The following is a 144,179-nucleotide window of genomic DNA, read 5'->3' as shown; positions in this document are numbered from 1 at the left end:
TAAATGGAATATTAGAAAAGAAGAATGGTCTCAAGTCAACTTGGAAAATGAGAAAACTAGAAAAAGAATAGAAAATGAAAGCTAGGATAAGCAGAAGAAAGGAAATAATAAAGATCAAAGGAGAAAGCAATGAAACAGACAAAAGAAAAACAAAATAATAGAGAAAAGTAGTGAAACCAACAGATGACTCTTTGAGAAGTTTGATGAAGTTAATCAACTTCTAGCTAGACTGAAAAGGAAAAAAAGAGGTGACAAAATTGCAGCTAATATTAGGAAAGAAAGAAGTAACCTCATTACAGTGTCTACAGATACAAATAAGATAAAAAGAAAACAGTATAAACAACTTTTATGCCAATAAATTCAACAACTTAGATAAAATGGATAAATTCCTTGGATAAAATGGATAAATTCCTTGAAAGATGCAAACTCGAAAGTTTGCTCAAGAAGAAAGCAACCTGAATAGTCTCATATTTATTAAAGAATTGTATCTATAGTTAAAAACTATCCCACAAGGAAAGCTCTCTGCCCAGGTGCCTTCGCTGGTGAATTGAATGGACCATTTACATAAGAATAAATATGTTAATTCTACACAAACTTTTTCAGAATATTGAACAAGAGGAAATGCTCTATTTTTTTGTTGTTGTTTTCTTTTTTATTCTCATCCCAAAACTAGTCTAAGACATTACAAGAAAAGAAAACTACAGGCTAATAATACTATGGACATAGATGCAAAAATTCTTAATGCACTTTTAGTAAATCAATTCCAACAATATGGAATTGGCCAAGTAGGGTTAAATTTTACAAATCAATTTATGTAACTCACTAATTAGAAGACTGAAAAATAAAAATAAAACATATATCATCTTAGTAAATGCGGGGAAATCATTGACAACAATTAGTAGTCAATCTTGATTAAAAACTTTCAGTAAACTGGGGATAGAAGGGAATTTTCTCAAACTAAGAGCCATGTTCAAATAACCTATAGCTAACAGTGATTAATGGCAAAACACTGAATGCTCTCCACCTAAAATCAGGGACATGGTGTGGATATCTGCCCTCACCAGTTCTAGTAATCATCATGGTAGAGTTGCTAGCAAGTGCAATAGCTTAAAAAAAACCAGGCATTTATATTGGAAAGAAAGAAATAAAACTATATTAATCTGCAGATAACCTATGACATGATTGTCTACATAAAAATGAAATCCACAAAAAACTGCTACAACTAATAAGTGAGTTTAGCAAAGTTGTAGGGTACAATAACAACATAATTGAATTGTACTTCTACATAATATCAATGAAAAAACATAAGTTATCATTTAAAACAAATATTCTCTCTATTCCATAGCACTGCACTCCTGAGAAGCGAACAGGTAGCCTCAGCCAGGGATTTCCATAGCGAGCTTCCCAGCTAGGCTTTTGGTATCAGCCCACCTCCAGGGAATAAGTTGCTACTGATAACATAGGGAGGGGAGCACAAACATCCAACACATGACTTGGACATCTCTCAGAACAGATACAATTTCATGTCTTAAAAAATATGTTTTCGACCTACCATTTCATGAGGTAGTTTTTAAAACTCTACTATTTCCATTCAGCATATGCTTTACATTCTGTGTGAAACCTTGTGTCTTGAACTCCAGGCTATAAGCTGTAAGGTTACATGACGCCTTCCACATTTATTTACCCTTTGGTTTTTGGTAAAACTCCATGGAGCAAGACTCATGCCTCCGTGTTCCCTTCCCCAAATGTACAACAGGGTGGCTTTAGGGCGAAGACATGGGGTCCTGCTTGGTGGTCAATCCCTGGTTATCATGTGACCTGAGGTGTAGTTGGATCTGCAGCTCAGTCTAGAAAGCCATGACAACCCTCAAAGGGTAACCTAGGGTCCTACTGGACCCTCCTCTCTGAGGTGGTCTTACAAAGATAAAGTTTCAGAAAATGGTGTGCATGTGCTGGGTCTCTTACCTAGCCCCTCCAGAGGGATTCCCAGCCCTGAAGAATTGCCTTAGGTTTGATCTCATGTCAAACACAGACCCAAGGCTCTGACCCTTCATTATTTTTTAGCACTAAAAACTAAAGTACTTGGAGATCTCTGTGCATGAAGTTTGGAGGACCTGGCGGTGGGCTCCCATCCTGCCCTGCACAGCCTATTTTCAAGCCCCAGTCCATGTTCTCTCTTTCTGTCTTCTTTAGCATTGGCACCACGAGGCTCCATCTCTGTTTCAGTGCTTCTCATTTCATAATCCTCAACTCAGTGCCCTAGAGGGTATGTTCAAGTCCCAGCACTTCTCCTGAATTGAGCCACCCAGCCAGAATGGTCTACCTTGCTCAGTCTCCTCATTATTTATTGCTAAATCTTCCTAGAAACACAAGGCAGGGGAGTGGACTGGGACCACCAGATCACTGTGGGCTCAGAAATAGGTATTTTCCACAGCAGAACGTCGTGGCTTATCCCCACTCTTCATTTCACTGTAAGGCCTCAGCCCCCAAATGATGATCAACCTACCTCATTCCCTCACATTCTTGATGGACCCCTCCTGAGACCCACTGCACATCTTCTGGTGCAAAACCTAAATATACAGAGAAATGGGCATTATGAGTGATTTGGGGATACTTTTTGGTCAATAAACAAAGACAAAAGACAGAGAGGGGATTGGACTCTCATTTGCTGAGAGCATGCTGTGCATGGAGCATGTTACCTCCAGCCATTCCTTATGCCGTAAGCAGGCTTTCCTCTCGCACCTGAGAACCTGGCCCCTGGACCTAATCCTTGTGGAGATCTGCTCCTGATCCACCCTGATTCCTGCCCTCTGTACTCTTGCCTGTGGACTTTTATTATCCTTCCAACTTCATTCTTGTAGGGTCTCAAATCCTTTCCTTGGCTTCCCTTCAGACTGCCTCTGTGCTGTCATGGTCTTTCTTGGGAAGACCTGCTTTCTCTCTAGAAACAACTTGGCCAGGTATAGTTACCTTTCCCAAGATTACAATTTGGCCCAGGATTAGGTCACATGGTATCTCAGCCAGGATAGAGCCCACGGGCAAGATTAAATTATCTCATCCTCACAGTTAGATCTTTGCAGAGCTTAGCAATGCCATCTGAGAAAGGAGGCATCTGAAGTTATCAAGCTGACAGGTAATTCCGACCAATTCAGCACTCTGCCCCAACTCCAGATTCTGTGGTAGGCATCTGATATGGGGCTTCCAGCTTCCAAACAGCAGCTACATGTTCATAAGCGTCACTGGAGGTCTTTGGTACATTTTGTGTGGTTTTATAAAAAATGATATTTTAAGTGTTCTCATTCATTTTCTCTTTTTGTCAAAAAAAAAAAAATGCCACAGCATTCAGCGTTTAAGTGGTTCAGGAGGACGAGTGTAAGCAGGTAGAATATGGATCATATCCCCATGCTCTCTCTGAGTCCTCCGTCTGAGCCCCACCATAAGCATAGACATACCGGCTACCACATTACCTCATCTTCTCGGGCTTGACTCAGTGTCCATATTAAATTCTCAGTTTTTGCTGAATTCATTGACTCCCTGACACTTTTCCATACAATGAAAACGTTCTGGATTAAGATACAATTTATAAGTGAGTTCAGTATGAATTACTATTGCATAAATTTTCTTTTCTTTTTTTTTTTTTTTTTTTTGAGATGGAGCCTTGCTTTGTTGCCCAGGCTGGAGTACAGTGGCACGATCTCGGGTCATTGCAACCTCTGTCTCCTGGATTCAAGTGATTCTCCTGCTTCAGCCTCCTGAGTACCTGGTATTACAGGTGTGTGCCACCATACCTGGCTAAGTTTTCTATTTTTAGTAGAGACGGGATTTGGCCATGTTGGCCAGGCTGGTCTTGAACTCCTGACCTCAGGTGATCCGCCCGCCTCGGCCTCCCAAAGTGCTGGGATTACAGGTGTGAGCCACTGCACCTGGCCATATTGCATGCATTTTCTTCTGGGGAAAAAATCTTGCAAGAAATAGTCCCATTCAATAAAATGACATACAAATGTTTTGTTTTTTTAAATTAACTGTATTTGTAATAATTTATATATTGTAGAATGTACTCATTTAAGTGTAATTAAGTGAATATTCACAAATCTATTCATCCATGAAAACTCTAAAACAATAAAAAATGGACAACTTTTCCATCACCCACAAAGTTCTCTCATGCCCCTTTGATCACTACCTCACACTCCAGGAAACCACTGATAGGATCCTTCACCACAGCTTAGCTTCATCTGGTCTAGAACTTCACGTGAATATTACCTTACAGTATTCTCTCTCTCTCTTTCTGACTGGTTTTTTTTTTTTCATTTACTACTCTTGGGTTAATATCTAGAGGGAAAATTACTGGATTCAATGTTAAATGTATATTCATCTTTATAAGGAATTGGTAAACTGCTTTCCAATGACCTTGCACAATTTTTCATTGCTACCAGCAATATATGACAGTTCCAGTTCCTTTGCCTGTCACTCACATTTGGTATTAAAACCTCCATTTTAATTTTATTTGTTGCTACAGATGTGTTATTACATTGTATACTGGCGTTACAAGATCTTTGGGGTGTTGTTTTCCTGGCCAGAAATCTCTGTGGCCAGTGGCGCCTTTGCCTGAGTTTTGTTCACGCCCACTGGGCTCATTTTGCTCACTCAATCTGGCAGGCTGCACTCAGCTCACTCTACTGGCCTGGGTCCCAGGCCTGCCAAGGGTGAGTCCAGTGTGGAGCAATGAGGGATGTGTGAGCAAGTGTGGGGTCGGGCCACCGCACACAGTCAGGCATGCCAGCTGCTGCAGCTGGGCAGGCAGCTCCAAGTGCCAACATGGCCACCCGCTCTCTGTGAGGCTGCAGCCAGACCAGGTGCACCACAAGCAGCTTCCACAGCTAGCACCAGGGAACACGGTGGTGCCCAGAAGCTTGGAGACACCAGGAACCACAGGGCCCCATGGTCTGGGCTCCCTGAAGGGCCACAGCTCTTCTTTCCTTCTCTTTGCCTGCAACATGGTGAGGAAGGGGCATGTCTTAGCCCTGTTTGTGTTACAGCTCTTTTAGGCTTACCATTTGGTGGCTCCCAAGTTCTTGTCCTGCAACCAGGAAGAATGAAGTATGCACACAAGTGGAGGGTGTGCAAGATGAAGAGGAGCTTTATTGAGCAATATAACAGCTCAGAGGAAACCTGCAGGGGGCATCTCCCTTCCACAGCGAGGGTATCCCAAGGAGTGTTCAGCTCCTAGCAGAGAGGGTATCTCCTCTCTGCTAGGCAAGTCATCCCGACAAGAGTTCAGTGGGGCAGAGACGGTGGCTCCCCTCTGAAGCTGGTCATCCTGACTGCTCAACTCTGACTGAGCTCGGGGCTTTTATGGGCCTCAGAGGGGAGGAAGTTCTTGTTGATTGGTCCATGGGTGGCCCTGGGTAGGCCTGGAAAAGCCACCATATATTCCCATTTTGATCTGTGGGACTGGCAGCCCTGACAGCAGCCTTCAGGCCTTCCCTTGCCTGAAGGTGGGGCCTCACTGGGGACCTTCCCCCTTCTGCCCAGGAACGTGTTTGCCTCCTGCTGTCATTTATGGTGTCCAGGCTGTAGGTGCCAACGGGTGCCTGCAGGCCAGCACTGAGCTGCCCTCAGCACCCCCTTGGCTTCCTTCCTATGTTCATCAGTGCCCAAGTCTGGAAGGGGCCAAGGTGGCAGGGGCTGGCATGTCAGCAGTGCCCTGAGCCTGTGCACACCTGGCTGGGCTGCAACAGCTCCCAGGCTCGGCCCTGACTTTGCTCTGAGATCGGAGCAGGTGCCAATAGCAGGGAGAAGCCAGGCTGTGGGAGCAGGCAGTCTTCCTGGGCCCCCAAGAGTGCAAAGATACCTGGATCCACAGCTGCAGTTTGGGTGGCTGCAGTCTGCACCTGGGAGGGCAGGGCTCCCACCTGCTCCTGGGCCTCAAGAACACAGGGATGCCGGGGTCTGCAGCCGTGGCTTGAGCAGCTGCAGTGGGAACCGGGAACCCCAACTCAGAAGGGACGGGGCTTCCACTTGTCACCAGGTCCAGCAGGCTTCATGGAGTGTGCAGCCCTGCTGTGCCCCCATGCTGCAACTGGCATGATGGCAATGGCCAATCCAGATGGGCTGCCACTGCCATCACTGGTTGCATTTTTCATTTCCTGGTGACTAATGATGCTGAGTGTATCTTTATGTGCTTTTTTTGCTATCTATGCCTCTTCTTTGCTAATTTATTTCTTCAAATTTTTTCCCCATTATTTTTGTTTTCTTATTATTGTGTTCTAAGAATTCTCAATATATTCTAGATACAAGTTTGTAAGATATGTGTATTGAGAATATTTTCTCTCATTCTATGGCTTGCCCCTTCAAAGATACCTTTCCAAGACCAAGTCTTTTAATTTTGATGAAGTCCAGTTTACCAACACTAAAAAAAAACAACTAACATTGATGCAATACTATTAACTATAGAGTTTTTCACATTTGTCATTTGTCCCAGTCGGGTCCTTTTTTCCATTCAAAGATCTAATCCAGGACGACATTGCATTTCATCACCATGCCTCCTTAGTCTCCTCCCATCTGTGATAAGGTCTCAGTCGTTCCTTGTTTCTTGGTGATTGTGACACATTTAAAATAGCAGATATTTTGCAGTATGTGCTGCAATTTGTGTTTGCCTGATATTTCTCATGCATAGATGGGGGTTATAGAATTTGGGGAAGAATACTACAGAGGTGAAGTGCCCATCACATCCTGTCACAGCAGGGGCACATGATATCAGCAAGGCTCATTACTGGTGACGCTAACGTTGACCAGGTGGTTAAGGTGTTCTCTGCCAGTTTGTTCCACTGTGAAGTCATACTTTTTTTCCTTTCCATACTCTACTTATTAGAAGTAAGTCATTAAGACCAGTCTACACTCAAGGCCAGTGGGATTAAGCTCTACCTCTTGGAGGGAGGCACAGGAAATAATTTGTGGATACATGTTAAAACCATTAGAGTAATTAACAAATATTTGTAACACTTTGAAGCTATAGAACTATCCTGTTTCTTCTTAAAGTTTACCTGTCTGATTTTAGAATTCCTTAGTGGATCTTGCCTGCAGCAATTATTACAGTTGCAGTCGAATGGTGGTTTTCTATTTCCCTGATTCTTTTTACATTTATTATTTGGAATTCTTCTGTAAGGAAGATTTGTTCCTTATCTCAATTCATATATTCAGTCATTTAAATTAGCACAGACGCATGTATTTTTATTTTCTACTCTGAGTTATAACCCCAAAACACTTTACTTACTTTGTTGCTCAAGTTTTTAACTTTGGTCTTCGATTTCAGTTTGGCATCTATGCCCAACCACACCCCTTTTTAAAAGCATTTTCTAAGTTTTTGGCACAAGATGCTTCAGGCTTATTTTGTATTTCTTCAGTCCCACCCCTCAAATCATCTACTTCTCCAAGATATTCTAATTCCTTTTATAAGAACGTGGTATTTAGAAATCAAGATTTGATTTGCTCATTTGATTTGCTCTTAATTTGCTCATTGTTACTGCGTATCACTGCCTTGAGGCTCTCTCAGCAGACAGAGCTTAGCAGACAGACCTAGAAAATATATATGTATATGCATATGTATATACCTATATATTTATGTATGTGTGAGTGCATATATTTATATATCTTGTTATGTGTATATATATTAAAATAAATATGAGTTAAGAGTGATATCCATGACTATAAGAAAATGCCAAAAGATTCATTCTAGCCTTTTCTGCCCTGCTTACTTATAACTTCTTTTCCTGACGTAATCTAGCTCTCACTATACACAATTTATTGACTTCTTTTTCAACCCTTGTATACATGTAGTGTAGTTTCAGAATTGCTAACCTGTACTGGTATGAGAAAAAATTATCAACTGGAGTACAGCATTTATGTAAATTCTTTTTGTCTTGAATCTTAGAGTATCCAGCCAAACACTATTTTCCAAAGTTATTGAGGCCAGCTCCTTTATCCCCCAAACCCTTTGACCCTTAAGTGAGATTATATCACACATTTCTAATACAGTTATATTCATTTGTCCCAGTCTGCATTCCACCTGAGAATCCCCTAACACCTTGGTTCGTGGGCTTTTTCCCAATTTGCGTATAGAAAAATTCACTCCTTGTGGTTTACAATTTTATGCATTTCCTGCCATCAAGTTTTTTTTATCTAAAATGTTATTTTGCAATAACTGTAGATCGATTCACATGCAGTTGTAAGAAATAATACAGACAATTCTTGGGTCTACTTTACCCAGTTGTCCTCAGTGGTAACATCTTGCAAAACCATAGCACAATATCACAACCAGATATTGACACTGATATAGTCAAGATGCAGAACATTCCATCACCACAAGAATCTCATAGTCACAACCACACATCCCTTCTCTTCCCACCCCCTCATAAACACAGGCAACCACGAACTCATTCTCCATTTACATAATTTTGTCATTCAGGAATGTTTTATAAGTGAAGTCAGGAAGTATGCAATATTTTGGTATTACTTTTTTATCTAGAGCAACTCTCTGAGGTTTCATTCAAATTGTTGCATGCATCGATACTTTGTTCCTCTTTAATTTCTGAATAGTATTCCATTGTATGGACATAGCACAGATTATTTTAATCATTCACTCATGAAGAACATCTGGGTTCATCCCAGTTTTTGACTATTAAGAATAAAGCTACTAGAAACATATACATATAGACTTTTGGGTGAATATCAATTTCAATTTATTTGGGAAAAACATTGAAGAGGGCAACTGCTTAATTGGTAGTTGTTACATATTTAGTTATTAAAAAAACTACTTAGCTGTTTTTCAGAGTGGCTGCACTGTTTTACATTCCCATCAGCAATACATGTGTGATTCAGTTTCTCTGCATCTTTTTCAATATTTGATCTGTCATTTTTATGTTAGCCATGTGAGAGATTTGTAATGATATCTCATTGTGGCTTTAATTTGCATTTCTCAAATCAGCTAACTATGTTAAACATCTTTTCATGTAATTATTTGCTTGTTTCCCATCTTCATAAGCTCTTTGATGAAATGTGTGTTCATAGCTTTTGCCAATTTTCAAATTGGATTATTTGTTATTTTACTGTTGACTGTTCAGAGTTCTTTATAGAGTCTAGATACTAGTTCTTTGTCAGGTGTATGGTTTGCAAATATTTTCTTCCAGTCTGTACCTTGTGCTTTCATTCTCTTAACTGAGTCTTTTGCAGGACAAAAGTTTTTAATTCTGATAGTCTTTTCCTTTTCCTTTTATGGGTCATGCTTTTGGTGCCAAGTCTAAGAGCTCTTTGCCTAGCCTTAGATCTGAGATTTTCTACTCTTTTTTTCCTTAACGTTTTATGGTTTTATGTTTTAAGTCTGTAATCTAATTTGAGTTAAGTTTTGTAAAGGTGTGAAATTTAGGCTGAAGTTTTTTCTTTTGGTTTTGGGGTTGGGTGCTTTTGTTTCTTTGCTTGCTTTTTTTGCCTATAGATTATTCAGTTGCTGTACCACCATTTATTTCTTTCATTGAATTCCTTTGCATATTAAAAAACTGTTGGACATATTTGTGCAGGTCTATATCTGGTTCTCTGCTCTGTTTTACTAATCTATTTGTGCATCTCTCCTTTAATAGCACACAGATATGATTGCTAGATCTATGTAGTAAGGCTGCAGTTGGGTAGACTAATTCCTCTCACTTTATTCTTTTTCTTCACAATTGTTATAGCTATTCTAGCTTTTTTTTTTCTGTCCATATACATTTTAAAATAACCTCAACCATACTTTCAAATAGATCTTTCTGTGATTTTTTGATAGGAATTGTATGGAAATATTGAAGAAACCATATCTTTACTATATTGAATTTTCCAATCCATGAACATGGTATTTCTCTTCATTTATTTAGATATTTGATTTCTTTCATCAGTATTTTGTAGTTTTCAGCATATAAATTCTGTACATGTTGTATTAGATACACACCTAAATATTTCCATGTGTGTTAAATTGGCAGATTTACAGTTTTAAGTGCTATTTTAAAATTTTATTATCATATGTGCATTGTTAGTATATAGGCATACAATTGATTTTTGCATGCTAATCTTGTATCCTGCAACTTTGCTTAGGTCCAGGAGGGGTATTTTTTTTTTTTTTCTGGTAGATTGTGATTTTCTATGTAGATAATCATGTCATCTGGCAAATAGGGACAGATTTACTTCTTATTGCAGGGAGGTTGATGAGGGCACAGTTACGTATTCACCTTCATGGTACCACCCAGAACAGTTCCATCACCCTAAAAATTCCCTTTTGTAGCCCCTTTGAAGTCAGTATCTTTTTCCTTTTCCAGTCTTTGCCAACCACAGACCTATTTTCCATTCCTATTGTTTTGCCTTTTACAGAATGCCATATAGATGTAATCATGTAAAAATGCAATATGTAGCCTTTTGGTGTGGTATTTTTTAAACTTAGAAAATGTATTTATTATTCATACCTGTTTTTCATAAGCCAATTGTTTGTCCCTTTTAATTGTTTAATATTATTCTATTTTATAGAGACATCATAGTTCATCTGTTCTCCCTTTGCAGGATAGCTTGGTGGTTTTCAGGTTTTGAAAATTATAAATGAAGCTTCTATAAGATTTGTGTACTGGGTTTTTTGGATATAAACACATGTTTCCAATTCACTAGGGTAAATACCAAGGAAGGGAGCTCTGGGTTGTATGGCGAGTGTATATTTAACTTCACAAGCATCTGTCAAACAATTTTCTACTATCACTGCCCCAATTCACATAACTACTAGCAATTAATGGGTGTTTCCGTTGCTATGCAGTCTCAGCAGCATTTGGTTTGTTAGTTTTTTCCCCATTTGTTATAATAATAAGCATGTAGTATATCTCATCCTGATTATAATTTTCTAGAGGTTTCCAATTTCAATTAATTATATTTTATCTTTCTTTTTCTCTTTTGATATGTAGTTTTTGGGTACTATCTGAAAATCCTTGAGCTGATGAAAAGTCCTAAACATTTTCTCTGCCATTTTCTCCTAGAAGTTTAATAGATTTAGTTTTCATTTCTACATAAAATTCTTTAAAAATAAATATTGTGTACGCTATGAGTTAAGTGTAAAAGTTTAATTTCTTCTTCCATATGGATATCCCATAGTGTGGGCATTTTCTGTAAAAGCTATTCTCTCTCTATTGAAATACCTTAAAGCCTTTGTTAGAAATCATTCAAGATCCACTGAACTATTTCAATTCTTATACAAAAGTCACACTGCTGTTGTTATATAGCTTTATAGTGTCTTGAAATCAAGTAATGTAGTCCTTCAACTTTGTTCTTTTAAAAACAGTTTTTGGATATTCTAAGATTCTTGAATTTCCATATAAATTTTGGGGAAAGCTTGTCAGTTTATATGAAAGTCTGCTGGAATGTTGATTGGGGTTGCAATGTTGAATACATGTGATGATTACAGACATTCTTGCATGTGTTGCCAATTTTAGGAGAAAATTGCTGTCTTTCATTTTTATTAAGTATGATGTTAGCTAAAGGGTTTTTGAAGATGCTCTTCATGAAGTTACAAAAGTCTTTTCTGTTCTCAGTGTTCTGACAGCTTTTATAATGAATTGGTGCTGAATTTTTTAGATTGCTATTTTTTTTGCCTCTGTGGTGTGAAGTTTCTTTTTATTCTGTTGATAGGGTAAATTACAATGACTAGTTTTAAAATGTTAAGCCAACTTTGCATTTCTTCAATAAACTCAAGTTAGTCATGATGTGTCATTAATCTTATTTCCTGATTTTTAAAAAAGTTTGTGTATCTTCATTAGATACATTGGTAATTAGTATTCTTGTCTTCAAATGTTTTATATTAAATATTAGAGTAATAATGTCTTCATAAAATGAATTCGTATTTATTCCATCTTTATTTCCTAAAAATATATAATGTAGAATTGTTAATTATTTCCCCCTTAAATATTTGGTATAACTCATCAGCGAAGTCAACTGATCCTGGGGTTTTCTTTGTGGGAATTCTGTCCGTTTGTTTGTTTATCATCCAGCCCAAATGTCATTTGGGAATTTTTTTAATCACAAATATTTACCTAAAATATGTCTAGTCAGATTTTCTGCTTCATATTTTGTAAGAATATTTTCAACGGATTAGATCATTTCATCTGTATTGTCAAACTTAACAGCATAAAGTTATTAATAACTTTGTTTTTAATTATTATTGTTCCTTTAATACCTGATATATTGACGCCCTTTTCTTCATTCCTAATGTTGAAAATTTTTGTTCTCTTTCATTTTTTCTTGATCATTCTAGCTAGATGTTTATCAATTTTAACGATTTTTATAAAGAAACATCTGTCATTTTATTTTTCTCTATTGCTTATCTGTCTGTTTTCTACTAATAGATTTCTGCCTTTGTTTTTATTGTTTCCTTTTCTGTATTTATTTTGTTTTATATGCTATTTTTCTAACTTATTAAAGTAGAAGTTTTGGTCATTGCTTTTATACTTTTCTTTATTTCTAACATAAGCAATTAAAGCTATACCTTCCCCACTGATGTTTTAAATTCCAAGATATGATCTTCTTGGTGAATGTTTTATTTACTCTTGAAAGAAAAATGTATATTCTGCTACTGTTAGCAGGATACTCTATACATCTCAAGTAGACCAGCTTGATAGATACTTTTACCCAAGGCTTTTGTCGCCTTACTATCTTTTTGTCTGCTTGTTCTACCAATTCCTGAAAGTGTGGTGTTAACATGTGCTATTATAACTGTGAATTTTTCTGTCTCCTTACAGTTATATCAGGTTTTGCTTCCTGTTTTCAAAACTTTGTCATTTGGTGCCTATATATCATGAATTTTTATGTCTTCTTGACAAATTGACCATTTATGTCATAAAATCTTCCTCTTTATTTTTGGTAACATTTCTTATTTAGAAGTCTGCTTTGTCTGATGTTAATATTGCAGGTCCTTCACAATTCTTATGATTAGTCTTTACCTACTATTCTAGGTTCACATTCTTTTATTTAGTCTATACTCTTTCTTTATATTTAAAGTATACTATTTCATATAGCTGATCTTGCCCTATTAGTCAGCGTTTTAATCCTTTTCATTTAATTGGGATATTGTAACAATTTGCATAGAATGTGACTAATACCACCTTGGTATTTTTTCTAATCTGCTTTTGAACTCTTCTTGCTCTTTCCCTTCTTTCTTTTGAATTGAGTATTTTTTAACATTCTATTTTATTTATATTAGTGACTTATTGGCCAGACCACTCTGCTTATTCATTTATTTTAATGTAGTTGCTTAAGATTTTATAATATGCATCTTTAATATATCAAAGTCTTCCTTCAAATAAAATGATACCAGTTCATATATATATTTTTAAAAATTTATATATTTTTCCAAACATTGTAAGTTGTTTCAGATATTTTTCTTCTACATATGATATAAATGCTACAAAAGATTATTAAGTGTTTTTGCTTAAAGCAGTCAATTATATTTTCTTAAATAAATTTATGAAAAAGTTGTATCTTTTATGTTTATGTCTTACAATTTTTTTTTTACTTTATATACATATTTAGCATTTATGACATTCCTCATTTTTTGTTAAGATCCTAATTTCTCTTTGGAATTATTTTCTTTCAGTCTGAAACCTTTTTAAATGTTTCTTGTACTGCAAGTCTACTGACTACAAATTCCTCAGTATTTTGTTTCTTTAAGAAAGTTTTTGTTTCATTGTTATTTATGAGTACATTTTTCTGTAAATATAATTCCAATTCATTTTTTAAACTGGCACTATAAATGTGCAATTATATTGTCCTCTGGCTTGCATTGTTTCTGGAGAGAAGGTTTTGGTTATTCTTATTTTGTCCCCCCATATGTAATGTGTCTTTTTCCTCTGGCTCCTTTAAAAATTTCTATTTACCACTGGTTTTTAGCAATTGTATTATGATGTACATTTGTATGGTTTTCCTTGTGTTTACCCTACTTTGGTTTCATTTATCTTCTTGGATTTATGAGTTTATAGTTTCATCAAATTTGGAAACAATTCTGGTTTTTATTTACTGGAGTATTTTTTTCTTCCCTCCTTTTTTTCTTGACTTCTAGTTACACGTGTCACAGTGCTTCAGATTGTCCCAACGTCACTGAGTCCTTGTTCATTTTCAAAACTGTTTAAAAAAAGTCACTGTGCTTAATTTGGTTAGTTTCTATTGCAATGTTTTAAAATTTTCTAATCTTTTCTTATACGGTGTGTATGTTAAGCCCATTTGTTAAATATTTTACTTAATATATTGTATTGTTTGACATCTCCAGAAATTCCATTTGCTTCTTTTTTATATTTTCTCTCTCTTCCCTTACTATAGCATGTTTTCAATTAAATCTTGAAGGATATTTGAAGCAGATTTTTTAAAAGTATTTTATGCTAATTCCAACACCTATGTTATTTCTAGGTCTGTTTCTTTTCATTGTTTTTTCTCCTGGTTTTGAAAGACATTTCCCTGCTTCTTTGCATGTCTAGTAATTTTATTACTGATGTTAAACATTTTGTTGACCATCTGGATTTTTTGTCTTTTTAAAAAGTTTTTTGACTTTAATATTTTTAGCTAACTGTTAATTTACTTTGGGTCAATTTGTTTCTTTTGAGGCATGTTTTAAAATCTTATCAGATCAGGTTTAGAGCAGTCTGTGCTATAGGTATAGTTATTATTATTACTAAGATGTGGTCCTTCTGGGTTTTGACAGAATGTCCTGAGTGTTTCACAAAGTATCTGCAATTGGACAGTTTGGAACTCAAATTTCTCCAAGCAGGAGGTAAGATCTAGGAACTTTTCAGCCTTTATCAACCCAGTAGTGTTTTTTAATGGCCTTGTGGTATTTTATGCAACTCAGGTGTAGCTTAGTATTCAGCAAAAAACTCAGAGAGACTCCATTTACTTTTACAGAGTTCTTTTTATGCCATCTTATCCATTACTTTGCCCTGTAATTTTCAGCCACCTCCACCTTCCGGTTCCATTTCTTGTATCCTCAATACAGTGAAACTGCAGTTTTGCCTGGCGTGCCCTCGCTGTGGTGCTTATTATCTGGAAAGTATCTTCATGCAGAAAACTAGAGCAATCGTAGAGGTCATCCACTTTTTCTTTTTCTTCTTGATCATATTTTTGTGTTGTGTCTTCAATGACTGAAAACACTTTTTCATATATGTTTCCTGTTTACTAGTTGGCCAGTGCTGCAGAAGAGTGGAAGCAGAAATGCAAATTCATTTTTTTTGTTATGATTCTTGTGCTTTTCAACATTTACCTAAAGACAATTCCAAATTCCAGTCTTCAACTTATCTAGATGGTGTAATTTTGAACTCCCACGTATCTGAGAATGCCCTTTCAAAAGAAAGCACACCAGACTAGGACCTAAGGCTGGGACCTGGGGCTCCTGGCACCAGCGCAGGACCCCATGGCCTGTGCTGTCTTCTCTTCCAGCCTTTGTTGTGCAGAGAGGGATGGGCCAGCCTCAGTCTTGTTCCCCTGGAGGTCGTCTCTTTTTCCATTTCTGCCTGAATTACTGAAGGGATTTTCCCCACTAAAAATCTTTAACACAAGTGGTTGTCATAATGTATTCAGGGCCTAGAATTAAAATACTCTTTCTGATTTGCATGCTCAACCTTTTGTCATTTTAGAAAACTGACGTTGCTTTAGTTATCTGGATTAGTCCTGGGAGGACCTCTGACTGCTGGGTCAGCGCCCTACCCTTTGTCCTGCAGGTTCCTCATCTGTCCCCAGTCATCTCTCTGCATTTGTCTTTTAACTCTTCCTTGTGAAAGAGCCAAACCGGCTTGTTTTCCACATCAAACAGTTTTCTCCAGTGTCACGATTGCTTTACACTCCCTCTAATGTAGGTTCTTTGATAACATGTGTCCATTGCTTGGTGCTCTTAAGGATTTCCCCGCTCTTCCCTCTTATCTCATCCTGTTGTTTTAAAAAGGTCAGCCTGTTCTCTCTTTGGAATATTTTGTTCAGATCCACAGAATCTCCTTTCATTCAGCCTACTGAAAAGCTGAACAGGCAGGGTGAGGTGGCTCATGCCTGTAATCTCAGCACTTTGGGAGGCCAAGGCAGGCGGATCACTTGAGGCTAGGAATTTGAGACCAGCCTGGCCAACATTATGAAACCCTGTCTCTACTAAAAATACAAAACTTAGCCAGGCGTGGTGCATGCACCTGTAGTCCCAGTTGCTAGGGAGGCTGAGTCACGAGAATTGCTTGAACCTGGGAGGCAGAGGTTGCAGTGAGCCGAGATCGCGCCATCACACTCCAGCCTGGGCAACAGAGTGAGACTCTGTCTCAAAGAAACAAACAAACCACCAAAAAAAAAACACACACACACACAAAACAAAAAAGAAAAGTAAAGCTGAACATTTTTCTAAAAGTACCAGTTTCTATTTCCCCCATATCCCTTGTTTTGCCATCTTAGGAACTGCATTGTTTTGTAATTTATCAATCCTTAAACTAGAGGTGATCTAGCCAGTCCAACAGCCAGGTTGTGTGGTCTGCTCATCCCTTCTTTTGTTTCATCTGGATACTCTCAAGATCCCCTCTTCGTCTGTAAGTCAAGGATCCTGGCCCAGTTGTCAGGATGTCATGAAATGGTCCTCTGTGGCTCTGGTCCCTTGTGATTGAGAAAATCTTTTCCAAGCCTCATGGGCAGGTCTTCTGAAACAATGGAGGAAACGAGCAGCTGCTTGCCCAGCATGCAGGGATATCAGGATCTCCTGGTCTGCAATCAGCCAACACATTTCTATTGAATATACTTCCCCCAAGAAGCGAGGAGCCATGACTGGCCCTGCCATCCTTCGTGTCTTCTTGGTGAACAGAGACAGCCACCTCAGAGTACGTAGTGAGAGAGGTATCAATGGTGGCGGGCTGGGGCAGGGTGAATGAGCAATGAGAAGAATCGGACTCATTCTTCGTGTCATGGGAGAGGCAGGGCCTGCTCAGCAGAAGGGCATCTGCCCAGTTTTGCCACATGCACAAGTCCTGGGCATCTAAGCCAAGTGTCGGGAATGCATTTGTCCCACTTCAGGTAGTAGCGTGCCGTGTGTCTGCTGGTGAGATGAGACGCAGCTCAGCTCCCTCAGCCCTGGGGGAGGTCACTCACAGGTGGGCGGCGGTCGGTTTCTAGGATTGTGAGATGCTTTCTGGAGATCTGCGCTGTTCTAAGGTTAGAATATAAAATTAATATTCAACTTGTGATGGTGCCACTGCCTTCCACCCATGTGGAACTGACTTTCTCCCTGGCTGAGCCTGAAACATGACTCTCTCCAGATAAACCAAAGTGGGGCAAAGAACTCTCGGCACCCGGGCCTGCCTCCAACTCTAGGGCAGCCCCAGGCAGTGCCCAGATGTTGCCTCTTGAAATCCCCTCTTCCCCCAGCCCCAGAGTCCCAGTTCTCCCTCAGCTCTTTTCGTTGCCCCCTCCCTGCTCTGTCTCCCTCTGTTCACAGGCACTTTGAAGCCAGCGTTCTGGCTTTACTCATTTTTGTCCTGCTGTAACTTTTCTCTACATGTGGTCGAGATCATTCTTGACTTATACTATCGCATAGAGAATCACAGCCCATCCATGCATCCCTAGCCCAAGCCTCATAAGCCTACTCAGACGGCTGTGCCACTCATGCAGTGAAGAACCCGGGGAAGGAGGATGATGGTGCTCAGCAGAACCCATTTCCTAGGGAGCTGACTCATCAGTCTGGACTCTGATAGCAAGGCCCTGGGCCACATGAGAGATAAAGACTGGAAATATTGACCAAAGAAGTGTCCACATTCCAAGCAGTTCTTTAGTTGGAGCTCTGAGAGTGAACTAAGTCACCCAGGGTGAAGGAGAAGGGAAGAAGGGTGGAAATGAAATCCCCAAGACAGTGAGCATTTAAGAGAGAGGCAGAGGAGATGAAAGACGGGCCAGAGAAAAGGTAAAGCAAAGACTGTGACGCAGTGGAGCCCAGACAACCAAGGCTTCAAGCAGAAGTTCAGCCATACTCGCTGTCAAAAACTAGGAAGGCGACTGGTGTCTGAAAGATCCACTGTACTAGGCAAAAAAGAGGTCAGGGAAGACTGTGGCAGGAAGGGCGAGTGAAGGGCCCCGGGGGCTCAAGGAGCCGCCCAGAGGAGATGAGACAGGGATGCTAAGCACAGACAGCTTTAGGGTGGCCTGAGTGTGGCAGGAGAGAGGAGTTGAGGACAGTGTGAGGCAGGGGGACAGAGGGTGCAGGGGGTGGTGGGCCCATGCATCTAGTTTAAAATGGTGTGACTTGAGCTTATGAATAGAACAAAGAGATAAAGACAGAGAGAGAAAATGCAGAATAGGAGGTTGCAAGGAGGGCGGAGGAGAGGCCCTTTCTCTCCCCTTGTGAGGTTAGCTTCTTAAGAGCACACAGCCTGGTGCCTGGCGCATAACAGCTACTCAGTAAATATTTCCAGAGAGCAGAACAATAAATATTTCTTCCCTTACTCTGCTCCAGTTGCACAAGGCAGGAGTGTTATGGGGAAGGGAGTGTGGCTGCTACAGAAAGGCTGCTTTGCAAAAGACCCAACAGCTCCACTCCTGGATACAGAGCCCAGTAGCAGGCCCTCTGTGCTGCTTCCTGAATGTAGCACCCTTGGAGAGAAGTGGGCACGGTGTGGGAGGTCATAGAGCTGGGCACCCTGCACAGCGTTCCAGCCCGGCCTGCAGCAGGAGCGCCAGCAACACGGACCAGGCCTCCCTCCAGTCAGCTTTGCTTCAAGGAGGAGAACTTGAGGCAGCAAAAAGCCTGTGAGTAATTTCCAAGTCAAAGTTTAATTTCATTTGCACCCATTCACCTTTGGAAATAGTGTAAAGCATAGGGATGATAATGCTCTGATTTCGTCTGGCACACTTAAAATGTAAAAATGAACGCCTTTATTGATTTTTCTTCACCACAAAATAAGCCATAAAACACAAATAAGTCAACCTCTCCAAGCAGAGCTCGTTTGCAGTGGGGGAACATGCAGGCTGACAGAGCTCATCAATTACAGACTCTGAGTGATTTCTGAGCTTAAGTAGAACTTATGGGCCAGGGCTGTGACTCCACAATTGCCTTCTTCTATCATGATTCCTCTCCTGGGCCCCATTGAAGCTGTGGGAAGTCCTTGGTAGTGGCCACACCGGTGGTCCTGACACTCTCTGGTGGAAACTTGTGCTCCACATCTGAGCACGGAGGGAGAGGTAAGAGCCCAGGTTGTCAAGGTCCTCTGCACACAGAGCCGAGGGCAGCTGGGGAAACAGCCATGCCCTCTGGGGCCCAGACCTGATTATTGCCTCTCTGTGCAGCATTAATTTCTTCTTCTACTCCAGGCCCCCCAGTCTCACCCAATTACACAGTTCCCTCATGTTGTATCAATCAGGGGGTCAATCCGAGAAGCAAAGGCACTAGAGGTGGCATTGAATAAGGGATTTGTCATAGGACTAGGCCTTACCCAGGGTGGGTGTAGGCTGGGTAGAGTGCTGCTTCTGCCTCCAGCTCTGAGCCTGAGGTCATCCACCTATGGGTCAGCCAGGCATAGCAGTGGAGGAAAGCAAGAAACGGTGTGGATGAGGTCAAGGGCAACTGGAACCAGGCAGGACACCCAGGGATGCATACTTGCCTCCATCACCTCCTGCCTGTATGCTGTGGGTGACCTGGGGGAGAACCCAGCTCTTTGGCCATGGTGCTACATCTGCACCTGGCCCAGGTCTTGGAGAAGTGAAGGAAGACATCTAAGGGAACCAGAGACATGTAGGTCTGGGTGCTGCCCTGTTCCTGCCAGGAGAGCCCACAGGTTGGTGAAAGCATGTGTGAGCTGCCACAGGGCTGCACGCCTGCCCTTGTCTTCAGAGCATAAAAATATGGCTGTAAAACATCCCTTGAGCCAACCTAAGTAGAAACCCTACAGGGAATGGAATCCGAGGAATGTGGTTCCCACCCAGCCACAAGCCCCAGGCCTTCCTTATGCCTTTTCACTCCCACGCCTTCTTTTATGCCTGGAATGTGCACCTATCCTCGTTAAAGAGGTAGGAATTGAGGAAAAGTCCTCCACCAGTCCATATTCTCTGCAGCATGAGATTCACTCTGACTGGCCACGTGTTCTCTCTGCTGGGGCAACATGGTCCAGGGTTTTGCTTCTGAACCACAGCCCTGCTCTTCCCCAGCTCCCTGTAGCCACCTGGCAGGAAAACAAAGGTACCCTACAAGCCTAGAGATTAACGTTGTCAGGGCCCAAACGGGAGGAGAAACCACCCTGAGTTCTTAAACTCCTGCAACTCGGGAGGCAAGACAATTAGAGACTGGCAGAGAAGTAAACTGCCTTCTCTGCTAGGCTGAAGGAACAGAGGAAGGAGGCCATGTTGTTGGGGCCTAGGGGATCACCCTCGGGTGCTGGGGCCACTGATAGGGCTCAGCCAGGGCTGCAGCGCTGGGCATTGCCTGGCACAAGCAGATGGCCGAAACACCCCAGCGTCTCCCTTTCTCTGGGTCTATGACCTCCAGTGCCCCACAGCCCACAGTGGCCACCTACCCCCAATACAGAGCTGATCAGAGGAAACCTGAAGAATCGATCTGAGGGAAAACAGAAGGGGCTTCCCAGGGCTCCCTGGCAGGCAGAGGGGCTTCCCAGGGCTCCCTTCTGGGAGGAAAATGCAGCACTAACTGGGCCCAGAAGGAGGCACCATGGTCCCTGCTCTCAAGAAGCTCTCATGGTGGGCAGATGGGAGAGGAGAAGGAGTTTTTGCAGAGAGGAGGACATAGGGCTGGGGGTAGTGAGGTGAGTTCCCATCTCAGCCTGGGAAAAGCAGGAGCAGAGCGTCCCTGAGCCCAGGCCTTGAGATGAGTCTGACAGAAACCCTGAACCATCTCCAGTGTCAGGAAAGGTGACCTGTGGATGCACCCCCATCACTCAGTCATTCAACTGCCATTATCTTGGGCACCTACTATGTGCCTAGCATTGTGGTCCTCATAATCATCTCTCCTAGGCACACTTGGCTGTTCCTCATTCTGTTAAGATTTCCCAAGACCACCCTCAGGCCCAGTAATTTACTAAAAGGACCCAAGGACTCAGAAAAAGCTGTTAGCCTCATGTTTACAGTTTATCACAGCAAAAGGATATGGACTGAAATCCATAGAGGGCAAAGGCAAAGATCAGGAGAGCCAGGCACAAGCATCCAGGTCACCGAGTCACGTGGGGACAAGCTTCAATATCCCAGCAACACTGTGTGACAACCCGTGTGAAATGCTCCCAGCCGGGGAAGCTCACTGAGTCTTGGAACCCAGAGTTTTACTGGGGGTCAGTCACATAGGCATGTGGTGTGGCCCCTGTGTACCTGACAGTAGCTATGCAGACTCCACCCCCACAAAGGGCTGACTGAAACCGCATGGCCCAAGGCCTCAGGAAAACAAAAGCAGGCATTTGTCAAGTCACACTGCTGGCACAAACCATATGATAAAACTGCTAGCCCAAGGTGCCAGGCACACAAAAGCTCTCTAATCAGGCAAGACTTAGAGGCCATCTCCTGGGAGCCAATCAAGGGGAACAATCCTGAGCAGGCTCTTCCTTGGAATGAGCAGTGTTCGCCAGCCCATGCCTATGAGTGAAGCCCTCACTGAATACTTGAGATGACCCATTTCGATCCAGTTTTCCCCTGAGCTCTAGTCTTTGCCACATTTTCCTGTGTTGCTCTGCCCCTGCCCTCCTCCTGGACTTGGGGTTTCCATGTAGGGTTTCTCACCATCAGAATCACTGAATTATGAATCTTGAGGTCTGCTGTGCAATGACCCCCTGTTCAGAAACATTGGCTTAGGATTGGGGTCTTTGACTTTATTAAGTCAGTATTGAGTGAGCACTTACAGTGTGCCTAGAATTGTAAGCATGTTTGTTCCAGTAGTGAATACAGTGGACCCCAGGCTTACCCTAGTAGAGAGTATGGTCTGCTGGAGTGGGACGGGGGAGAGCAGCATGTGATGATGGAGGCAGAGACTGGAGTGATATGTCTACAAGCCGGGGAATGCCAAGGATTGTCAGCAACACAGAAGCTGTAAGGGGCAAGGAAGGGTCCTCCCCTGAAGCCTTCAAGAAACGAATGTCCTATCAACACCTTGGAATTCTAGCCGCTAGAACTATGAAAGAATAAATTTCTGTTGTTTTAAACCACCAAGTCTGTGGTACTTTAAGGCAGCCCTAGAAATGAACACAGCATGGAATGAAAAGAAAGACAAAGCACTGGGGCACTGCAGGAGGAATGCCTGTGATCTAGCTCAAGAGGCCAAAAATAGGATCCGGAGGAAGGAAAACCTTCAGAAGGAAGCTTTACATAGTGGAGGTTGTAAGGAAAATTGCATGCACAGGGGAGAGAATTCTAGGGTTAGGAAAGAGCACATGTAGCAACTTGGAGGTAAGAGAGAGCATGGCTCACTGGAGAAATGAGGAAATGAGGGAGAACAGAGTCACGGCCTGTGAAACACGCAGGGAAAAAGATGAGGTTGTGAGACTGGAGCCTCGCGAGGGCATCGCTGAGCTGCGAGCGCAATTCCATGTAAGTGGCCTGGCTGGGTGCACCTGCATGGCTAGCTCACGTATTGGGCCTCAGAAATAATTCTTTTGATAGATTTGCTATCATTATCCCCAGTTCACATTTCACCTTCAGATCATGGGAAGATATGACCATAAATAAAGGGGTTGGGAGGTCAGCATCTTTTACAAGAAAATGCCATGACTTTGGTACATGTTTACAACACTGGTGCCTTGCTGGAAACCTAATGCCACCACAGCTGTGATCAATTTTCTTTCCAGCGGACTGCATTGTAGTTTTCCAGGCTGGCATTGAAACCCTCAAAACATCACTGAGGCTGGTGCCACATCTTCCATCCAGATAGGAAGGGTCAGTAACAGGTGTGAGAGCTTCGCTGTCTCCACTTCAACAACAGAGACATTGTTCCATCGTTCTTCACTGTTGCAATCAAGGAAACTTGTCGGTGCCATCCAGGAACATTGCTTGCTTTTCATTTCCCTCGGCTTGTCGTCAATTTAGATTTGGGTTTGGGCTTATGATTTGCTAATCCTGTCCTGACACTGCTTTTAAATTTTTTCTTAAACAAAGCATGTTATGACTGGTCATGTTATATATGTGTTAATTTCGCAAGCATTTTACCAAACACCTCTCTACTTGGCCCTGTGAAAGGTGGTGGGGACACCAAGAAGAATGTTATGTGACTCCTGTGCCCAGGAAGCTCAGAGTTCATAGAGGAGAATGATAAGAGAAGGAATGTTATTATTAAATGAGTTAAGTTTATAAGGTAGCAATTAAGATGTGTTCAGGGTATTCTGTGAGCAAAGAGAAGGTGTAGATCAATTGTCAAAAGTAAATGAACTCCCTCCCACTTATTTGAAAGCCTAATTTTAATGGGACATACTTAGAAGATCACAGGGCTTGGGTTTCTAATTATGTACTGTCTGTTCTACAGAATGTCTTTCTTTAAGAAAATTAGCTCATACATGATTCATGAATAAGATAATGACGTCAGTTTAAAGTGGAGTTGCTTTGGTTTGTATGTGATTTTTTCAAGCACTTTATTTTTTTGTTTGTTAGCTTTTTTTTTTTTTTTTTTTTTTGAGATGGGGTCTCACTCTGTCTCCCAGGCTGGAGTGCAATGGCACAATCTCGGTTCACTGCAACCTCTGCCTCCCAGGTTCAAACGATTCTCCTACCTCAGCCTCCTGAGTAGCTGGGATTACAGGCACACGCCCATGCCTGGCTACTTTGTTGTATTTTTAGTAGAGACGGGATTTTACCATATTGGCCAGGCTGGTCTTGAACTCCTGACCTCAGGTGATCTGCCCACCTCGGCCTCCCAAAGTGCTGGGATTACAGGCATGAGCCACTGCGCCAAGCCGCAAGCACTTTATTGTTTTGTGCCACCAAGTAATAGTGGCTGGGCACTTAAGAAATGTAGATGCTGCTAGTTGTGGGGGAATGCATGCTTCACAGGTGGATGTTCTGCCCACACCTCCTGGCTAAGTTTGGCCACATGCTTTGTCATTGGCATGCTTATAGTGCTCTAAGAAACTAACAGCAAACAATGTGTGGGGTCCCCCATCTCTGGTCTCTGTGTGTTGTGCAAGCCAGCAACTGCATTGGTACCAGCATCTTCTGATCACGAGGTTTCCCTTCCACCTTTGACTCCATGTCTCCAGCCTTGGCCTATCCTTATTCCTGCTGCCATCATACTACCTTCATGCATTCTTCTAAAGTAAACCCTTATTGATTGCAGTTCCTTTATTCCTAGGAAGTTAACATGTCTTTAAAATGAGCTTAGTGTTTCCATTAGGATTGCCGTCATCTTTTGTAGAGTCTATTACAAAATAGCATAGGTTTTCAGTGGTTTGATCCAATACATTTTCACCTTGCATGTGTGATTTTGCAGAATATGTGGTTTTGAAGAATTACACTGTGTGATGTAGAAAACTATTGCCATCTAACACTCTTATGCATAGTGTGGTGCAACGTGGTGTTTAGAAGCAGTAACAATGGCATCAGGGAGGCCTGAGTTTGAGTTCTGTACTCTTCCTTGAGTCTGCCCTTCCCCATTGGCTCATGAAATGCTTCTACCAGGTGCCGGGCTTCCAGCTGCAGAGGTTTCCCACCCACAGCCCCTTTAGTCTACTCCCGCCTTGCCTGGATTTCCCTAGTCCTTTGTGGCCTCAGAAGGGAAACCATATTTCTCCCTGTTCCCATTCTGTGCTCCCCAGAGATGCTGCTTGTCATTTGCTTCCTCGGCCACTCTGACTTCAACCCAGAAGACGATGGTGGCATGAACACCTTCCAGGCCAGGCCTGTGGGATACAAGACTCTGGCTGAAGTGCTCACTGTCCTCCAGAAGCTGGATGGCTGTGTGGGTTGCATCTCCCTTCCCAGTTATAAAAACTGAAGCTTGCATATGCTTAGCAAACAAAAGTGATTCGGTAAAGAGAATTAGCGTTGGGAGGCTGGAAGAAGTAGCAGGGAGTGCTGCAGCCACACAGAGGTTGATAACTGGAGGAAGCAGCTGTCATGCCCAGGGATGGGGGAATAAAAGGAAAGAGATTGGATTACAGATTCTAGAGAAAGGATGCTTCATGCTGGGCTCGGCATCTAAGGAAGGGCATGGCACTGGAATTGCTGGTGCTGACCAGAGGCTGGTCCTGGAATTAGATATGAAACCAATTAGTCCTAATTGGCACCTCCATGCTGCAGTCATCTGGGGAGACGTGGTCATGACTGGTGACTGGTCCCTCATTCCAGTTCTTGGAATCCAAGAAGGAGCAAGTGAATGGTGCCATGCTGCCGGAGAGCAGGGGCAGGGGCCTTGCAGGGAGGAGCTGTGCCCATCACTAGGGTGCAGAAACATTTAGCACCTCAGTAAATCAGTCAGCCTCTGGGCAACATTGATCAAATCACTTATATGACTTGATCATATATCATATAACCTATCATATCAACCTTCTATGGCAGGTTGAACCCTATTACCTGGGCATGGTAGGAAAAACGTAGTCCTTAGAATAAGACTAACTTCTTTGAAGAAGTGGAATGGGTTTTCAATTATAGAATGGATGCCTCTGTGCCTTGGTTTCTGGGAAGCTCAGAGCTAAATTTAGTGTGTAATTCCTCAACTTGTCATCTCCTTTTTAGCTGCTATAGTTGTACACCCCTTCATCTTTCTTGATTCTGATATGTGTTTGGTTTTAATTTTTAGTTGCTCTGCATTTGTGCCTATGTAACTGCCTTAAATCTGGGAATTAGATTCTGTATAAATTAGAAGCAAATAAGGAAAATAAATTGAGCTCTAATTTGAATTCAAAATATCTTAGAGACATGTTTGAAAATAAAAACTAGAAAACAACAAAAGATCAGTTGTCTTTACTGGCTGTACATAGAAGCAATTGATCCTGCAAACCCTCCACTATAGCCATGCCAAACTATTGGCTATTTCCCAAACATGAATCTTTTCCTTTGGAATGCACACTATTCCCTATTCATCCCATCAAACTAACAATTTCTATTTATATTTTAAGGCTGAGCTCAAATGTCACTTCATGCAAGAAGCTCTTCTTGACCAGAGGCTAGGCTAGGTTTTCTGTGTTCTTTGTGGAAACACTTATCACTTTATATTGCAATCATTTCTTAACTCATAAGTTTTTCTCATTTACTATAAACTTTTGGAGGAATTATTTGGTCCATCTCTGTATCACTGGTATCTGCACCATTGCAGACATTATTATAAATATTATTGGAGGAATTAATTAAATAGCAAACAAATTACCTTGAGTAATGTTTCTCAAACTTTTCAAATGATAAATCAATTAATAATATTGAACATCCATGCAAATCACCAATTTTAGATACGTAGTTTAAACACATCTTAAAAATAAAATTAAGGCTTTCAAAATTTAAGTGTGATAATATTTACATATGTGACAGGTATGATATTGATGGAAATTCAACATTGCACCAAATTGTGCATACATGGCTTGATAATGGAGGCATTAATTTAGTGGTTACATCCAGCATTTAGCAATTTGATATAACAGGCATTTTTGAATTTTGAACTTCCTCCAAATAAATGATATATAATCCCTTTAAATAACTTATGGAACTTTTTAAAAAAAACATGACCACGTACTAATTTATAAGGCAAGTCTCAAAAATATTTGAAAGCTTTTCTGTGGTGATTGATTGAAGTGTAGTCTAGTACTTCCCCCTGCCTGTATCTTCTGCCGCTCTTCCTGTTAAAGAGGGAAACTCGGTTTCACCTCCATTTGGACCTGAGCTAGTGTTGCACCTTGTGTGGATGTCTTTCCACATGGTCTTGTGCTTGCTACTATCACCAGGAGGCCTTGCCCCACCTCATCTGCTGGGGGATAATATCCATGTGGACTTGAGCTGAGTTAGGCGAGTCATCCTGATGAAGGCTATTCTAAATAAAGTGACAACCAGACAACCTCCAGAAATTTGAGAAAGCCCACTAGAGACCAACAAAGCTTCTCAGCTAACCTGTAGATCCATGAGCTAAATAAAAGCATAGTATAGTATTATAAGCCACCAAGTTTTGGAGAGGTTTATTGTAAGGCATTATTCTGACATAAATAACTCTTAGGCATATTAAGTATTCCCTCAGATCAAAGTGAAAGTAAGTCAGAAGTGAGTAATGAAAGTAACTTTAAAAACCTATACATCATGCCTGTAATCCCAGCACTTTTGGGGGCTGAGGCGGGCGGATCACCTGAGGTCAGGAGTTCGAGACGAATTTGACCAACATGGTGAAACCCCATCTCTACTAAAAATACAAAATTAGCTGGGTGTGGTGGCAGGTGCCTGTAATCCCACCTACTCGGGAAGCTGAGGCAGGAGAATCACTTGAACCCAGGAGGTGGAGCTTGCAGTGAGCTGAGATAGCGCTATTGCACTGTAGCCTGAGCAACAAAAGTGAAACTCTGTCTCAAAAAAAAAAAAAACCAAAAAACAAAAAAAACCTATATGTAGGAAATTAAGAAACATCCTTTTAAATAATTTATGAGTCAAATGGAAATTATAATGAAAATTAGAAAACTTTTAGACGTAAGAGATATAAAATATGTATCAAATCATATCATTTGTAGAATATTGTTAAAAAAAGTTATTTTAGCCTTAAATGTGCATAGTATAAAAAGAAGAAAAAGTAACAGTAAAGTCTCTAATTTAAAACTTGGAAAAGTAATAAAGAAGAGATGCAATGAAGATAGAAGGAAGGAAATATAAATACTAAAGCTTAGATTAAATATGTAAAAAGAAAATATACAACAGAGAGAAACTACAAAGTTGAAAGTGTGTTCTTGGAAAACTAACAAAGATTCTTTGCTTGACCAAACTTCACTCAGCTTTCTAAACCTTCTCCTAGGCCCATCTGTGTACCTCCTTGTAAAAGCTAATTTTAGCAAAAGAACCCTGCTAAGTCAGTTTAACAAGAACCCCACTCCCTCAATACCCGATCATCCTCCACCATCCCCCAGGTGATGTCCAATCACCCTTGCCTGTCTTCAGTAAGAATGCTATTGGGTCTGTTTAGCCAGAATCCTCTTTAACCCTCATGTTTCTTCTTAGTAATTTTCCACCCGTCGACTTCCACCCTATTCCTTGGCTATAAATTCCTAATAGCCCATGCCATATTTTGTAGTTGAGCACAATCTGTCTCCCATTGCAAAATTCCACTTTAGCGGTTCCCATACCTATCCCAATAATTCTGAATAAAGCCTTCCTTACCATTCTTTAACAAGTATCATTGAATAATTTTTTTCTTTAACAAAACAGCTAGAAAAATTGCTAAACCTCTAGTAAGTCTGATCAAAGAAAAGAAGAGAAAAGGAACATATAAGTGATGTTAGCAATCAGAAAGAGGATATAAGGTTAAACAACAAATATACAAAAAAGCGATCATGAATAATTTCATGTCAATATAGCTAAGGTTTCACTTAGAAGACGATTGACAAAGTTTTAAAATATGTTACTTTACTAATATTTTAATAATTATTACAGGAATATAATTTAAATATTGACATAAGTGAGCAAAAACTAAAAATATTTATAACTGGTAATGACACCAATTTTACTATTGAAAATATATCCAAAATAGCTAAATAAGACATTATTGAATAAAAACCAATGTGTAAAAAAAATCATGTCCAAGTTAGAATTATTCCAAAATGCAGTTTTAGTTTTCACTAACAAATCAGTTGATATAATCTATTACATTAATTATTAGTTTGAAGGAAATCTCATTATATAATCAACTCAATAGTTTGCAAAAAAAAAAATTGGTTAAAGTAAGCATTCATTCACTGTAAAAATTCTCTGCAAAAAGAAGAAAAATTTCTGATCTGATAAAAGGTATTTATTACATATGTACAGATTAGGAAACAACAATTAAAAAATCGCTCAGTTGAAAAATGAGCAAAAGATATGAACAGATATCTTAATAAAGAATATATTTTGATGACAATTACACCTATAAAAAATTGCTCAATATTGGCCGGGCATGGTGGCTCATGCCTGTAATCCCAGCACTTTTGGAACCTGAGGTGTGTGCATCACCTGAGGTCAGGAGTTTGAGACCAGCCTGACCAATGTGTTGAACTCCCGCCTCTACTAAAAATACAAAAATTAGCCGGGTGTGGTGTCAGGCTCCTGTAATCACAGCTACTCGGGAGGCTGAGGCAGGAGAATTGCTTGAACCCTAAAGGTGGAGGTTGCAGTGGGCCAAGATTGCACCACTGCACTCCAGCCTGAGTGACAAGAGTGAGACTGTCTCAAACAAACAAAAGAAAATTGCTCAATATTATTTGTAATTAGAGAATTGCAAATTAAAACAACAATGAAATACTACTATCCATGTATTAAAATGGCTAAAGCACAAATAAGCTGAAAATACTAATTGTTGGCAAGGATGGCCAGTAACAGGAATCCTCACTCATTGCTGGTGGAAATATAAAATGGCACAGTAACCTTGGAAAATAGCTTTACACTTTCTTACAAAGCTAAACATGGTCTTACTACAGGATACAGAGATTATATTCCTAGACATTTACCAAAATTTTTTTTTTTTTAATGCTTATGTTCACAAAAAGCCTACAGGAAAGGTTTATAGGAGCTTTTTTCATAATCAAAAACTGGAAGCAACCAAGAAGTCCTTCAACAGGTAAACGAAGGTAGATTTACTTATTGAAGGAGCAAACAAAGTGTGGTACATTTGTACAATAGAATATTATTCAAAAATAAAAAAGGAATGGGCTATCAGAGTATATAGAGATGAATTTTAAATGCATGTTGCTAAATTAAAAAAAGAGTCTAAAAGACTACATACTGTATGATTACATTTATGCAACATTCAGGTAAAAGCAAATTATAGGGACAGGAAACAGATCAGTTGTTTCTAGGTTTTTGTATGGGGGTTGGTGAGGTTTGAATAGGTGAAGCGCAGGAGATATTCTTGGAAGGTGGAAGTATTCTGTATGATACTGTAATAAGTACATATGACTCTACATTTGTCAAAACTCATAGAATTTTATAGCACAAGTGAATATGTATGCAAATTTAAGAAATAGTTTAGGAGGCTGGGGGAATCCTGATGGAATGCAGAATGTAATGAAACACTGCAACTGTATTACAAGTGGATGAAACAGTCTCACTGAATGGCTGCCAGGGGTAAGTGCTGACCTAGCTAACTTTAGATATAAGTAGCATCTCTAAGACTAAAGGCAAAACAAATTGTACATCAACTCTCTACTGTAGACGATGAAGTTTTTTCTTATGTGGATATAAATTAACCATTCAGATACCTCTCTAACTGGAATTAAAGAATTAAGTAAATGGTTGCCAGATGATAGAAGTCAGCTTTCTCCCTATTGGAGTGTGAGGTTACATAAGCAAAGAAGAATAGAATTATTAGGAGAGTAGAATAATTCATGTGGTAATGTTTAAATGTTGGAGAAATCAGTATGAAAGCATGCTTAGCTTAATGTGGATACAGATGGTATATATAGCAATATTTACAAAAAATTGTACATACGAACTGATATACACCCGTATATTTCTTTGCTCTGTCCGCTGAGAGGGCCTAGAAAGAATGACACAACTTAAAAGCAGCAATGAGCATACCTAGGGCCAAGAATTTGTTTTGTTTTGTTTCCTTTTTTTTTTGAGACGGAGTTTTGCTCTTGTTACCCAGGCTGGAGTACAGTGACGCGATCTCAGCTCACAGCGACCTCCGCCTCCCGGGTTCAAGCCATTCTCCTGCCTCAGCCTCCGGAGTAGCTGGGATTACAGGCATGCACCATCACACCTGGCTAATTTTGTATTTTTGGTAGAGACGGGGTTTCTCCATGTTGGTCAGCCTGGTCTCGAACTCCGGACCTCAGGTGACCCACCCGCCTCGGCCTCCCAAAGTGCTCGGATTACAGGCATGAGCCACCGCGCCCAGCCCCAGAATTTGTTTCCTAATACCATTCTCCAATTTAAAAAAGTACCTGGAAGAAATGACTGATTTGATAACTGGAGCAGGGAATGTTCAAGATGAGCCTGAAGCTTCTTGTAGTGCCAGAGAGTAAGGAAGTGCTAAACACAAGCACACACACACGTATGTGAGCACATGCATGTACACACACAGTGATGGGCTTGTGCCAAAGGGATACCAGGAGCCAACTAAATTCAATGACTAAGGCTTGAATAATTTGAGCAATAAATAAATAAAGAAGTGAATTGTAGACTAAACTATAAAATAAATATTCATGAGTCCATACTGATATCAGTAAATAAATGATACTGATATAAATACATAGATAAGGAGTAATTTTTAAATCTCCTTTGCAGGAAAACTCTAATCCATTTATGTGAATACTTGTATCTCAAGGAGGTAGAGCATAACTCCCTGGTTCTTCTGTGTGGGTTTTTCACAGAGACTTCTTTGCAGTGAGTACAATACAGAAAGAGGGTGGGGGAAGCGTGACTTTACAGTGGAGAAACCCACAAACACCACCTCAGCCAGCGATCAAGGTTAACATCAAAGTGTTGTTATGTGGATAACAGGTACTCTTGATGTGAGGTGAGAATGGTACTTCACCCCTGTGATTGTCCTTCCAAAAACCCATGGCCACAATTTCATCATGAGGAAAATATCAGAAAAATCCCAGTTGGAAGGAAATTCTACAAAACACCTGACTGGTGTTCCTCAAAACTGTTCAGGTAATGAAAAACAAGGACTGAGAAACTGTGGAAAAGAAACCATACCAATACAAGATGCTAACAATAGGGGAAACTGGGGTTGAGACATAAGGGAACTCTTTGTACTATCTCCTCAACTTCTCTGTAAGTCTGAAGCTATTCTAAAACCAAAAGTATATTTAAGGCATGTACAGCAAATGTCTTACGTACAAAGTGTGAAAGTTGTTCTTTATAATAAGGAAGTAAACTTTCACAATCACTGTGTTTTATTTTTGAAAACTGCACTAAACCTCCTAGTCTGTTGAGTAATGTCAGAATAAATATAAAAGGTTTTAAGATTGTAAAAGTGACAAAATTGCCATTATGTGCCTATGTTATGATTTTCCATATTGAATATCCCCAAAATATTCTAGGAATAATTATCAGAATAAAGTAATTTTAACAAAACTGCCAGATATAAAATCAATATCCAAAAATCAATTGTATTTCCTTTATATAAGCAAAACCAAGTAACATATTCATGTATGTGTATATAATTATTGGAATAATTATATATATTATATAGGAATAATTTATATATAAATTATATATAAATATCTAATTATAATAGCAACCAAAATTATAAGCACAAAAAGCTGATGAAACTATGACTTAATAGATTTTAAAGATGAAAAGCATTTCTTGATATAAAATGCCATTGCATAGTGAAAATAATTTCAATTCACCAGAAATATTTAATCAGGAAAACAACATAACAAAAGAAGTATACCATGTTATGGAGAAAATTATACCCATATGTTGAAGGATATTAATCGAGGCTGGAGTAAGTAGAAATTCAGTGTGCCAAAGGTAAGAAAACTCAACTTCAAAGACCCTGTGCTTGTGATTAGTTGCACAGCAATAGTAACTCACGCAGCTCCCCACAGACTCCTGGGACTCAGCTCCCCCGACAGTTGACTGGTGCTCCCTGTTTCTTGCCATGTGGACCTTCTCAATATGGCAGTTTGCTTTATTAAAGATAGCAAAGGAGAAAGTCTCCAGCAAGATGGAAGTCACTCTCCTATGTAACCTGGTCACAGAAGTGACATCTCTCCAGCTTTCCACACTGTATGGGTTAGAAGCAAGTCACAGGTTTCACACACACTTGTGGGGAGAGGATTGCACAATGCACGGATGTGAGGACCATTGCCAGCCATCTCCAAAGAAACTGTGAACCACATGCCTTACATGCTTTGTCTCACACACACACATAATTTTTATCGGTTCAACATTAAGTAAAAAGTATTCTTAAAATTTACTTTGAGAAATTGCCACACTGTCTTCCACAATGGTTGAACTATACTGGATAAAGAAAATGTGGACATATACACCATGGAATACTATGCAGCCATAAAAAAGAATGAGTTCATGTCTTTTGCAGGAACATGGATGAAGCTGGAAACCATCATCCTCAGCAAACTAACACAGGAACAGAAAACCAAACACCACATGTTCTCACTTGTAAGTGGGAGTTGAACAGTGAGAACACATGGACCCAGGGAACATCACACACTGGGGCCTGTTGTGGGGTCAGGGAAAAGGGGAGGGAGAGCATTAGGACAAAAACCTAATGCATGTGGGTCTCAAAACCTAGATGACGGGTTGATAGGTGCAGCAAACTACCAGGGCACATATATACCTGTATAACAAACCTGCACTTTCAGCACATGTATCCCAGAACTTAAAGTAAAATTAAAAAAAAAAAAAAGTCAAAAAAAATTACTTTGCTTCATCAGACACTATATATAGAAGTCTTGGAGGTCAAAATAGAGTGGCATATTAATTCTTAGTCTCCCTGTAAGATTACATTAAGCTATGGACTGCATTTCCTTGTGATCTACTGCAGGAATTAGATTTGCTTTTTAATATTTCCCATCAGAAGACATACTCGATTTCTTTATCAGAAGAGTAAAGCAAGCATTAAATGCTGAGAATGAGCCAAATGCAGTGATTGAGCAATTTGGACCATATTTTAGTCTTCCTACAAAACCTGATTATCCTGAGCTTTAAAACTTCAGCTCTAAAAGTGATAGTTTGAGGCTTTACAAGTTACTCAGTCTACTGATGTGGTATAACACTTGAATAAGTCTTTCAAAATCATATAAATGATTTGCTGACATTTTCAGTATCAGGAAGAGATACCTTTTTATTTCGGTCCTCATTCTAAAGAGTCGTATAGACAGCTTTCTGTCAGACAGCCAGGGTACTTTTATGGGGGAGAGCAGAATTTTATACTCACTGCCCATTTCTTGGAAGAGGGTACTGAATAAAAACACACACATTTTGTGGCTGCTGTTTGAAGTGTTCTCAAATTTAACTATTTTCTTCTTTACTAAATCAAAAGCAGAATACATAATGTTGACTTCTAGATATTGTTAGATTACAAGCCAGGTTTCTGTCACAGAAGACTCCATGATAGGGTTGCTTAAACGAGGTGGAAGTTCACTTTGTAGGAAGAAACAGTTGGGACCGCTAATCCCGGTGACTGTGATGGATCAATAGTGCTGGCTGGCAGGCCCCTTGCACCTGGATCTCTGCCATGCCTGCACATGCACTCATTCCCAAAGCCCATCACGGCTTAGTTCCTCATCCACATTGCAGCTAGAGGAGAGGGGAGGGGAGGAAGGAGGGGACTCTAATGCACACATTTTGGGCAGAGCTCTGTTACGTGGCCGTGCCTAGCTGCAAGGGAGGATGAGGCATGCAGACTTTAGCTGGGAAACCAAGGCTTCTGTTTTGTACATTGAGTTTAGTAGATCTGTTCAACGCTCAAATATCCATAAGTACCCTTGTTCCAGTCAGATACCATACTCATCCCCTCTCCAAAAAACATAACATAAAGCCCTATTCAGCTATTGCAGGGATCACAGTTTGCAAAAATTATACTCATTGGCCACCTCTGCAGGGGAGCATGTCCCATGGACTGTCCATCTGGCCACTCCATGTTTTGCCTTCAGGTGAATTCTTGTGTTCATTGTCTCTCATGATTCCTGGCTTTGCCCTCGAGAAGCTGTTCTCTGTCTCTGGTTCTCCATGGCTTGGCATGCAATGGGCATCAGAAACAAGGCCCTTTTTTGAGGACTGCTTCCCTTTCCTTTCATAGCCAATTCCTAGAGGTGATTGTCAGAGGCTTGGAGACCCGAGACCAGACTTCATTAAACATCGTTTCTGTGTCCAGTCTGCTTGCATCTTCAGCCAAAGGGAGCTCCTCCAGGTAAACTTTTCACTCCTGAAACTTCTGGTCTTTGTTTCATGGCCCCTGTGCTCTGCCCTCTCTCCCTCTCAGCTCATGGTGTCTGTCTTGAGGCCATCTGAAACACTAGGCGTGGGTGGGAATTAGCTTTCCTTATCTGATTGATGCCACCATGACAACCCCAATGTCCAATTGAAGGTTCTTAACTGGAATTGCTACATAATGGCTTGAAGCCACAATTCAGCCACAGATAATGCTGTTCTTATGAGAGATTTCTTCCAAAGCCCACTTTTGTGTTCCCCACAGGCTTTGCCATGAGCCGCAGGAGCACCAAGCATGTGCTGGAGTTTTGAGTTCTCTCTGCAGGCCCCATGAGCACGCAGTCTCCCTTCCCAGCTTTGCCCAGACAGTTTTACCAGTGATTTCCTAGGACATAAGGAAGGTCACCAGATAAAGGAAATTATGTAGGGCTTGGAGTTAGATAGCCTGGGACTGAATCTTAACTCAGCTTCTTCCTTTCCTGTGCTCCTGTCACAAATTACAACAAACTTGGGGACTTAGGTACAACACACATTTATTATCTTAATGTCATGAAGGCCAGGAGCCCAGAATAAGTCTGGCAGGGTTAAGACCTGCTTTCTGGAGGCTCTAGAACAAAACCACTTTCTTGTATTTTCCAGTTTCTAGAGGTTACCTGCATTCCACTAAGAGATTGCTACATGTATTTGGCTTTATTTTAGCAGCATCCCACTCATGGTAATATATTTTTACTTATCAGGGTACAGACAGCCTGGTAGAAGTCTCAAAAAGCAATGGCTTAAACAAAATACAAATGCAACAGGCTGACCAGGTAGGTAAGGACAAGTACGATGGGTTCATACCATCCATGACCTATTATTCTGCCTCCATCTTGCTAGTCTGTGTCTCTAGTGCATGGCCCCGTCAACATGGTAAGAGGGCTCAGCACCACATTCACACCCCAAAGAAAGGAAGGGAGAGCAAGACCATTCCCTTCAAAGACATAAACCAGAAGTCTCACTCATCCCTTCTGGGCATTTATAGTTTAAAAGGAACCGAGAACGGCATATTTTAGCTGTCCATATAAAATTTGGAAGGCAATACTAAAGAAAGAAGAGAAGCATTAGCCAACTATGGATCACTGAGTAGAGTAGCAGTGGGTTGCTGTTCAGGTGCATCTTCCACATCCCTCCCTGTGCATGCTTACCTGGCAGTGTAGGTAATAACCCTGGGGGAGTCACAGCAATGGTGGACTAAGATAGGAACCAGTCCTTTGACTAAGGACTATCATAAAAGCAAACAAAATGAAAGCTACTTAAAGGCATTAGAGGCCAAGCGTGGTGGCTCATGCCTGTAATCCCAGCACTTTGGGAGGCCGAGGCAGGTGGATTACCTGAAGTCAGGAGTTTGAGACTAGCCTGGCCGAGATGGTGAAACCCCGTCTCTACTAAAAATACAAAAATTAGCTGAGCATGGTGGCAGGCACCTGTAATCCCGGCTACTAGGAAGGCTGAGGCAGGAGAATTGCTTGAACCCAGTAGGCGAAGGTTGCAGTGAGCCGAGATCGCGCCACTGCACTCCAACCTGGGCGACAGAGCGAGACTTTGTCTCAAAATAAAATAAAATAAAATAAGTAAATAAAGGTATTGGAGAGATGAAAATAGTGAAGAACTACCATCCAGTACTCTAGGAAAAGACAGAGGCCCAGAAAAGTAAGTACAGGATTTGGGGCTGTTTTTTTACTAAGATTGTTTGTTGATTTCAAAGTGCTTGGTCATAAACATTTTTTGTAGAGTCAGCCAATGTGTTCCATGATAATCCCCACTCAATTTGGGTTGAAACACCAAGAGAACAGTCCCTGGCAGTGAAGACAAACTAAAACTATGCTTGGAATGCAGCTTACTTCAAAATAATCTCATATCCTGAAATTGGGTGGAAGTGACCCCATATTACCTGGAAAATGAAAGATGCAAATACCTTCCGGAAGACTATAACACCATCCTAAGCCTCCCATTATTCTCACAAATGAACTAACAAAATATATGTCACATAACTAAAAATAAGCAAGCACATAGGGAGACAATGAATGAATCAGATAGAAATGTTAAATTATAGTTTATTTGTTAAAAAAAATGAAAATACCAGTGGTTGAAAATTTAAGCACAGAATCAGAAACTAGTCCAGAATTATAAAAAACGACCAAATAGAAATTTGAGAAATGAAAAATGGAAAAACTGAAATGAAGAACTCAATTAGTGGGTCCATAAATGTTTAGACACAAAAGAAATTTAAAAAATAACTAGAATGAAGCAGAAAGAAAAAAGGTATGAAAAACAGAGGAGAATTGGCAAAAGACAAGGAATATAGTGAGAAAATATAAAATGTGAGCTATCAGTATCCTATAAGGCAAGACAAAGAAGCAGAACTGAAGACAGAATAAATAAGAACATTGTAAAACTGATGAATAATAGAAATATACATATTTAAGAAGTCTATGTTCCAAGCAGGCTAAAGAGAAGGAAATCCACTCTTAGAAAAACTGCTTAAAACCAATGACAAAGAGAAAATTTAAAAAGCAGTCAGAAAATTCCCCATTTTAGTTAAACACACTATAGCTGATCATTCCTGCTCATTACAACTAAAATCTTAGGACAAACTACATAAAGCAACTGCCTGAGAACTAAGAACAGTAAACAAAAGCAGGTAAAATGTAGAAAGAAGTCAAAATGTAGAGAAGAGATATTCATGGAGGTAAGAATGCCATTTCCCACCATGGCTCTGTCCCAGCGTCAGGCCCCAGTTGTGGAGCTGTGAGGCAATGCAGTAGTGTGTACACTTAAACAGAAGCCTCCTGTGATCTGGAGATTATCAGTGAGGTGGTGCCAGAGAGGAGAGCACTGAGTAGGGAATCCATTATTCTCTGTAGAAATCCACATTAGCTGTAGTGCCACCCCTGAGCTACACTAACAGAGACCAAATAAAAATAGCAAAGGTTTTGGGAACTGAACTAATATCTAAACCATGGCACAAGTGTCAGACTCAACCCTCAGTGTTACATGTGAGGGACAGGCTCACAGATGCATAGCAAAAACAAAACACTTTGTGGTATAAACCTGACTTCTAAAAGAGAAAATCCAAAATTATCCAGAGCCTTATAACAGAATCCAGAGCTCACACAATGTAACATTAATAATGTCCAGGATACAATCCAGAATTACACAACAAACAATCAGCAAAATATGACCAATTCTCAAGGAAAAAGATGGTCAACAGAGGCAAACCCTGAAATGCATCAGATGTTGAAATAAACAGAAAAAAATTATAAAGTAGCTACTATAACTTTGTTCTGTAAAAGCAAAAAACTAACAAATGAAACCCCAAAACCTTGAAACGAATGAAAGCTAAGCATTCTTAGAGGACAAATAAAAACCATAAGAAAGAAATAAAGGGAAATGTTAGAAGTCAAAGCTATAGCACTGGAAATAAAAATTTGCTACATGGGCTCAAAAGAAAATGGAGATGAGAAAGGAAAGGATCTTGAACATAGATTAATAAAAATTAACACATCTGAAACACACAGCAATAAAAAACGATGGATAAAATGAACAGAGGCTCAGGGATCTGTGGAGCAATATCAGAAAGTCTAACATGCATGGCACTAGAGACCAGGCAGAAGAGAAGAAATGGACCATAGTATAGCAAATGAAAGCAGGGATGCCATTGAAAACTATCTGGGTTACATCCAGAAATTCAGATGGAAGCACACAGTGCCACACCCAAACATTGACTGTGTGTACAATCAACTCTTTACATCTAACTTCCAGTTTACGGGAAATTCAGTGAACAAAAGAACATGTTCAGGATGGGCGCAGTGGCTCATGCCTGCAATCACTGCACTTTGGGAGGCCGAGGCTGGCAGATCACAAAGTCAGGATTTCGAGACCAGCCCGGCCAACATAGTGAAACACCGTCTCTATTAAAAATACAAAAAATTAGCTGGGCATGGTGGCAGGCACCTGTAATCCCAGCTACTCGGGAGGCTGAGGCAGGAGAATCACTTGAACCTGGGAGGCGGAGGTTGCAGTGAGCCAAGATCATGCCATTGCGCTCCAGCTCAGGTGACAGTGTGAGACTCAGTCTCAAAAAAAAAAATTTTTTTTAATTAAAAGAATATGTTCAATGGCATCACAGGGATGCAATCAGCAAAATTCAGAATGTGAGAATCTCATTGGGACTAATGGCCTACCTTCTTCAAAAAGTAAATTGCAAAGAAAAAATAAATAGAAGTTGAGGGGAGGAACCTATAGACATATTGACTAAATGCAAAATGTGGATCCTGAGTCAAACTATTCTATTGTGAAAGTATTTCCTATAAGAAAGCAGAGAAAATTTGAACACTGAGTAAATATTTGCTGATTATAAAAAATTCATGATTTTTTAAAACTTAATAATGGTAGTATGGCTATGTTTTAAACAAGAGTCCTTATATTTTAGAGATACTGAAATTGTATGGATGAAATAGCATTGGACTTTTCTCTAGAATAGTATGGAGGGGAAGGGAGTGTTTAAATAAAATAAGGTCAGGTCAAATGGTGAGGACGGGAGTCAAGTTCATTCTCTTGCTTGTGGATATTTTGTTGTCTTGACAAAGTTTAATTATTTTGACATCCTTGTTGAAAATTAAATGTATGTGTGAGGGTTTATTTACAGACTCTGGATAATAGTTCATTGATCTCCCTTTCTGTCTTTTGGTACTGCTACATTGTTATTGTTGCTGTTTGTTTAGTGACTTTCCTGAACTAATTCTGTAAAGTTTATATTCTTTATTGTTTATGTTCACCAAAGCCTTAGTGGTGAGCTAAAAATTTTCAGATATCTTCTTAAACATCTTTTTGTTTGTTTTTGTTTTTTGTTTTGTTTGTTTGTTTTTGAGATGGAGTCTCGCTCTGTTGCCCAGTCTGGAGTGCAGTGGCACGATCTTGGCTCACTGCAAGCTCCGCCTCCTGGGTTCATGCCATTCTCCTGCCTCAGCCTCCCGAGTAGCTGCTGGGATTAGAGGCATGCATCACCACGCCTGGCTGATTTTTGTATTTTTAGTAGAGACAAGCTTTCTCCATGTTGGTCAGGCTGGTCTCGAACACCTGATCTCAGGTGATCCGACCGCCTTGGTCTCCCAAAGTGCTGGGATTATAGGCATGAGCCACTGCACCCGGCCTTAAATCTCTTAATAAGTCTCCCAGCCTTCAGTAAGGAGCACTGTGGGCAGGTTAGGGCACACCTTTCTGACCCCATCAGTCAGATGGCTTAGGACTCTGTCTTTGTTTTCACTTCCTGCTTCTACAAAGCCTCAAAGTCGGCCTGAGGGAGAGACTTTCTCAGGTTATCCCTGGGCATGCACACACTATTGCAAATATGTGAGTCCTTCTAGGTCCCCAGGAATCTGCCAGAGCTTTCCAATACCTTCCATGGACGTCGAATTCCCCAGCTTTTCCTTTCAGGGGTTTTACTGGACTTTTTGTTAGCCTCTACTGTTATCACCACTTCAGAAGATGCAATGTTAAACAATCGCCACTGATTATTTTGATAGACGACATGGGAGAAGGTTGTTCACAACAAATGTACTTTGTTCAGGTCAAATAAAGACAAAATATTTGAGTAGGGTTTTCCAGGGAACTGCCAGACCCTTTAATAATAACAATTCTATGCAAATGGGGCTTGTTTGGGAGTTCCAAACCTGCTTCATCCTCTGGCTCCTAGGTCATTAGTTTTCATAGCTACCGTAATGGTAAGTCTGTCTGTTTTCAAGGCTACTGCAGAACTGATGAGAGTGAAATGGAAATGAGGTACGTTGAAATGCCATAAAGCTCTCTGTTAGTACTGACATTCAGCCTTTTTTCCTGGATTGTTGAAAGACTTGGTTAATTTCCAGAATTCTGAAAACCCTGCCTTTGAAAAATGTTGCAGGTATTCTTATTGATTTTATAGAGGAGAAGATATTTTTTGGTCCTTACTGTACTATTCTGGAAGTGACCCCCACTCCAAGAAAAAGGTTTTAACACATCATGTTTATTATCCAGTAATTCACCAAATGTATTGTGATGTATTATGATCCAGAGGGTAAATGACTGGCATGTCGTGATGTAAGGGCAGTGGCAAACAAGGCTATCTGCTTTAGGTTGCACATTCAGCACCTGCTAACGATTTATCAGCTCTCATATGCCAAGATATTCAATAATAATTCCTTCTTTTGTTCTAAGGTTATGAAACCAGCCTCTAACTTCTATAATCTTTTCACCCCCTTTAAGAAGCTTTGAGCAAACACCGGTAAGGTCACGGAGCTCTCTTGTCTCTGAGATTTTCCTGTAGTTATAATGTAGGATAAGCAATCTGTCACAATGTGCATCTGTGCAAGGGTCTGCTTGGTCTTTTTCCTTGCATTTGATGATCAAGACTTACAAAAGATTGAGATTCACTGAGTTCTTATTATCTAAATTGAGCCTCGTACTTCCCCAGGCTGTCCTAAGGGTGAAATAGCATTTCAAAGGAAAAGGGAGGCTGAGATAAGATGTAACACTGTCCCCAAACTATCTAATCCCACACATCTGTATGGGGAATAGCAAACACTGCACAAAACCAGACTACTCAAGAAGACTAGAATGGCTTTCCAAAGTCAGCAACAAATTACAGTTGCCTTCCTGCATCTACAGCTTCCTTCCCTAATACGAGAGGATTTAAATCCAAAAGGGAAGAAGGGAAAAGTGTCACCAAAGAAGTGGCATTTATGAGCTAGAATGGGAAGAAACTTTAAAATCAAAATAGCATTGAGCTCTTTTTCGCATTTACTGTGAAAACAAAAAGTATCTCAGGAACCATCCCAGAACATATCAGTGTCACTCTGAATGCACACACAATTGTTGTGAAGGGCCCAGAGGAACCTGTGGCAAGACCTCAGTCTCATCATTGTAGAGCTCAGTCTCCTTGAAAAAGAAAAAAAGAAACTTTGGGACAACAAACACTGGGGCAATAGAAATGGAATGGTTCTAGTTTGCACCCTTTGCAAGCATCACTGTGGGTAGCAGTGGGATTGTTCACTGCTGCATCTACATCTTTACTGCAACACAAGTCTCTTCTTGAACTACAAAATTTCTTATGAGAAAAGAATATTCACATTATTTGAATGAGGCCAGGTGTGCTAGGTTCAAGACCTCAAGCCCCAGAAAGATGAGTTAAATCTTGAAGGAAATGGCATTTCACATGTGTCAAATCCAGATGCTTTGATTTAGACAAGATATAAAAACAAAAAAGTTGATGGCATTTCTGCCTCTGAAAGATTTAGCTGACTGATAGATGAGATTTGTCCAGCTTCAGAAACAAAAGATGATGAATAATACCTAAGACCTTGTATTTTAAAGTTTGATGTTTAAATTTTAAAAAGACGTCTCATTAAAAAAAGAACATTGAGGTTTTAAATCAGATTTAAATGTTAATTTTAAGCAGTGAAATGGTGAAAAGTTTATAAGATAAATTCCAAAAAAATAGTATTTTTAAAAATTTTATTTTTACCCACTAAACTGAGAGAACTCATTAACTATTGAAAAGATTTGTGTATTTTGTTTCCTTTATCTAAAGTTGTATTCTCCCAAATTACTGAGCATCTGTAGGAGAATCATATTTTCTGTTTCTGTGTCCCCTTGGCTGGTGAATCTCAATGCTGGGTTTCTAAAAGCCGCTAAATAAAACCTTGGTAGAATCATAAACATCTGTGTCCTAGGAGATTGCTGCAGCCTGGTCTCCCTCAGACCAGGTGCTCCCTCTTGGCTTCCTGGGAGTGGGATTTTTCATGCTGGGAGGGGAAGCCTTCTAGAATTTCTCATCCGCTTCAACTCTCTGTTCTAAAAGCTCTATTCCAAGCAAGGCCTTCCAAGAGGGCTGCGAGTCCTTCACTCTACCTATCTCCCGACTGGAGGTGGAAGCTCTACCTCAGATAATGATAACTGAGAAATATTGGCCCCCAATTTTCCTTGCCCCAGTTCCTTCACAGGGACAGTAAAAGAAAACCCTAGTAAAACCACGTCATTCCAGGGTGACCGTACACCTGCCCAAGGCTAAGTCCTCCGAGAGGGACATTCAGAGACAACACTGTGGAGGAAACAGATTTCACTGAAATCATTTGGTGATGACATTAGACAAATAAGAAAAACAAACAAAAATAACAGGATCCCTTGTGGGGAGGAAGAATCAGTATCTAGACAGTATCAATATCAGTATTTAGAAAATACATTTTCTAAAATATCCAGTTTTTAATTAAAAATTTTGAGGTATGATAGAAAATAAGAAAATGTGACCCATACATAGGTAATTAAAAGAAGAAATTGCCTGTGAGAGGACCCAAGGTTGGACTTAGGAGATAAAGTCTCAAATGAGCTATTATTAATATATTCAAAGAACTAAATAAAATAATGCTTAAAGATGACATATAATGACAATGTCCCTTTAAATAGAGAATATTAAGAAATAATATATTTTTAAATGAAAATTCTGGAGTTGAAAAGTACAATAGTATAAATGAGATATTCACTAGAGGAGCTCAAGAGTTGTCATGATCTGACATTAAGAAAAAATCAGCACATGCTTGTAATCTCAGCAGTTTGGGAGGCCGCGGCAAGTGGATCGTGAGGTCAGGAGTTCGAGACCAGCCTGGTCAACACAGTAAAACCCTGTCTCTACTAAAAGTACAAAAATTAGCTGGGCATGGTGGTGGGTGCCTGTAATCCCAGCTACTTGGGAGGCTGAGGCAGGAGAATTGCTTGAACCCGGGAGGCAGAGGTTGCAGTGAGCCGTGATCATGCCACTGCACTCCAGCTTGGGTGACAGGGTGAGACTCCATCTCAAAAGAAAAAAGAAAAGAAAAGAAAAAATCAGCAAACTTAAAAGTATATTAATAAAGATTATGCAATTGGAATAAAGAAAAAATAAAAATGAACACAGCCTGAAAGAAATATGGGACACAATCAAATGCACTAACATATGGATAATGGGAGTTCCAGAAAAAGGGGAAAGAAAAAGAAGGGAGCAGAAAAGTACACAAAGAAATGATGTTTTTAAACTTCCCATGGTGAAAAACATTAATATGCACATCCAAGAAGTTCAAATGATTTAAAGTAGGACTAACTAAAGAAAGCCACATTCAGACATATCACAGTAAAAATATTGAAAGATAAAGACAAAAAGAAAATCTTGAAAGCAGCAAGAGAAAAATTACTTGTCCTGTACAAGGAAAATTCAACAGGATTAACAGCTGAATTCTTGTCAGAGACAATGAAGGCCAGAGGCAGTGGGATAACATATTCAAATTGCTGAAGAAGAAAAAAACTTTCAACCAAGAATCTTGTATCTGTCAAAATTATCTATAAAAATGAGGTGAAAGAAATATGTTTTCAAACAAAGAAAAACAGAGAATTCATTCCTAGCACATGTGCCTTACAGAAATAATACAGGAAGATATTCAGAACATAAGGAAGTGACCCAGAGAGTAATTCTAATCCAAGTAAAAAATCGAAAAGCAACAGCAATAGTAATTACAATAGGCAGTATCATTGGATATGTACTTCCCTTTTTTCTCTGAACTGATTTATCAAGCAATTATTATTGTGTGTGACATATACAAAGGTAATATACTTACTTGACAATAAGATTATTGATATAAATGACCAAAAGTGATTCGGAAGGAAATAGAAAATCTCAATAAATCTAAATAACGAAAGCAATTAAATTAGCAAAATATTTTTTAAGTTTGCATAAGGAAAATGTAAAACACAGATAGTGTCGCTGGTGATTTCTATCAATTATTAAAAGAAAATTTAAATACCTGGCTATCAAAACCAGATAAATATACCACAAAAAAAACTATAGATTGATACTCTTATGAGTATAGACAAAAATATCCTCAACATAATACTAGCAAAACAACTCTAGCAACATATAAAAAGTTTCATCCACTATTGCCAGGTAGAGTTTATCCCAGGAATGTAAAGTTGGTTTAAAAGCCAAAACTCAATTAATGTAATACACCATAGAAGAATAAAGGACAGAAAACACATGACCATCTCAATAGACACAGAAAACATTTTTGGAAAAAATTCAACACACTTTCATGATACGAACATCAATGAACTGGGTTTAGAAATGTTCTCAGCCTGCTAAACGGATCCATGAAAGATATAAGCATCATCTCTAATGGCAAAATACAGAATGTTTCCCCCTGAGATCAGGAATCAGATAAGGACTTTCACTGTTGCTACTTTACTCAATATTTTACTGGACATTCTAGCCAAGTCAAATATATAAGAAAAAAAAAGTATCCATGTTCGAAAAACAGAAGTAAAGCTATCCCTACTTGTATGTGAGAAGTATATAATTTCGTATACAGAAAATATAATATAATTCACAAAAAAATAGAAATAATGAATGAGTTTGGCAAAATTTCTTACGTAGAGAAAGTCTTAAATAATGCACTGAATCAGTATTAGAATTAATAAATGAATCCAGGAAAGAGACAATAAGTGGGCTTAGTAAATTTAGCAATTAATGTATAATTATATTTCTTTGCACTAACAATGAACAATCCCAAAATGGTAGTAAACTATTCTATTTATAATAGCATGAAAAGGAATGGAATACTTGAGGATAAATTTACCAAAAGAAGTACAAGACTAGTACATTGAAAAGTATGAAACATTATTGAAAGAAATTAAAGATGTAAATAAATGGATTAGAATATTTAATAATGTTTAGATAGCAATACTCTCCAAATTGATCTACAGATTTAATACAATCTCTGTCGGAATCCCAGCTGGCTTAGATTTTTTTTCTTTGCAGATATTGACAAGATGATCCTGAAAGTCATATTTCAAATTCAATTCAAGAAGCACATAGTCAAAATAACCTTCAAAAAAGGATATCAAATGGGAGTATTTGGATGTCAGCAAATGGCAGACTATGAAGTTCCTAGCCCTTGTGCTTACACAGAATTATATATTTTTAGGGACATGGATGGAGCTGGAAAACATCATTCTCAGCAAACTAACACAGGAACAGAAAACCAAACACCGCATGTTCTCACTCATAAGTGGGAGTTGAACAATGAGAACATATGGACACAGGAAGGGAACATCACATGCCGGGGCCTGTTGGGGGGTGGGGGGAAAGGGGAGGGATAGCATTAGGAGGAATACCTAATGTAGATGATGGGTTGATGGGTGCAGCAAACCACCAGGCACATGTATACCTGTGTAACAAACCTGCACTTTCTGCACATGTATCCCAGAACTTAAAGTATGATTTTAAAAAAGAAAAAAAAAATGTCTTAAGAGTTGTCAGTACTGACTCTGAAAAATTTAATCAAAGGTATACAGCAACCTAGAAAATACCCCGTGAACAAAACCCATGTTCAAAACTGGAAGAAAGTTATGAGGCATTTTACCACCCCTGCTCCATTTCCCTCCCCAGTGCATGGTGGTGGTTTTGGTCTTGAGCAGTGGCAGCCTGGTTCTAGACTCCTCCCTTGAACTGGAGGAAAAAGAGAGGTCCTAAATTGCAAATTTGCACGTGTCTATTCTAAACTGTCTAACCTGTCTGGGAGCTACCTGAAGGACTACTCACTGGTCTCTATCTCACGTAACTTAGAATACAGGCAGAAAAATTGGTGATGCTTCTTATAAAAGCTACATGGTACTAGAAACCCACAGACTTCTAGGACAAGAAAGTATGAGTGGAGACATATAGTAGATCATCTAAGGTCCAGAGGAGAAGCTTGCGTGAGACTCTTTGGGAATTGAGGACATTCAAAACAGCCATGGAAACAGGAGACTTCAGAATGCAGTGGGCCTGCCCAGATAACACATAGACTACTCAGAAAAAAATTGATATAATCTTAAACTAACACCTTGGGCTAATTCCTAGGCTTAGAGCTAGCTAGCTAATCAGTGAAGGACTACCCCAGTACAGAACAAACATTCCTCATATGGTTCCTCTCATATGAAGTACCTAGAGTGGTCACAATTGTAGAGAAAGAAAGGAGAATAGCAGTTAGCAGGGGTGGAGGGAGAGGAGACTGGAAGTTACTGTTTAATGGGTACTGAGTTTCTGCTGGAGATAGGTATAAAAGTTATGGAAATGTATAATGGTGATGGTTGCACAACATTGTGAATGCACCTAATGCCACTGAATTATACACTTTAAATTGGTTAAAATGGCAAATTGTATTTATGTATATTTTACCACAATAAAAATGTATTGAGAATAATGTTGGAGAATGCATACTTTCCAATTGATGAAACTTACTGCAAAGCTGCCATAATCCAGATATTGTGCTGTCAGCATAAGGGTAGACATATGAAACAATGAACTATTATTGAAAATCCAGAAGTAAGTATTTAAATGTATAGTTAACTGAATTTTTTCTATAAATGTAAGTGCTAAAACTAAAAGACTATAAGTAGAAATCATAATCGCATATATTCATGACCTTGAGTTAGGCAGAGCCATCTTAGCGAAAATAATAAAATCATGCATGAAAAGGGTGATGATATTGTTTGTATGTTTGTCACTCCGAATCTCATGTTGAAATACAATTCCTAATGTTAGGGGTGGGTCCTGGTGGAAGGTGCATGGATCATGGGGGCAGATCCCTCATAAATGGTTTAGCACCATCACCATCTCCTTGGTGGGGAAGGAGTTCTCACTCTGAGAGTTGACACCAGATCTGTTTAGAAGAGTCTGGCACCTCATCCCCACTCTTGTTCCTGCTTTTGCCATGTGACATGCTTGTTTCCCCTTTGCCTTCCATTGTGATTGGAAGCTTCCTGAGGCCTCACCAGGAGCAGATGCCAGTGCCATGATTGTACAACTGCAGAACTGTAAGTCAATTCAACCTATTTTCTTTATAAATTACCCAGCCTCAGGTATTTCTTTATAGAAATGCAAAAACGGGCTAACAGAGGTGAATAAATACATATATAAAGTTAAAAAAAAACTTTCGTGCTATAAATGATACCTTTCAAGAAAATTTTTTAAAACTCAGAGGGTAATATATGAAAATCAAATATGTCATAAAGAACTTTAACCTATAATATATAAAGAATACTCACAATTCAATAACAAAATAAATAACCCAATTAAAAATGAGCAAAGGATACAAATTAACATTTCTCTAAAGAAGACATACAAATGGCGAATAAGCACACAAAAATATGCGGAATATCATTATGCATTAGAGAAATGTAAATCAAAGCTCCAGTGAGGTACCACTTCACCTCCACTAGTATGGCTAAAATTTAAAAAGACATAGAATATTATGTGTTGACAATAATTTGGAGAAATCTGACCCTCAAATACTACTGGTGTGATCGTAAAATAGTGCAACCACTGTTAAACATAGATTTGTAGTATGACCCAGCAATTCCACTCCTAGGTACGTACCCAAGAGAAATAGAGGCATATGTCCACAGTAAAACATGTACAGGACATTTTACATAATAGTCAAAAATTGGAAGAAGGGAAAATGTCCATCAACTTAAGAATTAGTAAATGCCATGGGCTATATCCATACAATTGCATATTACCTAGCAAGTAAAAAAAGAGTAAAGTGCATTCTCTTGAACACATGACACAAAATTGATGAATCTTGAACACATTTTCTAAATAGCAAGAAGCCAGTCACAAAAGCAAACACGTTGTGTGATTCCATTTCTATGAGATGTTCAGAATAATTAAGTCTATAGGGAAAGAAGGTTAGTGGTTGTCTAGGATGCAGAAGTTTGAGGGAAAAATGCAGAATGAATGCTAACTGGTGTAATGTTACTTTTTAAAGTGATGAAAATATTCTAAAATTGATCATGGTCATGTTTGCGTAACTCTGAGTATAATTGAAATTATTAAATAGTACACTTAAATGTATGGGTTGTGTGGTATATGAATTACATCTCAAAAAATCTGTCTTAGAAATTATCTATAAATTCACTGCTCTCTAGAAAGGAAGGAGATAAAGTTTTCTTCTTTTCAGTTTTTCTCAATTTTTAACAACTTTAAATGAATTTGCTCAACTATAACTATAACTTGCAGGGCAGTGATGAGAATTAAATAACAGAATGCATGTATACCTCTTCCAAAGCCTGGAACTCAACGGTTGCTGATAAGCAATAGCTTCTGTAATGACACCACAATTTTCACAGATCTGGAGGGTGCAAAGAGGCACCATGGGAGAGTGAGAACAAATTTCCATAGGTTCCCCAACATAGGAAACTTTCCACCAAGAGCAAAGAGCCTTCTAGGGCTTCCTCGGGAATTTAAAGGGGTGTTTTTCTAAACCCTCACTAGAATAGATATTTGGATTAACCATTTCTCCAACAAAGATGTACACATGGCTAGCAAGCACATGAAAAGAATCTCAACATTTTTAGTCATTAGGGAAATGCCAATCAAAACCACAATGAAACATGACTTCACACCCTCCAAGATAGCTGTAACAAGAAAAGAAAGTAAAGAACAAATGTGGACAAAGGTGAAGAGATTGTAATCCTCATATACTGCTAATGGGAATGTGAAATGGTGTAGCTGCTCTGGAAAAAAAATGTTTAATTAATATCTAGAATTACAGTAAAAACCAGCAATGGCAACTCCTCAATAAGTTATATATGGAATCAGAATGTGACCCAGCAATTTCACTCCTAGGTATACAGCCCCAAAAATTGAAAACAGGTGTCAAAGGAAAACTTCAACACAGATGTTCATAGAGACATGGTTCACAATAGCTAAAGCTGTAAAAAACAACCTAAGTGTCCTTCAACTGATGGCAAACAAAATGTGTTCTATCCATACAATGAAGTAGTACTCATCCGTAAAAAAGATGCAGTACTGTAATAGTCAATGTTCTCCAGCAAAACAGAGTCAATAGCCTGTGTATACAGAAAGAAACCGATTTTGAAGTACTGGCATATGCGATTGTGGAGGCTGGGAAATTAAAAATTTTTTAGGGCAGGCTGTCAGGCTAGAGACCCAGGGACGAGTTGATGTTACAGCTGAAGTCTGAAGGCAGTTTCTGACAGAATTCCTTCTTTGGGAGGTGGGGGAGGCTCACTCTTTTTACTGAGGTTTTCAACTGATTGGATGAGACCCAGCCACTTTGTAGATGGTCATCTGTTTTACTCAAAGTCTATTGACTTAAATACTAATCTTACCTAAAAATACTGTCACAGCAACATGCATGCAGATGTGTTTCGAATTGGCACTTAAAATTAACCATCACGTGTGTTGATACATGCTACAGTATGGATGAACCTTGAAGATATTATGCTAATTAAAATAAACCAGACACAAAAGGTAATGTATTGGATAATTCCATTTATTTGAAATATACAGAATAGGCAAATCCATAGATACAGAAAGCAAATTAGTGATTGCTAAGGAAATGGAGAGTGACTGCTCACAGGTACAGGGCTTCTTTTTGAAGAGATGAAAACTTTCTGGAACTAGATAGTGGTTATATTTGCACAACATATGAACGTATTAAAGACCACTAGATTGTACACTTTAAAATGGTCAAAACCACAATGCAGCACCAGTTCACATCCCTTGGCATAGCTATTATGAAATAAAAAATGACAAAATAACAAATGTTAGTGAGGATATGAAGAAATTGAAGCCCTTGTGCATTGCTGGTAGGAATGTGAAATGGTGCACCTGCTATAGATAACAGTGTATTTTCCACACGCTGAAACAGTGATTTTTCTCAAAAAATTGAAGACAGAATTACCTTATGACCCAGCAATTCCACTTCTTGTTATATATTAAAAAGAAGTGAAAGCAGATGCTGAAATAGATATGCATATACCCATTTCATAGCAGCATCATTCATAAGAGCCAAAAGGTGGAAGCAACTCAAGTGTCTATTGACAAATGAACGGATAAACAAAATGTGGTGTATATATGTATAATATATATATATAATATATATACACAATTGTATATATATATATAATATATATACACAATTGTGTATATATATATATACAATGCCCCTAGTCTCTCTTTACTGAAAACTCTCAGACCTTCTTGCTCTCCTTCCCAACCCTTTAAGCTGGCCAGAATCAAAGTGCAGTTCCCTTCCAACTGAACTCTAGAAATAATTTCCTAGTCAGTTGCTTTGGTTTCCATTCTTTCTATTTCCAATTCTTCCTGATACCACAATAATAACAGCTAACATTTATGAAGCACTTACAGCGACAGGACTGTTCTATGAGCTTCCAATGATCATTCAGTCCTCTCAACAGCCCTTTGAGGTAGACGTTTTTATTCATTTTTTATTGTACATATGACAGTACAGAGGCACACAGAATTTTAGTAAATTGCCCAAGCTCAAGTTCGCAAGGATAGTAAGAGGCAAGGCTGGGATTCAAATCTAAACAGTCCAGTGCACCTGACCATGAAACGTTTAACATCAGCCTTCCTCTAGTTTGACTTTCTTCAGGCCTGTCTTCTTCAGGCAACGAAGAACCCTCCATGGCTCCCTACTGCCTGGGGATGTCTACCATGAAATACTGTTTAGCCTTAAAAAGGAAGGCTAAACACACGCTACAACAACGTGGAAGAACTTCGAAGATGTTATGCTAAGTAAAAAAGACGATATTGTTTGATTCCACTTATATTAGGTACCTGGAATAAGACCAGTCAGAAACAGAAAGAATAGGTGTTTCCAGCGGCTCGCGGAAGGGAGAAGCAGGAAGGTAGGCATTAATGGGTGTACAGTTTCACCTGGGGAAGATAAAAAGTTCTTAAAATGGATGGTGGTAATGGTTGCACAATGAATGAGAATTAACTTAATGCCACAAAACAGTATGCCTAAAAATGGTTACAATGGCAAATTTTATGCTATGTGTATTTTACCACAATAAAAAGATGTTTAAAATGCTGAATATTATGTCAGTATTTTACGTCTCCCACCAAAAAAACCAAAAGTGACATGAGACATCGTTGAGCAATGCTTGTCTTTGAAAAGCAGTGGCTCAGAGAGCAAGAAGCACCTGGGGATGGCCAGACAATTTGGTATTCAAGTCTTGGCTCTCTATTCATCTCCTTCGGCAAGTCAAGTATAGTTTCACAGACTCAGTGCCATCATCTGTAAAATATGGATATGGCCTGTTTGTGCACCTCAGGCCAGCCATGAACCACCCATCATAAAAGGCAACGATGACAGCTACGTCTGCTGCAGATGATCATTGCCATCATCATGGCCACAGCGTCAGTGTCACCATCATCTTTGCCACTGCGGTGCTGTCACCACTATGAATTCCAAGTGATACAGTATGACATCACACAAGTGTCAGGTGATACATTCTACAGTAGCTCACGATTTATTCAGTACACACATTCTGAGTGCCTCCTCTCCACAAGACACATGATGGGGAGAGTCTAGTTTGAGAAAGACAGATGTGAAAAAAAAGGTAAGTGGCTAAATTTCTGGGATGAGTGGATGTGACACTATGAGGGCAAAACAAAAAGGACTATCTGTTTTTTCAGGTACCAGGGAATTTCAGAAAAGGACAATGTTGATGTGAGCTGGGATTGTCAAGGCGATTTCAAGAAGAAGGCAGAAGGAAAGCGTGCCCGATGGGAGAGAGGAGAGGAAACAAACTAGCTAATGAAGGTGCCAGCAAGAGTGAGAGTCTGAGGTTGGGCCCCGAGGCCAGACTGCATCACATGAGGTCAGAGCCCTGGCTGTGGGGAGGGGATTCAGACAGGGCACATGGACACAGGCTAGGAGCGGATGGCTGGCCCAGGTGTAGAGAGCCAACAAGGCCACCGAGACATCTGCAGGCAGTAGGGAGCCATGGAGGGTTCTTCAGTAGAAGACAGGCCTGAAGAAAGTCAAACTAGAGGAAAGCTAATGTTAAATGTTTCATGATCAGGAGCACTGGACTATTTAGATTTGAATCCCAGCTCTGCCTCTTCTTACTATCCTTGTGAGCTTGGGCAATTTACTTAAATTCTGTGTGCCTCCATACAGTCATATGTACAATAAAATGAATAAAAATGTCTACCTCAAAGGGCTGTTGAGAGGACTGAGATGATACATTGGAAGCTCATAGAACAGTCCTGTCAGCTGTAAGTGCTTCATAAATGTTAGCTGTTATTATTGTGGTATTCAAGAAGAATTGGAAATAGAAAGAATGGAAGCCAAAGCAACTGACTAGGAAATTATTTCTAGAGTTCAGTTGGAAGGGACCTGCACTTTGATTCTGGCCAGCTGAAAGGGTTGGGAAGGAGAGCAAGAAGGCCTGACAGTTTTCAGTAAAGAGAGACTAGGGGCATTATTTCTTCTTTCTCATTTATTTGCCCCATCTCTTTTATTTCTTTTCTTTTTTCTTTTTCTTTATTTTTATTTATTTTTTTTTGCGATGGAGTCTTGCTCTTTCATCCAGGCTAGTGTGCAGTGTGGCGTGATCTCAGCTCACTACAACCTCCGCCTCCCGGGTTCAAACGATTCCCCTGTCTCAGTCTCCTGAGTAGCTGGACTACAGGTGCCTGCCACCACGCCCGGCTAATGTTTGTATTTTTAGTAGAGACGGGATTTCACCATGTTTGTCAGGCTGGTCTCGAACTCCTGATCTTGTGATCTGCCCGCCTCGGTGTCCCAAAGTGCTTGGATTACAGGCGTGAGCCACCGTGCCCAGCCTATCTCTTTATTTTCTTGACCACAGTGTCATATCACAGAAGAGAGAGGACGTGTTCCTATTCCTCTGGATTTCTTTTATCTTAGCAGTAAAACATATTGGTAACATGTTTGACAAGAAGCAGACTTCCACAGCGGCTGTGCATGGAGACAAGAGACCTGGGTTCTCACCATGCCATGTCATGCTTTTCCCATGTGACCTTGGCTCCTTCTCAAAAGTCAGGCTGCAGCTTCTCCATCTATGAGCGTTGGTTTGTAACAGTACCTACAGCACTCCTTTTCCTGCCACATTGCTTTTAGGAAATGCTAATAGGAGTGCCAGAAGAGTTCAAGGTTCAAATATATTTATGAAATATTTTAATTATATTTTCTTCCTGGAAATTTAAAAGGAATGTCAGCATATTAACAACTTGAGAAATTTCAGCAGAAAAAAAAATGCCTGTGGAATTACACATATCCCAATATCTCTCAACTTCACATGAGTATAGAGCTTATATTTATTCCACAGAGCCATGTGCCAAGGAGGCACAGGCTGGGAAACCCTGGATGAGGCCCTTCCAAACTTCCCACTGCTAACACACCTCTGTAATGTGGTGCTGTGGTTGCAAATGGGCTCTGAGTGCTACAGTAACAGAAGTAGCTCATGTAAGAGTTTTCTCTTACCTCTGCGTGTTGCCCCAGCAAGTGAGGAGCAGACAGCATTTAATACTTTCAAAATGAGAATGCAAGAAAGAGCCCTGGAGGCAAGGCTTAATTGCTGGATTTTGAAAAAGGGAATAAAAGCCCTTCCCTGCAAATGTCAAATGTATCCTGCAGATATTTTCCCATCATGGAAGGTCTCTGTGTTGGGCAGTTTTCAGAACCTAGACAGACAGGTGAAAGGGGTATCTCTCTAATTTCTTTTCATTTCCCCAGGTAATAACACTCTTGAGTGACACTCAGCTGCCTCCTCTGCCAGACTATTAACCTGCAGCTCTCTTGCTGAGCTTCCCTGGAGCGCAGGGAAGGAAGTCCAGAGGACTAGGTGCTTCCCCCGAGCAAAGAACTGCTACTGATATTACTTTTCCTAACCTTTACTCCAAGAATTTATATTTTAAAATGAGAAATAGGCTGTGAGAGAAGACCTCTCCAAGAAGGTGAAACAAATGGGCTTCATTCAGTCTGGAGGGTGATAAAAGAAAGAAGGTGATAAAATAACTGTCTGTGAGGGCCAAGAGACGTTAGGCAGGAGGGGGCTGTTTCTTCTCATTAGGAAGTGGAAATGCACTCCTAAGGAATGACTTTAGAGGAAGAAATATATTGGAGGTGAAATGTAAAAAGAAAGTGAAGAGATAACAAATATTAATGGAGTGACTGGATGGATGGATGGATGAATAGATGGATGGGTGGATGGATGCATGGAAGATGGAGACCATTTGTCAACCCAATGGATGATTGACTGTGTTCAAGAGTGATGAAGCAAAAGTCTAGGTTAACAGTAAATTTGTTTTAAAATGTCACTGTCAGTACTGTGGGCTTTAAGCTAGTCTGACACATCAATTGCAGATACTCAATGATTATAATATGTAATAATAATAACATCTGTGTTTTGTTGGCATATGTATTATCTCATACATGTTATCTTGCTTTTTCTCTTAGGGATTCTGTGAGATAAGTATCATCTTTAGCATTTTACATATAATAAAATTGAGGCTCAGATTCTGTTTATTGAAATTGACACTATTAATTGTAAGACCCTGTTTTATGAACTGTTAAGAAACAAAAATCATGATTATTATAGAAGAAAGATATATTTCAAATGCAGAAAAGGGTGGGGGAGGCAGCGTGTCCAAATGAATGGGATGCTGTAGCTGGGGCAAGGTGGCCACACTCACTCGGCAGCTGTGAGGGAGATCTAGGCTATGAAGCTGGGCCTATGGAGCCAGCCCTATACCCCTGCAGCACCATCCCAGCTTCTTCGTCCTGGTCCCACCTGCGTCCCACTCTGGGTCCTGTTTCCTGCCTAAGACAACATCCCCTCTGGTTCACAGTCCGGCTCCTGGCCTTCCACGTAACTTTTGGCTCCTCCTCCAGCCTCAGTGTGTAGTCTCTTCTCACTTCATACCACTTTGGAACCAAACCCCATGACTGATAATGATTGGGGAGGATTAAAATGGAATATGTCAGCCAGCTCCCCCAAAACCTGCATGAGAGAATAAAGTTTAATAGAAAGCTAGCAGCAGACATGAAAATCATTAAATATTAACTCCCACGCTTGCATATAAGCATCTATATCATACTTAGTATGCTTAAGTATATTAAGTAAAGAAGTATACTTATATACTTAACTCTCTTTACTTCTTAAATATAGATACCAGAACATTTCAGCTGCACATGAGTGGATTAGATTTGGACTCCCCACCTCTGCATTGAACTGGTCCTGTCAGTTAATACTCCCATGTGTGGGTGGGGCACACGAGTGGTTTATGTAAGGCCTCACGAGGATGCTCATGAATTCACTGCAACAGCTCAGAGATCTAGCTGACACACAAACAGAATTCTTCTTAACAGTTGCTGATAATTCAGTTATGAATTAGTTTAGCCAATTAGCTAAATCTCTTAACAGTTTCTGGTTTTTGACATGTCTTGGTTATAAGCATTTTGACACGTCTGGAACTACCAGAGGAGTTCTAAGATGTGGGACAAGGAATGAACTGGAAATCCATGTTCTCCTCTTTATGTCCTGCACAATTCTATAATCTTCTTTCCTTCCTCCTCCTTGTGGACTAAATAATCTGAATTCTTTGGTTAGGTACCCACATCTTCTTCCACCAAGTCTACAGAAATATTGTGGGGTAGTGAAAAGATCAAAGGGCATCCAACAGAGCCCTCCACTAATTCCTTTTTTGACTGTGAGCAGATAAGGAGGACTCTGTAAGCCTCAGAGTCATCACCTGTAAAATGGGACTAGGAATTCCTTCCTGGAGGAGCTCCTGCATTACCTAACGCATAAAGCACATGAGAGGTCTGGCATGTGATAGGTGATCAGTAAGTGACACTTACTGATGCATTTCTTCCTTGGGGCTGGAACAAAGAATTAAATGTAAATGCTCCAGATTTGCATAAGGCTAGGATTGAGTCTCCTCATTACAAACCAATTTGGGGAATTATAAAAGAAAATCTTTCATTTGTGGAAATCACTTGACTATCATTGGATCCAGTCAATCTTTGAGTTGGAAGTTTTTGAACTAAAAGTTGACATTCCTCCCCTCTCAAACCACCACCCTGCCACTGTGCAGCTAAGCTTCATCTGCATCCTCAGCACCCTCTCCTCATGCCCTTGGCAGTCCAGCTCCCACCCTCAACAAGCCTCTGCAGCAGCTGTCTTCCATGTCATGAGGGACCTCCTGCTTCCCACAACCCATCCAACCCATCATCCATCACTGGGTCCCTTCTCCTGATGGACTGGCTCTCTCAGGGTCCCAGGGTGACTCAACTCAGATGGAGGTCTTTGGCAAGCATAATTTTGGGAGAACATATGGGGGCCATAACGTTGGCTATGCCTTGGGAGTTGAGCAATGTTTTTGTATTCCAATATTTTACTGAAGACCTTCTACGTGCTAAGCAATCTGTTTGTCTCTTACCATCCAGTTTCTACATGAATTCTCACATCAGCTTGCAAGCTGAATAGAATGTGGTGGCACTGGGTGACTTCCAAGGCTGGGTCATAAAAAGAATTACTGCTTCAGCCTGGCTCTCTCTTCCTTGTGATGCTTGCTCTTGGAACCCAGCTGCCAAGCCAGGAGGAAGCCACGGCCACACAGGGAGGTCCCATGTAAGCATTCTACCCAGCATCCCCTAGTGAGGTGCCATCCAGCATCAGTCTTGACCTGTGAGTGAGCAAGCCTTTTGGATGACTCCAGGCCAAACACCATCTGATTTAAATGACTTGAGAGACCCAGAGAGAGAACACTCACTAGGCCCAATTAGTCCTCAGAACTGTGAAAGGTAATAATAAGCAATTATTGTTTTCCAAGACACTGAGTTTGGGGTGTAGGGTTAGAAAAAAGAGTGGGATTTCTAGTTCTAGATCCCAGCATGGCACATGTATACATATGTAACTTACCTGCACATTGCGTACATGTACCATAAAACCTAAAGTATAATAATAATAATAATAAAAGAAAAAAAAAGAAAAAAGAGTGGGGATCAGATGGCTGATGGTACATGTACTGATTTGTGCATTGTTTCTGCTGTGAGGGTATTATTTTGTATAAATGTAATAACTTTTCTGCAGTTAAGATAGAGTTGGTTAAGGTTGTTTATTCTTGATTTTACTACTGGGGGGATATTGAACCCACAGAGTCCTTCATAGCCTTCTTTTTGTTGTGATGATGGAGGAGATAAGGCAAAGGAACTTTCAGCCTTTGCCCTTTGTTCTGAAAAGCTCTTGCACATCTCCACTTTGGGAAGAAACAGGTAGAATGCATTTCTGACACCACATACTCAGAGTTTGCACGGACGTCACAGGTTAAAGGCTTGGCTTGTAAGACTGCTCTCACTTCAGATACCAGCTGACTTCTGACCAACTGGCTGCAAATTTGGGTGTTCCTACTGCCTCCTAAGGTTTGATGATATGCTAGAGCAGCTCACAGAACTCAAGGAAGCACTCTCCTTATGTGCTTAGTTTTATTGCAGCAAAAGGATACAAGCCTGAACCAGTAAAAAGGAGACTGCACAGGTGAACTCTGGAGGGTTCTAAATGTGAAGCTTCATGGCTTCAGGACGTACCCCCTCCCAGCACGACTGTGTACATCACCAACCAGACAAACTCACCCAAGCCTCAGGGGCCAGTTTTCCCAATAGTTTAATTACATAGGACTGACTGAATTAATCATGGCCACATGATTAAACTGAATCTGCAGTCCCCCTCCTCTCCTGGGAGGTCAGGCCAAGATCAGCTGGCTCAAAACCCCAATCTCTAATCACATGGTTGGTCTCTCCAGCATGGTCCGCCTCCTTTCTGAAAGTATTTTGGTGCCCACTTGAGTTACCTCATTAACATAAACTCAACTCATGTGTGATCTGAGGGGGGCTGCCGTGAATAACAGACACTCCTATCATTCCAAGGACATAGAGGACACCTGCCAGGAATCGGAGACAAGGCCGGCCAAATACTTTATTATAAAACAGAAGACTCATGCCTGTAATCCCAGCACTTTGGGAGGCTGAGGCAGACAGATCACGAGGTGAAGAGATTGAGACCATCCTGGCCAACATGGTGAAACCCCGTCTCTACTAAAAATATAAAATTAGCTGGGCATGGCATTGTGTGCCTGTAGTCCCAGCTACTCAGGAGGCTGAGGCAGGAGAATCGCTTGAACCTGGGAGGTGGAGGTTGCAGTGAGCTGAGATCATGCCACTGCACTCCAGCCTCATGACAGAGCGAGACTCCATCTAAAACAAAACAAAACAAACAAAAAACAGAAGACTTCTGTCCTTACCCTGTTCAATAAGTTTTTCTCATTCTTTGATATGCCAAACAGGCTGTAATTATCCTTTTGACATCCCAAGCCAAATCTAGAAAGACCTTAAACTATCTAAACACTGGATAGTGCTACATTTTAAACTTTTTTTTCCTTGATCCCAGGAGACTGAAAATGATTTAAAGTAGTGTTTGCATAATAGAGATATTCATATGTAACTGGCTGAGAATGAAGAAGCAAGGAAAGCAGTCAGATATATGTCCTTGCCACTCCAGGGCACCCTGCCTTCAGGAGCACAAGTAAGTGGAAGAAGGTCCTGAATTTAATGATTGAGTTTCAGTTCTTCTCATTTGTGAAAGATGGATGTTACAAGGCTGATGTAGAGGCTGAATAGGATGGTACATGTACGGCCCCTGGTATACAGCCTGTCTCAGGATATCAGTAACAGCAACTGCTATCGTGACTAGACTGTTATCGAAGTGTAGTGATAAAGGTGCAGGCTGTAAGACAAATTACTAGGGGCATCCTGGTCGCCTTAATTTGTGGCATCTAAACATGGACAATTCTTTCTAACTTTCTGTGTTTGAGGTCTGTCCTCTGTGAAATGAGGTTAACACATGTGGTTACCATATAAAGTTTGTTTGGAGTCTGAGTTTCACTCTTGTTGCCTAGGCTGGAGTGCAATGGCGCGATCTCGGCTCACTGCAACATTCGCCTCCCAGGTTCAAGTGATTCTCCTGCCTCAGTCTCCTGAGTAGTTGGGATTACAGGTGCACGCCACCACACCCAGCTAATTTTTTGTATTTTTAGTAGAGATGGGGTTTCTCCGTGTTGGCCAGATGGTCTCTAACTCCTGACCTCAGGTGATCCGCCCACCTCAGCCTCCCAAAGTGCTGGGATTACAGGCATGAGCCACCACACCCAGCCTAGAGTTCTTAAAATAACTTATGTGGTCTCATATGTGTAGTGCAGTGCTTGGAAAAAGTAAATACTTTTAAAATGTTAGCTCTCTTTACTGTTTTCGAGTCTCTTTCCTACATTCGGAGTCTGGAGAGCTGGTTTTCAGACCACAGGCCTACTCAAGCTGGGTAGGTAACCTTGGGTTCTGCATCTGTTGAAAGAGGCCAGTGGATTAAATGGCCTAGAAGGTTTCCACAAGTGTCCTATTTCTCACTGGAGATCAGATCAGATGGGTTTTGAGGGTACGGGCTCACAGGTGGGATGGATTCCCAGCAGCAATGATCCTGCCGGCCAGGCCTCCTCTCACTGCGCCTGTCATTTTCTCAGCCATGCCCCCTGGAGCTGGTGCAAATCAAAACCACAATGAGATACCATCTCACGCCAGTTAGAATGGTGATCATTAAAAAGTCAGGAAACAACAGATGCTAGAGAGGATGTGGAGAAATAGGAACACTTTTACACTGTTGGTTGGCATGTAAATTAGTTCAACCATTGTGGAAGGCAGTGTGGCGATTCCTCAAGGATCTAGAACCAGAAATACCATTTGATCCAGCAATCCCATTACTAGGTATATACCCAAAGGATTACAAATCATTTTACTATAAAGACACATGCACACAGATGTTTATTGCAGCACTATTCACAATAGCAAAGACTTGGAACCAACCCAAGTGCCCATCAATGATAGACTGGACAAAGAAAATGTAGCACATATACACTATGGAGCCATATGCAGCCATAAAAAGGATGAGTCCATGTCCTTTGCCCAGACATGTATGACGCTGGAAACCATCATTCTCAGCAAACTAGCATAGGAACCCCCGAAAACCAAACACCGCATGTTCTCATCCATAAGTGGGAGTTGAACAATGAGAACACATGGACACAGGGAGGGGAACATCACACACTGGGGCCTGTCAGGCTGTGGAGGGGCTAGGGGAAGGATAGCATTAGAAGAAATACCTAATGTAGGTGACTGGTTGATGAGTGCAGCAAACCACCATGGCATGTGTATACTTATGTAACAAACCTGCATGTTCTGCACATGTATCCCAGAACTTAAAGTATAATAAAAAAGAAAAAAAAAACTGGAGCTTGCAAGCTAGTTTCTCCTCTCCTTCTCTATCCGCCCCCCCACACCCACTACGGACCCTGAAAAGGAACACTGTACCAGTACATTCCTTGTTTTTGTCTCAGTTCCACTGCTGTGGAAAATGTTTTGCAACAAAATCTCCTAAAAAGCTGCTGAGAGGTGAGTAGGACCCAGGTAGAAGTTACTAAGAAGACGAGAGCATGTATAGAGCCTTCATTATTAGGAAGAAGTACCACTTGAAGGGTGGGTTGCTTTTTTATTACAATTCCCACTTTTCAGTGCTCTAGCCCTTTAGCTTGAGAACTGGCATGCTCAGCCCCCAAGGAGGTAATTAAGACAAGAAAGACGTTTATTCGACTGAAGAATAAACAGAGAAGCTGCCAGCCCAGCCTTGGATGGTACACTGGGTCCCAACACCCTAGAGGACAAGACGTGCCAGCTGCTGCCACACTGGGAGCGCTCAGCAAGCAGCTTTCTTTACAGAAGCCTGCGGTGGGGCTCCCACTGCCCGCCTTGCCGTGCAGTGCTGATCACAAATGACAACAGCCCCTCCTGCTTCAAAATCCCTAGTGATGCATTCAATTTGCAGAAGTCCACAGGCAGGCATTAATATTGTCTCACAGGAAAGCAACCTGGGACTCAGAAAAGTTACGTTGCTTGCCCAGTGCAATAGGTGCATTCTTTTTGCCATAGAATTTTCTGTCCATAGTCGCACGTGCACACACACACACACACACACACACACACACACTTTTAGGCACAGTAAGAAAACAATGACCTTTTTAGCTAGTCGTGTCTACCAGGGACTCAGAGGAAGGGAACTGGCCACATAGGACACAGGCATTTGCTGTTGTTGTCTTAGCAAGTGGCTCCTTTTACTGGGGAAGTCCTGCCTCATGAATTAAATTTAGGGTTGGAGAGTTAGGGAATATTGAAAGTGACAGTAGGGATCTATTCCATTAGATCTGACTCACATCCTGCACATGGACACTGCAAGCCACAACCTTCCTTTCCTTAGGGGTTACAGAGAACATCAACTCCAACAACCACTTAGCACATTCTTAGGCTCACTGACCACTGCCCTCGCCAAGGATGCCAGAGACTCCCTTGTCCCATTCCATGTTGCTGTGAGAAAAAAGGCAAGTGGGGAGTGGCACGGATCCCTTTTGGCATATTAATGATGGGGACAGTGAGTGCAGCATATGCCCAGACAGATCGAGCAGCCAAGAGTGGTGACTGTGTTTAATAGCATCCCTGCATCCTGTAGAGTCTTACAGGAAACACAGCTCTGGTGATATCTGCAGGTCAGGATCTCTAAGCATGTACACATTCATTCTCTAAGCATGGACACCCAAGCACCTGGCTCTCTGTGTTGTTTTCCTATGGCAGTTCAGCACATAGGGCTTTTAAAAAAAACTCTGATGACTTCACACCACGTCTAAAAATTATTTGACATGCCTCCCAGCAAGAAGTGGAGCCTGAGTCCCCTTTCCTTGAGTGTGGCCTGGCCTTGGTAATTCCTCTCAACTGAATAGAATGTGGTGGCACTGGGTGACTTCCAAGGCTGGGTCTTAAAAAGAATTACAGCTTCAGCCTGGCTCTCTGCCTTGTGATGCTTGCTCTTGGAACCCAGCTGCCAAGCCAAGAGGAAGCCACATTTTCTTGTGGCCACACAGGGAGCATTCTGCCCAGCATCCCCTCCTGAGGTGCCATCCAGCATCAATGTCTAGACCTGTGAGTGAGCAAGCCTTTTGGAGGACTCCAGGCCAAACACCATCTGATTTAAATGACTTGAGAGACTCAAAGAGAGAACCACTCACTGTGCCCAATTAGTCCACAGAACTGTGAGGGATAATAATAAGCAATTATTGTTTTCTAAGACACAGAGTTTGGGGTGTAGGGCTAGAAAAAAGAGTGTTTGGGGATCAGATGGCTGATGGTGCATGTACTGATTTGTGCACTGTTTCTGCTGTGAGGGTATTATTTTGTATAAATGTAATAACTTTTCTGTAGTTAAGATAGAGTTGGTTAAGGTTGCTTAGTCTTTATTTTACTACTGGGGGGTTTATACTGAACCCACAGAGTCAATGGGGGATGTATGTTGGGTCAGAAACCTGGACTGAGACCTAACCCTTTATACTCTGACTCACTCAGGGTTGCAGTGCTTTCTTTAGATCAGAAATCTCTGCCAGGCCACACTGACTGGGGACATAAGGTTCCATTGCTAGGGTCCCAGCTACCTGCCTGGAGTGGCAAGTTACCAGCATGTCCACAGACATAGACTAAAGAGAAAAGCAGTCACTTCCTCACCATCAGAAAAGATTAAACTCTGGCTCCATTCCTGTCCAACTCTTTCCAGCAAACTCTAGGTGTCCTGGGTAAAGGGTGAGGAGGTGGAGGTGAGTCTAGCTCCCTGTAGCACTGTGGCCCCAGGGTCAGAAATAGCCCTGATTTCTTTTACAATACACTCCACACTCTGTTGTGGGGCCTTTCATGGAGGCTACATAAATGTGCTTGGAATTTATTTTACCCAAGAAAAATGAAAACATGTCTCCCAAAAAAAGCTGTATACAAGAATTTTTATGTTACATTTATTCAAAATAGCAAAAAATAGAAACGTCACAGGTATCTATCAACAGGAGAGTGGATAAACTGGAATCTATTCATAAAATAAAATACTACTCAGAAATTAAAAGGAACAAAGTGTGTTTACATGCAATGATGTAAAAAAGTCTCAAAAACATAATACTGAATAAATGAAGCTGTACACAGAAGACTATGCAGAGTATAATTTCTCATGTGAAATTCTGAAAGGAGAAAACATTCTTTGTTCTGAAAACATCAAACTATGGAGAACAGTCTTTGTGGAGATGAGGGTGAGGATGGATGCATGGGGCAGGGCGTACTTCCTGGGGTGGAGTCATGTTCTACAACTTGAAGAGGTTTTGTCTTACACAGCTATGCACATTGTACTGTACACATGCAACGGTACACAGAAGGTCTGTGTATTCCACTTTGCATAAATTTATCTATAGAAACAAGAACCATGAACACATGTAGAGTGCTAGTTAATAATACACATGTTGAAGTATTTGGGATGCTTTGTCAGGGTGTCTGCAACTTGCCTTGAAAAGGATTGAAAATAAGATTATTTGATGGATGGATAGAAACTGATTAAAACAAAGAAAGCAAACTACTGATTGTGGAGGTTAGGTGATAAGTAATGTTATAGTATAAATATATCTCCCAAATTTCATGTGTTGAAAATGTAATCCCCCAGTTCCCTTGCTGATCAAAGGTGGCGTTTTGGGGAGCTAAATGGAATTAGATAAAGTCATCAGGCTGCGGTTACCATGATGCGCTTGTGGTGTTGTATGATGGAGAGGGACCTGAGTTGACACACATGCTCTTGCTCTCTCACTGTGTTGCCTTCAGCCCTATCATGATGCAGCACAAAGCCCTCCCCAGAAGCTGACCAGACACAGCCACCTGATCTTGGACTTCACAGCCCCCAGAACTGTAAGAGGTAAATTTTTCCTTTATATCCAGTGTGAGTTATTCAATTATAGCAACAAAAAGCCAACTAAGACAGAAAATTGGTACCCAGCTGTTGCTATCAATACCTGAATGTTGCTGTAAATACCTGAAATGTGGAAATACCTGGAAAGTTTTGGAAATGAGTAATTGGTAAAGACATGAATGGAGCACTAAGGGCAATTTTGGTGAGGACTTAGAGGAATACTCCATGACCAGGGAGAGCCTGAATCTTCTCAGAGATTAAGTGGCCATGACCAAAATGTTGATAGGAATCTGCACAGTACAGGCCATTCTGCTGAGGTCTCAGATGAACTGAGTAACAAGGTATTGGACACTAGGGTAAAGGCCATCCTTGCCATTCTTGTTATACAGTCGCAAAGGCCTTGGCTGAATTGTGTCCATGCTCAAGAACTTTATGGAATGTAGAACTTAAGAGTGATGAACTAGGATATCTGGCAGAACTATCTAAGCAGCAAAGCATTCTAACTGCTGCATGGCTACTTTTAACTGTAGACAGTGAGATGTGGGAGTTAAAAAATGACTTAAAATGGAATGTATAATTAAAAGGGAAGCAGTATATAAAGATTTGAAAAAAAAATGCAGCCCTTCCACGTGGTACAGAATGAAAGAGCATTTTCAGCAGAGGAAACCAAGAGTGTGACCAAGTAACTGACTGATAAGAAAACTAGTGTGGATAGAACAAAGCCAGAGGCTATTCATCAAAACAATGGGAGAAAAACTCTAATGCATTTTAGAGATCTTTGAGTGCAACACTGTGCATGACAGCTCAGGTGTCTCCTCTTCTTTTTATGAAACCAGCAGTTCCATCACCAGGGCTTCATCCTAATGATCTTTTAAAGTCCTAATGACCTCTCAATGGCCCGCCTCCAATCGACATGAATTCAGCAATTAAACTTCCAGCACATACAATTTCAGCAGATGAGCTACAGCCTGAGTCCAGTCTCTGATCCCTGTATTCTGGTGCAGTAATGCTTGGCTGCCCCAGCTGTGGTTCTGGTGAGTCTAGGTGCAGCTCGACCCACTATGCTGCAAGGTACAAGTCATAAACCTTGGTGAAGATCGTGGTGTGCTAATTCTGCAGGTGCACAGAATGCAAGCAAGAGCTGTGGAGGCACAGCAGCCTCCATTGGGATTTCATAGGATGTATCAACAACCTGGGGGCCTATGCAGAGACTTGTGGCAGGGGTGGAGCCACCCCAGAGAGTGCCTACTAGGGCAACGCCTGATGAAGCTACAGAGTTAGGACCACCACCAAGACCCCACAACTGTAGAGTTCCCAGCATGCAACACCAGCCTGGAAGCACTGAAGTGTGGACTGAGCCCACCAAAGCCACAGGGGTGGGGCTACCTAAGGCCTTGCAGGCCCAACCCCTCCACTAGTGTGTCCAGGAGGCAGCACATGGAGTGAAAGGATATTCTGGAGTTAAGACTTAATGTTGTTTTCCCAATTGGGTTTTGTACTTGGGACCAGTTATCTGTTCTTCTTTGTTGTTGCTCCCTTTTGAATGGTAATATCTATCCCATGCCTGTCCCATCATTGTATTTTGAAAGTAGACAGCTCATTTTGATTACAAAGTCTCACAGCTGGATGGGATTTGCCATGGGATGAATCATGCCTTGAGTCTCACACGTATCTGATTCAAGTGAGATTCTGAACTTTGAACGTTTGAGTTGACGCCAGAATGAGTCAAGACATTGGAGCTATTTGGATGGGGTGGATGTATTTTGCATGTGAGAAGGACATGAATTTTAGGGGTGAGGGAAGAATGCTTTGGTTTGATTGTGTCCTCCCAATTTTATGTACTGGAAATTTAATCCCTAAATTCAAATGTTGATGGGAGGTGGGGCCATGGGAGGTAATTAGGATTTAAAAAGGTCATCAGAACTGATGGCTTTATAAGAAGAGGGAGAAACAGCTGAGCTGTCATGCATGCTGTTGCTGTCTAGTCATGTGATGCTTTCTGCTCTGTCATGACTCGGCAGGAAGGCCCTCACCAGATGCCAGCACCATGCTCCTGGACTTGCCAGCCTTTAGAATCATGAGCTATATAAATTTATGTTCATTGTAAATCACCCAGTCTGTGGTATTCTGTTATAGCGGCAGAAAATGAACTAAGACAGGTATCCACGTGTTCGCTTTCAAGTTCTTTCCACTTTTCTCTATTTGAAAGTCCTTATAAAGAAGTTAGAAAATAGAGTGGGGGCACAACCTTGGCATGCTCCCATCCCCCACCTCTGGCATAATTTGTGGAAATAAATCATAACTTGCTTATTTATTTACTTAGAGATGGAGTCTTGCTCTGTCACCCAGGCTGGAGTGCAATGGCACAATCTTGGCTCACTGCAACCGCCATCTCCCAGATTCAAGCAATTCTCCTGCCTCAGCCTCCTGAGTAGCTGGGATGTCAGGTGCATGCCACCATGCCCGGCTAATTTTTTGTATTTTTAGTAGAGATGGGGTTTCACCATGTTGGCCAGGCTGGGCTCGAGTTCCTGACCTCAGGCGATCCATCTGCCTTGGTGCCCCAAAATGCTGGGATTACAGGCATGAGCCACTGTGCCCAGCCCACTTGCTTTTATTTTTATTTTTTTTAAATCTGAGAAGGGAGGCATTTTGTGCATAAAATGTAAGGAGTTCAGTGGTCAGATCTCTGCATCCCTTGTACATTGCAGCCTTGTGCTTGGCTGTGAAGAGAGAGGTATGCTTTCTCTTTGTGTATCTTGTATCATAATTAGCTCTCCTGCCAAAATCCTGAGAGACAGTGACATCTGAATCCACACACAGATTCTAGAAGGCAGCAACCCACGCCAGGATTGCCCCAACAGCATTCTTTGCACCTGCCCAGTGACTGGCAGAGTCCAGGCTTTCATTCCTGTCATCCTCAGTGGGCTGAGCAGACAGCGTGGGGTTTGGGGCACATTGCGTTCTGTGCCAGGGTGCTGAGGAAGAATAAGGAAAGCCATATTTTAAATCAACAAGGAAAGGGATTAAAGATTTTTCAGGAGGTTCTAATTGTGCCTTCATGTAGGCTTATTTTGTAAACCAGAAAGCCATGCTAATATGACAGACCCTAAATGGGGAAATCAACTGAAAACGCTTTGCAGATTTATTTTCATTATGCTCTCAACCAAATGTCTGTGCTCATTAAACAGACTTGTTGTTGATAATTTATCTTAGACTCCGGGCACACAGTCGTTCCACCAGAACAACTGACCCTTGGTGGAGTTGACTGTGGGGAGAGAACAGTGTGAGCTCAGCCCTGACATCCCACCCAGTGCTGACCTGTCTCCAGAGAGGCTGGAATCATAGTGAGAGTCCTACACCGAGATCAGCTAGCAGCCTCTTCCTCCCTTCCCGGTCCGCTTCCCTACAGCTGCATTCACAGGGTTCAGGGCAGGCCAATCCACGACTGTTGACTGTGGGGTTCCCACCCCAAGCATCCAGCCTACGCACAATCCCACAAACAGAGCTGGGTCCAGGCCCACGCATGGGGTCTGCACCCAGGGCCCATAGGCCCTCATTTCTGCACCTCATACCTGCAGTCACAGAGCAGTCTGCTCTCCGGCAGAAGCTCTGGCTCCAAGTTGGACTTGGATTTTAAGCATAGCTCTGATACCCACTGTTACTGTCATCTCTATTCTAAGGAAAGTTCATACCTCATGCTACTGAGGGGAGGGTAAAAGGAGAAGTGAATACAAATGGCCTAGCCCATTTGCTGGCCATAATAGTTAGCAACAAATACCAAAGCAACATAAATAAGGGGAAGGTCTTAGCTGTTCATTCCATGCAGAAGGGCCTCCTCTCTGCCCCCACACTCTGTGAGGGAAGGAGGAGTGAATTATCTAACTGGTACATTTGGAAGCAGAAGCTGGGTGCATGTGTTCAGTTAGCTTCTCCTTCTTGTCTCTTTGGGGCTTTGCCACCTTGGGGGACCCTTGTTTGGTTCTGTCCCTTCATGCCATGAACTCCCAGGCACAGGCTTTGTCCCAGAAAGGGAGGCTGAAGCTCCTCCTTGCCTGGCACTGAGCTGGCTGGTCCCATCTGGGGTTCAGCTAAGGAAGCCTCATCCCAGCAGCTCCCCCACTGCAAGACCATGATCTAATGTCCACCTGTGTGAGACCTCCTTTCCCAGAGAAAACAAGAGCAAGGAAAACTACACCAAAGGGGCAGGCAGAGTGGTGACATAAGCCCGGTCACAGCAGGGGAGGTGGCCCTGTGCTGGCTGCATGTGCCAGGCAGTGAGGTGGATGGGGCCAGTTGCCTTTGATAAGTGAGGATCGGGCAGACATGGCCTTTGGAGAAGGGAGAGGTCTTCAGGGCAGAAAGTGATTTCCCGAAAGTCACAAGATGTGCGTTGGACCTTCCTAGTTGGTGTGTGCATTATATGATAGGTTGATGATTCCAGGCCATTTATGAGAGGCCCTTCACTCTATGGTGGTGGCAGGCCCAGCTACGCTGCTCACTGTCATGTGAGATTCAGCCAGGTGACCCGATACCCTCACTGTGGTCTTCCAGGGAGACTCAGAGGGGACACTAAGAGATTCGCAGCCTGTCCACGCTCTCCTTGATGCTTCCTCATGCCCTCCTGGCACCGAAAGGGCCCCGTTCTACAGGAGATGGGCAAGATGAAGCCGTGTTCCTGGCCACCTGTGCCTGCTGCCTCTGCAAGGCACAGGCCTCCTGTGCTGCAACCACAGTCGGGGGCTCCAGGAAGTCTACTGCAGAGGCTTTGAAAACAGAGCACTGGAGACTTGATTTATTTGCCTTCTCTTTCCTGTTGTCTCCTTCTTATTACATGAGAAATTGTATAAAATAATGAACACCCATTTCCTCACCACCAGCTTCAGCAAGTTTGAATATGTTGTCCATTGGCTTCAGATTTTTAAGCAATCTGAGGACCTCACATACCCCTCCTTGAGGGCATCCGTGTCCCTCATCCAGAGATAGGAACATTTGTGTCAAATATCAATAAACAATTGTTCTGCATATATTCCCATCCCCAAAACATAAAGTGCTAATTTGTAAGAGTTTTAAAATGTTACTCTAAATAATATTTAGTAACATGATACTCTAAATATGATTATGCAATTTGCTTTTGACACAGAATTGAATATTTTTGGAATTTAAATATATTTATTAATATATTAGGCTGAAATCCTTGAAACTGCTGTTATTGTAGGTTTGAAGCAGTTGAGCATTAGCATTTGTACATCACTCAATTGCACAACTCTAGTAAATCATTTTTAACTTTAAATAATTTTATGTTGCATGAATCTATCACAATTTATTAATGCCTTTTACTGCTGGTAGTCATTTAGGGTATATCTAGTTATCCCCCATTATGTTCCCACAATAATTATTGTACATATCAACTTGGGAACACTGTATTGAAATATTCTAGCATTTAGGGTATATCTAGTTATCTCCCATTATGTTCCCACAATAATTATTGTACATATCAACTTGGGAACACTGTATTGAAATATTCTAGCATTTAGGGTATATCTAGTTATCCCCCATTATGTTCCCACAATAATTATTGTACATATCAACTTGGGAACACTGTATTGAAATATTCTAGAACTGTGCTGTCAAATGCAGTATCACTAGCCTTATATGGCTAATTTAAATAGATTAAAATTAAACTTAAATACGATTAAAAATTTAGATCCTCAGTCAGAGGATTAGCTGCATTTAAAGTACTGAATACACACATGACTAGTGGCTGCTGAGTTAGCACAGAATGTCCTCACGTTGCAGAAGGTATTATTGAACAGTGCTCTTCAAAGAAGGAACTTCTGTTTTTCTTGATGCTCTCATTCCCTCAGTTTTTGATCTTATGTTTTTTATTTTTTTAACTTTTTCTATAAGTTAGATGCGTTGCTTTGTTTCTTGAATTAGATGCTTAGTTCATTAATTAGCAGTGTTTTTTTCATTGCTAATGTAGGTATTTGAGACATTTTCTTTCTAGGTACTATTCAGCCAGTGTTTCTACACAGTGTTTTCATTGTCATTCATTACTGTACTCATTCAACAACTATCAGTCAGGTGCCTGCTCTGGGCTCCAGTACTGCTCTGGATGCTGGCGCAGAGCAGTGAATGAGGCGTCCACATTCATGCCCCCGTCTGCTGTTAGAAGACGCACATCATGAAGAAGCAGCGCTGCAGAGCCAGGGTACAGTGGGGCTGCAGTGGGGCTCAGGGGTTCGGGGCACTTGGAGAGTGAGAGTGGGAGGGAGCCACACGGAGCAGAGGTGCATCCTGCAGGGCAGAGGACACAGCTGGGGCAAAGGCCATGAGGCGAGACTGGGAACAGCACCCAGGGATATGTTACAATCTTCCCCATGGGCAGGGTGCAGGCAGAACAGGAGAGTCACAACATCTAGGTGACGATGGATGCAGAGATCTGTCACAAGGCTCTCTGTGAGCAGGGCCCAGGCAGGAGCCTTCCATCACCCAGGTGTTGGGCCCAGCGTTATGTCACAATACCCAAAGTATGTGGGGCCAAGGCAAAAGAGGAGAGTCCCATCACCTAGATGATGAGTCCAGTGACATGTCACGATCCCCCCTTTTTGCTGGGGCCAGGCATGAGAGGAGAGTCACATCTCCTAGGTGATGGATGCAGAGATATGTCACAAAGCTCCCTGTGGGTAGGGTTCAAGCAGTAGGCTCCCATCACCCAGGTCACAATACCCAAAACATGTGGGGCCCAGGCAAAAGAGGAGAGTCCCATCACCTAGGTGTTGGGTCTAGTGATACATCACAATTTCTCCTTGGGCAGAGCCAAGCAGTAGAAAAGAGTCACATCACCTAGGTGCTGGGTCCAGCAATATGTCACTGCACACCCTGAGGGGTGGGCCCAGGCAAGAGACTCACATCACCTAGGTGAGGGGTCCACACAGGGCCCCCCTGTGGGCAGGGCTCAGGAAGGAGAGGTGAGTCACAAAACCTAGGGGCTAGGTCCAGTTATATGTCACAATTACCCCAGTGGGTTGGCCCCAGGCAAAGGAGAGTCACATCACAGAGGTGCTGGGCCAAGCAATACGTCACAATCCCCACTGTGGACAGGTTCCAGGAGAAAGAGGAGAGTCACGTCATCTAGGAGACGGGCCCAGAGATACGTGACAATGACACCCCGTGGGCAGGGACCAGGCAGAAGAATAACATTGCCCTTGTGCTGGGCCCAGCAATATGCCACCCTCTATTCTGTGGGCAGGTCCAGTTAGAAGAGGAGAGTCCCATCACCTTGGTGCTGGGCCCAGCAATATGTCACAGTGCCTTCTTCAGGGCAGGGCCAAGGCAAATGTGTAACTTCAACTTGGTGTTGGGGCCAGCAATAGGTCACAATCTCCCCTGTGGGCAGAACCTAAGAAGAAGAGAAAAGTCACATGAGTTAGATTTATTAAGGTTTCTACAAGTATAACTTCTACTGGTTTAGGAGATTTAGTTATAAATCTCCTTTTCATTCTTTTGGTGGTTACACTTGAGCTTTGAGGATACATTCTTTATTTCAAAATGTCTAAAGTTGGTCTATAATTTCCACTTTTGGTCAACAAGTGTAAGAACTTTGATACTGTTTCTTGAAACTCGAATTACTCACTCTCCTCATTTTGCATGTTTCTTCCTACCTGATGTTTCAGTTCACCTTGTTTCTATATTTAATTTTTTCTTGCTTGATATACTCTATCCTGACAACTTTCTTTTTCTCTGTTTTCATGTTTGTCTTAATTATTTCTTCAGGATTAAGTTTATTTCACCATGAAGCATACATTTTGTTAGTTCTTTCAGTCTTTGAGTGGTTAACTTAGCTTTGCTCAGAAACATCTTTATTTGAATAACCTTCAGTTCTCATGCTCACCTTGTAGATAGTCTTATGGGTTCTGTTATTATAAAGAGAAGTCTCCCTATCCTTCCTGTGCAGATACTCTGGCTAGTTTTCTCTTGTGGGTTGCAGTTTCATCAGTGGTTCTCGGTCTGGATTTATTTTCATTCATTCTGCTTGGTGCTCATTATAATTCCCACATGTGCAGAGAATAGGACTAGGAGTGAGTTGCCTAAAGAGAGGCTATTGTGATTGAAAACCAAGTCCTGAGATCAGCTCCATGCATCACAACCTAATTGCATTTATTCCTGTCCTACTTAATAAACTACTATCTCTGGAAATTAAGATTGAGGCCATAATTTATTTTTAGCTACAAAGAGAAAGCTGGCCTGCAAGGTGGGAAGACAGGAAAAAAATCTAAAGAGCTGTTGGCTTGGGGGCATCAAGGAGCCTGGGAGATAGGCCACAGTCCTGGGTTGTTTTCCCAGCCTGACACACATGCCAAGACCCTCAAACAAAGACTAGCTGGTCATCAGCTCCTCAAAAATGCGGCAGCCTCCATGCTGATTGGGTCAGCAAGAGCTAAAAGGAGAACCTGTGCTCAGTCAATAAGGAATGCCCTTACCATCAGATGCCTGCTTGCTTGAAAAGAAAATTGAGATAAGTTCATAGTCAAGCTTTATCAAGACATACCATTGACTTCTTTTGCTTCAGAACGTGAGCCCTCTCTATCACTGACTGGCAGGCACTGCCCGTATTTCTGATCCTGACTCCTTTAGGAAGCCTAAATGTGCTTAATCTGAAGTGCCCTATTCCTATTCCCCTCATTGACCGAGATAGGACCTGCTCTATCTCATCAGGAAACACGGACTGCATTTTATAGCTTGATGGTGTCAGCATGTCTCAGCAATAAGTACGTTACAACCAATAAATATATTAATCTAAAAATCCCATTTGTTCAGACATTGTTAGTGGAAAATAAGGTTTGCCCAAATTGTAGGAACATCTGAATTATTTTGTTTTTACTGGAGGCTGAAGGAAATTAACCAAATTACCTAAGATCCCCAGCTAGCAATGTTTCAGTCCAGTTTTCACTTTCTCTCTTCTAATATCCCTCCTTCCTGCTCATCTCTCTGGGAAAAGTAAGAAATATTGAGACAAAAGGTAAAAGAAATTTTATTAATATTAGAATGTGTTCAGCAGCAAGAAACAGAAAATTTACTGTCTTCAATCTTAAGGATATCAATCAATCACTTAATAGTAAGTTGTGCAATGGGCTGTTTAAGGGTTTATTCAATAAGTTCATCAAGGACTCAGTCTCTTGCAGGTATGTTAGATTTTTATCCTCACATAGTTTTTCCAATCTAAATATATCTGCAGCAATTCCAGGCTGCATTTTCATCCTAGAATCCTAGACATGCAGGATGTAAATGGGGATAAAAGTTCTCTTCTTTTATTGGAAAATATAAACTTTCCCAGAAGCCTCAGAGTAGATGTCTTCTTATAACACTGGCCAATATCAGTCACAGGGCCAGCCCTAGCTGCAAGGGATGCTGAGAGTGAAAACTTCCAGCAAAATTTCTCAGTCCAGGCACATTGCTGCTCCAATGCAAAATTAGGTTTCTATCAACAAAAATGTGAAGGAAAAACTTTTAAAGGAACTCACACATTTCCTCTGGAAATTGAGCACTCATGAGTTGCCGCTCAGAGCCATGTCTTGAGCATGAGTTGAGTCCCCCCAGCAGTGGCTCAGGGTGCTGACCTCCCTGCATAATCATGGGCCCTACACCGCTTTCCCTACAAATGGCCTTCTCACTACACTCTGCAGTTTCCTAACCTTGGTCATCAGTGCCTGACCCTCAGAAGGCTGTCACCCATTTAACAGCATTGGCAGAGAGGCCGATGTGCACAAGGCCCTCTGGTAGGTGCTTGAGGACTGGTATCAAATCACCTGTAAGTGAAAGTAAGGAATATGCCAAGTAAATAGGTGTGGGTACTTCAGAGGAGTATCATAAAGCTATGAGTACTTCAAAGGAGGAAGGACCCCTATCCAAAAACAAATATTCTATTTACTCCCTTCTAAAAACAAAAAATATTCCACTAAGTCCCACATCTCCATCCAGCTACTACCTACTACCCTTTTCTGCTTCCTTCTTTTTGCCTTATGGCAAATTTCTTCACCTCGAGTTTGTAATTTACTCTTTATTATTTTTCTGCCTTCACTTACAGAAACTGCTGTTCTCAATGTCACCAATCACATGGATGTCACAAATCACTTGCAAAGTCAACAGACTCTTGTCTGCCTGCACAGTCTTCAGAAAATGTGTCCAGTTGAATTCAAAGCAGGGCATTCTAATTAGAACAATGTACAGAAGGAAAGGAGGTATGACAGTCTGAGAGGAGTTTGAGGAACAGAAAGTAGACAGGTATGTGTATAGTAATAAATGTAATAGATGATGTTTTAGAAAAGAGTAAACAGTGAATACATTCTGAATGCTTTTGAATACCCAGTTGGGCATCTGGACTTCCTCCTACAGATATGAAACACCTCCAAAGAGTTTTATATGTGCTCTAAAAATTAAAGACAAAGTTAATCCCTAAACACCCACCTCACCCTCCTCCCCACCCCTCCCATACAAAAAAACAAATAAGAGAGCAAAGGTAATTCAATGGAGAAAGGAGACGTTTTTCAAAAAATGATACTGATACAAATGGACATCACATACAAAAAAATACAACTAGACTAAGACTTCCGTTTTTATAAAAATTAACTCAAAATGGGTAATAAACCTAAATGTAAAATGTACAACTATTAAATTCCTAGAAGATAACACAGATGAAATTCTGGGTGGCCTGAGGTTCCACTTTTTGATGCACCAACAAAAGTGCAATCCATGAAAGAATAAATTGATAACTTGGACTTTAATAAACTTTTTTTATTATTATTATTATACTTTAAGTTTTAGGGTACATGTGCACAATGTGCAGGTTTGTTACATACGTATACATGTGCCATGCTGGTGTGCTGCACCCATTAACTCATCATTTATTGTTAGGTGTATCTCCTAATGCTATCCCTCCCCCCTCCCCCCACCCCACAACAGTCCCCAGAGTGTGATGTTCCCCTTCCTGTGTCCATGTGTTCTCATTGTTCAGTTCCCATCTATGAGTGAGAACATGCGGTGTTTGGTTTTTTGTCCTTGTGATAGTTTACTGAGAATGATGATTTCCAATTTCATCCATGTCCCTACAAAGGACATGAACTCATCATTTTTTATGGCTGCATAGTATTCCATGGTGTATATATGCCACATTTTCTTAATCCAGTCTATCATTGTTGGACATTTGGGTTGGTTCCAAGTCTTTGCTATTGTGAATAGTGCCACAATAAACATACATGTGCATGTGTCTTTATAACAGCATGATTTATAGTCCTTTGGGTATATACCCAGTAATGGGATGGCTGGGTCAAATGGCATTTCTAGTTCTAGATCCCTGAGGAATCGCCACACTGACTTCCACAATGGTTGAACTAGTTTACAGTCCCACCAACAGTGTAAAAGTGTTCCTATTTCTCCACATGCTCTCCAGCATCTGTTGTTTCCTGACTTTTTAATGATTGCCATTCTAACTGGTGTGAGGTGGTATCTCATTGTGGTTTGATTTGCATTTCTCTGATGGCCAGTGATGATGAGCATTTTTTCATGTGTCTTTTGGCTGCATAAATGCTTCTTTTGAGAAGTGTCTGTTCATATCCTTTGCCCACTTTTTGATGGGGTTGTTTGTTTTTTTCTTGTAAATTTGTTGGAGTTCATTGTAGATTCTGGATATTAGCCCTTTGTCAGATGAGTAGGTTGCTTCTGACTTGTGAAATACATGGTTAAGAGAATGAAATGACAAACTACAGACTGGGAGAAAATATTTTCAAAACACATATTTGATAAAGAACTGTTATTCAAAATATACAACCTACTCTTAAAAGTCAATAATAAGAAAACAAATGACCCAGTTACAGAATGGGCAAGGTATCTGAACAGATACCTCATCAAAAAGATAGACAAATGCAATTAAGCACATGAAAATATGTTCAACATCAAATGTCATCAGGAAACTTCACATTAAAACAACAGCAGTAAAACTATTCTTTATATTATTGTAGATGACTTTATGCATTTGTCAAAACCTATAAAACTGTACAACACAAAAAGTGAATCCTAATATAAGCTACAGATTTTAGTTAATAACAATATATCAATATCTTCTCATCAATTGTGGTAAATGCACCCAACTAATCCATAGTGTATGAGAGTTCTTTATACTTTCTGCTCAGTTTCTCTGTAAACCTAAAACCACTCTAAAAATAAAATGAATTAATTTTTAAAAATCACCGATAATAGCCCTCATTGTGTGATTGTTGTTTTCTGATCGAAATGTTGATCTTCTCCAGATGCATTACTTCATTATCAGTTTCTGCACCTAAGTTTCATTAGTTAGAATATAATATCTTTAAAAAAGATATGTTGGTTTTGCTTTTCTTGCATCCCCCAAATACCTATCAAAAGTTCAGAGGTGGTAAATACATGGAGTTAAGACTTAAACCATAATTTAACAACAGTGAAAATTTGAAATAAGATAATATTGTCCTTGGATACAAAGGCATTTTAGCTTTGTGCTAGATGAGACTTTTAAGTTATCCAGTCTCCAGTGAACATTTATTCCAGCTCATTGAAGTTGAATATTCAGAGGACACACTGAATTAATTTGTGCAGGAATGGTATTTTTAAGGGAGGCCATTGTAAATTCTAAATCATGAAGACTCTCTTGGCACCTCAGACAAGAATATGCTATATTGTGAATGTAGCATTTAATTCCTAAAAATGAGCAGAATGTCTTCATCTTCTTATTTTTTTGTGTGTATCAGCATGCTGTATGCAATTCTTTAGTAAACCACATTTAGAAATCAAATAGGAATCGCTAGGCCTGAAGGCACCTTCAGAGGTCATTTGGGTCACTTCCACATTTGCAATGTTATTAAACGCCCCAAATTAAATCTCTCAGCTTATTAAATCTAGACTGTGCTGTTGCACAGGTTTTTATGTGCTCACAAAACCTGTCTCTTTCATTCTGGGCACAGGCATAGACCACACTTTCCAGCCTTCCTTGTGGTTGGTGCAATCATGTGACTCAAATCTAGGCAAAGGATTACAAACAAAAGACATATGTTTTACTTGGCCCATCCAAAGCTCATACAGCTGATACTCCTCCTATTTCCTTAACTGCAAGAAGAAAGAAAAAGTCCTCTAAGGATCCAGGATTGATGTGACCACAGACTGAAAGGAGCTTAGACTTAAGGGGCCAAATTCCCAGAGAGAAAGGAAGTTCTTTGAAATGACTGATATGCTGATGGAAGGATGGGAAGCCCAGGAGAAAGTCAAGCAGAAAGAAGTGGTTTCACAGATCCCTTGGAGCCTTCTGAGAAGAGTAAAACAAAATTAAGACAATATTTGCCAAAAAGACCAAGGTCCCAGAGAGAAGGGAAGTAAGCCTATTCTCAGGCTAGAACACAAGAGCCTAAGGTGAGCAGAAAGTGGTAAAAACCACAGCTGAAGAAATAGAACATTATCCAGGGTCTCTTCAATGTTTGGTACATAGTGAGTGGCCTTTTTTGTTGTTTGTTTGTTTGTTTGTTTGTTTTTGAGACAGAGTTTCGCTCTGTCACCCAGGCTGGAATGCAGTGGCACAATCTCTGCTCACTGCAACCTCCACCTCCTGGGTTCAAGCGATTCTTGTACCTCAGCCTCTCGACTGAAGTAGCTGGGATTACAGGCACCCACCACCACACCCGGTTAATTTTGTATTTTTAGTAGAGATGGGGTTTCACCATGTTGGCCAGGCTGGTCTCGAACTGCTGTCCTCAAGTGATCTGCCCACCTCGGCCTCCCAAAGTGCTAAGATTATAGGCATGAGCCATGGTGCCCGGCCATGAGTGGCTTTTAATTTCATGTTATGAAGCATAAGAAACCAGATCAAGAGAAAAATCCAACAATGGAAATATAGCAATGAAAAATATACTAGTAAATATTTATTATTAATATGGTCAAGAAAATAAATGACACAATGGAGAAATCCACCAGAGGACTGAAATGTATTAATATCGAAAAGAATCAAACTGAATTTTTAAAACTGAAGGAAACAAAAATGAAATTAGGAACACAGCAGGTGAGCTTACTAACAGATTGGGTGACACTGAAGAGAGGATTAGGAGATTGGGAGACATCAAATGGAATAAGCTCTACTTACCCGTCTCTCTGAATACTAGTGAGAAAGAAAGATGAACGATACACATGAAACATATGTCAAAACATAAGCAACCTAAGGACAATGATGAAAATATCTAACATTCATCTACTTCAATGTCCAGGAGGAAAGGGCAGAAATAATGTATCAGACAAAATGTATTAGGAGTGGATGAGAATTTTCTAAAACAAATGAAAAACATGACAACAGATGTAAGAAGTACTATGAATCTCAATGTAGTCGTTTCCTACCACCGCTGTCACGAATTACCACAAAATCGGTGGCTTAAAACAACACCATCTATTGTCTCATAGTTTGTAGGTCCCAAATCCAGGTGGGCTCATCTGGCCCCTCTGCTTAGAGTCTCCCAGGGCTGAAATCAAGGTGTCCACAAGACAGGCACTTATCTACAGACTCCAGAAAAGAATCTGCTTCCAAGTTCATTAGGTTTTTGGCAGAATGCAGTTCCTTGCTGCTGTAGAAGTGAGGTTCCCTTTTGTTGGCTATCTGCTGGGATCCCCCTCAACACTTTCTGTTCACTTGATTCCCTGTCATATTGTACACTTCATCTTCAAATGGCAGCAGCCTCCTAGTCTTCCTCAGTCTTCAAGTCTCGCTGTGAATGTACAAGACACAATTTTGCTAAGCTTCCTGCCACTGTATTATAAGGATCCCATTTCTTCTGGTTTCCAATACCAAGTCACTGACTTCCCTCTGAGCCCTGGCTAGTAGTATCCTTCAAGTACAGATGTCTACTAACAGTCTGTTTACTGCAATTTAGGCTTTTTCTAAGGTGATTTCTAAGATTTTTCTAAAATTCTCCTTATTTTCCTCAACAGTGTCCCTATTTAATAGTCTGTTCAAAGGCACCTAGGATTTTTCTAGCATGCTTTCCAAAATTCTTCCAGCCTCCACTCACTGCCCAATTCCAAGGCCATTTCCATCATTTTCAGGCATAGAGAAGTAGAGGGAATGCCAAGTACTGGAAATAGCAAGGGCAGCGAAGTAGGATGGTTTTGAAAAATTCTAAGAATAGACAATAATCTGATATTGCTTAATAAAGTGCTTATTAGGAAGTAAAGGTGGGCTGGGAAAGACCTCTTAGAGAACCTTGAAAGCCATTGTAAGGTATTTGCAGTCTCTTCTGTAGACAACGAGGAGATGTCAAAGTCTTATTAAGACTAATGAGAAAGAAATTTTGCATAGATCAAGACAAACAAAAAGAGAGAGTTACTTGAGGCAATCTTAATGAAAAACATTAAATTCCTAAAGTCCAATAGGATAAGAGGTAGGGTGATGCAGTAGAAAAAAGGACAAAGCCTGAGTTTAAGACCTCTCCCAGCAGCTATACGCTCAGTGAATTGAGGCAAGTTCCTTAATGTCTCTGAGTCTCATTGTATTTATCTGTCTGCAACAGGGCATCTCTGAACTGGGGACTCTGATTTGCCCAGAAGGAATCAACTACTATGTCTGTGTGCATAAGAACAGAGATAGGCAAAGTTGGCTTTAAGAAATGGAACATCTGGGCCACGCACAGTGGCTCACACCTATAATCCCAGCACCTTGGGAGGCTGAGGCGGGAGGATCACGAGATCAGCAGATCGAGACCATCCTGGTTAACACAGTGAAACCCCATCTCCACTAAAAATAAAAATAAAAAAAATCAGCTGGGCATGGTGGCACATGCCTGTAATCCCAGGTACTCGGGAGGCTGAAGCAGGAGAACTGCTTGAATCCGGGAGACAGAGGTTGCAGTGAGCCAAGATCATGCCACTGCACTGCAGCCTGGGTGACAGAGTAAGACTCCATCTCAAAAAACAAACAAACAAACAAATAAAACAAAACAAAACAAAAAGAAATGGAACATCCTTGAGGCAAGCAAAATCTAAAGAATAACTGCTTAGGGTAGAATATTGGTTAAATCCTGAGTCAACGTCTTGACTTAAAAGTGAAAGGTGCAATGGCAAGTGTGTAGCACATCATGGGTGCACCACCCAAATCCTCTCAGCCCTTCTCACTCCAGCCACTACTTCAGTGACGGGCTGAACAGCCTTGTGGCAACTTCAGACAGATGCTACCTGACTCTCGCTTCCTGCCATGGGATGAGCTGATGCCATGGCCTGCAGCATCGGTGCACCTCAGCCTCAGTCCTTGCACAACCCAGAGATGCCAGAGAGTTAATGCCTTGGGCTACCTTTCACCAAGCGGGGTTAGGGGCTGAGAAAGAGCTCCTAAGGCTCCTCAGAAATGTTCTGCCCTAGTGATGGCAAATCCCATACTCATCCTTGTCTTGCCTTTCCCCTCATCCACAAGCTCTCCTCCTACCCCTGTAGTCCCCATTCTTGATCTCAATGATCATATCCCAAATAATCTACTTGCATGCAAGCCTCTGTTTCAGGTCCCTGTCTTCATGGGAACCCATGCTGTGGAAAAACTAGATAAAAATAAATTATCTACAGAAAGTCAGGGTCAGTCAGCAGAGGGTTGTGAATGTCAAGGAGCCACAAAAGCAGAGTTGGGCAAGCAAACAAATGCAGCAGATCTGCATGCCAGGGCAGTCCAGGGGAAATCCAAATATTCCAAATACAGTAAGAGACCCTAGGCATCTCGGTTGGGCACCACAGAGAACGTGCGGTTTCTTTACTGAACTTGCCCATTCGAATCCCATCTGGCCAAGCAGTTTCTCATCACTGTTGCATTGTATGGTCTATGGCAGAGAAAGCACTGGTCATAGCCCCTATCTGTATTTGGTGCCCACAGTGAATGCCCCATTCACAGATTTTGAAGCTGCAGGCTGATCACCAGGATCTGGATGGTCAAGGCCACAGGCCTGGAGGCAGCAGGTCTTCTCTGTGCCTTGCCAAGCTAGACTTTCCCACACTTGCTGCACGACCTGTTTCTCAGGATAGGTGTGAAGATTGAGGAGTGAGACAGGGCATGCCAATGGCCAAGCACAGTCCCTCGCACGCAGTAGGTGCTCTGGAAAGGCAGTTACACTGATAGTAGATTGCAGGCAACAATCAGAGGTCATGGGGTCACGTGGGAGGGCCCCCAATCTTTCTGGGGAGTCCTGCAGCCTCATCCAATAGGCATTTGTCCTCTTAGTCCGACAAGCTATCTGCCCTGGGTGTCAGCACTGAATTTCCTCTGACATTTTCCCTTTTCTTTTCTTCCTATAAATGAGAAATAAAGTATAAAAAGTTGTGTACAGCCTCCTGCCTGCATCACGGCTCTTAGGAGAGATGTTGGCATTTAAATGCCAGACAATCTGGTGAAGTCAGGATGAGGCCAGCCTCAGGCTTGTCTTGGGGTCAGAGGTAAGGGGCAGGGGTCCCCTCTGGTTTCTGATTTAATAAGAGGATTGCTTCCAGCCAAATGCAAGGCCAGCAAGGTCAGCACTGAACACATGCAGCTCCACTGAGAAATAAAGGGGCCAGATGGTTATTACACTGTGTGTGTTTCTTGCAAAAGGCAAAAAAAAAAAAAAAAAATTCTAGAGTGACTGCAGCAGAGGCTGTTCATCAGCAGAGAGGCACAGCTTAGGCAGGCCTTTGGCTTGATGCTGCTCCCTGGGGGAGGTGTACTTGTGAGGAGTTTCAACACGCCTGCAGATCCCATGAAGATTTGGCTGTGGGCAGAAGCCACAGGGATGGAGAGAGGCACAGCCACTTTGTGAAAATGAAAAACACGCCTCCCTCATCTTAGCTTTCTTAGTTTCCCATTTTGATGCTCCAGAAAACTTCTTAAAGGACAGCTGATGACCACTGTAGCAGCTGACAGCCGTCACCACTACAGCCGTGTGAGTCCAACCTCACTCTGCCCCTCACAGGGTATAAACATGAGCAACTCCATTGATCACACTAACTTTAGTTTGCTCTATTGCAAGTATGGACTAGAAACATGTGACTCACCCTCTAATAAGAAGGTAATATCAGATAATGTACCTAAGCCCCTGGTGCACATCAGGCACTCCAGAAACACTGAGTGCCCCCTCCTTCATTCCTGGAGTCAAATACAAGGGCATTGAACAGCCCTGAAGGAAGCCTCATCATCCCTTCCGGAGGAGGTGGATGAATGAGGAGCCCCAAGGAGTCACGCTGTTCAGCCCACTCAAACAAGGCTTGCGCCTGCTCCATCTCAGGGTGTTCACTGCGGAGCGCCCATCACCAGGAGCTCTCTGTGCTGATGTGGCCCTCTTAAGGATGGTGGTGGCATTGTCACTGCTCTCCCATGTTAATTAACTGGGTTGTTATTCCAAAGTGTTAATGGCCAGAACTGTAATTCAATCAAGTAAATAACATTTCAAGCAGTTAATAAAAGCAAAGGAATTTGTAACCACCCATAAATGTGATTTTGTAGACGTAGGCCATGTCTAAGCAGTCGGTGGTCTGTCCTTGCCACACAAATGTCAGACAACCAGGATCACAAATGCTGCGTGGGAATCTGTTGAGAATTTTTCTCTCCATATGTTTTTTAAAGCAAACTGTGTTTCTTTTTGCCTCTTCCCCCCTCATTAACTTTCAAAATGTGTTTTCCTTAAGGTTCCACCTTGGGGAAATAGCCATTCTCGCCCACTGATGCTGCTTGTGAATTCAGTTTTATGAGGAGCTGAGATCCAAACACCACCTGACTTGTTGTCGTTCTTTTTAATGCCCTCAGCTTTTTGGTTATAATCTATTTTCCATAACCATAGTTAATACCATGCTGTGTCCCTGCAGAGTTTTCAGCATGCATGGGAGAACATTACCTTAGGAGAGATGCCACTTCCTCCAGTGGAGTTTCAGAGTCTGGTGGACACCTTCCTTCAGCCCCTCATTATGCCATCTCTGAGCCCCACCTCTTCCAGCTCTGAGCTGGGTTCTGAGGACTCACAGATGGACTGGATGCTGCCTCTGATCTCAGAAGATCCACATCCACTCTCACACCATTGGACCTGGCCATGTGCATGTCCCTGCTATGACTACCTCTGCCCTGGTGGCACAGCTGAGTGTGAGGTCACCTGCCAGAGAAGAGATAGCTGCTCCAGCCCCAGGGCCCCTTCCCTGCCCAGGGCCTGTGCTGGAGGGTCTGACAGAAGCTGCTTCATATATGCCAACCTTCCATCTGCACAGGGCTGATGGGCCGACTTGGTTTTGATTTGTATCTTAGTGCCTTCTACTTCCAAGTGACCATATTGCGTGCATTTTAGCAAATGAAGGAGCAATATGAGTGTGGAGTGACAGGAGCGGGGACTCAGAGAGGGGGCGGGGACAGCACCAGATGTGGAGAGGGCACCTGTCAGGAACGTGAGGTGCCTGCCTGGGCTCTGTAGGACTTCGAGCTTATCATGCTGCTGCTCCTGCTCCATTCCATTAATGCTTCAGTCACCCACTCACTTACCCATGTGCCCACACACCCACTACTCAGCTGCTTACCTGCTCCAACCACCTACTCTCCTACCCAATCTCTTCCTACCCCCACCACACACTGTCACCACTCACAGACAAACTCACATATTATCCACCCACCTCACTCATCCACCCACCTGGGTACTTGGCTACTCACACTCTCTTTTAGCACCCACCCATCCGCCCACTCAACCCTCCACCTAGACACCCACTCATCCACCTAGACACTAACTCACCCACCCAGCAAGACACATATTCACTCACCCACCCACCTAAACATCCACTCACCCACCCATGTATACACCCACTTACTCACCCAGACACCCACTCACTCACCCATCTAGATACCCACTCATCCACCCACCTAGACACCAACTCACTCACCCACCCAGCAAGACACCCATTCACTCACCCACCCACTTAAACATCCACTCACCCATCTAGACCACCCAAACACTCATCCACCTAGGCACCCACTCACTCATTCACCTAGACACCCACTCACTCACCCATCTAGACACCCACTCATCCACCCACATAGACACCCACTTACCCACCTAGACACCCAATAATTCACCCACCTAGACACCCACTCACCCACCCACCCACCAAGATACCCATCCACTCACCCACCCACCTAGACACCCAGTCATTCATTCACTTAGATACCCACTCACTCACCCACCTAGACACCCACTCACTCACCCCCCTAGACACCCACTCACCCACCCACCTAAACACCTACTCACTCACGCATCTAGACATCCACTCACTCACCCACCTGGATGCCCACACACTCATCACCTAGACACCCACTCACTCATCACCTAGACACCCACTCACCCACCCAGCTAGACACCCACTCAGCCATCCACCTAGATACCCACTCACCCACCCAGCTAGACACCCACTCACCCACCCACCCACCAAGGTACCCATTCATTCACCCACCTAAACATCCATTCACCGAAACATCCACTCACCCACCCATCTAGACACCCACTGACTCACCCACCTAGACACCCACTTACTCATCTAGGCACCCAAGTACTCACCCACCAAGGATCACTCACCCATCTAGACACCCACCCACTCACTCCATCCATCTACACACCCATCTAGACACCCTCTCACCTGTCTACCTAGACGCCCAGTCATCCACCCATCTACACATCCACTTACTCACCTGCCTAGACACTAACTCACTCATCCATCTACCTAGACATTCACTCACTTATCCACCTAGGCACCCACCTACTTACTCATCCAGGCACCTAATCATTCATTAACCCACCTAGACCCTACCTACTAACTCACATAGACACCCACTCACCCATCCTCTCATCCACCCACATAGACGCTCTTGTACTCTGTCACTTACTAAGCTGCCCCTTACTCCTTCACCTTCTCACAAAAGGTTGCTGACCAATGACCCTCTGGGATCTGTGAGCTTTGTTGTGGGGAGGAAGAGGTCAATCAGGCTCAGATGCCAGCTAAGAGGCTCTTTTGGCCCTGTGAGGGACACAGACAGTGGCTGTATCACTGAGTGTACAATGACAGAGAAGAGCAACATGAGGCAGGAGCAGAGAAGAGAGACATCACCCAGCCTAGGAAGACAGGAGAGGAGCTTTGAACTCAGAGGCTAGTCTCCAAGTAAGAAAGAAAATGCTGGTAAATGCAGGAGCAGAAGTCCGGAGCTGAGAGGGATGCAGCTTCTCTAAGAAAGTCGTGGGGTAGAATAAGGGTGGAACAGGATGGGTGGGTGGCAAGAGATGGTCTTGAGAGACCAGCAGGGGAAGCTCCTACCAACCTGAGGATTCTTTAGCCACTAAAGAGAGCTACGACTCAACGTGGAGGCAGTGGAAAGTGCTAACATGGCTATAGGCGGGAATGACTCACTGCAGATGTGCATTTGAGAAAGGTCTCTTTAGTGAAGCAATGAAGGCTTTGACTTCATTATCTGCAAAAATAAAGTTACAGACTATGGTCTCTCAGATCCTTCCAGTTCTCTAAGTTTAAAGCTCTCCAAGGGTAGGAGTGGGGAAGGGAGAGCAATTGAAGGGTTGTTCTCATTTTGCAGAAATACTGAGGAAGTACAGGAAGTTAAATGACTCCCTCTGTTCCCACTCCCAACCCCAGAAAATATCTTAGAAGCCAAAGAAAGACTCTGCTTCCTGCTCCAAGCCAAGCTTGTCTTTGAACCCAGCAAACAAACACCTGGTCTTTGTGGTCTGCACAGGTGTGCACTCTGCCTTGGCCTGGGGCAAAAGCTATAACGCAGCCAGTCAAATGACTGCATAGCCATCTCCACTAGTACCATTACCCAAAGATGCTGGAGATTTTTATGCGTAGATAGGATAAACAAAATCGTGGCTATTCATGTTTAGTAAGCAAAATTCCCTCACTGAAAGAGGACCCTGGCAGAAGTGGACTCTAATTCACCCATTGATCTGGTCCTGTCTGCTAGGCTGGAACACCATTGCATTGTGTTGTTGCCTGTTCTTGCCACAGCTTAGACCAATAGAGACTGCAGCGAATCTCTATCTAGATTAACTTTAGCCACATCCTCCATTGCAGGAACTTTACTAGATCTGAAGCCAGAGACTCAAATTCCAGGCAAAAATGGGATGATTCTCAATTTGACAAAAGTTTTTCATTCAAAGCCCCAACCAGTCCAGTTTCCAGGCCAAGAGGCAGTGGGCCAACCACCCTTCTTGGAAGACTTTCCTCTAACCTCTTCCTGGCCAAGCACAAGGTTTGATGACCATTCTCTTTTCTCATTCCATAACCATCATGATGGTGATGCTCTCCCAGAGTGGACTTCTAATCATGATTTAGAAATTTAGGAAAAGTGTTAATTACACATAGACCCTCATCCATACACAATTTACACCCACACAAGTCTCATCCCCTTTAATGGAAAGTGTGCCAGAGTCTTTCATTCCGCAGCAATTCATTGAATGCCCATCATGTGGCAAGGTCCCAGGAGAAACACAGCAGTAAAACACAGCCACCTTCAAGAGACAGGCCATTGAGATAATAATTAAAATATACTTTGATAAAGCTATAACAGTTGTCAAAAAAAGGATGACAGAGGTTGTGGGGGATGCCTGCCTCAACTTGAGGGTGCACAAGGCTTCACTAAGGATTGGTACGTGGACTGGGTTTTGAAGAATGAGGTAGAGAATGGCTAAAGAACACCCTAGGAAATGGAGGAGATTTGTGTAAAGGCTTAGAGGTCTTCAAGGTGTTCTCACACCTGCAATTCATCCCACATGAACAGGTGTAGAGGGATGGAAAGTGGTGGAAGATGAGATTGGATTATGAGAGGGGATGTGTGGAAGCCTACAGAGCTACTCCACAGTGTCTGGATTGAAGTGTAAAGGCTATGGTAGTTCCCTAAAGAGTTTTAATAAATTGAAAGACAAAATCAAATTTGCATTTAAAGAAATTCTTGTTACAGAATGGAGACTAAATTGGGAGCAAGCATGACTAAAGAAATATAGTATAAAGTAATTAAATTTAATTAAAGTAACTAAATTAAAGAAATATAGTATAGATGCAATCTAGCCAAGATATGATGAGGATTTATTAACAATAAGTACAAAGAGTGTATATTGAAGGTGGTAAAGGCAGGAATTCACAAGGACCAATTTTCCCATCAGATGGGGAGAGTGAAGAGTTGAAGGAAAAGTTAACTTTTCCAAGATGCTGGAATTCACCAAGACAAGCAAGAGGAGGAACAGGATTTGGGTACAGAATCACAAACTTAGCTTAGGATCAGTTGAGTATGTGGTATCTCTTGCACACTAATGTAGAGAAGGAGTGTGGAGGGCAGTGGTCTCTGTAGGTCTTAGGTTTTTAAATTGAAAAATTCTATTTTTTTGTTATTTAAGGTAAAATTTTGTCTTATTGCAAAAGGAATAATATTTATTGAAGAATATATGCAAAATAGAGAAAAATAATAAAAAGCAAATTAAAATTCCAAAATAATTTTCCTAATCACAGATAGACACTATTAATATTTTGGTATTTATTATTTCTATGCATATGCAAACCACAAATCTTCCTTCAAGCATCTTCAGGTCTATCTACAATCCTCTAATGTTTGACAAGGATGGTTTGATCACTCAGTCCACATGTTATAGGAAACCCAGCATTTTATTTAACAAATAGGCAAAAGCATTGTTGTGTTACATTCAACTTTCACTCCAATCCTCTGCTTCTGCAACATGCTTAATCCCACTGTCTTCTCTTCCTGCAGTTTCTGTCTTCTTTTTCCTTACTGATTCTGTAAGTTTCTGTCTTCTTTTTTCTTATTCATTTTTTTCTTATTCTCCACAGCATCACTATCCAAAGGCTCTAATATGCAACAAACTTTCTTGAAGCACAGAAAATTACTTAATGGATCAGGTAGTACAGGCAGAAGCCATGGGTTTGTATTAGCTATCTGTGTGATGATATTTCATTAGCAGCAGGGAATTTGTGTCTTGCTCCTGATCTATTCTCTCAGTTGTCCTCAAACCTGGTTCACTGTCATTATCTTGGTTTATTTCTGACTAAATATTCTCTTACCTTTCCATTGCTTGTTCTGGTCCATGATATTCCAGTTTCTTTATTAGGAAGAGCAATTTATTCCTTTGTCTCCAACACTAAATAAGGCTCTGGACATAGTGTTAAACACCAAAAAAACCCATGTATAAAAACAAACAAAAACATACAGAAGCTTGGCAATTGCTGTTTTCTTATATTAGATTTAATTTCTGGACAACAATGTGAACACATAATTAGTTTTCTGTGTATTTTTCTGCACTGAATTATATATTCCTTACAATGCAATTTCCAATAGTTTTATAGCACTCCAATCTATAACTATGCCAAAGTTAAATTTACTAATAATTTATTATTAGACATTAGCCTGTTTCCTTTGTTTTTCACTATTCTCAATATTTGAAGGGACTCTTTCTTGGTAAATCTTTGTCCTGCTTATTCCTGAAATACTTCAAAATGGGCAATAAAGACTGCTGAGTATCCTGTCTAGAATAATTTTCAGTGTATCTCTGCTTTTAGTTGTTTCTAAACTATTTTACCACTGTAAAAATAATTAATCATGGCTGGGCGTGGTGGCTCACATCTGTAATACCAGCACTTTGGGAGGCCGAGGAGGGCGGATCACAAGGTCAGGAGATCAAGACCATCCTGGCTAACATGGTGAAACCCCGTCTCTACTAAAAATACAAAAAATTAGCCAGACATGGTGGCAGGTGCCTGTAGTCCCAGCTACTTGGGAGGCTGAGGCAGGAGAATGGCATGAACCTGGGAGGCGGAGCTTGCAGTGAGCCAAGATCATGCCATTGCACTCCAGCCCGGGTGACAGAGCAAGACTCTGTCTCAAAAAAAAATAAAAAAAGTTCATAATGCAAATGATTTTTTTCATAGAAAAACAACTGAATTGTGTCCTGTGTAATGCAATTGGAATGCTGGCCAGTTTAAAAATTATTTGTAAACTAATTTCAGCTTTCCTGATAGCTTGTAAATGTGTGTCCTTTCCATTCTCCTTTGAGCCAATGGTAATAGCATATTTATTTCATTAAAGATGAGATAAATGCCATCTTTGATATGTATTTATTTTATATTTTTACAAGATTCATGATTTTACATTTCTTAAAAAAATTATTTAACATTCCCTTGACATAGATTTCTAGAAGTAAAACTATTTGGACAAATTTTATACATTTTGCTATGATTTTTGATATGTATTACTAAATTTTCTTCCCAAAAGATGGTATTGATTTATATTCTCATCAGTAGTATATGAGACTATCTATTTTTACATATTATTAATATAGATGTATTATAATCATTATCATAATTGTAATACTTTAATAAAGTACAGATGAAATTGTATTGTTGTGTTAAGTTACATTATTTTCCTTTCAGTAAAGGTGTCTTAAAGAACAGTCCATTATCCTACCCTTCTGGTTTCCAGGAGGAAGATTTTTCTCTAAATACTCTTCTTTCCCTCCATTCATTACTCTCCCTGGAAGTAGAAGCGGTTAGTTGGTTGGTAGGTGGCAACATTTAGCTCCATGTTTCACAATTATCTGGAGCCAGTGGACCAAATACTTGATCTTTTTCTAGCCCACATCTTCCACTCAGGCCAGGGGGAGCAGTGACTTGGGGAACTGTGATGCCTTTCAGGTGTGATCTCCAGTGGGCCTTCTCATGCTCCAGACTGGGTCCAGCATATCTTTTCTAGCTGTGTCCTTTTGCCCAGCATGTTATAGTAAGCCTGCTGACTTTGTCTTATTTCTCAAGTGATTTAGAACCTGTGTAGGAAATATGAAGTACCATTTTGTTTACTTGGTAGTAGTCATTTGCAGATCTTCATGAATAAATTGTCTACACAGAGCCTTTGCCTGTTTTGGTCTTGAGATGTTCATATTTTTCTTTGTGATTTGCAAGACATCTTGATATAATAATGATAATAGCTCATAGCTGTCACATGTGTTGACTGTTTTCCAATTTTAGTGCAAATACATAAATACATATATGTGTATATGTGTATGTTGTGTACATACACATATAATTATACAATAAATATACATATATACCCATACAATCACATATACACATATGTGTCTTTGCTTTTTCTTCTTCAATTATTCATAAAGTCCATGCTTATCCAAAATTTCAAGTTGAAATGAGTTTGTCAGGGATTGTGTTGGTCGCTGTTTGAATTTCATAGAGAAGCTTCTCAAGTTATTGTGACCTTACTTTGTCAGATACAAGATTTAGTAGCCTGTGGGCATAAACAAGATGTTAAGAGCTTTGGGTCTGAGGAATGACCACCCTCATAGAGAGTCCATTACAGAAGCTCCTCCCCTTTGCCTCGCAAGGCCTGGGGCTGGCAGTAACTGGGGTGAGTACTTCCTGGATTTCCTTTGGTTGTGCCTTCTGGAATTCAAGGTGGCTCCACTGAAGGGCCAGTGACTCCCCGTATTTGCCTCTCCTTACCTCCAATGCTGCTGGGTGTCAGAGAATGTTTTGGGAATCATGCTGGGATTTTTTTCTTCCATTTACATTCATAGTTTTCTATGAAAACTATTCCTTCATGCAGTATTTTGGTGACTGGTCAACATTTCCCTAAATCCAGTCTCATGTCATAGATCTATTGTCTGGAGGAGATTTGGGAATGTAATCATATCCTTTCCTAGTTTTTAGTAATGGTATGGATGTTCCCCCTATTTTTTATATGTGTTTAGTGAGGCTAATAGCTAAAGATGCAGAATAGGTAAATACATATATTGCAGCTACCATCTTTGCTAAAACTTCTATCAGTGCATATGAACTCGGTTGGGAATTGCAGATTTAAATATCTTAGAAATTAACTACCAGGGCAAATATTGTCTTTGGTTTTCACAATATGCAGTTGTCCTTCCTTTATGAGACATTCAAATGGCTGTGGTCATAGCCCCTTGCAGTGTAGTGGAGCCAAAGACAAGTTCTGGCCAATGAAATGTGAGCATAAGTCACCAGTGCCATTCCTGGGCTGAGGCAGAAAAAGTGGCCCCAGAGAGGTAACTGCCCTCTAGAGTGAACTTTGCATGGAGCAAGCTATAAAATTTTGTTGTGTAAGTCTGACAATCTGGTGGATGTTGGTTACTAGAAAATAATCTAGCCTACCCTCTTTATCCTATATAAAAAGGTTATTATTGACACTTCTGTATTAGTGTTTCCTGTTTTTTCTTTGCTTTCAAATGAGGGTAAAACAAATAGGAGAATTAGAAACAAAGAGATGGGCTATACTTGAGAAACTATAATATGCAGCTAACATTGGACATCACAAGAAGAAACAAAGGCAATAGGATTTTTCCACGAAGAGTTTTGGCAACAACCTTTCCCAAAGCTCTGGAACCCAATCCAGACCCCTTTCACAAGGTGAATTCAAAGTGTGTTAAAGCTGTGTTCATGTAATGTGGTACTTCAACTGCATTAACAATGATTAAGAGTAGCTAGAAATTGGCAGTAAGAGGACCTAATTTTATCTAGGCATTTGAGGTCTTTGGGGTTTCGTTTCAGTTAGTCAGGTTCATGAAATGGGGAGGAGATCTAACACCACCAAGAGCCCCTGAGGACAGCTCATTTCACCTTAGCAAAGCCCTTTAGTGACTCTTAGGAGGCACTAAGCCTCTGGGATACTCCTTTTCCAAAAGGAATATGTAGCTAAAACACATGCATTTACCTATTCTACATCCAATTTTAGCTATTAGCCTCACCAAACATATATAAAAATAGCCTCACCAAACACATATAAAAATAGGGGGACAAATCTGTACCATCACCTTTTCCAAAGACTGCACCATTCCAGAGTTTCAGAGCTCACTGCAGACATCACAATTATAAACCCAGACTAGGAACGATCATCTGACATTGGTACAAGGGGACGCATGAGGGAGTGAAAAGAACATTTGTCCAAGAGTCCTGAATAGTGTCTCCATCCCTACCAGTAATCACCTACAGGACTTTGGGCAAATCTTTTTCCCTCCTTGAGCTTTAATTTTCTTATTGAAAATCTATTCTATCCTAAAAACCATAAGTTTTCTAGATGAACTACTCTGTAATGATGGTTTAATTACTAGTCAACACATAAACACCAAAGCTTAACAGCATGCTACTAGTCAGGAGCTTGGCTGCCTATCTGTCTATTTAATTTCTATTCACTCAAACCATGCAGTGCAGCCTGAGTAGTGACCTGGCATGCAAATGCACACACAAAGTAGAGATGGCAGCCCTTTTGTGAAGAGAGGCTGATTGCAGCTGCCCATGGCCGGCCAGCCCCCTCTGTCTGCCTTCTTTCTCTCAGCCCTTTCTTTGCACTCAATATGTTTCGAGCTTCTGTGCTTTACAAGCCTACAGTAATTTATCTTGTGCACAGAAAGAGTATAAGATGTGACCTAATTAAATTAAAAATACTCAATTAATGGGAAGCTAACAGAGAAAACCATGATAGTTTAGAGATTTTACGGCCACTGCATCAATAAAACTTGTTTTCCCACATGACCTGCATTTCACTGGTTTCCTTTCCTTCCACTATTTATTCTGTTTGCAACCATTGTAGACAGAACAGAGTATTACAGAATCACAGCAATCTGCTCTCTATTTTTAAACTGCAAGGCTGAAGATCATTCTTGCTCTTCTCATTCAATGTGAGTGCTCATTCCAATTTCTTTAAATCTGGATGGATTGTTTTATAGTAAGGAATGGCAACAAAATGAATTGATAGGTAACAGAAGGGAGTCTTCAACAGGCTTTTTAGGGTAATGGCATTAAATGGTGGGATGCAGAATTTTCTTGAAAATACCAAAAGGTCATTTTGCAGATTTTCTTTGAAATATTTTTTCCAAATCTTTGTCTTAAGAATAAATATTTGAAATAAAGATTAATCACAGTAAGAGTAACACTGTGCCCATCCAGATTGGCATTCTAGTTCTTATTCACTGTAATAGAGAAAGACAAATAACATAGGAGAAAGAGAGTCACAGCCTAACAAGCAGAGAATGCACTCTTGAGATAACCTGCTTGGCTTCATCCCAGTTCTGTCACCTACTTGCTACAAGCACTGAATCACTTAATTTCCCTATGCTTCAGCTTACACATTTGTAAAAAAAAAAAAAAAGGTGAATGATAAAAATACATTCTTCTGTGGGTTGATATGAGGGTTAAACCATTTGATATATATAAGTGTGTACATAGTTGGCATTCATAGATGCCGTAGGAGTGTTGGCCAGGACAACTTACTTTGAGGAAAGAGTCTTCAGAGAGTGTACTTTGGATCTTGCCCAATAACTCTGATTGGGAATGATTAGCAAGGGATGTCAGGGATATCTGCAGCCCTTATCAATTCCCATGACCCAGGGACACTCAGGTGTGAGATCAGGAGGGAGGCTGAGGTCATGGTGTCCTGAAAAATATGAAGGAGCAATCAAGTGCAGAGGCTGTAACATAAACTCAGAATGTAGCATGATGTTTCAGAGACAAGGAAATCTTGAGATTAAGAACTATTTACTATTTTTCCTTTCTAAACATGAAAATCCCAGCCAGGACCCAGAAGTGTTATGGTGATCTATCTGGACTTGTGTTGGTTTTTGCAGCTAAAGAATCGAGATGTGGGTCAACCGTGCATGCATCCATGAAGCAGCTTAAAACCACGCCATTTTCCCTGTATTACAAGGAACTTTTAGTGGGGGTGCTTGGGGTGCAGATCCCACCTGCTCTTACCAATGCCGTCAATAATATGGTCAAATCCTATGAGAGTCTAGGGAATGTGATCTATGCAGGCCAAGCTGAGACTGTACACTAATCAGATGAGACCAGTCTGTGATTAGCCCATCACAGCTACTTTTTGTATATTTGTGCCTTGAGTGCACCTTTCTATTAGAGTTTCAGGAAAGGGGAATAAAACCTGAATCCACTTGCTGGAATAAGACTCTAATAGCTCAAACTTTCATGCTAATTCACTAACAACACTGAAAGTGACAAGAGGATCATAGAGAGCTGTGAAGGTAGAGCACATGCTATTCAACGAGTTGCTTATATTTGCATCTACTGAGAACAAAGCAACTAAGAAAGGGTGAAGTTCCAAAGGACTCCTTTGATTTAGTCATTAGGGGATTGTCTGATTATGAGAGATAAGTATATGTTGCTAAGGAGATAGTTCAGAGGCAACTGGATGGGCTGGGAGCAAAAAAATCTCAATTGTTTCAATATAACACTTACTAGCAAAGAGTGTGGGACAATCTCATCATTTTTCTGATTCTTGAGTTTCTCATCCGCAAAACTGGAGATTAATAACCAATGTGAAACTTTCTTGTATTCTAATATTTCATGGTACTCAGTATCAAAGCCTTTCTTGAACCTCAAAATAGAAATACAGAATAAGGATGTTAGAAAGAATACTCAGAGAGCTGCAGGAAATCAGTGAATAAAGTGCAGATAATGTGACACTTGGAATGATTTACATAATAAGTTAATAGTAAAATTAATTGGGATAGGGGTAACTGCACTCAACCATAAATGAGCAACTGGAAGAGGAATCAGATCCATATCCAATATAAGCTCACTGTCAAGAAAGTTTGTAAATTTTATGACTAAATAAAATTGAATAAAAATATTTTATAACAGAAGTGACATCAGCAAGCTGAAAAAATACGAGATTCCAATTCTCACAGACCCATATAAACATTGATTTTTGACAATCAAACACTGTCAGGAATATCTATATGGGAACCTAGGAATACAGTGAAGAGATTATAAAACTTACTGATAAAGGTAAGTATAGAATTAAATTCAGAATACCTTAATATTACAATAATGGTGTGTAAATCATGTTTAATATTAGTATGAAAGAAGACAATTATAGAATAATTATTGCTACAATAATTCATCTATAAATACACATTATAAAAAGAGATAAAGAGATTTTTATGTGATCAAAGTTAGTCTGACATCAGCTTAAAATAGACTGTTACAAGTATGTTTTATGTAAGCATCATAGTAAGCACACACAAACAAACCTGTAATAGATACACAAAAAATAAAGAGAAAAAAGTCAAACATAATCATACGTAGAAATTAAATGAACAAAAAAAGAGAGCAAGAGAAGAAACAAAAGAACGACAAACCACTCTGAAAGCAATTAACAAGATAGCAAAAGTAAGTCTTCATCTATCAATAATTTCTTTAAATGTAAATTAAATTATCAAATCAAAAAACACAGAGTGGCTAAATGGATTAAAAAACAAGATCCAACTAAATACTACCAACAAGAGACTAACTTTAGCTTTAAAGACACATATAGGCTGAAAGTGAAGAGATAGAAAAAGATAATGTATGCAAATGATAACCAAAATAGAGCAGGTGTGGCTATCCTATATTAGACAAAATATATGTCAAATCAAAACTGTCAGAAGGGACAGAGAATGTTAACTATATAATGATTAGGCAGTACGTTCTTCAACAAGAGATAACAATTATAAATATCGATGTACACAACATTGGAGCCACTAGTATATAAAAGAGATAGTAACAAAACTGAAAGGAGTAATACAAAACAATACAGTGATAGTAGGGGCTATGGTCTGAGTGTTGGTGTCTTCCCTAAATTAATATGTTATTACTAAATTCCCAATGTGATTGTATTAAGAGGTGAGGCCTTTGAGAAAAGATTAACTCACGAGGGCAGAGCACTCATAGGGTTATTGCCCTTCATGTGAAAGTCCAGTGTTCCCCCCTTCTGCCATGGAAGAACACAGCAAGAGGTACCATCTAAGAAACAGAGAGTGAGCCTTCACCAGACACCAATCTGCTGACACCTTGATCTTGGACTTCCCAGCCTCCAGAATTGTGAGAAATAAATTAATATTATTTATAAATTACCCTGTCTAAAGTATTTTGTTACAGCAGTCCAAATGTACCAAGAAAGTAGGAGACTTTAATACCCTACCTTGAACATTACATAGATTATGCAGATCAAAAAATTAATAAAGATACTACATTTTAACAATACTATAGACTAAATGGACATAACAGACATATATAGAACATTTCATTCAATAGCAACAAAATATACATTCTTCTCAATCACACATGGAACACTCTCTAGGATAGGTCATGTGTTAGGCCACAAAACAAAGTATTAACAAATTTGAGGAAATTGAAATCATAACAAATATATTTTCTGAACACAATGGTATTAAAATAAAAACCAAGAACAGAAGGAAAATTAGAAAATTTGCAGACATGTGGAAATTAATCAGTGCACTTTTGAATAACCAAGAAAGTCACAGAAGAAATCAAAATGGAAATTTAAAAATATATCTTTATGCAAATGAAATTGAAAAAAACAACACATCAAAACTTACAGGATGCAGCAAAATCAGTTTTAAGAAGGAAGTTCACGGCAATAAATGCCTACATTAAGGGAAAAAAGATCTCAAATAAACAACCTAAATTTACACCTCAAAGTACTTGAGAAAAAAAGAAAATACCAAGCCCCAAGTTTCCAGAAGGAAGGAAATAGTACAGATTATGGCAGAAATAAATTAAATAGGGACTTAAAAAGTGATAGAAAAGATCATTGAAAGTATTAATGAGTTGTTTTTCTGAAAAGGTAAACAAAATTAACAACCCTTTAGCTAGATTAATTAAAAAAAAGAGAGAAGACAAATTAAAAATGAAACAGAAGACGTTACAACTGCTATTACAGAGTTATAAAGGAACATGAGACTACTATGAATAATTTTATGACAACAAGTTGGATATAATAGAGAAAACTGATAAGTTCCTAGAAACATGCAACCTACCAAGATTAATCTTGAAGAAATAGAAAATATGAACAGAACTACAATGACTAAGGAGATAGAATCAGTAATCAGAAACCTTCCAACAAAGGAAAGCCTTAAAGCAGATGGCTTGACTAATGAATTCCACCAAACATTTAAAGAATTAATGCGAATCCTTCTCAAACTCTCCCAAAATATTGAAGAGGAGAGACCACTTCCAAACTCATTTTACAAGGTCTGCATTACCTTGATAACAAAACTGGACAACACCCTACAAGAAAAGAAAATCACAGGCCAATATCTTTGATGAACACAGATGCAAAAATTCTCAACAAAGTTGAACAGCATAATAAAAGCATTTTCACCATTATCAAATGAGATTTATCCCTGGGATAAAAGGATATTCAACATATGCAAATCAATAAATATGATTCACCACTTTAGCAGAATGAAGGAGAAAAGTCATAGGATCATCTCAATAGATGCAGCAACATCATTTGACAAAATTAAATATACTTTCATGATAAGAACTCTTAAGAAATTAGGTACAGAAGGGATGTTCCTCAACATAATAAAGGCCATATATGTCAAGCCTCTAACTAACATTATACTCAATGGTGCTTTTCCTCCAAGATAAAGAAGTCAAGAATTACCCCCTCTTGTCACTTCTATTAAAAATAGTACCTGAAGTACCAGCAAGAGCAATCAGACAAGAAAAAAATAAAATAAAATGCATCCAAATCAGAAAGGGAGAAGTAAAACAATCTGTATTTGGATATGACATGATTCTATATGTAGAAAACCCTAAAGGTTGCAAAAAATAAAAAGATGTTAGAACTAATAAATGAGGCCAGCCATGGTGGTTCACACCTGTAATCCCAGCACTTTGGGAGGCCAAGGCAGGTGAAGCACTTGAGGTCAGGAGTTCAAGACAAGCCTGGCTGACATGGTGAAACCCCATCTCTACTAAAAATACAAAAAAGTTAGCAAAGCGTGGTGATGGGTGCCTGTAATCCCGGCTACTTGGGAGGCTGAGGCAGGAGAATTGCTTGAACCTGGGAGAGAATTGCTTGAACCTAGGAGACGGAGGTTGCAGTGAGCCAAGTCGCAACACTGCACTCCAGCCTGGGTGACAGAGCAACACTCCATCTCAAAAAAAACAAAAAAAACAAAAAACAGGAACTAATAAATGAATTCAGTAAAGTTACAGGATACAAAATCAAAGTACAAAAATCATTTGCGTTTATTTACAACAGTAATGATTTATCTGAAAAAGGAATCAGGGAAACAATACCATTTATAATAGCATCAAAATAATAAACTAGGAATAAAATTAAGCAAGAAGATAAAAGATCTCTACACTGAAAATAATAAAGCTTTGATGAAAGAAATTAAAGATGATATACATAAATGGCAAGATATAATGTGTTCATAGATTCGATAAATCAATATTTTAAAAATGGTCATACTCCCCAAAGTCATGTACAGATTCAACATAATCCTTATCAAAATTCCAATGATATTCTTTACAAAAATAGAACAATTATAAAATTCCTGTAGAATCACAACAAAAGATCTCAAATAACCAAAGCAATCCTGAGAAAGAAAGACAAATTTGGAACCATCACACTCCCTGATTTCAAATTGTACCACAAAGCTGTAGTAATCAAAACAGCAAGGTACTGGCATAAAAACCAGATGCTCAGACCAATGGAACAGAATAGAAAGCTGAGAAATAATCTCAACCATATATGGTCTACTAATTTTCAGTGAAGAAATAATGGAGAAAGAATTATCTCTTGAATAAATGGTGTTGAGAAAACTAGATATCTACTTGAAAAAGAATAAAATTAGACCCTTATGCCATTTATAAAAAGCAACACAAAATAGACTAAAGACCTAAATGTAAAACCTGAAATAATAAAAATCTTAGAAGAAAGCTTAGGAAAAATGCTCATTGACGTTGGTCTTGGCAATGATATTTTGAATAGGATTCTACAAGAACACAAGTAACAAAAGCAAAAATAAACAGATGGGACTACATTAAACTAAAAAGCTTCTGTACAGCAAGAGAAACCAACAAAATGAAAAGGCCCTAAAGATTTGGAGAAAGTATTTGCAAACTGTATATCTGATAAGGGGTTAATATGCCAAATATATAAGAAATGCACACAACTCAACAGCAAAAAAAAAAAAAAATTAATATCCTGATTTAAAAATGGGCAAAGGACCCGAGTAGACACTTTTCTAAAAATATACAAATGTCCAATAAATATATAAAAAATGTTCAACATCACCAATCATTAGGAAAATGCAAATCAAAACCACAATATTCATATTACCTCTCACACCTGTTACAATAGCATGTGTGAATGTATATATATAATACACATATAAATGTATATGTAATATACATGTAACATATATTTCTAATAATATGCATGATATATATATATATATTTCTAGTGTTGGCGAAAGTGTGGAAAAAAGAAAAGTGAACCATTATACATTGTTACATTGTTAATGGTAATGTAAATTATTCTGACCATTATGGAAAACAGTATGGATGTTCCTCAAAAAATTAAAAATAGACCTATCATATCCCAGCAATCCCTCTTACATATCCAAAAGGACTGAAATTGAAAAGATATCTGCACAATCATGTTCATTACAGTACAATTCACAATACCCAAAGGTTAAAAAATCTAAGCGTCCATCTATAGATAAATGGAAAAAGACATGGCATGTATATACAATGGAATATTAGCCATCCTTTAAAAAGAAGGAAATCCTGCCATTTGCAACACCATGAATGAACCTGGAAGACATTATGCTACGTGAAATAAGCCAGACACAGAAAGATAAACACTGTATGATCTGACTTATATGTGGAATCTAAAATAGTCCAATTCATAGAGGCAGAATAGAATGGTGGCTACCAGGGGCTAGGGGAAGGGGATGTGAGTAGATGTTGATGTTGAGGAGCACAAAGTTTCATGTATGCAAGGTGAATATGTTCTGGAGATCCAATACACAGCATAGTAACTATAGGTAACAATACTGTACTCTCTATTTAACATTTGCTATGAAGGCAGAACCTGAATATTCTCACCGTACACACCAAAAAGGTAACTACGTAAGGTGTTGGATATACTTATTAGGTTCATTTTGTTGATTATTTAACAATATATTAGCATATCAAATCATCAAGTTTTATGCTGCAAATATAGACAATTTTTAAAAATACACTTTATTTTTTATTTATTATTTTAAATAAAAGCATAACTAGAAAATCCCTGAGTATTAATTGATTGTCTTTTATAGACTGAGGTGAGGTATATACGCTTGGCCTGGTAAACTATGAGAGTAGAGAAGACTGAGAGGGTCTGAACCTGAACAGGATCCCACCTTGGGGTGTGGCCAGTGATAAGGTCAGAGCTGCCTACAGGTGCCACGCAGATATCTGGCCCTCTAGAGAGCAATGGGAAATCAGAGAGGGGCAGCTCGGAGAGGCCTCAGGGCCTGCGTCAGGGTAACTGGGATCTTGGGCCAGGTGGGAGGGTCACTGATGGGAATGGTGGAAGTACTTACATTCAGAGTTCCAAGAAGGTGGCCCCCCCAGGAAGGGTCTTGTCCAGCAGGGGTGGGTGCTCCAACCTGTGGGTGGCAGGAATATGCTCCATTTCAATAAGGCACCACTGAGTAGGAAAGGTCCTCAAATAGGCAGTGAGGCAGGGGTAGGGATGTCAGCACAGGGACTGAAGGTCAGTGCTGAGTTATAGAAGGAAGAGAAAGGAACCAGCATGTGCTAAGTGTACGTTGCATATCACATTCCTGATACTGCACCAGTCTGCCTGCAAATCTTTTCCCAAGGAATCCTCACACAAGCCAGAGAGTATTACTTACAACACAGTTTGCACTTGATGTAACTGGGCTCAGAGCCCCCAGTTCATCATGAAGACTGAGTGAGATCCAAACCCTGCTTGGGCTCTAAAGTCTGAGCCCTTGCAACAGTGCTCCTGAAGTCCCCTGTGCTTGCTGGCCTGCCAGGATGGTTCTGCAACTTTATGAAGGAAGAGCCTACCAAGAGGGACTGGACAATGGGAGCTAGGTAGGCTCCTACCTGCCACCACAGGAATGAGAACACCAACACACAGGCAGATGACCCACAGGAGCGCCAGCCTAGAATTAGCCTTCCCCAGCACAGACTGCTGCAGCTCACATGTGCCTTGTTGGCATAAGGCAGCAGCTAGCTCCTTGGTTCACACCATCTGCTCTGTCCTCTGCTCCTTTTCCTGGTTGACAGCTGGACCTTCAAGTCCTCCAGCTTCTACCAAGTCTTCTCACTCAGCTTCTTAGGCTCCTGGGCCACATCCATGTTTAGTTTCAAGAATTAGAGCAGAACACCCCTATTATCCAGAGTTGGAGGTGGTGACAGATCAATGTGGCTTCCAGTTCATTGCATGGGTTCCTGATGGTCCTTGTGGTTTCTGTTTGTCTTTCCATACTGCCTGCTGAAACCCTGATGACTGCAGGTGCAACATCAGCTGCAGATAAACCTTAACCAGCTTCCACAATTGGATAAGATCAAACCTCCATAAGTCCTTTATTTTGTATCACTCCTGGTGGTTTTGCTTCTTGGATTTCATCTGAGAAGTTCTGTTTTCAGTATGCATCTCTGTAGATGACCAGAGGACATCAGGAATAAGAATATTTCATAGTTACTGTAAAGATTATACACACACATACATGTATGCATGTATCATTTATATAAGGGCCTAACTGAATGCCTAGCACAGAGTAGGTCTTCAACAAGAGTAGCTATCACTAATTGCTTCATTACAAAGCTGGGTCAAGCTCTAGTAGCAGTTCCACATGGGGTGCAAAAAGGCTTCATAGTTTTTGGAATCTGAATAGGAGATCAAAAACGATGTGCATTGCAATTCCCATGATGAGAAGTTTAATTATGAACAATGGGAAGAATAATGCATGCGGATTGTTTAGATAGCTAATGGCCTAATATGCTAAATATAGTTGCAGTTCCCTAACCAAAAGCTTGGTCTGCTCTATGGAAGCAGACTGAAAACCCCCACTGCTATGCAATGCGGGTGAGAACAGCTGGAACAAATGTTCTCCTCTTTGCCACTGAATGATAAATCACACCTGTCAATGAATAAAATATTCTGTCTCAGCAATCAAGCAATGGATTTTTAAGAAGCCTTACCGTTTATCAGTTTAGCTATTGATTACCTGTGAAAGGTCATTTCATCAGAGGGATAATGAATGGGAGAGCAGAGTTCCAATGTGCAATGTGAAGTGAGTTCGTAAGTTTGCCTCCAGAAACTTGATAGTATTTAAACTTGCCCCAAAGCATTAAGGAACTTATAATACATGTAACCACCTGCCGTTGGATTTCCGATTAACAATAACAGGTGTACTAAGCAAAAAACAGACAAATGCTGATTAAAGAAACTGAGGCCAGTTGCCCACCAGCAGCATTATCCAGAACTTTAGGACCCTGAAAAAAACAAGACACGACTGTGTGCATAACAGGAGGCAAGATGAGCAGTTTTGAGTTCACACCTGAGGTCTTCTCCAAACCCTAGGCCAGCCTGGCATCATTTTGTTCAGATTCCTTGTCATTTTGGTTTTGTTTTGAGAAACATGATTGTGCTCATTGCATGAGCTGCTCAATTGCTTAACAAGTGATGTGCCAGTAAATATTTAACAACTAGCTCTCTGAGAAAAAGGAGCTTATGTGCAGTGTTCGTCAGTGTATGGTCTAAATGTAGTGTGGTTTAAATACTCCCACTATGGATGATTTCAAGCTGTCAATGTGATGCCCCTGCACTCAAAGTTGGGAAGAAAGGCTAGCAATCAGCTCTTATGAGTCAGTATGAGCCAACTCCAGCCCACACAGTGTGAACCGCCAACACACCTTGTCTGTATTGTGCCGGCTTGTGTCCTGGAAGTTGCACCTATCTCCACATTACAAGATAGATGCCTTGGACTCCTTTCTTTTATGAGCTTCACATTTATACTCTTCCTTCTGCCAAGAGACATTCTGCCAAGTGTCTTCCTTGCAGCAGAAATTTAGAAAACAACATCAAAAGTAATGAATCGTCTAAGACAGGAAGGTTTGAACTATAAAAACAATGATGTGCAAAACTTACCTAGGTGTTCTGCTATCAAATAAAATAATGGTTATTTTTCCCAGGCCAAAGGAAAAGAAAATTGCTGGTTAACCATTTTTCTGTAGTAAGCATTGAGGGTGCCACACATCTGCCTGTTTTTCTGTTTAATAGTGTTCAGCCATTAATTTTGTACTCACGTTATGATGACCTCTTCCAAATTAGCTTAGGCCCAGCTTTCTCACCTCTAGTCTTCACTGGAAATCAATAGCAATCCAAGATTTACAAATTTTTGACTTTCACCTTTATTGATGAATGCTCTGAGTTAGTGTTCTAAATTACCCCCATCCTGGAGTTGGCATTTTGAGATAGGAATGAGGTACAAGATGCAGTAACTGAAGAAGTAATAAAGCACAGTAGTCAACAGTGCAGACTGCACAGAGTTGAGCAAGAATACTGGGCTCATTGTGAATCTGTTCTTGGACAATTACCTCCTCAGTTTTCTCATCTATGAAATGGAGATAAGTTAGTAGCTGCATGTAGCAGGTGACATCTGTGTGCTGACATGACAGACATTCCCAACTCCTCTTCTCTCTTGTTGCAATTCACCCCACTGTACTCTACCATCTGAGAAAATTAAATGCATATTTTGCCAAATTTCTTTGCTAAAAAAGGATAACCCTATAACACAATTGTGGCCATATCATAGGAGTAAAAGATTTCTGGTCTCTTCTGAGAAATATTTTACTTTGTCTGATAACAGGGACACATGTAGCTGGCAACAACTCTTCCTTTTTGGATGTAAATGTGATGTCTGGGGAAGCAATAGTAGCCATTTGGTGACCACGGGGTAAGGGGCCCATGGGAAAGGCCATTAAGAATCAGAGAGAGCCATAAAATCACTGCCAGGGAGACTCTCTCCAGATTTCCTGCGATACAGGATGAACACGTTGCCTGACAAATAGAAAGGATGGCAATTTTACATGTTTATGAGTCACTATTCAGTCTGTCATTACTATTTATTACTGTACAGGATTCGTGCCTTCTGCTGTATCGCTCACAGCATGTAGGGCACTGGACTGAGGGCAGCAAGGCTGCCAAAGGCTTACCATTTGATGCCACAATCCATGCCTTGGAAGAGCTTTCAAGTTTAATAAGGAAACAGATACATGCATGCACAACAATCTGAAGGCATTTAAAAGCAGTGATTAACTATATGACCACGTGTTTCAGAGAGGTACTATACGATTTCTGAAAGAGATCCATGTGGTTGGAGTGGTCCAGGGAGACTTCATGGGGAGGCTTGTCTTAAGACAGGCCCTGAGGGGCAGTGATGGAGTGGGATGTAGGCAATGAAAGCACATACTAACTGGGAATCCCCTGTAGAAATGGCCATAGAGCTCTAATAATGTCTGCTTTAGGAGATGCTGTTGGTTCCTCTTGATCCCTTCAATCACTCCATTCTCCCGCCAGCCACTGGTCACCTACCCCTAGTTGCTTTGCGTGTTGGCTGCTAATGGCTCACAACTGCCCCTTTCTCCAGAGAATCATACTTAGCTATTAGAAGCTGCCTGATTGGGAGTTTGTGGCCCCTCCCCTATGGACAGCTCACAGCTAATGACTAGGTGATAAAAGTCTGGCTTTTTGCCTAATTGCACTCTGCAATACAACTCACACACAAGAACTCCCCATGGGATCAGGCTGAAGTCAGTCTCCAGCTGAGACACATCTTTGCTTATCTTTGCCCTACTCTGTCATCCTTCCTTCATCCCCTTTCTCCTGGGATCATTTCCTCAATAAATCATGCAAATCCCTGCCTCAGGCTCTGCTTCTAAGGAACTTTGGTCTAGCTCATGATAAAATACTCAAGGAATGTTGAGTAAATGACTTATTGAGGCAATAGCGGTTTCACACACTTGTTTATTCATTTGTTTATTCCTTCTTCCAATAAACCCATGTTGAGCATCTGTTGGTGGTGCACTATGCAGGCATCTATAAGGCAGAGCAAAGACCCTGTGCCCTCAACAGACATCATCAGATACAGGATACTGTGTGTTATGGAGAAACAGGACAGGACTAAATGCACAGGTTTTTGGAGGTACACAGGCCTGGGATGAATATTACTTTATTGCTATCGATGTTACTGTGAAATAGCTCACTTCTCTAAGCCTCTTTATAACTCTCTGAAATGTAGTAATAAACTAATTAACTGCATGATTAATAGAATTTAAATGAAATAATGGGTAAAACTTTCTCAGCTCATAGTTGAATCTGAAGTGTGCTGAATGTTAGTATTACTACTATAAGCGCTAGGATTACAAGTCTTTACCTTGGGACCCAGGGGAAGAATGACCTACACATGGGAAAGGAACAGTGGTGAGAAAAGGTATGCTTACATTTATATCTGGTTCCACTTTCTAAATTCTCCTTGAAGCCGACACCTCTAATGATGTCCTAGATGTTATTGAAATTCAACCTGAATCTCTCTCTTTTCCATTGTTACCTACGTGCTAAATTTACCAACACAGAATGTCTTCATATTAAGAAGAAAAAGGAAAGAAGGGAAATGAGAGGGAGGGTAAGAAAAGATAAAAAGAGAGAAAGAAGAGAAAAACATTGTCATCTAACATTGAGTTTATGTCAGACAATTTATCAAAAATTCCCTGGCAGGAATGACCTTTCAGAATTGCCTCTGGAATTACTCCTTTCCAGTGGGAAATGGCAATTCAGCAAGCCCAGTCGCAGCTACAGGACATAATAAAATGAGAAACTATCCTAAATAGCTTATTTGCTGTAAAAGTACCTATTTGGAGCACCCTGTGCTATGTGGTTTCACCTTCATCTTGGGTTCCAAATATCCTGGAAAGGCCCTAATAAGAAGACCAAATGATTTGAATCTCTAGCACAGACATTGGGAGAATTAGTAACTTGGCCTTAGCAAGTGCAGTTTTTTCCTCATAACTGCCAAAACAATCATTTTTTATTCAAATGAATTTTATTCAACAGAAAGTGTTATTTAATGGGGCTTCAAATTGTTATTAATGTGTTGTGTGATGGCTTAGGAAACACTTCAGGATTTGTTTTGTATCAAATATTTACCAAGCACTTCTTTCCTGCCAGCCCCTGTGTTGCAGCAGGCTACTAGCTATGAATATGACATGATTTCCATCCTTTAGGAACCCAGTCATGATAGCGATAAGGAACTCAAGTTGTAACTACAACACAGTGTAATAACAGCAATATCTGATATAAGCTTTTTATGGAACCACACATGAAGGCCTGGTTAAACTGACAAATGTAAATAGTATCAAGAAACTTCTGATAATGACATCCATATGCATTGACACACTCAGGGAGGGCTACAGATCAGCAAAGTCACAGCACCAGTGGGGTCCTCTCTACAGTCCCATGCCCCATATCCTCAGGACAGTGCTCATGACTCTTGTGGGAGTATCTCCTCTCTAGGGGAATCACTCTTTTCCTCTTGGATTTATCAAGTACCATGTTTCTAATGACATTTCTCCTTCAGCATGTACCTGTTTCATTATCAGTATCTCCTAATTAAATCCCTAGTACTTAGGTCACTGTCTGGCCCAAAATAGAGGCTGCCTTAGTCCATTTATATTGCTATAACAGCATACCTGAAGCTGAGTAATTTATGAGGAAGAGAGGTTTATTTGGCTCATAATTCTAGTGACTGGAAATTCCAAGGCTGAGCAGCTGCATCTAATGAAGGCCTCATGCTGCTTCTACTCATGGCAGAAAGTAGAAGAGAAGTGGGTGTGTGCAAAGACATCACATGGCATGAAAGGAAGCAAGAGAGAGTTTAGGAATTTGAATTTGCTTCTAAACCAGCTCTCCAATAGTTAATCCAGCCTCGCAAGAGTGAGAACTCACTCCCACAAGATGGCATTCATCTATTCGTGTGGGATCTGTCCCCATGACCCAAACACCTCTCACTAGGCCCCACCTCCCAACAGTGCTACATTGGATATCAAATTTCAACATGAGTTTTGGCAAGGACGAATCACATCCAAACCATAGCAGATGCCCAGCAAATCTTTGTTGAATGTGATTGTGTTGAAAGAGCGTTCCTTTGAGTGGTGCTATTCTAGTGGATCCAGTTGCCTTATGGAACTCAAGGATTTAAGCTTTATATTTATGGATACAAATTAGCTGGAACTTATTTCAAAGTGGTGAACTTATTTCACACTGGTGAGGACTTTAAACCAAGTTCTGGGGTCATTACTGATACCCAAATCAACCACTTACTAGGTACGTGAATTGGAGCAAGTCACTTAATCTTTCTGAATCTAAGTGGTCTCACTAGCAAAGTCAGGGAGAATGTAGGTTTCCCATTGATACAATGTTTATTATGATGCATACAACAAAATGATGTATGGGAGAGCAGGTGACCCATGTTAAAGTACGAACTCTGATTGCTTCCCTGTTGCTGTTGTTGAAGTTGAAGGGCTGGTGTTTGAAAGTGGCTTTAGATTCATTGTGTGCAGCACCCAAGGGTTGCTCCAGGACTAATGGGGGAAAGCCCTAGAGGGAAAGATTTCAATAAAAGAAGGAGGGTTTTAATGGCCAGAGCTGGGTGAGTCTTACGCTCTGCTGGCTCAGGCCAGTATAGATTATAGAAGACACCCAGGAGTGGGAAGCTACTTGGCCTCTGCCACCTTGGGGTCCCTGAAAATCCACCTTGATTTTTCCATGGCTGAGTATGTCCTCTTTTATTTTATTATACTTTAAGTTTTAGGGTACATGGACACAGGAAGGGGAACATCACACACCGGGGCCTGTTGTAGAGTATGCCCTTTTTCTTAGCAGGAGTTGGTGGTGGGGAGGGCAGTGGGCAGCATTTTCTGTTGCCCAAAATATTTCCCCAAGGGGCCAGTTTCCTGAGAGTGTACTTTGTTTTTTGTGAGCTATTGTATTACTTGCAGCAATCACCAAGCACGTTTGTGATCCTTCACAGAAACTGACAAAACATGGACATCCAGTTTGAGAATCCCAGAATACTAATTTGTAAACCTGTCAGATTTGTCACAGTGGTGAGGAATGGTGTTAAAATTGCTTTCAACGTCTTAATTAGTGGTAGCCTTTTAGAGAAATGCAGTATCTCCAGCTCATTTTTGTTTCTTATTTTTCATTTGTTTTTCAAGAAAAAGATGATTAAAATTTAAATCGTGAGGATCACCAGAAAACAATGTGCAATTTAGAAATGCTGATGCAAATGTGATTGAGGGTAAGGGGGCTTTCAATTTCTCCAGAATACTAAATAGAGGGCTCATTCCTGCGTCTCGTTTCTTACGCTTACACTTGACTTTAGAGCCTGGGACTGAGAGGCCCTTTGGAGGAACTGTGGAAGCCTCTGGTATAGTAGAGCAGCAAGCACCTTTGATCTGGTGTGAAAAACTTCATTCTGAGATGCCTGAAAACAGTAGCACTATAACGGTTGCTATTTACCGGGGACTAACTATGTACCAGGCTCTCGGCATTAGTAGATTACATCTCTTCTGGACTAATTCTACTAACAAACCTATGAGATAAGTATCATTAACATCCAGATGTTACAGACAAAGAAATGGAAGCTGTGAGAGGTAACGTGACTCCCCTGATCACACAGCCAGCAAATCTTTCTAATTCTGAAATCTGCACTTGTAATGACTATTTCATCTTACCCTTGGAGTAAAGGGTCTGCATATCTTCACCAGGAAAGCAGTGATGACAGCTGTGCTCCCTGTCTCCTGCAGGATGTGGATGGCCCGGTGCCCACTTACCTTTGCTGCTTGATCTCTTGCCGGGTCCCTGTGCTCCTTGTCCACACCCAGCAGGCAGTGACCTGCAGAGTGTACTGCATCATACATCCCAGTGTCTGCTGTTACTGTTTTCTCTGCCATCTGATAGTTGCCATTCCCGGCACCTGATAGATGTTTATTTCCCATCAGAAGCTCAGAGCCTTCCTGGATTCCCCATATTGATTTGTAGATATCTGTTTAGGACCTCCATAACTCACTCCAACTTAGAAGTCCATTTTAGATTTTTTTTTGTTCATTTGTCTAATCTCACAGAATTTTCCACAGAGTTCATTGAGAAGGAAATAAAATTAATTTTCATATTGTTGCAGGACCCCTCTCTGAGGCTGGCACATTGCACCATAATACATATTGGATGAGGGGGGAGGAGAAGGAAGCCTGAGGGAAGCTTTGTCTAAGTTTCTGTCTAGCAGCTGCTCTTTCTCTGCAGAATAATCTCCAATAAGGGGAAAAACGCATGGAGAAAGCAAAACATTAAAACTGCCAGGAAACAGAGACTCTTGTCTCCATGTAGCTTGGTTTAGTTCTTTCCTGGGAACTTAGCATTGTGGTTGTGATACCAATCCAGGTAGTTGTGTACAGTTGTGGTTCTTTGCTCTCTTGGCTGTATAATACAGGAATGTATCACCATTTACTTTTTTTTAAATCCTTTCTACTTTAGGTGGATATGTGGGTTTTCTCCAGTTTGCATCGTTATGACTAATGTGAATAATGCTGTGGTTACCAGTCTTTTACATGCTTTGGGTGCATTGATCTTGGCTGGATACCTAAAGAGTGGAACTGCTGGGTGTTAGAGTATGTGTCTGCTCAAACTTGGTAGATACTGCCAGGGGTGTTCCAAAAGAATTGTGCCAGTTTACACTTCCGGCCACAGAGTATAAGCATTTCAGTTGCTCTGAACCGTGTGAAACATTTTTATTGCCTCTATGTTTCATTTTAGCTACTCTGGTGGGTGTGTAGAGTTATATCATTGTTTCAGTTAGCGAATGCTGTGTAACAAACGATACCAAAACTTACAGGCTTAAAATCAAAACCATCTTCCTACATTGTGCAATTACATGGGTCAGCAATCTGATTTGGGTCAGCTGGGGAGTTTCTCTGCTAATCCTTCCAGGGGTCATTCATGCTGCTCTAGTTATCTCAGGGCTAAATTCGTACTGAATAGTTCACCATGGCCACACTCCCAGGTTTGACATTTGGTATTGGTTGCTGGCTCTGCCTCTCTGTCCATATTGCTCTCTTTTCCTTAAGGAGGCTAACCTGGGCATCTTTGCATGGTGATAGCAACATTTCAAGGAGGCACATAACATCACTTCTTTCACATTTTATTGGTAAAAACAAGTGGCAAGGCCATTCCAGGTTCAAGAGTTTCTAAAGTTTTGTATTTAAATATGCTATATTTGTGAAAATAAACGTTACCTTTTTATGGAAGGAGGGGCAAAAACACCTTGCAAAGGAACATACCTGCAGAGATATAAATTAATATGGCCATTTTTGCAAAATGTGATATTAATTTGCATTCCCCAGATCATTAATAGATTTTAGCATGTTTTCACAAGTTGATGGCCCTTGCATCTGCTATTCTGTGAAGTGATTAAGTCAGTGAACTCTTTGAAGGTGTTCATGATATATTTTGGAAAAATGTACTTTATTAGATATATCTGTCATATATAATCTCTGCTCTATGTGCTAGTCTTTTCATTCTCCTAACAGTGTCCTCTGCTAAATGTATATTCTCAATTTTAATGTCCTCATATTTATCAACTCTTTCTTTAAAAATAGCACTTTTGGCCAGGCATGGGGGCTCAAGCCTGTAATCCCAGCACTTTGGGAGGCCAAGGCGGGCAGGTCACCTGAGGTCAGGAGTTCAAGAACAGCCTGGCCAACATGGTGAAACCCCGTCTCTACAAAAATACAAAAATTAACCAGGCACGATGGCAGGAGTCTGTAATCCCAACTGTTCAGGAGGCTGAGGCGGGAGAATCACTTGAACCCGGGAGGCGGAGGTTGCAGTGAGCCGAAATCACGCCGCTACACTCCAGCCTGGGTGACAGAGTGAGACTCCATCTCCAAAAGGAAAAAGCAGTTTTAGTCCCTGTTTAAGAAATATTTTCCTGACAGAAATTCATGAAGATAAATTTTATGTTTTATTCTTAAAGTATTATTGTTTTGCTTTTCATATTTGCATAAACAATCCACCTGAAATTGATTTTTGTGTAAACTTAGAGGTAAGGATCAAAATTCATTACTTTTTTCTGTATGGTAACCAATTGATTTCATATAATGTATTGAATATAAAAATTTATATACACTACATGAGGGTGCCACCTTTGTCATATAATAGATGACTATATTATGCGTCTGTTTCTTGACCCTTTATTTTGTCCATTTCATTTGTCTTTTTCTGCACCATTATAAAAAGTGTTATGTATTTTATTTTAAGTCTTGACATCTGATATTGCAGAATAATCTTTCTGCTCATCAAGATTGCCTGTTATTTTTGCACTTTGCATTTTTTAAACATTTTAGCATCAGTGAGTCAATTTTTTGAAACAACTAGCTAGGATTGTGATTGAGATTGCTTTGAGTATAACAATTTGGGGAGAAATAACATCTTTGCAATATGGGTTTCTCCTGTCAATGAACATGGTATATCCCTCCATTTATATTGTTATTCTTTAATTTATAGTAACTATATGGATTATAGCAACAATACTGTGTACTCCTCAATGTGAAGGTACATATTTCATGACATTTATTCTTATTTGATTTTGTAATTTTATTAAGATCATTGTAAATTCACATGCAGCTGCAAAAATATATATATAATAATACAGAGAGATCCTCTGTACAATTTACCAAGTTCCCTTCAATGGTAACATTTGGCAAAAGTATAGTAATATGTCAAAACCAGAATACAATCTACTGATCTTATTAATATTTCTCCAGTTTTACTTGTAGTCATTTGTTTGGGTGTGTCTATTTAGTTCTGTATAATTTTACCATAATTATAGGATTTTGTATCCATCACCACAGTCGAGATGTTAAACCATTCAATTGCCTCGAGATTCCTTTGCACGGCTCACTTATCACCAAACACACCTTCCTCATGCTCATCTTGCTGCCTCTCCTAAGCCCTAGAAATAACTTACCTATTCCTCTTTTTTTAAATGCTGTCACTTCACAAAGTTAAATAAAGAGAATCACACAGTATGTAACATTTTTGATTTAGCATTTTTGTACTCAGAAAAATTTCATGGAGATTCATCCAGTTGTTGGATGTATCAGTAGTCTATTCCTTTTTACTGCTGATCAATATTTAATGGTATACATGTAACACAGTTTGTTTAACCATTGGCCTGTTTAAGAGCATCTTGACTTTCCAGTTCTTGGTGACAACAAATAAAACTGCTATGAACATTCACATACTGTTTTTGTGTGTGCGTAAGTTTTTATTCATTTTATTCTCAAGAGAGCTACTGCTGGTTTGTGTAAGTTAATTGCATGATTAATTTTATAAGAAATGAAGAAACCATTTTTTAGTGACTGGACCATATTACATTCCCAACAAGGATGTATGAGGGATCCAGCTTCTCCCCATTCTCACCAATATTTGGCACTGTCAGTTTTTTTGTTTTTTTTTTTGAGATGGAGTCTTGCTGTGTTGCCCAGGCTGGAGTGCAGCGGCGCGATCTTGGCTCACTGCAAGCTCTGCCTCCCAGGTTCAGGCCATTCTCCTGCCTCAGCCTCCCAAGTAGCTGGGATTACAGGCACATACCACCATGCGTGGCTAATTTTTTGTATTTTTTAGTAGAGACGGGATTTCACCATGTTAGCCAGGATGGTCTCCATCTCCTGACCTCATGATCTGCCCGCCTCGGCCTCCCAAAGTGCTGGGATTATAGGGGTGAGCCACCACACAGGGCCAGCACCGTCACATTTTTAAAAAATTACATATTCTGATCAATTTGTAGTGGTGTCTCATTGTGGTTTTAGTTTGAATTTCCTTGGTGGCTGATGGTACCGAACATCATTTCCTGGGAGCTCTTTGGTGAAATTTCTGTTCAGGTATTTTGCTCATTTTCCATATTTAACTGGTTTAATTCCTTATACAGTCTAGATATTAGTCCTTTGACTAATGTATAGTTTGCAAATATTTTCAACCAGGCTATAGTTTGTCTTTCTATTGTCTTCACATGAGCTTTTGCAGAGCAAAAGTTTTTCTTTCTTTTTAATATTAATAATGCCCAACTTACCAAATTTTTCTTCTTTAGCCATCTCTAAAAATTGTACTATTTTATATAGACTATTTAATCCATTTATATTTAATGTAAACAACTGATATATCTGGTTTCTTAACCTTCATCTTACTATTTGTTTTTATATTATCTTTTTTATGTTCCCTTTTGTTTATCTTCTTCTAGATTAATCAGATATTTTTATTATTCATTTTTTAACTTATTATTTATGCATTGTTTTACTTTTATTTAAGAATTTACCTTAGATATTCTAATTTGCACTCTTTTTTAAAAAAAATTCTAAAAAACACAGGACACGTGCATAACATGCAGGTTTGTTACATAGGGATACATGTGCCATTGTTGTTTGCTGCACCTACTGACCCATCCTCTAAGTCCCCTTCCCTCAACCCCCCACCCAACAGGCCCTGATGAGTGTTGTTCCCCTCCCTGTGTCCATGTGCTCTCAATACTCAACTCCCACTTATGAGTGAGAATATGTGGTGTTTGATTTTCTGTTCCTGTGTTAGTTCGCTGAGGATGATGGCTTCAAGCTTCATCCATGTCCCTGCAAAGGACATTATCTCATTCCTTTTTATGGTTGCATAGTATTCCGTAGTGTAAATGTACTACATTTTCTTTATCCAGTCTATCATTGATGGGCATTTGGGTTGGTCCCATGTCTATGCTATTGTAAGTAGTGCTGCAGTAAACATACATCTGCATGTGCCTTTATAGTAGAATGACTTATATTCCTTTGGGTATATAGCCAGTAATGGGATTGCTGGGTCAAATGGTATTTCTAGTTCTAGATCCTTGAGGAATCACCATACTGTCTTCCACAATGGTTCAACTAATTTACATTCCCACCGATAGTATAAAAGCATTCCTCTTTCTCCACAGCTTCACCAGCATCTATTGTTTCCTGACTTTTTCATAATTGCCATTCTGACTGGCACGAGATGGCATCTCATTGCAGTTTTGATTTGCATTTCTCTGATGATCAGTGATGTTGAGCTTTCTTTCATATGTTTGTTGACTGCTAAATGTCTTCTTTTGAGAAGTGTCTGTTCATATCCTTTGTCCACTTTTTGATGGGGTTGTTTGTTTTTTTCTTGTAAATATGTTTAAGTTCCTTGCAGATTCTGGATATTAGACCTTTGTCAGATGAGTAGATTGCAAAAATTATCTCCTACTCTGTAGGTTGCCTGTTCACTCTGATGATAGTTTCTTTTGCTGTGCAGAAGCTCTTTAGTTTAATTAGATCCCATTTGTCAATTTTGGCTTTTGCTGCAATTGCTTTTGGCATTTTTGTCATGAAGTCTTTGTCCATGCCAATGTCCTGAATGGTATTGCTATGTTTCTTAGACCACAGTGCAATCAAATTACAACTCAGGATTAAGAAACTCACCCAAAACCACACAAATGCATGGAAACTGAACAACCTGCTTCTGAATGACTCCTGGGTAAATGTTGAAATTAAGACAGAAATCAAGAAGTTCTTTGAAACCAGTGAGAACAAAGAGACAACATACCAGAATCTCTGGGACACAGCTAAAGCAGTGTTAAGAGGGAAATTTACAGCACTAAATGCCCATATCAGAAAGCTGGAAAGATCTCAAATCGACACCCTAACATCACAATTAAAAGAGCTAGAGAGGCAAGAGCAAACCAATCCAGAAGCTAGCAGAAGACAAGAAATAACTGAGATCAGAGAAGAACTGAAAGAGACAGAGACACAAAAAACACTCAAAAAAAAAAAAATTCAATGAATCCAGGAGCTGGTTTTTTGAAATAAATAAATAAATATATAACAAAATAGAGAAACCACTAGCTAGACTAATAAAGAAGAGAAAGAAGAATAAAATAGACACAACAAAAAATGGTAAAGGGGATATCACCACTGACCCCACAGAAATACAAACTATCTAATTTGCATTCTTTTTCTGCATAACAAAAAATATTGATTTTATATTTTCTCCAGTAATTCTAAAACCTCAGAACACTTTACTTGCATTTGTCAGGGCCTATTTTTGTGCTATTGTTCCCCTGAATTTTAATTCTACATGCATTATAAACTCTATGTCATATTGCTATTATTGTTGTTGTAGTATATCTTCCATCAACATCAATATACATCAATATTTTCTGACAGATATACTTCTTTCAATGGCTTTTTTTTTTTGTGCAATTCTATGTTTCCCTGTGGGGTCGTATACTTGTGCTTTAAAAAATATTTTTCTTTTCTTTTTTTGATAGAGGTCTGTTGGTAAGAAATTCTTTCAGTTTTTCACATCATTTAACTGATAGAAGAGATTTTCTCATAATGAAACCAATTCATTTTTAGCTATCACTTTACTTCTAGCATGTGTGCAAAAATATTGGAATTAAAAAATTAGATTTTGAAAAACAAGTTAATCAGTCTAAATGAAAAATTGTGCTTTATTGAGTGAAATGCAAATGTTCCTTCTGCAGATACTTTTAAAAAGACATTATCTTTGGGTGCAGTCTTCTTAAAATAACCACTAACTTTTGAAATAGATATTGACACATCTTCTGCAGACATGTCTTCTGGTTTCTAGGCGGTCATTAATAACACTTTGGCTCTAATGATTATTATGTCGGCATTTTGTGCATGCTTGTTAACATTCTCGAAACACTAATTTCTGTGCTGACTTTGTCATCAAACATTTAATGTTTTGAGCTCACTGCTGCTAAAAGTGTTTATTAAAACTTTTTGAAAATATTACCAAACAATATTATTAATAAGTATATTTACAAGATGAAAAAAAGAAGTAAAAGCATTGAGACCACTCTTAGAGCCTCAATGGAAAGGCTCTTTGGTGTCTATTTATTTTTATCATTATTTTTCAGATGCACTCAACCACAGATCCTTCTGACCCGAAGGTTTATGCACCTTGAGGACTGCTGAACACTGTGACACAACTAGCTGGTGCATCTAAGAGACTGGCTGGGGCAGCAGCTTTGAATACTTCTCCAGCTACCACAGAGACTGCAAGACATCCATTCAGGCACAACTTATTTTATCAGCAAGCCTTCTGCAAGCCGTTCCCAAAAAGAGAAATGAGCTGTGGCCTGGAAAGGATGAGAATAAAGGGACACAGTTTGCTGCCGGTGGTTTCAGTTTTAATCGTGCTCTACATTGGAAAACTGTGTTTACTACACACACACACACATATATATATATATATTTTTTTTTTTTTTTGAGGCAGAGTCTCACTCTGTTGGTCAGGCTGGAGTACAGTGGCACAATCTCGGCTCGCTGCAACCTCCGCCTCCCAAGTTCAAGCAATTTCTGCCTCAGCCTTCTGAGTAGCTGGGATTACAGGCACCCGCCACCACCCCTGGCTATGTTTGTTTGTTTGTTTGTTTTTTATTTTTTTAATTTTTAGTAGAGATAGGATTTTACCATCTTGGCCAAGCTGGTCTTGAACTCCTGAGCATATGCTTTTTATATACATTACTAGATGAAATCATGGAAGAACAGGAATGACAAGGTTCAGGTCTATGAAACCCAATCTGACTTATTTTAATGCAACTATTCATAATAAAAGTTACTAAAACATAATATCTGTTAAAATATAAATATAAAATATAAATTTTAACCAAATGGAATGCCAAGATAAAGATTTGTTGTTAACAAGGACTCACAGAACAGGATCAACACAATGGGAAGAATGCCTGGAGAAAAGGGTCCAGGTATCAGTAAAGACATCACACCCACAGTGATCAGGTTATCAGTGAGTACCAGCAGATACCGAGTGGAAGGCAGTCAGTGTCTCCATTTATACCCAAATGTCTGGCGTGTAGTTTGCTACATGTAACTACTAAGTTGACTGTACAATCATTGCCTTTTTATTAAGTTCAGTCATTCTCAGTGATCATTCTAATCCGAGAACCCATTTATCCAGCTACTATTATAAGAGGGCACCTAGGTAGGACTGACATTTAGAAAGGTTAACATCAGATGAGGAGCACTGTCTGTGGAGTGTCAAAATTTCAGGGTCTGCCACATTTTCACAGTAGCAAAGAGAATGAAACAGAACATTAAATGTGTAGTCACAGGTCAGAGTTTTCATTCCTTTAAGAACGGAATACTTGAATAAAACAGAATGGGTGTGACGTTGGAAAGCTACATTGATACGTGAAGAGTCCTCACATGGCAGGTGAAGGATTAGAACACTTATCCTTAGGTGCTGTGAGCCATCGAAAGCTTGTAGGCAAGAAGCAGAACTGTGGGAGGAAGACTGAAGGAAGATTAGTGTGGTAGAGACATGGGAGCAGAACGGAGGGAAGCCTAAAGGCAGGGCCGCGTATCAAAGCAGCAACAATTGTCCAAGGATGAGGCAACAAGACTAAGGGATTGTTTTTTCTCTGATATTGGATTTACTTTGTATGTTCAAATTTTACCACTGACTGGAAGTTTTGTGACAAAATAAAAATAGGCACGGCAAGTCTCACCCGGCATAAACAGATGGGGCTTCAGAAATTCTCTGTAAGTGTCTACACCTCTGTCCTTGGACCACCATTCCTTTCAATGGTGAAGACTTTGGGTCTGTTACCCTGTGAGGTTTCCCTGTGAGGTTGAAACCCATATCAAAAGTGTTGACAGTACCTGCTGTGTTGGGTGGACTTCCTCCTGAGTGAAGGTCCTCACCCTGAGTGAGTTCTTTCACTTGGAAAAAAGGAATTTGTTTCATTGGGAATGGTTCAATCTAAAACAAGGATTAAAAGTAAGGCCCCAAGCCTTGGAAAGGAGAAGAAAGGAATATTATTTTTTGAGCACTAATTTTATGGTAGCTTCACTTCTCGTTTAATTCCTCAGTATTAGAACAGAGATATTATAATACCCATCAACTGATAAAGAAAATAACATACAGTTTAAATTATGCAAGGTGATAAATCTAGTCATTGGTGGAGGGAAGATTCTAAGCAAGATGTGGTTAGTGATGGAGTTCGTGGGATTTCCATGAACAGCAACAGGAGAAAAGTAATAAAAGATCTTGTAGTCAGGATAGGGATTACACATTTGACTATATAAACCTTTTCCTTTCACTTAGGTAAAACCTAGATCAATTAATTAAATGTTACCAGCAAGCCAATTACAGCAAGGCCAAGTTAGATCAAGAATGAAGCAATGTGATATTTTAGGGGTGAGTTAGTACCAGTGTCACTGTGTATGTGACCTGTGATCAATTGCTGCTTTTACTCCCCTGATATTTCTCATTATGGGCTGAGGAAATTGTTAGTTTTCCTCTTTCAAAGGAAGTCACAGGACTCAGTCTCAGTCTTGTCAAGCATAATGGAGGCAGTTTGATGTTGGACATAATGATGAGGATCAAGGTAAGATGCCACAGGTGGGACCATGAGTGGGAGCCACTGAGCTTCACCAATGCACAACTCTGCTGAGGGCAGCAGTGCAAGAGGCTCTTCCTTTCTCCCCAGCTTGGTGATACTGCACCCAAATCATCATATAGGCTCTGGTTCCATTAGTGCTAATAGCCCTGCAATGCCTGACTTCAATACTGGTCACAACATCTCTGACCTTTGAAACTTAAAGTCAGTCACTGAGTTCCCCGGTTGACACTAATGCTTCCCACAAACCCTGGCTAACTTAAGGTAGTCCCAGCCATTCTTTGCTCTTGGCTGTCTCCAGTAGGATGTTCACTGACGTTACAATCCTTGGGACCCAAATTTAGGCATTGGAAAGGTGGGGGAAGAGAGTTAGTCCTGTCCTACTTCATCTTCAACTAAACAAGAAGGTGCCTACAAAAGGACATGGCTGAAACCCCACAATGTTGGTGAACAGTCTGGAGATCTGGTGGCCTGGAACCCACACCAGGAAGGAGGACTGGTTGTTAGCATTCTGAGCCCTGGGACTGCTGAGACTCTGAATAATGGGAGGGGAGTTCAGACAGAGCCGAGCCCTGTTAACAGTCCGTCTCCATGCCAGTGGGAGCATGGCACTCAGTGATTAGCGAACCTCTACTTCCACAATGCAGCGAATGCAGTTTTAATTGAAGCCATGTTTTTTTTTTACAAGTCTTTCATTGTGTCCTTTAGTGATTAAATTAATTATTCTCTAATACTTACATACTGGGCAATTTTCCAATCTTTTAGTTATAAGGAAAATATAATAAAATTACAATGAGATATCACTACACATCTACCAGAATGACTGGAGTTAAAATGCCAACTGTTGGCATAGTTACAAAGTGGAGAATTCATTCACTGCTGGTTAGAATGCAAATTGATAGAGTCACTTTGGAAAACTGTTTGGCACTGTGCACTAGAGCTAAGCATATGCACACCATATGGCACAGAAATTCACCCAACAGACATGGGTACTTACATGTCCTGAAAGATATGTTCAGACATGTTCTTAAAGACATTATGTGGAAGAGACCCCAAAGAGGAAGCAATCCTGATAAGATGGATGAATAAAGTATGGTATTTTTATACAATGGAATACTATTCACCAATGAAAATGAATAAAATAAAACTATACTCTAAAATATGGGTGAATTTCATAAACAACGTTTTCTGAAAGAGACAGACACAAAAGAGTAAATAATGATTTATTCCATTTATACAAGTTTTAAGATTACGAAAACTAATATGTGCTGTTTGAAGTTGGGACAGTGTTTACCTCTGGGAGGATGCAGGGCATAGCAGGGAGCATGTAGGGGGCTTCTGAAGTGTGGTGATTTTATGCTTTCTGTATTTCTTACATGGGTGTGTTCTCTTTGTCATAAGTCATTGAGGACTTATGACTTGTACAATTTTTGTAGATACTGCACTTCAATTTCAAAATGTTTATAAAAAGACCCATCAGTGTGCTGTATTCAGGAAACCCATCTCACGTGCAGAGACACACATAGGCTCAAAATAAAGGGATGGAGGAAGATCTACCAAGCAAATGGAAAACAAAAAAAGGCAGGGGTTGCAATCCTAGTCTCGGATAAAACAGACTTTAAACCAACAAAGATCAAAAGAGACAAAGAAAGCCATTACATAATGGTATAGGGAACAATTCAACAAGAAGAGCTGACTATGTTAAATGTATATGCACCCAATACAGGAGCACCAAGATTCATAAAGCAAGTCCTTAGAGACCTACAAAGAGACTTAGACTCCCACACAATAATAATGGGAGACTTTAACACCCCACTGTCAACATTAGACAGATCAACGAGACAGAAAGTTAAAAAGGATATCCAGGAATTGAACTCAGCTCTGCACCAAGTGGACCTAATAGACATCTACAGAAGTCTCCACCCCAAATCAACAATGATAGACTGGATTAAGAAAATGTGGCACATATGCACCATGAAATGCTATGCAGCCATAAAAAATGAGGAGTTCATGTCCTTTGTAGGGACATGGATGAAGCTGGAAACCATCATTCTCACCAAACTATCGCAAGGACAAAAAACCAAACACCACATGTTCTCACTCATAGGTGGGAACTGAACAATGAGAACACTTGGGCACAGGAAAGGGAACATCACACACTGGGGCCTGTTGTGGGGTGGAGGGGGGAGGGATAGCATTAGGAGATATACCTAATGTAAATGACGAGTTAATGGGTGCAGCACACCAACATGGCACATGTATACATATGTAACAAACCGGCACATTGTGCACATGTACCCTAGATAGATAGGTAGATAGGTAGATAGGTAGATAGATAGATATAAAACAAATGCGATATCTTTCTCAAAAAAAAAGTGTGCATATGTATGTGTGTGCATCCGTGTGTGTGTGCAGAGAGAGTGGGAGATTTATTTTAAAGAATATTTGTGGGGCTTTATCTCCTTATTCAATGCTTCCAGGGAATTTTGCTTGGGTGTAGTCTCCAGGCCTTTCAAGGGACACGCCCACATCAGGTAGTGGGGCAGAGGGAGGAGGGAGCATTGCCCTGACACTGCCCCAGCTACTCAGCCAGGGCACTGGGGGCTTCGGTTCTGCAGATGGTGAAGGTAAAATTCTGGCTACTACTATGCTGTTCACAGACCCCATTCTTCCTAAGAGTTTGAAGCCCACTTGAATATCCATGATCTTCAGTTGCAACATTTTGAAAAACCCCAAAAAGTCACTATGGAGTGAGTAGCGATGGGGCTAAGGGGAAAGTCTGTAATAAACCCACAATAGAATTACTTTTAGTTTCTTCAAGAAGAGACAGTTACAGGGAAGATGGATGGGGAAAAACAGAAATAATGGTGTGCTCCATCAGTGTGGGATTTGCAAAGCAATTCCTCTTTCAGTGGAGGACTTCAGTTTCTTCACGGGGAATTAATAACCATGTCAGTCTTCAGTTCAATTATGGTCAACAAATATTGCCTGCATTCCTATTATGTGCCAGATGCAATGCCAGGTGTGGAGGATTCAGATGAAGTGTGCAATTACCACTGTGATCGTGGTTGACTCCTTAGCCAAATGGATGGGCACACAAGCAAAGAGCTTGACAGTACAAATGATTTCACAGAAAGGCAAACAATTTTTGCAGGATCAATAAAAACAGCATTGGGTGACTAATTACAGATTTCTAACTAAAGTGTTTTATTAAATTGTGGCTTTCTTCCCCCACATAAACAGAGTTGGCTGTCCAGGGCTTTGGTACAGGCTCTAGGAAGCCACCTTCATTCCTTCTGCTTTACCATGTTGGTGTGTATCCTCCTTCCTCAAGGTCACATAATGGCTGCTGGAGCTCAAGCCTTTTGTCTAAGTTCCAGAGACAAGGAAAGGGAAGGTAAAAGAGCAAAAGGAAGACCCTGGCCATTTCCTTGAGCCTCCACCCAATGATGTCCCTTACATCTCATTGGCCCGTCTTACTGCAATGGTATGTGGGAAATGTAGTCTTGTATTTGAGCACTTTGACACTCTGAATACATCAGGTATTTATTACTAAGTATATCAGCTGGTCTTCAACCACAGGATCAGAACCACTATGAGTTATACAGAATAAGGGAGTAATGAACAGGTTTGGACCATTTGTAATTTTTGGAGATGGTTAAGTAGTCTATGTAAGCCTTTATCTTCATGCCTGGTATTGGTTCTGAGCCTTAAGTCAGCCTGGCCATTAGTCAGGAGGAAGACTGGAAGTGACATGAGGGATTGCAAGGACAAACTGGAAGCTACTCGCATGACTGGATCCCATAAAGACACACTGGAATCTGTGAGGATAAACTGGACCCCACATCTGTCTCTCACAGTCTTCACCCTTAATGGCATGGGTGACTTGTAGGAAAAGCTGATGCCATTTGCAAAGAAGTGATGTGTGCGCTACCCAGAACTTGGAGCAGCTGAAAGAGGCAGTCTGTTAGAACTACAGGAGCCAGGAGGCAGCAAGGCCAGCCAGCAGGGCAGAGACAAGAGTCCCCAGCCCAGCAGTGTCTGGTGCCCTACATGGTACTTCAGAGCATACGCAGAGCCTGCTGCTTCATCTCTGCCTCCCAAATCTTATACAAACTCTTTTCTTTTCTGGTCAACCCTTACCCAAAACCGTACAAGAGGGAATTCAGGGAACGGTAGTTCCAATTTAGCTAAGTTGATATAGTTCAGGACTATAGTCTCAAGGTAGAGGGGATAATGGGCATGGTGCCAGCAGAGAGCCATATCTCCCACAGAAGGAGAGCAGTCAACCAGAACTGGGTTGAGAAGGATGACGTGTTTTCTAAGTGCACAGGAAACTTCTCAGATGAGAATAGCATGTGTGCCAAAGAGGAAGAAAACAGCGTGGTGTTCCACAGGCACTTCCAAATTGCTAGAGCATGTGACAAAAATGAGGTTGGAGGTGTGGGAGGAGAGGAAGCTGAGGACCATAGAACTATATTCACCTCCGTTTTATGTACATAACCTTGTAATGTCATGGAAAACATTAAAACTCCTAACACCCCTGTGTTTGCCAGGACCTTGGCCCCTTGCCAAGCATATGGGGCTCCATAAATCAGTTAGAACTGTGTCCGGGTAAGTAACAGAAATTCAAATGACAGTAGCTTAAATAGAAAAGGTGTTATTTGTCACATATTACAAAACGTCTGGGAAAACAGGGCAGGTGTGATAGCTGAGCAATGACATCGGGCCTTTTCAACACATGTGCTCTGTTATCCCTTCTGAGTGTTTCAGATTGGGTTCATTGGAAACAGATGTGAGACCAGGCATTTCCTTAAGAGGATTTACTGGGGAGAGCTTTCAGGAGATGCACCAGTTAGGACATGAGGAAGGCAGGTCCGGGCAGTGGGAGATGCTGAACAGCAAAGCAGTAACAACTCATGCCTCAGTCAATCCTAAGAAGCCTCTGGACCTGGGATGCCCCTCAGAGTCATCCCAAATGCAGGCCCTCCATATCCCACATCAGCCCAACATTGCCTGGGCTGTGGCGGCTCCTTCAGGCCAAGGGCAACCTTAAGAAGCAACACAGTTGTGTCTTCAGCTACCACTCTCAATATACGGGGGACAGGTCTTGGCAGAGCCCTGTGGAATCTACTACAGTTGATGAGGTTTAATCCTTATGCATGTCACTTCATGCCACAAGGTAGATGCTATGCCTCATGGTCTCACATCCCCTCCTAGGCAGGTTCTAGAGGTGCAAATGGGCAGAGAAATTCCTTCCCAACAAGGCTGGGCCTTTCCACTCATGAAAAGTGTGTCCTTCTGAGGGATTTCTACCAACACTTTATGTGCTTGAACTTTAACCCATTATCAGCTCTACTGTTAGGGAAGTTGGGAGTTTAATGCTAAGGATACTACTAAGGACTCTTAAACATCTGCGTTCTGTAGTAAAAGGAGGAAGGAATAGGCATTTGGAAGACAGATAGCAGGTCTGACACCCTGCAGATGGTGACTTTAAAAGGAGTTAAGTAGACTTGGTCTCTGCCTACCTAATGTTCAATCTCAACTGGCAAAGGTTCAAGGAAAATAAAACCATGTCACACTATTAGTGCAGAGGAATACTGGAACACAGCTCTGGAAAATAATTACGAATGGATGCTAGAGAAACTCTAGCACATGAAGGCATAAAGGAGATGAGCATGTGATGTGTGTTTCACCATCATTTATAGCACACATCTACAAAGCCTAAATGTCCAACGGAGGGACATGGATGAATAAAATGCAATTATTCATATAATTTATTCATTCACTCACAAATGTTTCTTGAGGTTCTATTAAATGTCGGCCTTCATGCCTCCTTTTCAGGGCCCTGAGAATTGGCCAAAAAGACCTGGCTCATCCACAGTACCCTGTTGCTGGTCCGGTTACTTCTTTCTGAGGCTGCTTTTGCTCAACTAGACTCCTATTTGTTTCTTTCTTAAAGCTGCAGCAAAACTTTGATTTGACTGAATGCATCATGTCCTATTTATTGGAAATCATTGTTAATGTCATATTTCACAAGATATCATATAGGAGGCAAACAGAGCAGTGTAGTCCCTAAAGTCTTGGCTTCCCAGTCCCAGCTGGCAAGACCCTAGAGCTAACTACATCTGGGTCAGGCAGAGCATGTCCAACCGATTACCGTTAAGTATTATTAAACACTTTAAGTGAAGCCAATTTTTACATCCGTGAGAATAATCGAGGGGTTGTGTATTCTGTACCTCTGAAGAAAATGGGAAAGAACTGATGACATGATTGACTCAAATTCCACCACAATTACTTTAATTTATCATTTTATTATTTATGTTCTTCATTCAAAATCATCTGTCTTTAAATGACTATTCTTGTGGATTCAAAATCATATAATCAATCTAATTATATGTTTGATTTTAAGTTATGGAGACACATTCATCCTGTTATCTGTTTATGAATAAATATTTTGACACAAACATATTCTGTATAATCTAGAAGCATTCACATTTATGATTTGTAGTACATCTCAATTCCATTCACCCATGCTGAGTTTTTATCAAATGCAGGTCACTAACCACCACATGCTGTCCCATGGCTGGAGGAAATGAGTGGGGCTATGAGGTGACCTCCCACTGGAGACTGGAGAAAATAGCCCACACCCCAAAAGCTGCACACACACACACACACACACACACCCTCCACAGTGCTGTGAGACTTATTTCTTCAGAAAACAAGCCAAGAAAATGGAGGAGACCAGGCGTCTGAGTCGGCCAAAGTATGTGCCACTTGCCCTAAAGAGAGAAACTCAACCTCATTCAGACCCCCCTTACTTTTGTTTTAGAAACAATCTGACAACTGACTATGGGGCTCTGGCCCACACCTTCACCTCCACCTAGTGACTCTCCCAGCTCACCCACCCCACCCTGGGGGAGCAGCTCCCGAATGCCCTCAGGGGAAATGTTTCCTCGTTAGGAGTGTGAGCCAGTGGGCCCCAAAGGGTCTCACGGATTCAGCCCACCTTTCCAGCTCCAGAGCCCAGGCCTTGACCTGCCACTGTGTCTTCTCCACAGGGTCTTCCATGTTAGTGCAGCCCCCACCTCTGCTGCAGCAGTCTCTCTCTGGGGTGTCCCCACCTCTGACCCCTGCAAGCCCTGATGCAGGACAGGCGCTGTGCTGACACAGGCAGTAGGTGCCTGTTGCATGAGATAAAGGCCAGGCTCTGGGCACGTCATGAACCACTCTAGCCATCCCCACCTGTCATTGCAAGGACTCTCCCCACAGGCCTTTGGAGGAGCTGCCTTTGCCAGAATCTCCCCAATTCTGTGCAGCTGAGGGGGTGGGGGTCGAGCCTCCACAGTACTCCCTTTCGGCCTCGGAGGGCACCCTACACCATTGCTCACCCCTACCCTGTACCCCTGCCTGTGTCGGGTCCCTGCTGCAGTGCCTTCCCCTCTGACACTGCCCTCAGTGGACGCTCCAGTCCACCTCCACCCTATCCCTGAGCTCAGTGTGTCCCCATCAGTGCCACCCTGTAGTGACCCCACCTGCCAACAGATCGCTCCTTCCTTTCAGCCTCCCACAGGGATCTGGGCTGCTGTAGGGCCCCCTGAGGAGTGCTGTCTGACAATGCTAGTGCCACAGCTTCCACGGGATTCCTCCACTGCCCCTGCTTCCTCCTGCTCAGACCTGAGTAAGCCTGAGTTGAGTGTCATGGGGCTCTCAGAACCCCCTTCCCTTCCTGGAAACTTCTGCTCTATCATGCGATAGGTTGGGATCCCTGGGAAGCCACCTCTGAGATGGGCTTTAGCGGGGCGAGTGTTTATTGAGAAGCGTCCCCAGCATCAGTGCCTATGAAGGGAAGGGACGAGGTTGAGCAATGAGGCAGCACTGAGGACAGCCTCTGTCGCCTGCTCTGGGGGTCCTCAGGCTAGAATGGCATTTGGGGCTGTCCTGAGTTGGGCCCGGGGGCCAGGCCTCTGTGCTCCTGCCTGATAGAGTCCTGGTTGTCTGGGGTGCCCTGAGCCAATGGCTCTCTGCAGCTGTGGTGCTGAACTGACAGTGGGCCTGACCGCTGCAGCCTTCGGTCCCTGGAGTAGCGAGCTCTTCATGAAAGGGGCCCACCAGACCCATGCTCTCCACCAGGTCTGTGTTTCTTTTTGGAGTTTCTCTTTTGGGTTTGCTTTTCATTCCAGCCTGGCACACAAGCCCTCTGCAACCTGCTCCAAAGACTAACCTGTCCTTCTGCCTGAGCATCCCCTTGCTGCCCTCCCCTCTATTCCACTCTTACCCACTCAGATTTTGAGAGCCAGGCCAGAGCTCCCCCTTGTACAGATGGTTTGCTGAAGGGCCTGGCAGGTGGGGTCACTCTGCCCTCTGTAAGAATGCCTGGACGGAGGGCCAGAGACCACCCCGACCATCCCTTTCCATCAGTGACAGCAGAAAAGAGCACCTCTGTGGACCTTCCCAAACAGAAAGACCAAGTTCTTGTGACCAGGGTTTGCTGAAGGAAAAATGGTCATCAGCACTGGAAATAGTAGCTTTTAAATGTTGTCACTGAGGTGGGTTCCCGTGCAGGATGAGGAGCAAGACCAGCCATCTTGGCCTTGCTCAGAGACACAGGAAGAGGTGGATTCCTTATGGAGAGAGAGGTGGATTCTTTATGGAGAGGGAGCAGAGAGAGGACAGGGGCTCAGGGATGGCCCCCACACAGCTCACTGGGAGGCTTGCTCTGAGTGCCAGCCTCCTGCCCAGGAGACTTGGGCAGTTGGGGTTGCAGAGGTGAGTTAGTACCAAAGGTGCACCCGACTGTGTAACACTTGTGGAATAGATAATGCAACCAGGGATGGCTGCAGTGCTTGAAGGAAGAGTAATATTACAGCCATGTGGGTGAACGTGAGTGTGTCTGAGTGTGCCACGCACACCCACCCAGAGTCCAAGAGCAAAGGCGTGACTGTTGGACAAGCATGAAACTGCAAATTAGTGCTTCTGATATGATATTGCCTCATGAATAATCAGGACATTCTCCCAACCTCAGGGTGTGATTTGAAACTGGGAGTGTGGCCATATGGCATTATTATGCAGCAATACCACCGTCAACCGTGGCTTCAGGAATAGAATTATTTCTTAAAGAGGTCAGCCTTGTGAAAGTCTCTGTTTTGTTTGGGTTTGTTTCTAAATCCTGCTAAGCAGAACAGTGAGCTAGGGCCATAGGACAAGAATTCCTTGGCACAGTCAGCTTTGACTAGGAATTGCACTCGGTTAATGACGAATCTTGGCAGCTTCTCGCTGTGGCAGCCTTTCTCCACCATTTCAACTCTATTTTTAAATGCTAGTTGGCTCTCCCACTTTTACTTTGTTAGTGGGGAATCTCACATGCATTAATGGATACAGCAATTAATACCCAGCTGCCTGATCTGAGGTTTGCAGGCTGTGTGACCTGAACATCCTTGGTTGCATACTCTGTCCTATACGTGTTCATGGGCCTGGCACAGGTGGTACCCGCAGACATTCTTAAATGTGACTCAGTAAGAGAATCCAGTGTTATGAAGCAGGCATTGCAGTGGAGAGTCTCCACTACTGAATGACGTTCAGCCCATACAGGCCACTGATGTACTAGAACTCAATTCATTTATTGTGTAAGCTGATCTTTCACTGCTATGAAGAAATAGGAGCCTGCGTTTCTCACACTGGATTCTTTGTGTCTGTCTCATTTGTGTCCTGTGAAGCTTCCAGCATGAGGCAGACACACGACTTCCGACTATAGGGAGGTGATGTGTGAGCACTCCTCATCCTCACTTTCTTATTGGCACAGTCCACTCCAACCCTCAGAGCCACTCTCAGGGAGAGTGGAGTCCTCTAGTACACGAAGGAGACCTCCTGCTACTCCTCATCCACTCACTGAGCATTAGCAAGACGGACTGTGTGGTCTCCAGAAGACACTGAACTCCAATGCTTTAGCAACACTACCTCCTAGACTTCTCAGCAAGTAATAAAATCTACTTCTGTCCCACCGCGTTCCTTCCACTCCACAACGCTGCACACTGCCTCATTCTATTGCATTTTATTTCACTCCACTTACTCTATTATGTTACAGTCAAGTATTACTACCATGTCTTGGGAAGCACAGAAGAAAAATATGGAGTGAAGCCAACCTTTCTTTTTCCCTAGATCGACTTTATTGTGATACAGTTTACATAGAATAAAAGCAGCAGATTTTAAGTGTATAATTTGATGAATTTGATAAATGGATGCCCCTGTCTAATCCACATCCTGATTAAGATATATGACTTTTCATAAGCCTAGAAGATTATTTTATGCTCTTTTGCCAGCAATTCCCCCACCTCAGTCAAACATGAATCTGATTTCTTTCATCATAGCTTAGTTTTGCCAGCTCTAGAGCATCATGTAAATAGCATATTCTATAACATGGACTCTTTCACTGCACATAACGTTGTTGAGATCTCCCATGCTGCTGCATAGCTCCATAGTTCATTGTCATTTTGAGTAGTGTGTTATTGTATCGGTATACACAACATGTTATATACAAATATACACTGAAACAAATATACACGTGTATAAATATACCACATTTGCTTATATATTCACCTGCTAATGGACAAATTAATGATGGGACTTTGGGCTATCTTTTTCTTTTTAATGTGGAAAGATTAAATGCATGAAATGGTGAGAATAGTACAACAGTTTACTTCAAATAAATAACTAAATATATAATTTACAGTGTAAATACAGAATAAAAATACTAGTATAGTGTGTTGGAAAGAATATGAGATTTCAAGTGAAAAAAAAGTTTTGTTTTCACTTCTGCAATTACCTAGGTACCTGGGAAATCTCACAATCTTTTTAATGTTGGCTTTATTCCACAGAAAAAGAAGCTATCAACTTCTGGGAAGATAAAATAAGTAAATTTTTGCTCATTCTTCTTGCTAAGAATAACTAAAATCACTGGAGATTATATAAAAAACCAACATAAGAAGATTCTGAGTAGTGAAGAGAATGAAGCACACTAAGAAGGGACTTTGGGACCCAAGGAACAATACCGTAATGAGTTCCCTGGGTGTCCTTTTGCATTATACATCCCTGACTTGGAGCTGAAAAGCCAGCAACCCAGAAAAGCAAACAGATGCAGATTTTAAAAACCACAAAGGCCAGGCGCGGTGGCTCACACCCGTAATCCCAGCACTTTGGGAGGCCGAGGTGGGTGGATCACCTGAGGTCAGTCATTTGAGACCAGCCTGGCCAACGTGGCGAAACCCCATCTCTACTAAAAATACAAAAAAATTAACTGGGTGTGGTGCCACATGCCTATACTTCCAGCTACTCCGGAGGCTGAGGCAGGAGAATTGCTTGAATCCAGGAGGCGGAGGTTGCAGTGAGCCAAGATTATGCCATTGCACTCCGGCCTGGGCAAAAACAAACAAACAAACAAAAAACCAAAACCAAAAACAAACAAAAACACCACACATACATACAACAGCAACATCAAAAAAAAAAAAAACACGAAATACCCTCCTGCTTTCTCTACTCAAAGCACCAGAAATGGGGTCATTCAAGAAAGACAGAAATATTTTACAAAGTAACCACTGCAGGCCAGTCAAACATGAAAGAAAAGCTCAGGCTGGCAAAGGCAAACTGCAGCCTAGATGTCTACCCTGGCCAGTCTGTAATAAGACAGCCAGCGCCTCTTTCTGTACTATGTGTGTCAGACAAGCCCAAGCAGGGACATTATTGCCCACTGCCCTTCCTGCCGTGCTGTTAGTGGAGACCACAGGGAGAGATTGGTTTTCTGCCCCCAACCGGCAGCAAGAACACTGCTTCCCTGCCCTAGTGGGATAGTGTCAGAGGAAGCCTAGTAGAAACTCAGGACTTTCATAACAACACACAGGTAACAAGGCCACCTACTTCCATGGTGCCAGTGGACGCCAGGTGGGGAGCTGGGTCATTGCTATCTCTCTCAGCCAAGGATATGCCAGGGGAGGCCTAGAGGCAAGCTAGCACCCCACACCCAACCAACAACAAACATGAGCCTCCTGAACTCAGGTAGCTGTAAAGACCAAGTGGGGAACCTGGACTTCCACTCCCACCTGGGGGTAATGAGGTGGTTAGCCCCTTTCCTCCTTACAGGGGCTTATCTAAGATCCAGAGACTCCTGAGTTTTACCAACAATGTCCAGGTCACTTATCATATTGGGAGCCAGGAATATCTCAAACAAATTGAGAAGAGACAATCAATATATCAACACCAAGATAATAGAGATGTTAAAAATATCTAAGATTTTAAAGCAAACATGATAGGGGTGCTTCAAAGAGAAATTATAAGTATTTGGAAAACAAATTAAAGAGTAAAAATCCTCAGCAAAAATAAAATAAAATAAAAGTCTCACCCAGAAACCAAAGATATAAAGAAAATCCAAACAGATATTTTAGAACTGAAAAACACAGTAGCCAAAATAAAAAGTTTAGTGGATGGTATCAACAGCAGAATGGAAGGGGGGAGAGAAAAGAATCCATGAACTAGAAGACAGAGAAGTAGAGATTACTTACTTAGAAGAGAGAAAATAGATTGTAAAAATTAAAAGCCTAAGGAATTTGTGGTACTATCACAAACATCTAATCCTATCATAAGAATTACGGAAGAGGAGAAAGAGGATGAGTCTGAAAACGTACTTGAAGAAATACTGGATGGAAACCTCCCAAATATGGAAAAAGAGAAATAAACTACAAATTAATGAGGCTAAGTGACTCTAATGGACTTAAAGAAATCCACACCAAGGTAAATCATACTTAAAGTTTTAAAAACTAAAACAAAGAAAAAATCTTTAAATTAGACAGAGAAAAATGACAACTAACCTATAAAGGAGAAACAATCACTCATGCATACAGGTGCAAAAATCCTTCTAAAACTATAGAATTCATCAATCAATAAAAAGAAGTTTACACTGTGTCCAAGTGTGGGATGCAAACCTGGTACAGTATTTGAAAATCAGTCAATGCAATTCATCATATTAACATGCTAAAGAATAAAAACTATATCATCATAGCAATTGATACAGAAAATCGTTTGACACAATTCAACAATCATAAAAACTCTCCGAAAATAGGAATAGAAGAAAACTTGATAAACAGCATGTACAAATAACCTGTAGCTAACACGGTACTTAATGGTGAGAGACTGAGTGCTTTCCCCCTTACGTTAGGAACAAGGCAAGGATGTTGTCAACTCTCATAACAATCAACTTACTGCTGTAAGTTCTAGTCAGTGCTATAAAGCAATAATGAATAAAAATAAAAGGCCACCTGATTGCAAAGGAATAAATAAAATTATTTATACTTGAGTTGCCATGATTGTCTACATATAAAATCCCAAGAAATGTGCAAAAATCTCATTGAATTAATAAGTAATTTCAGTAAAGTTGCAGTTTACTACATCACCATATAAAATTAATTTAGCATAGATATTAGTAATGGAAACATGGAGACAAATTTTAAATAAAATATCATTTAAATCACTGAAAAACATGAGAGAATTTGGTATAAATTTAACAAATCACGTATAGGACTTGTATGTTGAAAAATAGAAAATGTTGATGAAAGAAATCAATGAAGATCTAAATAAATGGAGAACCATAATATGATCATGGATTGGACGACTTAAAATAGTGAAGGTGTCATTATCCCCAAATCAATATACTAGTTAAAGATAATTTCTATGAAAACCCAAGATTTTTTCTGTAGATATGAGCGAGACTATTCTAAAATTTATACTGAGGGACAAAAAACTAAAACAGCTTAAGGAATTTTTAAAAAATAAGAATAAAGTGGAAGTAATAAGTCTACCCAATGTTAAGTCCCCTTCTATAGCTACAGTATCAAGACTGTGCCATCCTGAAAGAGGGATAGGCCATAGATCATCCTATGAGGCATATGTGAATTAGAGGTGTGTTGCTTAATTGCCAAATGTTTGTAGAATTTTGGACTATCTTTCAGTTATTTATTTCTAGTTTAATTCTACTGTGATCTAAGAACATAGTTTGTAAGATTTCTCTTCTTTTAAATGTGTTAAGGTAGGGTATAGGACCTGGAATAAAGTGCAGCTTGGTGGATATTTCATGTGAGCTTAAAAAGAATGTGCATTCTGCTGTTGCTATGGAGTATTTTATAAATGTCAGTTATATAATGTTGATTAATACTGCTGTTTGGGTTCCAACTTTTTTTTTACATAAGTGAAAACGGAACTCAAAAAGGAAAAATAGACTTTTCGACAAATATAGCTAGAGCAATGGAACATCACGTAGACAAAGAAAAATGAAGCGTGACCCAAACCTTACACTGTGTATAAAAATTAAAGTGCACCATGGACTTAAATATAAAATTTTAACTTATAAAAAGTTTAGAAAAAAACACAGAAAGTCTTGCAACCTATATGTATGACTAAGCCAACAAGTCTTTCACTTGGTACCAAAAGCACAGTTCATAGAAGGAAAGAATGATAAATGAGACTTCATCAAAATTAAATATTTTGCTTTTTGGAAGACTCTGTTAAGAAAACAAAAAGACAAGCTATGGCTGGGTTAAAATAGAGTAAAACACACACCTGGCAAAAGGACTAGTATCTAGGATATATAGAAAACTTATGAGACTCAACTTTAAGGAAACAAATGATCCAGTTATTAACACATGGGCAAAAGATTAAAAGAGATATTTTACCAGAGGATATACAGATGGCAAATAAGTATAAGAAAATATATTTTTCATCATTAGTCATCAGGAAAAAATAAATTAAAGCCACACTGAGATATCATTGCACACCTCTCAGAATTTCTAAAATATAAAAAGATGACAATGCCAAATATTGGCAAGAATTAAGAGAAACTGTATTGCCCATATATTGTTTGTATGAATGTAAAATGGTACAGTTACTTGAAAAATGTTGAGCAGTTTCTTAAATGGCTAAATGAGCAACTACCATATGACCCAACAAATGGACTGATGAGCGTTTATTCCAGAGAAATGAAGACTTATGATTACTAACAACCTGCACCAAAACTTATTGCAGCTTTATTTGCTGTAACTCCCAAAGAGAAAAAACCCAGATGTCATTCTTGACGTGAATGGTTAAACAAACTGTAATATATCCATACTATGATATAATACTTAGCACTGAAAAGGAGTAGACTATTAAAACACTCAACAACCTAAGTAACTCTTCAAAGAATTATGCGGAGAGGAAGAAGCCAATCTCAAAGGTTATATACTATACGATTCCATTTATACCCTGTGTGTATATCATACATGCTATTGATTCCATTTATATCCTTGAAATGCCAAAGTAATAAAAATGAAGAACAGATTAGGGATTAATGAGTGAGTAGGGGCAGAAGAAATGTGGGTGTGGCTATTAAGAGGCAGCACTGGCGGTCTTTGTAGAGATACAATGTTCTGTACCTTGACGGTATCAATGTTGATGTCCTGGTTGTTATATCTTACTATAGAATTGTGAGATGTTTTATGAAACTGGGTAAAGGGCGTACAAGATCTCCATATTATTTCTTACAACTGTTTGTAAATCTATAATAATCTTCAAATTAAAAGTTTAATAAAAATTAAAGAAGCTATTCACACCTACCTTCTCATTCACACAGCTCTATAATCCAGACAAACACAGACTAAAATATACTTTCTTTATTGTTTTATTCGTAATTGATATAATTATATTAACATGATAAAATTTAATATTTTGATATATATGGCTCATATATTGTGGTATGATGATATCAAGCTAAGTATAAAAATATACTTTCCTAATTTATATTCCTTTCTTAGTGTTTAATGGCAAATTTAGTTCATTACCATTTTGGCTACTTGCTGATTACACAAACAGAACTGTTTAGGGTCATTCTTACATCACATTCTTACATCAACAGAGGTGCGAAGTTTGCTTTTTGCCTAAAATTAAATGCCAAAATATACCACATATTCTAGTGACACTATGGTTGTTAGGCTAAAACTAGCTCAAGAAATTTAAAGGTTTTATATAAACTGTATATTTCCATGTAAATATCAATTAGGTTCACCTAATACAATTCATCAAACATTTTTTAATTGCCCACTGTTTGCCAGAAACTCATGATATAATGGTAAATGACATGTGTTCTATGTACTCAAGACACAATATTGTGGGAAGAGAATTAGGCATACAACGCAGACACTTGGATGAGGTACAAAAATGCACAGAGAGAGATTATCAGCTTCCTGAGAAGGGGCAGGGGATGCTTTAGTAAAGCAGGCCTATCTGGGCTGCATCATTAAGAATGACTTAGAAATGTCCTCTGTGAACACGGAGGAGAACTGAATTTTGGGAGAAATGGATGTCACTTGGAAATTTACAAAAGCATGAAGCTTTCGTCATCAGTGATGATGACAGTGACAGTGATAGTAGTGGCAGTGGTGGTGGCGATGATAATGGTAGAGGACAGTGAGGGTCACCAGTGACGGTGGTGGTAGTTGGTGAAGGCAAGATTGTAGGTTGTGGCAACGGTGGTGGTATTGGTGGTGGTGAAGGCAACGCTGGTGTTAGCAATATTGTCGTGGTAGTGGCAGAGTCAGTGATAGTATCAGTGGTGATTGCAGTGGTGATTGTGGTGGTGGTGGTGGCAGCGGTGAAAATGAGGAGGATGGAAGTAGCAACAGGGATGGCCGTGATCTTGGCAGTAGCAGTGGTGGTGGTTGCAATGGCAGTGTTGTACTTGGTAGCAGTGTTGGTGGTGGTTGCAATGGCAGTGTTGTACTTGGTAGCAGTGTTGGTGGTGGTTGCAATGGCAGTGTTGTACTTGGTAGCAGTGTTGGTGGTGGTTGCAATGGCAGTGTTGTACTTGGTAGCAGTGGTGGTGGTTGCAATGGCAGTGTTGTACTTGGTAGCAGTGTTAGTGGTGGTTGCAATGGCAGTGTTGTACTTGGTAGCAGTGTTGGTGGTGGTTGCAATGGCAGTGTTGTACTTGGTAGCAGTGGTGGTGGTTGCAATGGCAGTGTTGTACTTGGTAGCAGTGTTGGTGGTGGTTGCAATGGCAGTGTTGTACTTGGTAGCAGTGGTGGTGGTTGCAATGGCAGTGTTGTACTTGGTAGCAGTGTTAGTGGTGGTTGCAATGGCAGTGTTGTACTTGGTAGCAGTGTTGGTGGTGGTTGCAATGGCAGTGTTGTACTTGGTAGCAGTGTTGGTGGTGGTTGCAATGGCAGTGTTGTACTTGGTAGCAGTGTTGGTGGTGGTTGCAATGGCAGTGTTGTACTTGGTAGCAGTGTTGGTGGTGGTTGCAATGGCAGTGTTGTACTTGGTAGCAGTGTTGGTGGTGGTGGCCATGTTGGTGGAGTTGGTGGTAGTGACAGTTTTGTTGGAGGTGTTGATAATGGTGTTGGAGATAACAGAACAGTGTTGCTGTGGTTGCTGTTTGTGGTGGTGTTAGTAGGATTCATGGTGATATTGGTGTTTGTTAATAGTATGGTTGGTTTTGGCAGTGGTGGAGGTGGTGGTGGTGACAATGTTGATAGTACTGGTGGTGATGGTGGTTGTAGCAATGTTGTTGCTGGTTCTGGTGCTGGTGGTAGTAGTGGCAATGTTGATGTTGTTGCTGGTGGTGGTGGCAATGTTGATGTGGTTGTTGGTGGTGGTGGCAATCTTGATGTTAATGGTGGTGGTGATGATGGTGGCAATGTTGTTGTTGTTGGTAGTTGGTGGTGGCAGTGTTGTTAGTGATGGTGAAAATGTTGGTGGTGGTAGTGGTGGTAGGAATGGAGATGTACATAAACTGGGAAATAACTTAGGACCAGACTGACATTCTCTATTATGGTTACAGAATGGAGGTTGTGGACAACCAGGGGCTAACAGGTATGTTCCTAGGAAATGTCTTTAAAAGGACAGAATTGAAAGTGTGTGTGGTGGGGGTAAGTGGAATAGCGAAGATCAACAGTTTCTTACAATTTCAACAATATTCTCTATAAGACTGATTGTATTTCTGAAGGCTTATCCAACTTTAAAATCTTGCTGCTATCTATCTCCATTTCTGCCCTTAAGTCAGGATGTGACCTTCAGCAAATGATTTAAGCTCATTGCCTACATGTTCTCATTCCTCAAATTAAAGCATCAGCCTCACTAACAATTCTCTTAGAAAGGATGACTACTCTTGTGCTCAAAGGAGACAAAAAGGCGCACATTTTCATTATCAAGACAAAATACAAAGGGACTTCTCTTTTGGAAAATCAGGCTGACAAGAACTGTGGGCTGAAGGTCCCAAGGCTGCCGCAAAGAGGAGGAACCGGGTGTCTGTGGGCTGAAGGAAGAAAAGACAGTGCAATGTTTGGAAGTCCCTTACTATTTAAGGATTAAAAGTGGGAGAGAAAAAGAGCAAACAGATTCAGAGTGGTGTTATTAAGAGATCTTGGGAAGAAGAGAAAGCTAAAGTTGCCTATTATTTAAAAACAGAAAGAACAAAGGAAGAAGTAACTGAAAAGAGTGATTATTTGCATCAAGACCATGCTCTTTTCAAATTGCTTTTGCAAGCACCATTATTCCTGAAAATGGCTTGCAAGCAGAATAGGTATGTAGAGAATACAAATTCAGGAACCTGAAGAAACTTATCTAGTGGTACAGAGCTAATTGATGGTAGAGCTGAAGTGAAAAGTCTTGGCACATTGGAAAGAGCACAGAGAGGGGTCGTTAGAGTTCTGAGGACACACTCCTGACTACCTACCTTTCAATTTCTTCACCAGAGAAGCTCACTTCTGAAGCAAGGGCAGGGCCCACCACAGACTTCTCTTCCTCGTACATTCAGAGAGTGGCATGGAGGATGAAGCCTCCCCTGGAAGCAGGGGTCTCACCTCCCAGCCTGCCCCAGAATGCAGTAGTAGTAGGGGGGAAGAGAGGCCAGGCCTCCAGACATCCAACCAGAGAAGGTTGAGGGGGAAAAGAAGAAGTGGGATGAGCCGATGTCTTCATCACTCCTTGCAGTGCAGCCAAAGACTTGTCTGAAGACAAATGTTTTTCAAATAACAGAGTGGCAATAAATAACCACTTAATTTTTCTTTTGTCATTAGCTTTTTTTTCCTCCTTAACTTCAGAAGAACATTTAAGAAAACTCGTATCTTCTGCAGTGATGAAACAATTAGCTAATTGTTAATTGTTCCTTCCTGTTAATTTTTGATTTAACACTGTTTAAACTTGAAACAACATGCTCACATGAGTTCGTTTTTATTAAATATTATCCATCTAATTTTTTCATTGAGTGATATCTGGAGTGATGTTTAATAAATTTTAATTAAAATTAATGCTGGACCAGGGTACTTGGATTAATAATTTGTTTTTACTTCTCCATGTTGCTGCAATTTTTAACCAAACAATAAAGTCATCAATATTTAAAACCAAACAAAACAGTAAGATAATCCCTAAAATAATAAGGCAAGACAGGAATGTAGCAAATTACAAGAAAGAAAGCATAGGTTTTATTTAAAGGTCAATTTAGCAGAAGTAAAAAAAGGAACAAGGGGAAAATAAATAGAATGGATTTCAATTGGCAACTATGGAATGAGGTGGAGAAAATATATCTAATCATATCCATTATAAAATGAAGTTTACTGAATTGCCTTTAAAAAGATATAGGAACTTGTATTTAACTTCAAAACAAAACAAAGTGAAAAAATAAAAGGAGGTTTGTAAGAAAGTGATAAAGATTTATCGACAAGTAGAAACAAAGGAACAGTGGTTCAATATTACCATCAGACAATGTGCTCAGGGCCATAGCCACCAAGAAGACCTGAGTCATTGATTTTACTACCTCATAATGAAATTCAATACATTTAAATAATAAACTATTAGAAAGTACAGGTTCTGGAAAAATGGAGTAGATGTACTTATCACTATTCCTTCAATGAGAAAACAACTAAAAATCCTGGAGCCTGTGCAATACAAACATAAGAATACTCTAAAAGGTAGAAAGTAGAAGGACAATTGACTGGGGACCTCAGGATGCAAAGAGTAGTGGGGTGGAGCTGGATGGAGAAACTGGACTCCTCCCCATACGGCAGTAACAAGAAGCAGTTCATTCCCCCAGTGGAGCGGCATCATTAGAGGCCTCTGAAGCAAAAGGCTTAGGTAAGATCCAGCATCTTATAACATAATACCAAAAATTCCAGGTTATAATTGAAAATCACTTGTCATACCAAGAAACTGGAAGTTCTTTAAGAGACAATAGACACCAACAGTGAAAACACACAGATGTTAGAATTATCTGACCAAAATTTTAAAGCAATCATCAGAAAAAAGACTTCAGTGAGCAATTGAAAACACACTTGAAACAAATTAAAAATTAAAAATCATCAGAAAAAATAGCCTCAGCAAACAGATGATATAAAGAAGAACCAAATTAAAGTTTTAGAACTAAAATATGCAATAACTGAAATATAACCTCAATGGAGAAAGGCACAGCAGCAGAATGCAGATGACAGGGGAAACTTGGAGATAGAGTAAGGGGAATTACCCAGCCTGAACAAACACCTAAAAACATCGTGGATGAAATAAACAGAGCCTCTTCATCCTGGGATGAAAACCTAGGACCTGTGGGGCTATAAAGTAAAATACCTAATATTTGTATCATTGGAGGTCCAGAAAAAAAAGAAGAAAATGGAGCTGAAAAAGTATTTGAATAAATAATGGCTGTAATTTTCCTAAATTTGACAAAATATAAGATCCAAGAATCACAGCACACTTCAGAAAGTATAAACTCAAAGAAATCCATACCATGATACATTGTAGTAAAACTTCTTTAATGTGTACAGAGAGGGAGACTGCCTAACAATGAAGATTAATTCGCCAAGAAGACATAGCAATCCTCAAAGTGTATATGCACCAAACAACAAAGCTTAAAAATATGCAAAGTAAAAACTGAGAAACAAAAGGAGAAAGAGTCAAATCCACAATTAATTGGATACTTCAACATCTGTCTCTCAACAATTGACAGACCAAACTGACAGACAATCAGCACATATATAGAACTCAATAACAACATTAACCAAAAAGAACTTATGAACGTTTATAGAATACTCCACCCAACAAAATCAGAGTATGCTTTCTTTTCAATAGTCTATTGATCATAGAACAAATATAGACAGTATAATGGGTCACAATAAAAAACCCTTACAAGTTAAAAAATTGAAATCATATGGAGTTTTCTGATGATCAACGTAGAAACCAATAATAGAACAGTAACAGAATAATGTCAAATAATTAGAAACAACACACTTCTAAATAATGTATGTCTCAAAGAGGAAGTATCAAAGGCAAACAAAAATACATGGACATAAAACAAAAGACAAGCTATAAAAATTGGGAAATCACAACTGATGCAATGCTAGTGGGAAATTTATAGTGCCAAATATTTACATGTTTTATACACCAGTCCAAGGCTTGCCAGTGGCCTGATCAAATGGCCAGGCCACTAGCGGCAACCCTGGTAGTGGCAATCTGGTAGTGGCAACCCTGGTAGTGGCAATCTGGTAGGTTCAGAGTTCTCCACGTGCAGCAGGAACATGGACATAACTGCAGCAATTTCCATTGCAGCATGGGAGCGAAGGCTAGCAGTGGTGCACACAGACAATAAATCAATACCAATGATCAAATCCATACCAACTCCATGGTGGGAGCTATGAAAATAGAAGTTTGTAGGGCCCCAAATGTGCCTGCCCTTACTCCAGTTTGGGGAAGGGTTCTGGTATTGGTGACTCAAAACCAGAGAGCTGTTTCCCCTTGTCTTGGGGACAGGGTTGTGTTGGCCACAGTTACCTGTGCACCAATAGCTAAAGGGCTCAAGAAGTGCAACTTTCCCATTTCCCTATTATTTCTAACCCTGACATAGGATCTCCTGTCTCCCCAGGCGACAGAGGAACATTGGGTTGATCGACACCTAGTCTTCTTCATTTCTGAAAGTGAAGAAGTTTGGGCAAAAGCAGGTGGGCACTCTGACCTGCCCCCAAGACCACAGGGATGGCCAGAAGGGACAGACCCTGCATCAATCACGGGGGCTGCCAAAGGCCAGTTCTGGGCTCACCTGTCAGGATTTGAGCACACGCTTTCTGAGGTGGGAAAGAGTGTGGGGAGCCAGTGGGCAGAGGGCCAGGGTGTGGACAGCTGTTTCTCAGTCAGGACTACCAGGGTGGTGCAAGGCGGTCGCTCAGAAGGCCACGGTGGCAGCTGGTTGCATTTTGTTCTCCTGGCAGAGGCTGCTGTCAGTGCACTGTGAAGGGTTTGCAGTGTCGCATTCCATGTCATACACTCTTCCTTGCTAACTTTAGCAGGATTGCCTCTGGAGGGGACTAACTCTAATGGGCAGCTGAGCAAAGTAACCAAAGGGCTCCATACTCTATTTCTTGTGAATTTTTAACAACTTGCTGCATTAAAAGGTGTTTATAGGTTCCAGGACCTGTTTAGAGTGACTCAACTTATAAGAGCCTCCAACAATCTTGGGTCCCATTGTCAGAGTGCCATAAGCTGTGGCTGGAAGCTGCTTCCCTAGCCTTCTCTGAACCCCTCTATTGGATCCCTGATCTGGCCCACTAGGGGAGATTAACCGGGGAACTGGGGCTAAAAAACCTAACCCCCGTCTCGGAGCCAAAAGGCTTATATAAACAATTTGCTGGCATCCTCCAAAAACGCCATAGCTTCTGCTAGGATGGCATGAGACCCTAAGACCCATTGGCCTGGCTGGCAAAGTGCCCCAGGGGATCCTCTAGCACCTTCCAAGACCCACTGGCAAAACAATCTGTGGGACTCTCAAACTTTTGCAAAGGATCAACCCTCTACAGTGCCCCATGTTCTCTACTAGAGCCTCCCAAAGCTGCCCATGGAATCCTCAGGCTTTTTGCCCTTCCAGAATGGTATTGTACTTAACTGACTACTCTGCTTAATGTGCCACTTTGTCAGGGGCTGAGCTGAGCTGGAGAGAGCTGAGAAGCCAGGTATCAGAGCAGCCAATTAGGACAACACACAAGTGAAATTATCAGCCAAGTGTTGAAGCATGCACGGTGATAGTGTAAGCAACAGACTAAATTGGAGAAAGCAAAGCTACCACCTGTTCTATTGTTCCCAAAAGAAAGTTGCCAGTCAAGGGTGGCATCAGTTTTCTATCAGACATGAGGACTGTCTCCCTGCCAAGGGTATCCCAAACAAAAGTCTCCTGCATTTTACAGGCCTGGGGGCCTGGAGAAGAAAGAGGTGGAAGACCTAGGAGTGGAAAAGTACTTAGTATTGACTCAGAGGAGAGAATAAGTGTCCTCAAGGTGCACCCTTCCTTCCCTCATAAGGAAATATCAGCAGAAGCCCCAGAATCAGAGGCTTCCAAGTGGAAGAACCCAGGTTAGGGATGCACATCTATGTAAGAGCAGTGCCAGCCAGGGACTCCTTGGCTGCAACTCCTTTTGGGGACTGCAATGCACTGGCGTGCTCCAGGCTCTGGTGTGGGGAGGGCAGGTAAAGCCTTTGTAATGGCCTGTTGTCAGGCCTGAAAAGTCACGCACAGATCATTTAACCAGGAGCTGGACTCCTCATGAGAAAAAAAGCAACATAAACCAAAAACAAGGATAAAGAGAGAAGTAACAAGGATAGGAGCAAATCAATTAAAATTAAAATTAAAACAGGAAACAACATGGAAATCAATGAATTAAAGTGCTAATTCTTTGAAAAGATCACTAAAATTGACAAGCTTATAGCAATTGAGACGATGATAAACAGAGAAAAGATACAAATTACCATTATCAGGAATGAAACAGGTGATAACTATCAATCACAACTCACCCAATACAATTATTTAAACAGCTCTATAACTGTCAAGACAATTGAATGTAAAATTAAAATATTTTTCAGAAAAAAATCTATATGGTTTTATAAAAAAAAAATACCAAATATTCAAACAAACACCAAATCTACATAAATCTCTTCTAGAAAATTAGAGATATCACTTCCCAACGTATTCTATGTAGCCAGTAGTACACTGGTAGAAAAATCAGATAAAGATTAGGGGGAAAAAAAAAGACAGGGGAAAATACATACCAATATTTCTTTTGAATTTATGTGCAAAAATCTTCAGCAAAATAACAGAAAACCTAATGAAACAATGTGAAAAAAATATAACACACCGTGACCAAGTAAGTTGAATTTCAGGGATGCAAGGCTGATTCAGCATTCAAAAATCAAACACTGTGATCCCCCATATCCACAGACTAAAAGGAGAGCTATCCTATGATCATATCAATTCATGCACAAGAGCATTTTACAAAGTCTAACACCCATTTATGATTGTAGCAACACTCAGCAAACTGGGAATAGAGGGGAATATCCTCAACTTAATGAAGACAATCTATAAAAAGAACTACAACTTGCATCATGTTTCATGGTGAAGATTAAATGCACTTTCCGCATTAAATTGAAAACAAGCCAAGGATCTCTGCTATCAATCAATGAATTAAAGTATTAGTTCTCACTACTGCCATTCAACATAATACTGGGAGTCCTTGCCAGCAAAATATGGCAGGAAAAGGAAATAGAAGCCATGCAGTTTGGAAAAGAAAAAAATTAAATTTTCCTATTTGCAGATGACCTGATGGTCTAATAGAAAATCCCAACAATTCTAGAAACTCCTGGAACTAATAAGGGAGTTCAGTAAGTTTGTAAGACACAAAGTCAAAAATATCAAAATCAACTGTAGTTTTATATACTCATGACGAACAGGTTGAAATAAATTAAAAATATAATACAGTTTATAATTGCTCAATAAAATAAATATTTAAGTATAAGTGTATCAAAACATATAAACGACTTACATCCTGAAAAGTATAAAATACTGATGAAACTAATCATATAAGATTTAAAAAATGGAGAGATATCTGTGTTCATATTAATTAA

The 144,179-nt window shown here is 40.7% G+C and overlaps 1 long non-coding RNA gene across 1 annotated transcript; it reads left to right on the top strand.

Annotated features, from left to right (window-relative positions):
* Window positions 1-71,890: 71,890 nt before the first annotated feature.
* LOC129031735 (uncharacterized) lies at window positions 71,891-116,996 on the top strand. The gene is made up of 3 exons (XR_008501106.1): window positions 71,891-73,553; window positions 74,870-75,066; window positions 116,733-116,996. It is a non-coding gene; the product is annotated as an uncharacterized LOC129031735 (long non-coding RNA).
* Window positions 116,997-144,179: the final 27,183 nt, after the last annotated feature.

This window comes from Pongo pygmaeus, chromosome 11, assembly GCF_028885625.2.
Source record: "Pongo pygmaeus isolate AG05252 chromosome 11, NHGRI_mPonPyg2-v2.0_pri, whole genome shotgun sequence".
Lineage (NCBI taxonomy): Eukaryota > Metazoa > Chordata > Mammalia > Primates > Hominidae > Pongo > Pongo pygmaeus.
The sequence above is the reverse complement of the archived record's forward strand: the minus strand, read 5'-3'. Positions and strand labels throughout refer to the sequence as shown.